Here is a 144,179-nt window from a genome sequence, read left to right as displayed (position 1 = left end):
GAGGCTGAGGCTGGATGTTGTTGCCCCCCCGTTTTTTTTTTTTTTTTTTTTGGAGATGGAGTCTCACTCCGTCACCCAGGCTGGAGTGCAACAGCAGATCTCAGCTCACAAACCTCCTCCTCCCAGGTTCAAGTGATTCTCCTGTCTCAGCCTCCTGAGTAGCTGGCATTACAGGGACATGCCATCATGCCCAGCTAATTTTTGTATTTTTAGTAGAGATGGGGTTTCTTCATGTTGGTCAGGCTGGACTCAAACTCCTGACCTCAAGTGATCCACCCGCCTCGGCCTCTCAAAGTGCTAGGATTACAGGCATGAGCCACTGTGACTGGCCAATGTTGCCTGGCCAATGTTGCCCATTTTATGTTCCCATAATATTCAAAGCTTATCTTCCTTATTTCCCTTATCCTGCTTTATCATAGGCTTATGTTTCTGCTTCCCTCAATAGGCTATAAGTTTCTTGAGTCCTCTCAGAATTTGATTTAATTCTTGATATGGTTTGGACTGATGGGAAATACAATGATCAATAATAATGGTATTTGTATTCCATTTGCTCATAGTTTACATGCACACATACTTAAATTACTAATAGAGTTGGACAGATGCAACAGCATCTATATGAATACAGTCCAACAGGAACATAGGGGAAGATACAATTTACTGTACAGGGATGTGGAAGTGAGGTGTTAGAAATGACTGATTAGGAGATCACACACCATCTAGAACTGAGCTCATTAAAACAAGTTCAGTTAAAATATATATAAGTTTCACCAGACCCATAAGAGTCTTAACGGCAGTTTCTTTACTCTGCATTAGAATGTCTCTGCTTTCCACAATGTCGGTTATAGTCACTATGTTTTCATTTTGTAGACAGAGGCTCTGATAGAAAAATTTCCAAGTGAGAATTTATGGTAATGATGTCTGGTTACAATGCTTTGCATATAGCGAAACCTTCCATAATGTAAGTACTTTCTCTGGTTTTTACTTATGGGATAGTTAGAGACCTATAAATATTGCTTGACCATGTGGACCACAATGTGAGCAGAGAGAAGGGAGAATGAGCTCTTTGCAGTTTTCATCCTACCACCAGGTTGCAATTATTAAACTTCCATTTTCATTATGCATTTTTAATCTCTCATCAGCGTAGTTAACTGACTACTTGAACTTCCAAAACTCTGCTTAAAACAAGTAAGTTATAGAAATCAAGTTATTCAGAGAATCAAAAGATGAAAGTGGTTTATGCATGACACATTCCTGTTTTTCCTTTGAACACTTCCTTTTGCTGAAATACTCATTTCAGAAGTGCTGCATTAGATGAATTGTATCTCTATCCTAAGATAATGGAAATACAATTTCTAAAAGTAAATTCATTGTCACAAAATAATGATGCAACTAAACAATTTGGTTCCCTCTTAGGTTTCATAACAAAGTAATTCCACTTAAATTGTGTGAATAATGAAAGTAACTTTATCTGGGAGACTTGGTAGTTGCTGGTACTAAATAAAGAATGCAGGTATATAGGTTTGCATTGTCAGAGAATATTTAATTAAAATCATCTTACTGGGGAATAATATGTTAGAGTTAGCAACAACTCTTTCAGATCAGTGGGCAACATTTAGTGCACTAAACAGTTACTAATTTTCTTTCTTAAAGTGTTTCCTTACTGACCTACAATGTACTCAGGCATTCTTCTAAAACATTCATTAACATATATATGAAAAATTTGTAATTTTTCTTCAGCATGAAAATGTCCCAATTTTCTAAAATTATTTTTTTCTTCTGGAGAAAAACTTTTTTCTTCCTCTAAACTTTTATTCTTTGGTGTAACAGAGCTCGAAAGGGAAAAAAAAGTGTAAGCCACTTATTCCGGCCCATTAGAGTCTATGAACATTGAGATTGCTCTGTGATCCAGTTCAGCAACACAAGATTAATGAAGAACAGGCACTTCTCTTTCCCAAGATGCAGGGCAATGTCAGAAAAGATACACCTGTTTAGTTCTTGTTTGCAGATAGCTTGGGTTGGCACTGATTAAAACTGAAACTGATGACAGAAATGACCTGAAACAAGAGTTTTTAAAAAGATAACTGCTTTGCTTGGTTATCGCTGTTCTTCAAGTCATGGGAGTTGACATGTCCATCCTGATAGAGGAATGGATGCTGGTGCATTTTCCGAGTGATGGAAAAAATGTGTTCCTTTTCTTCTCACCTGTCTAGTCGCTTTCAGTGCTTTAATAGTAAGGCTGAATACATGGCATCTTTCTCAAATTCCTTCTATTTAGAGCAATGAATTTAGAGGAATCTCTACATCTCTGTTCCCCTTTGTCTTACATGACTGATGACAATTGTGCGACTTGGGCCACTCTCATATATGTACATAAAGTTATCTACAATTCCAGGGTTTAGTTCTCCCTTTTTCAGTGGGAAGTCAGGGATTGAGCTAGATGATATAGGTATAACCAAATCTTCTAATTTCCGTAAGAAGAGATAAAAAGGAAATAACTTGTGACTTTTGGTATTTTAGCTTTCATAAGGAAGACATTTGGTAACTCCTTGCAATTGATCATATCATATCAACGTCTCGGAACCCATTAGCTGAGAAGTGAAGATTTGATTGATAGAGTAGACATAAAATTTAGATGTCTCTCATCCAAAATTTGTGATACTTCATAAGGCCAATACATAGTCCTTAGATTGTTTAATGTAGTCTTTAATTATTCAGTGTTCTCAGAAGCATTTTCGTCATGAAGAATTTCTTCATGAGTTTTCATCCTGTGATTTTTCAGCTGTAATCATTGTGCATTGAATGACTTGATTATCATAATTCACATATGATGTAGGGGCATTGTGAACTCTACATTTATTCATAAATTGATTTTACTTTTTCTCCCCAATTCCCTCTAATATTATACTAAATTGTATGTAAGGGTTTGTTAATTCAATCAGGTTAGTAACTAAAGCCCTTTGTTTTTAACCACAATTCAAATTTAAGCCCTTCTTGAGCCTTTAATCATGTAGTACATTTATTCAAAAGCAGTGACCTTCTTTAAAAGACATGGAACAATTCAGGCAGAAAGAAAAACATGAACAAGTTTTGGTCATCGAGTTTAAAAATGTACTGTGTTTGAAAGCCATGAAACTCCATTAAAAAAATCTAGTGTATTAGAAAGCACGGCTTTGAATTCAAAGCTTTCACAGGCTTAAATACTAGTCCTGTTATTTACCAGTTGTGGAACTAGTTACTTAACTTCAGGCCTTAGTTTACTCATATGTGAAATTTTGATAGTGGTCTTCTTGCACAGAGTTCTTATAAAAAGTACAATAATACAAAGCCTATTTAACAGTATAAAATATATGCGAGTACAATTACATTATGTATGTATATATACTTTATGTCTAATGTATTTAAATATGGTAAAATCAATATTAGAATATTACAAAGGCTCCACTGGAACTTGCATTTGGAGTGAGGAGACCTAGCTACCATTTTTGTATCTTTTATTCCTTATCGTATAACCTGAGGAACTCCCTGAACCTCTCTGGGCCTTCTATCCCATAGCCAGCATCATAGTTTTGGTTGGATGCTTCCCTGCAAACATTAACCCAATGGAAACCAGAGAAGAGAGAGGGCAGAGGCTGCTTATGGAGGTCAGGATTATTGTACCTAGAGAAACAATTTTAACAGAGACTGAAATGGTGCCAGGTGTACAGCCTAGTGTTCCGGTCTAAGGCACGGATCTTGGCAGAACTCTAGTCATTATAGGTTATAATTTTCTCATAGGAATTACAGAAAGCTATAATCTAGTGAACAACTTGAAGGTCCTAGAGTCATCCTAGAACTACAGATACTTGACTAAAGCAAAAAAACTAGTTCCCAGTCTTGCATTCTGAAAATATTATGTTTCAGCTGTACTCTCTGTCTAGGTCAGGCAGAGGTACAGGTGAAAGATCTGTCTACTAACCCAAACCTTAATACAGTGAACAGAGGTGGGGAGGACTCAAAATAACATCTACCCCAGAGTGTTGTTATAAGGTCCAGGGATAATAATTTATGAAGAGATGCTATGTCTAATATAAAATGCAAAATAGAATTTTGGCTTATATAATTCAACACTTTAATTGAGATTGCCTTTTCAACTACTTTAAAATAGATTATTGATTTATATAATATAATCTAACATACTGGCTAATTGACATTGATTTTCCCATACTGGTGAATTTATGTTCTTTCCTAATGTTGTCCAAATATTATTTACTCAGGTAAGATATAGCAAAAAACATAATTATTTATAGGAGATTCAACACAGCTGGTGGAAAGCAAACACTGAAAGTATATTGAGATTTAGGATAATATACTCTAATTGTGTTGATAGCATTGTTACTTTTTTTCCATGGTGCCAAATCTTATTCACTTTCCTCAGGTATTGCTTTATTTTTTTTTCATTGATTATTTTCAAGTCCGTGGTGGTGCTAAGGAGAATACAGAATTCTCCTTAGAGTACAAATAACTCCTAAACCACAATATATTAATTTGTGGCTATCTTGTTCCTAAGCCAACTATTTATCAGAGCTGGCAGAGGGAGGGGGAAAAAACAGAAAATACAAATTTTACTAAGACATTCCTTGTACCTAATGATATATTCCAAAAGAGAACAGAAAGTAGACGAAGAAAGGGAGGGGGAAAAAAAAAACATGAACAATAAATTCAATGAGAACTTAGGCACCAGTATTCAAAATGATGATCTGTAAATGTGAATGCTATAACAAGTATCATTTGTCACTCACAAGTGAATAGTTTTAGTAACACATTTTCCAAGGACAGGGAATACAGATATAATGTCTTCATATGTGTAAGATTCAACAAATTTTTATAATTTAACACATAGTTAAATTTCTTTCTTTTACTTTCTTTGAGCAAAAAATCTCCCTCTTCTGCAGTTGATTTTCTTTAAATATATTTTGTGATATTTATTTTATCTTATGGAAATAAGAGGACTCAGTTACATTTATGCCATCTAGCTCAATCTCTAGCTTTCTTATTGAGAAAGCAAGAACTAAATTCTGAAATCGTAGATAACCTTAGGTACATACATGAGAGTGGCCCAAGTCACACAAGTGTCATCAGTCATGTAGAAAAAAGAGGAGCAGAGGTGTAGGGATTCCTCTAAATTCATTGCTCTAAATAAAAGGGATTTGAGAAAGATACCCTGTATTGAGCCTTACTGTTAAAGCACTGAAAGAGACTAGGCAGATGAGAAGAAAAGGTACCCTTTTTTTTTTCCATGCCTTGGAAAATGCACCAGGATCCACTCCTATATCAGGATGGATATGTCAACTCCCATGGCTTCAAGGAGAGGGATAACCAAACACAACAGTTATCTATTAAAGAACTCTTGTTTCGGGTCATTTCTCTCATCAGTTTTAATCAGTGCCAACCCAATCTATCTGCAAACAACAACCAAACATGTATATCTTTCTTGACTTTGCCCTACTTCATGGGAAAGGGAAGTGCTTGTTCTTGATTAACCTTGTATTGCTGAATTTGATCACCAGACAATCTCAATGTTCATAGACTTTAACTGGTCAGAATAAGGGTCTTAAGTTTTGATTTTTGGAGATTTATTGCATTCATGAATAAATGAGGGTATAAGGAAAGCTTTCCATCAGCCAATCTAGATTCAGATATATAACACACATATTGGAATTATTAGAGGGAATTTACAATAACTATGATTAATACTTAAGGCCTCTAGTGAAAAAGGCTTATAATATGTATGGAAAGTTGGGGAACTTAGCATCATGATAGAAACCCTAAGAAAAAAAATAAAATAGAAATGCCAGAAATGAAGAACATCCACAATGTCAGACATGAAAAATGCTTTTCATGATCCATCAGTAGTCTTGATGGAGGTAAAGAAGAAATCAATGAACTTGAAGTTTTGTCAATAAAAATTATCCAAAACTGAAACTCAATGCAAAAAAAAAAAAAAAAAGAATGGGAGATGGAACAAATCAGAGCAGCCAAGAGCCATGAGACAATATAAAACTACCTATAATACCTGTAATTGGAATCCAACAAGGAGAACAGAGAGGAAAAAAAGGGCAGGATATTCATATAAGGAGATAATGGCTGCAAGTTTTTCAAAACTTAAGACTTCAGCCACAGATATAAGAACTGAGAGCACGAAACAGAATAAAACCTAGAGAAATTTATACCAGGAACATAGTATTTAAATAAGTGAAAAACAAAGAAAACCCAAATCTTTAAAGTAGACAGAAAAAAAATAAATATGAACTATGGATGCATTTTGTAATATGAATGAATCTCAAATGCGAAGAAAACCAGACTCAAATGGCTACCTATTGTGTAATTTCATTTATATGGCATTCTGAAATCTATGTAAAACTGTAAGTATGGAAAACATATCAGTGAATTCCAAAGGCTAGAATAGAGAGTGATTTTGACCTGAGAGAGACACTAAGAAATTTTTGTAGGTGATGAAACTTGTATATATTTTTTATTAAATTAAAAATATATTTTTAATTTTGTGGGTACATAGTAGGTATATATCATTATGGGTTACATGGAATATTTTGATATAGGCATACAATGTGTAATAATCACATTAGGGCAAATGGAGTGTCCATCACTTCAAGCATTTATCCTTCGTGTTACAAACAATCCAATAATATTTCTTCAGGTATTTTAAAATGTACAATTATATTATTTTTGACTATAGTCACTCTGTTGTGCTAGTAAGTATTAAATCTTATTCATTCTTTCTATTTTTTTTAACCCATTAACCATCCTCACTCCCATCCCCAACAACCCTCTCACTACCCTTCCCAGTCTCTGGTAAACATTCTTCTATTCCCTATCTCTATGAGTTCAATTATTTTATTAATAATTTTTAGCTCTCACAAATAAGTGAGAACATGTGATATTTCTTGTTCTGTGCCTGGCTTATTTCACTTAGTATAATGACCACCAGTTTCATTGATGTTGTTGCAAATGACAGGATCTTATTATTTTTTATGGCTGAATAGTACTCTATTGTGTACACATACCACATTTTTTTTTTAATCCATTCATCTGCTGATGTCACTCAGGTGCTCCCAAATCTTGGCTATTGTTAACGTGGCTGCAACTAACATGGGAGTGGATATGTCTCTTTGATATACTGATTTCCTTTTTGGGGGGTATATTCTCAGCAGTGGGATTGCTGGATTGTATGGTAGCTTTATTTGTCATTGCTTGAGAAACCTCCAAACTGTTCTCCATAGTGATTGCACTAACTTATATTCCCATCAATAGTGTATGAGGGTTTTCTTTTCTCCACATTCTTGCCAGCATTTGTTGTTGCCTATCTTTTGGATAAAAGCCATTTTAACTGCAGTGAGATGATATCTCATTATAGTTTTGATTTGCATTTACTGATGATCAATGATGCTGAGCACCTTTTCATAAATCTGTTTGCCTTTTGTGTGTTTTCTTTTGAGAAATGTCTATTCAGATATTTTGCCCACTTTTTAATTGAATCATCAGAATTTTTCCAGTAGAGTTGTTTGAGCTCCTTATATATTCTTGTTATTAATCCATTGTCACATGAGTTGTTTGCAAATATCTTCTTGCATTCTGAAGGTTGTCTCTTCACTTTGTTGATTGCTCCCTTTGCTGTGCAGAAACTTTTTAACTTGACATTATTACATTTATCATTTTTGCTTTGGTTGCCTGTGCTTGTGGGGTATGACTCAGTAAATCTTTGCCCAGACCAATGTGCTGGAGAGTTTTTCCAATGTTTTCTTTTAGTAATTAGTAGTTTGAGGTATTAGATTTAAGTATTTAACTCATTTTGATTTGAGTTTTTATATATGATGAGAGATAGGGGTCTAGTTTCATTCTTCTACAAATAAATATCAAGTTTTTCCAGCATCATTTATTGAAGAGACTGTCCTTTCCTCAGTGTGTGTTCTTGGCACCTTTGCAAAAATGAGTTCACTGTGGATGTATGCATTTGTTTCTTGGTTCTCTATTTTGTTCCAATGGTCTACATGTCTACTTTTATGTCAGTACCAAGCTGTTTTGGTTACTGTAGCTCTGTAGTATAATTTAAATTCAGGTAATGTGATTCCTCTGTTTTGTTTTTACTTAGGGTAACTTTGGCTATTGTGGGTCTTTTGTGATTCCATATAAGTTTTACAATTGTTTTTTCTAATTCTGTGAAGAATGTCATTGATATTTTGATAGGGATCACATTTAATCTGTAGATTGCTTTGGGAAGTATGCATATTTTAACAATATTGATTCTTCCCATCCACAAGCATGGAATACCTTTTCATTGTTTTGTCTGCTCTTCAATTTATTTCATAAATGTTTTATAGTTTTCATTGTAGAAATATTTCACTAGTTTGCTTAGGTAAATTCCTAGGTATTTAATTTGTGGCTATTGTAAATAGGATTACTTTATTTCTTTTTAAGATTGTCTTCTGTTGGCATATAGAAATGTCACTCATTTATGTACGTTGATTTTATATCCTGAAACTTTACTGAATTTCTCAGTTCTAATAGTTTTTTTGTGGAATCTGTAGTTTTTTCCTGGTATAAGATCATATTATCTGCAAACAAAGATAATTTGACTTTTTCCTTTCTAATTTGGATGTCCTTTATTTCCTTCTATTATCCAATTTTTTAATCTAAGACTTCCAATACTATGCTGAATAACAGTGGTGAAAGTGGGCATCATTGCTATATTTTAGATCTTAGGGAAAACCTTTTCAGTTTTTCCCCATTCACTATGATACGAGCTGCAGGTCTGCCATATGGGGCTTTTATTATGTTGGGGTATGATCCTCTATACACAGTTTTCCAGGGTGTTTATCATGAAGGGATGTTGAATTTTATCAAATAATTATCCAGTATCAATTGAAATGATCATATGATTTTTGTCTTTCATTTTGTTGATGTATCACATTGATTTGCATATATGGACCCACCTTTGAATCTCTAGGATAAATCCCACTAGGTCATGATGAATTATCTTTTTAATGTGTTGGTGCATTCAGTTTGCTTGTATTTTGTTGAAAAATTTTTGCATCAATATCCATCAGTCATATTGGCCTATAGTTTTTGTTTTTTTTGATGTGTCATTGTCTGATTTTGGTGTCGGATAAATATAATACTGTCCTCGCAGAATGACTTCGGAAGTATTCCATCCTCCTCTATTTTTCAGAATACTTTGAGTAGAATTGTGTTAGTTCCTCTTTAAATGTTTGGTAGACTCCAGCGGTGTCCTGGACTTTTCTTTACTGGCAAACTTTTTATGACTACAATCTCATGACTTGTTATTGTTCTGTTAAGATTCTGGATTTCTTCATAGTTCAATCTTGGTAGGTTGTATAGGTTTAGGAATTTATTCATTTCTTCTGGATTTTCCAATTTATTGGTATATAGCTGCTCATAGAAGCCACAAATTGTCCTTTGAATTTCTGTAGTATCAGTTGTAATGTCTCCTTCATCTCTGATTTTATTTATTTGAATCTTCTCTCTTTTTTCTTTAGTTAGTCTGGCTAATGATGTGTCAATTTTGTTTCTATTTTCGAAAACCAACTTCTTGTTTCATTGATCTTTTGTAGTTTCCTTTGTTTCAATTTTGTTTATTTATTCTCTGATCTTCATTATTTATTTTCTTCTACTAATTTTGGGTTTAGTTTGCTCTTGCTTTTCTAGTTCTTTAAAATGCCTCGTTAGGTTGCTGTTTTGAAGTTTTCCTTCTTTTTTGATGTAGGTGCTTATAGCTATAAACTTCCTTACTCATATATATCTTAATTGTAGCAGTGGTTGCATGACAATATGTACTTGTCAAAACTTGCAAAATTGCTCAATAAAAAGGGGGGATATTACGATATATAAATTATATTTAAAAAATTATGGGTGCATATAGAAATGCTGTAAGGAAAAATGGCTATTTAGAGGTATTAGAATTTGAATTCAATCTTTAAATCGTGATATGATTTTCATAAAAGCTTAATTTTTAAAAATAAAAAACATGTACATCATGCCTGTAATCTCAGCACTTTGGGAGGCCAAGGCAGGTGGATCACTTGAGGTCAGGAATTCGAGACCAGCCTGGCCAACAGGGTGAAACCTCATCTCTATTAAAAATACAAAAATTAGTTTGGTGTAGTGGCACGTGCCTGTAGTTCCAGCACTTGGGAGGCTGAGGCAAGAGAATCACTTGAACCCGGGAGGCAGAGGTTGCAGCGAGCCAAGATCAATCCACTGCACTCCAGCCTGGGTGACAGAGCGAGACTCCATTTCAAAAAAAAAAAAAAAGAAAGAAAGTACAGATGCTATAGAGGGGGGCTAAAGGGTAATCTCACCATAATTAAATCCCTTTATTTGTATTTATCCCTGACTGTGTGAACCTAGCCACAGTCAAGAAACTATAACAAGGAATCATAACAATTCAAATAATTTATTTTACAAATTAGGAAAGTGAGACCTGGAGAAGGGAAGTAACTTTCTTAATATACACTATGAGTTGGGAGCTGGAGTTGAGATTCTACGTTGAAATTTCTAACTCTACAGCAACATTAATAGCTAAATTTAGAACCAAAGGCCTCTAAATCATGATCGGTTCAAATAGCCCTAGCACTTCTTTCTTGTCCTGTGTTTACCACCCACCACTTTAGAAATGCTACTTTTGCAATCCTAGTGTTGAAGTGTCTAGGAAACCCTCATTGCAAGCAGCAATGCTCTTCATTTTTTATAGTAATGCTTCCAACACAGTTTCTTGTAATTCGCAATATAAATGCAAATTTTGATACTGTAAGTAGAAAATAGAGATTTTTCCCTTATAAAGCATGAAACATTCTTGCATAGTAAATCTCAAGTTATCCTTTTAATCAGGCATAGAAAAAAATAGTTGGCCATTTACATATGGAGACTTGAAAGGAGCAGGGAGACATCCTATGGCCATAAAAATGTCTTCTAAATAGTGGTCTAGACTCTGTACTCCTGAGAATAAGAGTTTTCTGTGAATAAGAAATTTCCTTTCAGTGTTCCTGATTACTTTCTTACTAAAAGATAATGTTATATACTTTCTGTTGTCTTATCTACTTTTGCATTCTCTACCAAGTCTGTGTGTCCTAAGAATCAAAGCTGCCAGGCGTGGTGGCTCACGCCTGTAATCCTAGCACTTTGGGAAGCCGAGACGGCCGGATCACGAGGTCAGGAGATGGAGACCATCCTGGCTAACACTGTGAAACTGTGTCTCTACTAAAAATACAAAAAAATTAGCAAAGCGTGGTGGCGGGCGCCTGTAGTCCCAGCTACTGGGGAGGCTGAGGCAGGAGAACGGCGTGAACCCGGGAGACGGAGCTTGCAGTGAGCCGAGATCGCACCACTGCACTCCAGCCTGGGGGACAGAACGAGATCTCTGGTTTTCATTTTGGTCTTTGTTTTTTCTTTGTTTGCCTTGTTTTTGTTTTGTGTTGTCTTTAGAGACAGGGTCTTGCTTTGCTACCTGGGCTGGAGTGCAATGGCACAATCACAGCTCACTGCAACCTCAACCTCCTTGGCTCAAGTGATCCTCATGCCTTAGCTTCCTGAGTTGCTGACACCACAGGTATGTACCACCATACCCAGCTTTATTTTTGTTTTCATTTTTATTTTATTTTTATAGTTCATTTTGGTCTTTACTGTCAGCTTGTTGGGTCTGTCTGAGCCTGGTTTACTCCTTTTAATTTGTAAGGCCGGATGACCTTAAAGCAGTTAACTTTGGTTCAAATTGTGACATAGGTATTGTGACCTTGGCTAAATTATTGAAATAGTGTAAAATGTGATATTAATATTTCACAAAGCCACTTTGAGGGTTCACTTAAACAAGAATGCTATCAGCTGAAATAGAGTATGCTCTCCAGATGTTATTTCTCTCTGGTCACTAGTCTTAGGTTTCTTTGCATATACATAGATTCATCTTTGTATTTCTAGTGCTGTGCTTCTGTGCTATCTGGGCTGGCATCTCCTATCTGTTTCTCTAGAGTGGTCTACACTTCTACCACTCCACACTTCTCCAACCTGCTCTGTGCATGTCCTGGGGTCTGATAATGAGGGCTTCATTAATGGGTTCCTTCACCCTTTCACTCCATGTTGGGGTTGTCCAATGGAAGGTACTAGTAGGAGATTGGAGGTTGGGTTAAATGTGAGTTCAGAGTGTTTTTCCTCAGTTCCTTCCTTGACAGACTAGAGTGAGTTGGCAATGTTTTTCTACCAAAAGTCACAACCCCTATCAGAGGCCCTTTTATGTACAGCTTCTATGTTTTAGTCCCATATTTTATTAACTTCCTGCTCTCCTTGCTCTTCAGACTTAGAAGTGGCCATTCTGTTCGGTGTAGCTTTGGGAAACTGCACTGTCTTGCTGTAGCTGCCATTTTAAATCTTGGCCATGCTCTTGTAAATAGCACCTTTTAAAACTCTCCTGTAAATACCTATCCTTATCTGATACAGATCTTGAACGATGTGCAGGCATCATGGGCTCCTGGACAACTCAAATGTGGTATCATCTAAATGTTCCAATTATTATTCATTCACACTGTCAGGACCAGGTTCAGAAACACCTCCAGGAATCTACAAAAGGAGATCACAGAAAACCAGGGAGGAGGCAGGGTGTGACTGACCGACTTTTTCACTTCTAATTAGGGATCAGCTCTCAATGGGGAAAATGACAGGAAAATAGAATAATTAGAAAGACATGTCTGATTTATTAAAAAAAAAATTTAAACAGATTATTTTAAGTGGAAAAGTTTTTAAGAAAGGTCAAAGAGAGATAACATCACTTCAGCACATTTTAAAGATAAAAGAAAGGAAGATCTCACTTATTATGATGCAAGCCAAAGTCATAGGAAATTAACATACTTATTTTAATAAATCTATTCTGTCATGATTCTCATAATAGATTTATTAATGAAAACTTTCCACCTGCTGGGAGGGAGGGTGATGATTGTACATTTCAGGGAAAAAAGTCTCCTTAAGTATAACTCTAAGAATAATATTTCTTAAAATAATATCTATAACATCATGTGATATAACTTTCCAAAAGGAAATTCACCAGTAGACCAGGAAAACATATTATACAAGTACTTCTTAATGGTAAGCCTTTGGTGATCACTGAAGAACTATTTCTTTATTACCAGTGGAGAGTAAACAGTAACTAAAAATTTTCCAACTAGGTATATTTGAAGAGATGATGCCAAATTAAATATATAATAGGATTAAAACAACTTTAAGTCACTTTCAATATTCTCAATCTCTTTCTGTGAGATTATTCTCTGCCATTTTATCTTTACTGAATGTCTCACCTTGTAGGTGAGGTGGTGCCCACATACCAAATTAAAGTGAGAGAAATTGAAACTTACAGATAAATAATTTATATCTATCTAATACTTAACCTGAAAATGATGTAGATACAGTTATTTTAGGAGAGCACCTCAATTTGCCTCTTTACTTCTTTACTTTGGCTAGCCCAGTGTAAATTTTGAAAAAAAAAACAATGTTTTTGTCTGTTTTCAATTAGGATGGTTTTATTGGTTAGTTTAAAGCCTAATATGGCCGGGCGCGGTGGCTCAAACCTGTAATCCCAGCACTTTGGGAGGCCGAGGCGAGTGGATCACTAGGTCAGGAAATCGAGACCATCCTGGCTAACACGGTGTAACCCCGTCTCTACTAAAAATACAAAAAATTAGCCGGGCGTGGTGGCTGGCGCCTGTAGTCCCAGCTACTCAGGAGGCTGAGGCAGGAGAATGGCGTGAACCCGGGAGGCGGAGCTTGCAGCGAGCTGAGATTGCGCCACTGCACTTCAGCCTGGGCTACAGAGAGAGACTCCGTCTCAAAAAAAAAAAAAAAAAAAAAAAAAAAAAGCCTAATATGTGATAATAAGAGACTTAAAACAATTCAGTGGCTTAAAAAATAGAGAAGTTGATTTCTTACTCATTTAACTGTCCACGATATGTGTCTCAAATCAGGAGATATCTCTACTCACTAAGTCAATTGGGGACCTTGATGGAAGCTCTGGTGTCATCAATATATGGTTTGTGCAATAGTGTGGCTGTTTGAAGAAACAAATACCACTTGAGCGCTTAGGCCAGAACTTAGCCACAAAGCCTCTGTAAACTCAAGAAAAGAAGTCCAACCATATGGCCAGGAAAAAATGTAACATGAACTTTTGTGGAAAGCTACCTTTTTAGTTACGATTGCTGATGAAACTTTAAGAGGTCCGTGACCAGCCATCTATGTCAATTTCCTGCCCAGAAGTAAATGAAGACTTTGTGGAGTAAGCATGGGATTATTGAGAATTGCTGTTAACCAGCTGAATACCTGGGCCAGAAAAGATCTTCCCAGTGCTCTGATTAGAAACCCTTGAGATGTAAGAGATACATAATAATGTGTAAAATGAACATATATCAATATTTTCATTTTACAATTTGTAAAAACTTCTTATTGAGATATGACATATACATCCCTTATTCTTTCTGAATATCAGTAGTTTTGTCACAAGAATCTGCAAACTATATCACTATCACCTACCAATACCAATCAATTCTGTTTTAAAAATTCACTGAATTCCATATGTACAGAGTTTGGCACCTAAGCTGATCAAAAAATGATGGTTTCCAGCTGGGCGCGGTGGCTCATGCCTGTAATCCCCGCACTTTGGGAGGCCAAGCAGGCAGATCATGAGATCAGGAGTTCGAGACCAGCCTGACCATCATGGTGAATCCCCATCTCTACTAAAAATACAAAAATTAGCTAGGTGTGGTGGCACGCACCTGTAGTCCCAGCTACTCAGGAGGCTGAGGCAGGAGAATCACTTGAAACTGGGAGACCAAGGTTGCAGTGAGCTGAGATCACACCAATGCACTCCAGCCTTGGTGACAGAGCAAGAATCTGTCTTAAAAATAAAAATAAAAAAAAAAAGGATGATTTTCTCTCTCACTTTATTGGACCAAATATCTTGATAGGTTTTTATTGTTGTTTGGTTTCTATTGCTCTGTTTTGCCTTTGCTCTTTTCTTCTCCTCATCCCACATTCTTAATGTTTATCACAAATCTTCATTCTACCTATCATTCTAGGATAGCATCTCGAAGACCAACCCATGATTGAAGCCTTTCCAGATCCTTTTACCTGGTTTTCCCCTCCATTGTTTGCCAGTAACATTTTATTTGTAACACTGACAATGTTATCACCACCCAGCTTGAATTGGAGTTTGTGTTTCTAGAATGCTTTTTATTTTTGAAAATATTAAACTTTAGAACTCTCACTTAGATGTTTCCTTGAAAATGTGGGACTTGAATTGATCCTTGAAAGATAAGAATTATTTAAATGGGTGATATAAATCTAGCAGAACAGAAGGAAGCAAGGTGAAATATTAAATTTTTTTAAATGGTAAATGAGAGGGTGTATTAGTCAGGGTTCTCTAGCGGGACAGAACTAATAGGAATATATATATATGGAGTTTATTAATAGGCCTCCTGCAAGCTGAGGAGTAAAGAGAGCCAGTTCGAGTCCCAAAACTGAAGAACTTGGAGTCCAGTGTTTGAGGGCAGGAAGCATCCAGCACAGGAGAAAGACATAGGCTGGGGGTAGGCCAATCTCGTCTTTTCACATTTTTCTGCCTGCTTTATATTCTAGTCACACTGGGGCTGATTAGATGGTGCCCACTTAGATTAAGAGTGGGTCTGCCTTTCCGAGACCACTGACTAAAATGTTCATCTCTTTGGCAACACCCTCACAGACACACCCACGATCAATACTTTGCATCCTTCAATCCAATCAAGTTGTGACTCAGTATTAACCATCACAGAGAGTAATGCTGCTGATCCATTACCAATAATCAATCACCAGCAATCAGTGATCAACTGCTATCAATATGAACAAGGTACTTTATTACAAATTGAGTGTATAAAGTTGTGAAAGATGTCTGCTCCGTTCTGAAGAGGATTATGTGAAATAAAGTTTCTTTTTTCTGGTAGAACAGGATTTGCATTAATCTATCCACGTTTGTTCACTTTCCTTCGCTAGTGATTGAGTCAACATGTTTGCATATCAACTGGTTAGGGTAAAGAATTCCATTTATGGCCATAGATTTTGTGGGGATTACTGAACCCTAGCTGAACAAAGGAGCAAACTCAAATTTCTGTCCTATTTTCAACAATCAAGAAGAGAACCTTAATTCTTGCTCCACACTCAGGTACATATACTCCTGGGGGACTATAATATGTAATATGTCAATCCAAAGGACACACATAATTTATTTTCTAAAATGTTAAATATTCTAAAATATTGACTTTAAAAATGAAAAAACAAATAAAATACTATAGAATAAATAAATTCAGATACATGATGGAGTAGAATATTAAAACAGCATATATATCCTGAAACAAAACATCAGAGTACATAAAAATTGTACAGTTTTAGTGGCTGTTTCATGCTTCTTCCCAAAAGTCTTAGGTTATACATCAGCTCCCTACTTCTTTGAGGAATGCTTCATTGGAAGAATCTTAGACTTTCTATTTTCATTCATATGTCAGAAATGTGGTCATGCCACTGCACTCCAGCCTAGGCAACAGAGTGAGACCCTGTATCTAAAAACAAAAACACAATTTTTTAAAAACCACCAATATCAGATTATTAGGCCAAAGAGTTTTCAGTCTTTATTTGCTCCCTCCAGTCGTCTGAAGAACATGTTAAAATGTGGCTCCAGAGTTGGAGCAACGTGGAGCAATACGTGTTCCTTGGTGGTAGGTCTGGGATCACGGATTAAGGGACTCTGTGGATTCCGTTGTGGGATTACAAACTCTGGGTGGAGATACCATAAGCTACTGCACATGTCAGGCTGGTCAAGTTGCATCAAGCCTGCTAACAATGACATTTCTGACTAAAAGCCTAAGACATTTTTTTTTCTGGGGGGATGACTGTAAATTTCTCTTCTAAAACTTCCACAGAAAACACTCCGAAAGTGTCTTCAAGTGGCTCTCTCCTTCAGAAAATCAATGTCAGAAACTTAGACCTAGTTATCTTGTAATACCAGGCTGTACCATTTTGTTCACTTCAAAACTACTTTTATAAAGATTTGCTATTATTTTCTGGTGATGTTCCATTATGTAAATGAGTGGAAACAACTTTCTATCAAACTCGAGATGCTAGATCAATAGAATAAGTGCATGCTCTTATGTCTTCCCAGTTATCTTTCATTATTTGGAAGTTCTCTATTTTCAATTTTCTGAATTAAAAGGCTTATTTTCTAAATACAACCTCATTAATTCTGACTGTGCTTCCGTAGACATTGCTGGGCCTTCCCCAATATTAGGATTCGGTGGGCTCTTCTAGAAACACTTGCCACAGACAGCAATTGGAAAATCAGCATCAACTCTATTTGTTGCTGTATAATATTCCACTGCACACACCTGAAAAGACAACCTTCATGAATAGCAGAGGGTAGTTGGAAATTGTCCTGGTAATTACATAGTCATAGCCCAGTCATGCTTTTGGGAATGAGCACTATAGACAGTGGTTAAACATGTGGTTTTTAGTATCGAGCAGATCTAGGCAAATTTATGCTGTGCCACCAAGTTTAATCATGGGCAAATTACTTAAGTAAATCACCATTTCCTAACTTGCAAAATGGGTACTATGAGAATACCAATCATATAAGTTTCTTGTGATAATCAATTAAGACCATATTTGTATGATACTTGTTTATAGTCCTAGCACTGGTATTATGCTATAGTATTCTGGTTTTAGACTTGTTTTGTTGTTGTTGTTATTATTCCTTAATTTCTACCTATTTCTTTTTGGTAGGACTAAATTTTGAAATAGTCATCCTCAACATTTTTACTGTCAGGCTCTGAAACTTCCTATGGTCCTACCAAGCTAAAACTCCTTGTCACCTATTTTGACCAGCCTATTTGGCGCTAGACTTTCCTATACCTTCAAGTATGGTTAGGTACTCTGGATTCTGATATCAACTTCATCCCATAACTTGCAGCCACACACATTTTTCTGCACATGAATTGTCCTTCATCTTGTTCTTTTGCTTGCTTACCACCCCAGCCATTACACTCATTGCTGAGCTTGGCCCCAGCCCCTCCTTGTTTACCCTGTTCTATAGCTGTACACCACCTAGTACAGTCTAGCGTGTAGGCTAGTGCCAACCCCTAGACTATAAGATCATTCTCTTATATTACAGGGGCTCCTGGATTCTTTAAGTTCTATCATCTTTCTTGACAATACAATAAATAGAACACTATATCTCAAGAGGAAAAAATAAAATGTGTATGACCTGAAGTCACTAGCTTTTCGACCTTAACTGACAATCTTTGGGACAAAGATTTTCATCTTTCTTGGCACATGCGCAATTGGTAATATTCTACATCCAGATAAGAAGCCATGAGTCTTTTTTTCTCCTCCAACTGGATTTATTCAATATTTGTGGGGTGAATGAGATTCAAGGCAGGAAATTAGGTTGTTTAATGCCAGATTTGCAAGCTGGTTGTTAATAAGTCCCTATTCAGTGATTTCTTTAAAAGTCTGGGAAAACTCAGGGTAGACTTTAGATGAATGCATGCAGTATGAAGAGTGAGGTGATACTCCCCACTCACAATAAGAAGACAATAAAACTACTTTATATTCTAGCCCTTGATCATTATCCAGGATAAGTATATATTAAATGCTTGTTACATTCAGAACTTTATGCCAGCTGTAGTGGCTCATGCTTATAATCCCAGGACTTTGAGAAGTTGAAGTGGGAGGATTGCTTGAGGCCAGGAGTTTGAGATAAGTCTGTGAAACATGGCAAGACCCCATCTCTACAAAAATAAAAATAAAAAATTTAGCCAGGCATAGAGGTGCACGTCTGTGGTTCCAGCTACTCGGCTGAGGCAGGAAAAAAACTGATGAAACCAAGAGAGTAAACTGTTAATAGTGGAGTCTGGGTGATACATATTTAAATGTTCATGGTAAAATTCCCTCAGTTTTCAATATTATTGAGATGTCAATGTTAAAATGTTGAAAATAATGTTAATAAACCAATACACAAACATCTCAGTGATTCATTGGTTTGGTAGAATTAACAGATTCATTTAGATGTTATTAATAGGAAAGGACTAATTAAAATACTTGAGACTGTTCTGACAATCAATAGATATAACCCTTTATACACCAAAAGATGCACACACCCATACGTATACACATATTTATATTTATATATCTTAAAGCTATTAGAAATTTGAAGAGACATTGATAGAGGCACAATTATCATTGAATACTTAGGCAAAACTCTCAGATCAGTAATTACATCTGAAGAACATTTTTATCCCAACCTATTCCTGATTTCAAAGTCTGTCCCCCTCTTCTGTCTTCATTTCATAATTATGCTCCTGTAATTCATGGACTACCTAAATTAGAATCATTTGGAATATTAATTAAATCTGCAGATTGCAAGAACCACTGTATTAATCTCCAAAGGGTTGAGTCCAGAAATCTGCTCTCCTAGCAATTCTCATGTCTTGGAGCTTAGATCATTTATTGTGGTAAATAAGGAGATAAATTGTCCTATGCTTTTGCATAGTATATATTAAATACTTGCTACATTCAGAACTTTATCTGACTTCAAATGGCAAGAAGACTCTTTCTTCTAACACCTATCTAAAACATTCGCTCCACTTGATCATATACCTATTATCTATACTCAGATTCAATTGTTAAGATATATTTCTTCCAATAAAGGCTTTTCCCATTTTAGATTACACATAATACTGAAAGGGTTAGCATGATATTTATATTATTTGCAGGTCCTTCTGGCTCGTGAATGAATTGCTTTTGTGGTCTCCAATCCAACAGCCAGTTGAAAGCACATAAAGACAAGAGGCAAGATGAGAAAAGCATGAGAGGATTGGGCATCTGTGTGAGAGTGGAAAGGTGAGTAGAGCAAGAAAAAATGGAAACGGATTGAAGATGAGCTGGGCCTAATTCATTTAGGTGGTCCAATTTTCTTCATAGTCAAAGGGAAAAGGACACTATTTCGTCATATGTCAAGGTGGGGGCTACCAAACATTAGGTTCTAGCACTAGGAAGGAAGAGTTCATGGCAGTATTGCTGATTGGGCGCCATCTTAATGGAGATATCAAAATATTCACCAAATTGTTTTCATTTTCCTCTCCTTCAGTGATTCCATACTTCCCTATGGGTGTCCTCCCCACAAGACATACAGGTTCCTGCCTTTTCCCACTTAAGAACTGATAGTGGATATTCTGAGTCCTAATGCCAGGTTATTTCTGCCAGATGAGTAAAACTTTAAGTCATGATCCAGTCAGGAGAAAGAAACCACACAAGTAACTAATTTTAACTGAGAGGCCTTAATATAAAGGATTTTTAACTAGGTACAATATTAACTAAGAACCTGAAAAAGCAGTAAGAGGACATTAAAATATCAAGGAGGAAGCAGTTGCAGGAAACAGCTTCCACCACTAAGAGTAAGGTAACAAAGAGAAGATATGAGAATCATTTAAATATAAACTCTTCGAGGAAGCTAAACTCAGACCACTGAGGAGGAGCTGCTGCTCAGTTGGGGCTGGTGCCTCTGATCTTGGAGGAGGGGGCCTCTTGGGGATGGGGTGCAGAACTCCAAAGGGAAGACACTACTTGGCTACTCAGCAGTAGCCAAGAATGGATAGATGGATAGGTAAGTGAATGAAAAAAAGTGATAAGAATGAAGCAGCTTTCATGATTCTGTGTGAATCACAGGAAACGTGTTATGATTTCTCATTATAAGTTGAGAGATAGTGTGATAGATAATTTTATGTGTCGACTTGGCTGGGCCACAGTTTACCCAAATATTTAGCCAAGTACTGTTCTGGATGGTGTCTGTGTTTTGAAGAGGAGACCCTGGAGGAGGGGCCTCACTGGGGTGGGGTGCAGATCTCTGAGGAGGAGTTACTGGCCTTCTGGTGCTGGTTTCTCTCAGTGATCACAAACAGCTGGTACTGCAAGCGCTGGAAAAACCTGCAAACTGAATTAATATGCTGCTAGGGAAGGAACTGCTGCTATTGGAATAAAGAAACATTGCTCAGTACAACTGACAAGGGCAGAAAGCAAAAAAGCAAACCGGGAGGAGTCAGTCCCTCCTTCTGCCAGCCTTGAGCCTCCCTCTACCTCCCCCTCTTGGTAGAGCCTTACAAGAAGCCAGCTGTCACAGCAGAGGTGGTTGCAGAGTTCCAGGTAACAGATGACAAGGGCCATCGCCAATTATAATTGAATCACAGGGATCAATTCCAGAGCATCCTTTTTTCCCACAGTTCAGCTGACCAGGACTTCACGCAGACACATGTCAGGATGTAAAAATGATCTGATTCTAATTAAGGCATTTTTTTTTGTATCATTAACGCTAGGTTTGTATACTCTCATTCATTTTCCAAAATAAAATACTATTATTCATAGGGTTTGAGTGAGATTCAAGGTGAACTCAAGAAGTACCCATCCACATGCACAAAAGATTAAGATTTGCATAATTTACAGAAAGTTCTGCAACATTAAAATTCCATTTATTAACTATGAGCTATAGCATAAATGTTTAGGGGAAAATACCTAGCAGAGCATATGTTGTATTAACACCCTGAAAATGTCTGTGATATGGAAGTCCAGGTTCATTTCAGAGGCATTCTGCACAGTAGGTTTATCGTTATGCATAGTGTTATATTGAATTTCATTGCCTTGTGCTATAACCTGCCTTAGAGAGAGAATTAGAGAAGAAATGACTTTTTAGGCTTTCATCAAACCCAATGATTATTTTCTGTACCTATGGCAAACATAAGAAATGCTCTCAAGTAATTTTTCCTTTTGGTTCCTGAAGTCACTGACAGATCCTTGAAAAGCCCATTTTATTTCTTCCTCTTTGTTTTTGAAACAATAAATCGAGGGGCCAAGAAAGTGCCTAAAAGTAAACGATGATTAGTAAATCTTATTAACTGATATGTGAATGGATAGATGGATAGGTAAATGAATGAAAAAAATGATAAGAGTGAAGCAGCTTTCGTGATTCTATGTGAATCACAGGAAACGTGTTATGATTTCTCATTGTAAGTTGAGAGATAGTGTGACAGATAATTTTATGTGTCGACTTGGCTGGGCCACAGCGTGAACAATATTTAGCCAAATATTGCTCCGGATGTTTCTGTGAGGGTGTTTTTGGATGGAATTAACTTTTAATTTGGCAGACTTAGTAAAGCAAATTGCTGTCCCTAATGTGGGTGGGCTTTGTTCAATCAGTTGGAGGCCTGAATAGAAAAAGAAGAAATAGGACTGACTTTCTTCTGAGTAAGAGAATTCTCCTGAATGCTTTCAAACTGAGCTATTGGCTTTTTCCTGTCTTTGGACTTGAACTGAAACACTGGCTCTCCTTGGGTCTTGAACCTGCCAGTCTTCTAGATAAGGACTATACCATCCATTCTCCTGGTTCTCAGGTCTTTGGACTCAGAAAGGAACTTTACCACTGACTCTTCTGTCTCCAAATTGCAGACTCATTCTGTAGGTCTTGGGACTTGTTAGCATCCATAATCATGTGAACTACTCTTTTATAACAAATCTCTCTCTCTCTCTCTCTCTCTCTATATATATATATATATAATGTATAAAATATATACAAAATACACATTTATAAAAAGATTTGTATTTATATTCATACACATACATCCTATTGGTTCTGTTTTCTGGAGAACTCTGACTAATACAGATAGTGACTCAAATAAATGAAACAAGGAGACAAAATGAAGAACCTCTTGGTTCTTCAAGTTGAACTTGCAATTTGTATGATTCTTTTCTTCTGTGATGTTACTGTTATAATAATCACTACTATGACAAGCTGCCATTTATTATTCACTATCTGGCAACAATGTACTATCCATTTAACCCATTTTATCTCATTCATTACTTTTGAAACATTTTGAGGAAAAAAGTCCTAGAGCTGAGTGAATAATAACTTGCCTGTGCTTACATATTTAATAATAGCCAAACCCTACATTTAAATCTATGCTCTTCTGATTTCAAACTTTAAATTCTTAACCAGTCATGGATCCAACATTAAACACATGGAATGCCTTTAGCCAAATATTTCTTTATTTTCCCTTTTCGGTTTCCTCACTCAGAAATTAGGCATTAAATACGATGCACTTTACTGCCCATTCCAGATCTTCACAGTCTTAAATTCCATGATTCTTAATCAGTAGATAAAAAGACTGCAGCACTCCAGCTACTACTGGAGCCATGGCCATATGAATGCAATGTCAAGTACAAGGTCAGCACTTGTTTAAAACCTCACAGTGCTGTGGGTGAGTTAGAAGATCCTCTTACAAAGCAATTTTGAGACCCTTTGACTACCCTCAAGGATTTTGCCTATTATTCCTGTGTGATTGTTACCTCTAGTAATTTTATACTATTAATCTAGCTAAGTAGATAAAATGTGGCATTAGAAATTTTTTTTTGCTGTTGTTTTTTTTCTTTGCACTCTTTCTTTACTCTTTGAATATCTCATGGTTTGGTGATGTCTTTTTTATCCTCTGGGTCCTCCTTTCCCCACAGCACTCCCATCCGAAGGACCCTGACTCCTGGATCCTGCCCCACGTGCTTCACCTTTCCTGTTCTGGATGTCCTAAACACCAAGGCTTTGGCATCCACTTATTCTTTATCTCATTTATTATCCCCCTGGGACGCTGAAAACAAATCTGGCAGACTAAACACGTTTTCCAATGAGTATGTTACACAGACTGTTAAAATTTATTGTTATCAAGAAAAAAAGGTTTTATTGCCAGGTAACTTTAGAAAAGATAAAATTGAACACAACTGTGCTAGTTTTTTTGCTGCAGAACTCCTCAGTGCCTTTAATGTGCAAATGTGTCCAACTAAACTTCAAGAGTAAGTTTATGTAATAGATCTCATATTTTATTTTATCCTGTAGCCCTCTTTGCTCAGTCCTGTAGGACTTTGCTTGGTCCTGTGGGACTAAAGTTCCATGGAACACATTTTGGGAAATGGTAAAGTATACCTGACATATAAATGAGTAATTGCATTTGCCTTTCTAGAACACATATTTAAACAGAAATTAACTTTCTTTAGTTGGTGGGGATAGTTACTGACAACTCTTCTTGCAAGAGAGCAGTCTGGGAGGTAATAACCAGTTAGAGAAGAGTCAAGAAGTTCTGAGTATCTTAATTATCCATGATTTCAAGAAACATTATGCTTCTGTACCCACGTAAAAGTTTAAGATATTAAAGAAAATTATTCACTTACTAATTCTCAACAATATAAGGCATTTAATTTAGTCTTTGATAAACCATTTTTATAAAACTTAGTCACATCATGTAAATATCTCAGAGCCCAACTTCTAACCTGTGTCAAGTTTTTTGATATTATAGACATGGTTACAATGAATAATCTGATTCAAATGTAATTTGTTACATATATATGCTATCTGTACCAGATAACATAAGACAAGGAAGTGTAGCTCAAAATCTATGTGCATTTTTAATATTGATAGAGTGCTGAATTGTTTTCCCTTAGGTTGGACCAAGTCAATGTTATACATTTAAAACATTTTATTTTAAAAAATTAATTTTATTATGAGATTAAATATTTTATATTTAAACTTTATCTGGTATAAGCTATATAGACATATTCTTTGCCTCCTTTTATGTTGTTTTAGGTTATTATTATTACTTTTATTCATGAAATTCAAAGATTTATCTAGAACTTTTTTGGTTTTAGATGTGAGGTAATAATCTATTTTTTGGGACAGGGCATGGTGACACATGCCTGTAATCCCAGCACTTTGAGAGGCCGAGGGGGCAGATCACTTGAGGCCTGGAGTTCAAGACCAGTCTGGCCAATATGGTGAAACCCAATCTCTAATAAAAATACAAAAATTAGTCAGGAATGGTGGGCGTGCCTGTAATCCCAGCTACTACAGAGGCTGAGGCATGAGAATTGCTTTAACTCAGTAAGCAGAGGTTTTAGTGAGCTGAGATCACACCACTGCCCTCCAGCCTGGGCAACAGAGCAAGATTCCCTCTTAAAAAAATAAAAAATAAAAAAAATCTATTTTTTTTAACAGATGGTTGCCAAATTTTCTCAATATGATAATAAATTATCCACATTATCTCTACTAAAATCCAGTATATTTGGGGACATTATTTCTAGGTTTTCTAGTTTGTCTGTTTATGCACCAGCACTATATTGTCCTAATTATCTTAGCTCTGATTATATTTTATTATGTTAAATTTCTAAATTATGTTGTCTTATTTTCATATAAACTTTAGGATCACTTTCCGGTTATTAAAAAAATTAGTATTTTTGTTTGGATTACATAAATTTTTAGAACAATTTAGAAATAATTGACATATTTGGAGTGTTGAATATTTTTATCCAAGAACATAGCATGTCAAGTAATTAATTTTTTACTTCCTAAACAGCAATTTATTAAAATGTAAGCGTTATTTGGATTCTGCATAAATCTTTCACTAATTCATATACTTCAGTTACAGCAAGCCTGACTCATAAACAGTATAATACAAATATTTTATTAATTATTATCATAGGAGGAGTTATTATTTTTATCATAATTTCTTGGATTTGATAGAATTTGTTTGTAACCCAGGTCTTGTTTGCAGATATTTTATATCTTAATGGCCAGCTATTAAACTGATATATTATTTTCAATGACTAGAACTTGTTAATAGAAAAAGATATATCTTCAACAAAAGGGCTAATTCTGGAAAATTCATGTATACAGGGCAAATTAAAATCATTAGAAACAAAATACACAATTGAGAAATGGTTGATCATAATGGAAATTTGACTTGTAAAAATGTGAATCTTTAAAAACAGAACATGTTTGAGGATTTCTGTTGGATTTTAAAGCTTCGATTAATGCTATTTGATTATCAATGACATAGAAAGGAAGCAGAGCCAATTCTAAATAAAATAATGATGTATATAATCTGCTTATCTATAATTAAAGCTAGGCACTAATATTTGGCAATGGTTTTAAATAGTTTCTGGATACTCTCCAGGGTTGATCTGGTAATTAGCTGATAGGTAAATTGGTTAGAAAATAAGTTGTTTAAAATATTTTTTCATCACTGGTCTCATGTTGTATGGAGGGTGACGAAGAAAATTCCTGACGGCTGAGATGTGGGGAGATAAGACTAAAAAGCACAGGGGGAAGATATGGTATCTGTGGACTTAGCTCTTGGCAAGATCTATTCCCTATGCTTAGCATATGGCACTGTCTTGCTCTGGGGCACAGGCCTTTATGCCCTCATAGTAATCTTTGACATTAGCTTTTTTAATGGCTTGCATTGGACATCCACTGTTGGAGTTCAAAAATAACTTAGGTTCCTTTTTTCTCTTCCCTGTCTGGGTTCTGAACATGCTGAGATACAAAGAGTAGGAAAGCTAAGAGATTAAATATCAGCATCATTCTTCAGAAAGGCTAAGAAAGAGTCACTTTGTTGTGGAAGCCAAATGGGCCACTTATTTGAATACCAGGAGCAGGCAGATATACCAAAGGAGACATGATCATCCAAAATCCACATAAGAGCTGGTCCCTGGAGAAGCAGGCAAAAATATTCCCTTTCTGAGTTTGACTCACTTTCAAGGAGAAGGGCTTAGCTGAGTCAAGCATGCCCAGTTATACTCATTAAATTTACCAAACAGCAATGTTCTCTATCTCGCTAATGAAAAAGCAAGGAAATGAGTACACATACGTTTGGGAGAATCTTTATGAAACCTGGGAGGTTAAAAGGCTGCACTCCATGCTTGCATCCTGGTTTTTGTTTTTTGTCTTCTGTTTTTTTTGTTTGTTTGTTTGTTTTTTTGGCCTACTTGGTCCCTAGGCCAAGATGTAGGGGAAATGCCTCAGCAAGAAGAAACTAGATGCATTTTTACCCTACAATTTCTATGTTCTCTGATCATCTTAACTCATAGAATGAGAGGCTCACTACAGATGCTCATTACATTGAAAAGGCAGCAGGCAATTCTAGACTTTCCTTAAAACTTGAAATTTAACCAATAATAGACTTTATCTAATATTCCTTGTTGTTAAGTAGTTAGAAAAGTAATTTTACTGTTTAGTTGATAAAATAGCCAGATGCTTTTCAAGTGACGTTCTCCCTGTTAACATCTAGCTGACTTAAACAAAGAAACTGTTAGTCATCAGAGTTAGGGCTATAGATGCAAATATTTTGTCCTTATCAGAGCATCAGTTTAGGAATAACATAGACTTGAGTAGACTCTGAGAGCCGTTCTGATGCAAGATTTGTCTACAATTACATATAAGACAAACGACAGGAAGAGAATATTACATAAGGGTGGGGGGTGGGCATCACTCAAAAGCCATTACGCTCTGGAGAAACACACACACACATCTTTAGGTTAAGAATAATAAATGTCTGCTTGTTTAGCTATGTAAACAGCTATGGATTTTTTTGCTTTGAAAATCACATAGCAAGAGAAATAGTCACATGTTTTGAAGGAAAAGAATTGATAAAATGTTTACTTTGGCCTGGATTCCTTAGCAACCAGCCTCTGACCCAAGCATGAAACTCACATATAGAGTGAACATGCTATTGAAACAAAGGCCTGGGTATGAAATTATTCACATCCTTATGCCCAAAGGTATGTGTGTTCATAGCGTGTTCCTAGTTTTTCTTATTGATAATTTCTGAGGCTGCTGCTTCTTTCTTTTACCACTGACTGACTAAAAGTCCCTTCAAATTATTTCTATTACATTCCCAGTGGACGTATTATTAAATATCATACACTGAAAAACGAGATGTCAAGTCTGTCATCACTTTCACGGAGGTAGGAGTTCTTGGTAAACTAAAATCTAGTGTGTATTTTTTTTTAAGACAGAGTTTTGCTCTCTTGCCCAAACTACATTGCAGTGGCAGGATCATAGCCCAATGCAGCCTTGATCTCCTGGGCTCAAGCAATCTTCCCCCGTTTCCCAAGTAGCTGGGACACAGGTGCATGCCACACTGTCCTACTACCTTTAAAAAAAATTTTTTAAAGGCAAGGTATTGCTTTGCTGCCCAGGCTGGTCTTGAACTCCTGGTTTCAAGCAATCCTCTCACCTCAGCTTCCCAAAGCGTTGGGATTACAGGCATGAGCTACCATGTCCAGCCTAGTGTGTATGATTATTGAGTGACTTGGTGCTCTTCAATCAACATAGTGGCAAAAACAGCCAAGTTGTAAGTGGCACATGCTTTACAGGCGGGAGAAAACCAACAAAGATATATTATTCTGTTGATCTGTCTGTTACAATGTGCCCAACTAGTCAATATTCTTAGTCATAATATGAACATGTTTGCTTGGAAGAAAAACTATTGATTAAATATACACATAAACATATACACACACTATATAGATAGATAGGTAGATAGATATAGACATATATAATTCGTGTTTAAATGACAAATACATGTCAACCATATATTTTTCTTCTGGAAAACCCGTTAGAAATATGGACCAACCAATAGCTACACCTTTTGTTTTCATAACACATTCCCTCAAGGAGTGGTTCCATAGTATAAAAATGCAATTATAACTCAAATTAATTTGTAAATTAAGTACAATTCTCAACTACATCCAGATGTCATAATTTTCAAACTTGATAAAATTACTACAAACTTTTCTGAAAATTGAAACAAACAAGAATAAATAAAAAATTTCAAAGAAGGGAAATAATGTGAAATAAATTGCCTTCTCTAATGGATTTTCTAAAGGACCTTCAAATATAGTATCCACTCACAGTTGTTAAAAATAAAAAGTTTGTTATCGAACAAGAATGCAATCCTAGAAGGAAATGTAACAAAATGTTAACAGTGGTTATCTCTGTATGATAGATTTGTAAGTCATTTTCTTTTCTTTCCTTATTTTTTACATTTTTTCTATGATTAAAATGTTTTATTTAGTACAAATGGAAAAATAAAAAATATACAGATGAACGAATGGAAATGAAAAATTCTAATAAAGTATCATTAAATTATAAACTTATGGCTGGGTGCCATGGCTCACGCCTGTAATCCCAGCACTTTGAGTGGCCAAGACAGGTGGATCACCTGAGGTCAGGAGTTGGAGACCAGCCTGGCCAACATGGCAAAACCCAATCTCTAGTAAAAATACAAAAATTAACCAGGTGTGGTGGTGGACACCTGTAATCCCAGCTACTAGGAGGCTGAGGCACGAGAATCACTTGAACTTGGGAGGTGGAGGTTGCAGTGAGCAGAGATTGCGCCACTGCACTCCAGCCTGGGCAACGGAGCAAGATTGTCTCAAAAAAAAAGAAAAAAAATTATAAACTTATTTGTAAATTAAGTCAACAAACTCTTTTTAGGTGCCTACTATATTCTAGACACATAGTCACCTTCTAGCTTCTTATCCTTATATATAAAACCAATATTTCTTTAGTTTCTACATGCTCACTTCAGGTTTTGAACATCATTGGTTGAGAAAGGCTTACAGTATTCTGGGACGTAAATGCAACACTAGAGAGCACTCATTCCCTTGGCTTCACTTGTATGGCTCCACTTTAAATCAATCAGCAAAGGCAATATTCTCAGCTCAAGTTTCCTTAACACTATTCCATTCAATATTGTGATGCTTGTGGGTAATTGCCCAAGTGTGACATTAAGTTGGAGATTCATTACTGCGAGTAGGAGGAATGAGGTTAATCTGTCACAAATTCTCAGGTAACTTGGTTTTCTTTTGTGCCTCTCAAATTCAAATTCTCAAAATAGACAAGCCAGCTTGTCTATTTTATCTGGAACAGCTGCGACAAAATTTCTCTTGTTTTCTTGTTTGAATGTTGAAAGTTGCATACAAGATTATACTGTGAAATTTGATATAGTGAAAGACCATGGCAAGAAGATGGTTGACTGCAGTGAGTACCAGCTCTTCTCAAGCTTTGCAATGGATACTGGGTCATATTTAAAGGTAAACTAAGGCATAATAAAAGTTAAAATTGTAAAGAATTTATTTGGGCAAACAGCACTTCATGAATCAGGCAACTCCAAACCCAAAGTGGTTGGGGATCTGTGCTAAGGAAATGCAAGGGGAAGCCTTTTATAGTGTAAACATGAAAGTGGAGCCATCATTTGATGTATAGTTACACATTTTCCTTATTTGGCTTATCCTGCTAGAAAGCCCGACTAAAGTTTCATTTTTCTTTAATGTAGGCATTTACAAGAAAGAGTTTAAGTTTACTTCTGTTTGCAAATCTGTAGTAACAAGGTTAAGGTGACTTTTGAGGCCTAATTGGTTTTATCTGCTCCAGAATTCTTCAGTCCTGGACTTCATATTAATTTACTTTAGCAATAAGTTTGAAGCATTCACAGCACCTTTATCAAAGGTTTTGTTCATTTATTAGAATTCTTTTTTCCTTATTTTTGTCTGATGGGTTAATTTGAAGGACAGGTCATTGAGCTCTAAAATTTTTCCCTCAGCTTGGTCTAGTCTGTTATTAAGGCTTCCAACTGTATTTTGATATTTCTGTAGTAAAATTTTCAATTCCAGAAGTTCAGTTTGGTTCTTTCTTAAAATGAATATGTTGTCTTTCAAGTTTTGTATTATTTTATTAGCATCCTTGGATTGGGTTTCAACTTTCTCTTGAATCTCATTGAGCTTCTCTGATATCTAGATTCTGAATTCTATGTCTTTCATTTCAGACATTTCAATCTGGTTAGGTTCCACTGCTGGGAAGCTAGTGAACTTCTTTGGAGGAGAGAAAACACTTACTTTCTGAATTGCCAGCATTCTGGTCCTGATTATTTATCATCTGATAGGGCTGGTGTTTCTTTATCTTTTTGAAATTGCTGTCTTTTGGATGGGGCTTTTTGGTTTATATTCCATTTTTTCCTTTGAAGATTTGACTGTGGTATATGTTGAGTATAGTTGATCCGCTTTATTTCTGGGTGCTTTTGGAGGGCCAAGGCTTTGTACTGGTTTCTTAGTTGTGGCTAGTTTCCTGACCTGGGTTTCATAGGTGATGTGTGTTAAAATAATTTATTTCTGTTTAGTGCTGTAATCAGGGTGCAATCCAGTAAATGGTATTCAAGAATAAGGGCCAACAGATAGGCTCTTACTCAACTGCATGCCTCTTTTGTATTTCAGTGTGTTCACAGCAGTGCTTTGGGGAGGGGGAGATGGGGGAGTGGGGGAGAGAGATTATCCCTTTGCCTTAAGTGAGACCCTTCCATTCACTGCAACTGTGGCCATGTCTCCTCAGCCCCAAAATAGGCCCTGGAAGGCTGCAGACCCTTCTCCCTTAGGGGAAGCCTGAGCCAAAGATATTTTCACCAGCAGATCTGCGATTCTCTGGAGACTTACTGGTCCTCTATGGTTGGCAGAATCAGAGCAGATTGTGGAGAATGTCTGTGAGTGGTCTGTTGATGCAGTGAGTCAAGCACAGATGACTCCCTGCACAGGGTGATGATGCCATGGGTGTGCAGCTGGTATGACACCTATGGCTTATGGTTTTTTGCCCAGCAGACAGATGTGGGGACCATCTAGATTCTACTCCCCCAACTGAACCTCCCTCCAGTGTCTGCCCCTGGGGCAGGCCCCACCAGCTAGTTTTTTTCCCAAGACTTCTGCACCCAGATACCTGAGCTGTTAGGTGTTCTGAACCACAGGGCTCTCTCGGGTGGCAGCTGCAGCCATCTGACAGGCTATGCCCTTACTGGACTAGTCTTGCAATGGGAGGCATGCCCAGTTCTCATACCAGCACAGAAACCTGTGCCTCACTCTTCTCAGCGTTCCGAGGGTGTAGGCTCCTCCCTGATTCATGCTCAGGTCACAGATCCCAGCTCAGTACGGCTTAATGTGTGCTCGAACCCTGGTGGATTGAGTCAAGCCCTTCAGCTTTGTCCTCTGGTCCCTTGGGGTTGAGCAGAGGCTGTGCTGGAGGTGCGGAGCTGCGCCCAGGCTGCAGATGAAGCCCTCAGGCAGGGGAGTGGAGGCTGTTCCATGTGCATGCTCTTGTAGGAGTGGCCAGGCACAGGCTGTGGGAAGGGCTGCAGGACAAGGGGCTGTGTTGATCAGTTGTGTCATGGTTCCATGGGAAAGGCAGTAATGCTTTCTCCAAGCTTAGCAGTCAGCAGGGGCTACAGTCATTCAGAGCAAGATGGAGAGTCTTGGGGGATGGGTGCCTATGGTTGCATTTTGTTGCAGCTGCCCTGAGTGTGAAACCTGGGCTCCATGAAGGTTCTAGCTCTGCCTCTGCCTGCTGTCTGGGCAGTTCCTCCTGACAACTCAAATGTTTATGTGGGTTGTGAGATCTCTTGTAGCTCAGATCCCAGAGGTCCGTGATGGTAGGGTGGTGGCTCAGAGTTCTTTCACTCACCCCTTCCTTAGGTCCTGTTCTGAAGCAGAAGCTAGTCTGGCACTTGGTGACTCTGCACAGGCTTCCCAGCTTTCTCCCTCTTCAACCTCAGTGTCTATGTCGCCTCTCTATTGACTTTCAATGTTTTCTCTCCAAAGATCTTTTCAAAGTGTGATGATTTACTTGATGTTTCATTTTATCTGTGTGGGATAGGCATTTCTTGGCTACATCTAGTCAGCCATCTTTATTTATCCATGATCTATTTTGTTTATATGTCTTCTTTTTCCTCCTACTTTCCCCCTGCCTCTTCTCCTCTTCCTCCACCTTTAATCACTAGATTTCTAAAAATGGGCAAGGAGAGTGAGTCTTTATCTCTGAGATATTTTTCTTATAATGCATTACAGATGTGAACACTGCAGCCATCAACATTGATGTCAGACCCTCCATCAACAACAAGATTATGACTCCTAAAGGCTTAGATGATTGCTAGAATTCTTCAGAGCAAAAATGCTAGAGCTTCAAAATTTTAAAAATTTCAGAGCTTGATAGCCATTCCTTCAAATCAAACCATCAGACAAAAGTAAAGAAAAAAATAATTTAAAAAAAAATGAAGCAAACCTCCGAGAAATATGGGATGATGTAAAGATATACAGGCATGCCCCCAAGATATTGCAAGTCCAGTTCTAGACCACTGCAATAAAGTAAATATTACAATAAAGTGAGTTGCATGTATTTTTTTTTTTTTTTTTTTGGTTTCCCGGTGCATTTAAAAGTTATCATTAGCCAGGTGCAGTGGTCATGCTTATAATCCTGGGCCTTTAGGAGACTGAGGCAGGAGGATCATTTGAGGACAAAAGTTCAAGACCAGCCAGGGCAACACAGCAAGACTCCATCTCTACAAAATTTTTAAAAATTAGCCAGACATGGTGGCACATGTCTATAATCCTAGCTACTCAGAAGGCTGACGAAGGAGGACTGCTTGAGCCCAGGAGTTGAAGGTTATTGTTAGCTATGATTGTGCCACTGCACTCCAGCCTGGAGAACAAAGTGAGATGCTGTCTCTAAAGAAAAGAAGAAAAAAAGTTATGTTTCACTGTATTATAGTCTATTGAGTATGTGATAGCATTATGTCTAACAAAAAAGACACACCTTACATAAAAAGCATTTTATTGCTTAAAAATGCTAGCAATAATCTAAGCCTTCAGGAGTCATAATCCTGTTGTTGTTGGAGAGTCTGACCTCAATTTTGATGGCTGCTGATTAATTAGGGTGGTGGTTGCTGGAGGTTAGGGTGGCTGTGGCAATTTCTTAAAATAAGACAATAATGAAATTTGCTGCATCGATTGATCCTTCTTTTAAAAAAAAATTATCTGTAGCATGTGATGCTGTTTGATAGCATTTTTTCCAAAATAGAAATTCTTTCAAAGTTGAAATAAATCATCTCAACCTTTGCCACTGCTTTACCAACTCTGTTTATGTAATATAGTAAATCCACTCTTGTCATTTCACCAGTGTTCACAGCATCTTCACCAGGAAAGGACTCCATTTCAAGAGACTACTTTCTTTGCTTAATCGTAAGAAGCAACTCCTCATCCATTCAAGTTTTATTATGAGATTGCAGTAATGTATTCACATCTTGAGGCTCCACTTCGAACTCTAGTTTTCTTGCTATTTCTACTGTATGTGCAGTTACTTCCTTCACTGAAGTCTTGAACCCCTCAGGGTAATCCATGAGAGTTGGAATCAACTTCTTGCAAACACTTGTTAATGTTGATATTTTGACCTTCTTCCATGAATCACAAATGTTCTTCATGGCATTTAGAATGGTAAATCCTTCCTAGATTTTCAGTTTTGCTCAGATCCATCAGAGGGATCACTATCTTTTGCAGTTATTGCCTTATGAAATGGATTTCTTCAATAACAGGACTTGAAAGTCAACATTACTCCTTGATCTGGGCTACAGAATATATGTTACGTTAGCAGGCACGGAAACTACACTAATCTCCTTGTACATCTCCATGAGAGCCCTTGGGTAACAAAGTACATGGCCAATGAGCATAATCTTCTGAAAGAATCTTTTTTATTTATTTATTTTTTAAGTGGTAGGCCTAAACAATGGGCTTAAACTATTCAGTAAACCATGCTATAAACAGATGTGCTGTCACTCATGCTTTGTTGTTCCATTTATAGAGCATAAAGGCAGAGTAGATTTAGCATAATCTGAAGGGCCCCAGGATTTTCAAAATGGTAAATGAGGATTGGCTTTAATTTGAAATCAGCCAGCTGCATGAGCCCCTAACAAGAGAGTCAGCCTGTCCTTTGAAATGTTGAAGCCAGGCATTGACTTGTCTGTAGCTAGGAAGGTCCTAGATGACAGCTTTTTCCAATACAGAGCTGTTTTGTCTACACTGAAAATCTGTTGTTTAGTGTAGCTACCTTCATCAATGATTTTAGTTAGATCTTCTGGATAACTTGCTGCAGTTTTTACATCAACCTTACTGCTTCACCTTGCACTTTTATGTTATAGACATGGTTTATTTCTGTAACCCTCATGAACCAACCTCTGCCAGCTTCAAACTTTTCTTTTGCAGCTTCCTCACCTCTCTCAGCCTTCATAGAGTTGAAGTGAGTTAGGGCCTTGATCTGCGTTAGACTTTGGCTCAAGGCAATGTTTTGGCTTGTTCGATCTTCTATCCAGATCACTAAAATATTTTTCATATCAGCAATAAGGCTGTTTCTCTTCTTATCATTTGAGTGTTCGCTGGAGTATCACTTCTAATTTCCTTCAAGAACTTTTCCTTTGCAGTCACAACTGTGCTGTTTGGTGTGAGAGGCCTAGCTCTTGGCCTATCTCAACTTTAAATGTGCCTTCCTCACTAAGCTTAATCATTTATAGCTTTAGATTTAACGTGGGAGATGTGCGATGACTCCTTTCACTTAAACATTTTGTGGAGGCCATTGAAGGGTTACTAACTGGCCTGTTTTCAATATTGTTGTACCTCAGATAATAGGAAGGCCTGAGGCAAGGTAGGGAGATAGTGAAACAGCCAGTTGGTGGAATGGTCAGAAGATATAAAACATTTATTAAATTTGCCATGTTATACGGATGCAGTTTGTGGGGCCCTAAAACAATGACAATACCAACATCAAAGATTCCTGATCACTAGTCACCACAACAGATATAAAAACAATGAAAATGTTTGAAATATTGAAAATTACCAAAATATGACACAGGCAGTAATTGAGCATGTGCTGTTGTAAAAATGGCAATGATAGACTTACTTGATGTAAGGTTGCCACAAACCTTCAATTTGTAAAAAATCCCTAATATTTGTGAAGTGCAATAAAGTGAAATGCAATAAAATAAGGTATTCCTGTACTCAGTGAAAGATTTACTATTTTGATAAGATATATTTATTTGCCAGAGTACCTTTGGGAAATGACAATTTTAGGCAGATTTACAACTTATTAGTAAAGGCTAACTTCTTTCAGATGGTGTTTAAAAAGACAGGAACTATGGTTGTACCATGACCCTAAATTTTGCTGATAATGTAGACATCAGAGAAAGCTCAGTACTCCTAATCCTAGCATGTGCCACATTTGACTCTCTGGCTAAAGCAAAGTCCACTAACTAGAGGAATCACCTCCCTTTAAAGTCTAGCTCTACAAAGTGTTACATTACAAGGCTTCAAATTACCAGTATGGATGCCAGAAGAGAGGGAATTAGGCCAGGAAGTCAGAGTTAATTTAAAAATGTCTGTCTCCATGTTGAGGATGTTGCATAATCATATACCTCAGTTGCTGCTTTGGCTTGTCTTGGAGAACTTTGGCATTGACTCTAATGAAAAAGATGCTTTCAACATCCATGAGGGCCTTTTTTTTTTGTCCCCTTCAGAGTCATCACTATGCCCATTATAGCTGAGGAAATACTGGGTAAGTAGGTAGACCCACAGAGGTGAGACAGGACTCCAGCATTTCCCACACAGCCATCAGATGAAGTGATTTCATTTAAACTGTGGTAAACCAGCTCTGGTATTTTGGAGCCACCTTGCAGAATCCAGAGAATATGACATAAGAGATCAAAATATAGCATGTTTATTTCATGTGTTGTTTACAAGCATGATTGTAGAGACATATAAGGAAGAACCGGCATAAACACAAAGGAGCCTGAGCCTTGCCATGTACTGCTTCTATGCATGGCTGGATGATGTTTCTCAGCTTTGTGTGTAAGGGGGAAGCAGAGTCTCCATGACCCCCATTCTCAGGGGTGATTAATTCCTAAGTAAATTCACAGATTTAGACTCTGCCTGGATTGGCATGTAAGTCAGGGTTTGGCTAGTGAAACAGAAACGACTCTGTTTCTGAGGCATTTAACTCAAGATCAGTACAGGTAATGAAAGAGCTAAGAAGTCATACTAAGATTGGGATAAAAGAGATTATAAACACTCAAGAAGGTGCCACAGATCCTACAGCAAAGAAGAAAACAGTATTACCTGGCAAAAGCAGAGGTGGCTGATAGCATCTGAGTACATAATGGGAGTATTCTTCAGAGATGGAGGAGATGCAGCCAACACCAGGACACACCACAGGAAACAGAGAGAAGGGGAAATATATCTTGACTTCTCCCTTCGTCAAGTCCTTTAATTTTACACCATTGCTTCCCACTCCATAGTAAAACCTACCTAGAAGCTAGAATGGCAGAGGGGCTTGGAGGTATAGCTTTCCATGTTACAGAGCTGAGCAGAAGAGGGGGATACATGGGAGAGCATACTTGCACATTGCATAAAATAAGTGAGGAAGTTTTTTGGTGAAAACTGAAAGGAAGTCACTGTGGTAAACAAAATAATGGTCTCCAAAGATACCCCTGTCTTAATCTCCAGAACTTGTGAATATGTCACCTTACATGGCAAAAGAAACTCTGAGGATTTGATTAAGTGAAGGATTTGAGAATGGGAGATTTTTCTGAATCATCTGGGTGGGAGTTTAGTTTAACCACAAGTGTCCTTTTAAGAGGAAGTTAGGTTAGCATCAAAGAGGAGATTTGACAATGGAGGCTGAGGTTGGAGAGATGAGTTTAAGAGATAGAGGAAAAGGCCCTAAGCCTAAGAATGTAGGCAGCCTCTAGGATCTGGAAAATAGCCTCCAGAAGGAATGTAGCTCTGCTGACATGATTTTAGCCCATAAGACCCATTTAGGACTTCTGACCTCCAGAACTGTAAGATAATAAATTTGTGTTGTTTTAACCACATAGTTTTTGGTAATTTTTCACAATGGCAATAGGAAACTAGTATATTCAGTAACACCATGAAAATTGTTTTAAAAATCCAAGAAATCAAAAGCAAAGAAAAAGTATGTTTGAAATCTCAGGGAAAGATATCTATAAACCAAGCAAGGGTTTGTTCATTCTCTCCATTATAGATATGCTCTTTTCAAGATCATCAATTATTTATTCTAGGCCCCAGTGTATATTCTTGAGTTGAACACACCTGCATTCCCCTATTTTTCATCCTCCAGTGGGTATGAATGCGGATGAAGAGGACACACACACAGCCCTGGTTATTTTATAAATGAATATTGAAGTCAAGTATTAATTGACTTTTTTAATTATTTTACCCTATAATTGAAGTGCCATGTATCTTCCCCCCATCAATATAACATAAAATAATTGCCCAATTAGCAAGAAATTATTTTAGGAACAACTAATTTGAGTATCTATTAAGTTTGTACCTAACACTTTGCTCTGTCAGCTGGAATAAAAAAAAAAATTAAATGTCAAGAAAAAGATGTGAGAATTACTTGCGTTCGCAAGGTCAGCATTTCTGAAACAGGTTAAAGAAGGGAAAAAAACAGCATGCCTCTTTGTCAAGACTGGCGTGATAAATGGAAAGGGACAGGGGTGCAAAGTGGACAACACAGGATGCGAGATGAACCAGAGAAGCATGACTGCCTTTCATTCCGAAGTACTACTGCTTTGCAACCGCGTCTGCGTGGTAGAGATGTGAAGCAGCTGCTGTCTCGTTTGGTCAGTGTCGGGGTCTCAGTCCATGTTCTCCAGTTTGGTGACTGTGATCACAACTGACAGTACCTGGCACTTTTGCTGTCAGCCTAAACATCACGATTAGATATGGAAAGTAGAAATGCTGTGTGCTTATTTCCTGCTGGCTTGGGGAAAAGGGCAGTGCCTAGGTCTGTCTATTACCAAAAAAAAAAAAAACCAAATTGGAATTGAGTTCCTTGGCTTGTTTATTGGTGTTGAAGAGAGCAGCAATTCCTATAAAACTTTTATTCTAAGGACAAAAGGCATCTCTGGCACTTTCTCTCTATCCCTGTATATTTCATTCCCATCCACAACCAGACCTCCCCATAAGAAATCTTCTCCTTTGCCGTGGGTTTCTGAGGGCTGATTCAGCCTTCTCCCTACATGAGGGCTTTAAGGTATTGGTTTCCAACCTCACATCATTGTTAATCCTCCCAACTTCAGTGTGAATGAGATTTAGCTTGCTTTTCTGGAGGTGTGATAAGGGTATCATGTTTGAAGATGGCTTAGTTGGGAACAACAATGTTATATATAAGGACAGGGCTCCCAGTCTTTAAATCTTGGGTCCACAGTCAGCAATTTACTTCAGCACCAGGTTCCCCATCTATATATAATAATACAGTTGAAAATGTTTGCATTTAACATATAGGACTCTTCTGTGGAATAAATGCTTAATTGGATGAAAAGTGCTTCAAAGTGTGCCTGGCACATAGTAAATGATTTTGGTTGTATTCAATATTCTTATTCTTATAGGACAAAAACCAATCAGAATAGAAGACAAATTGGGAGCCAGGCATGTGTTAATTTTACAAATTGATGAAAAGTAAGTGTTTTATGTTATTTTGCCATAATCTCTGTTCTTTATCTTTAACTCTGATCAGCCATGGCTTGAAGTTCAGGGCTGCCTGTTTGCTTAACTTGGTTATAATTCATGGCAAAAGCCTTGATGGTGGGGGTTACTAGTGCTATTTTTGTACATTACTATTAATTTGCTATATTTCTTAGAATATTAATCTGCTACTGAGAGACAGGACTAGCTGGATTTCCTAAGCCGACTAAGAATCCCTAAGCCTAGCTGGGAAGGTGACAGCATCCACCTTTAAACACGGGGCTTGCAACTTAGCTTACACCCAACCAATCAGAGAGCTCACTAAAATGCTAATTAGGCAAAAACAGGAGGTAAAGAAATAGCCAATCATCTATTGCCTGAGAGCACAGCGGGAGGGACAAGGATCCGGATATAAACCCATGCATTGGAACCCGCAAAAGCAACCTCCTTTGGGTCCCCTACCTTAGTATGGGAGCTCTGTTTTCACTCTATTTCACTCTATTAAATCTCGCAACTGCACTCTTCTGGTCCGTGTTTGTTACTGCCCAAGCTGAGCTTTCGCTCGCCATCCACCACTGGTGTTTGCCGCTGTTGTAGACCTGCCACTGACTCCCATCCCTCCGGATCCCGCAGGGTGTCTGCTGCGCTCCTGATCCAGGGAGGCGCCCATTGCCTCTCCTGATTGGGCTAAAGGCTTGCCATTGTTTCTGCACGCCTAAGTGCCTGGGTTCGTCCTATGGAGCTGAACACTAGTCATTGGGTTCCACGGTTCTCTTCCGTGACCCACGGCTTCTAATAGAGCTATAACACTCACCGCTGAGCCCAAGATTCCATTCCTTGGAATCTGTGAGGCCAAGAACCCCAGGTCAGAGAACACAAGGCTTGCCGCCATCTTGGAAGCAGCCCACCATCATCTTGGGAGCTCTGTGAGCAAGGACCCCCGGTAACACTACTATAACCAACTTATTAATTAATATTTATTATTATGATCTTCGTTTGCAGAAGACAACTAGCATCAATCCACATATGAGAAAATTAAGAACAAATCTGACTGCATAAATAAGGTAACATAGCATGAAACATTTTCCAATATGTGTGTGTGCATTCAAGAACATTAGTTCCTCTATTTATTCAGTAGTCAAAGCACATAGGGAATGTTTCGTAGCCTTTCTTGACTTAGAGGTATATAGTCACATGAAAATAGTAAAGACTGTGAGATCACCTACAAAACTATTAAACTTCTTTAATGCAGTGTTTTCCTTGGTAATAGACAGAATTTGCAATAGATGTATGAGACTAGAAGTCTAGTAACTACTTACTATCTGGGTATATGACTTTGGCAAATTACTTCCCTTTGGAACCTCAGGTTTCTTATTTATTAGAAAAATTCTAGCTTTTTTTTTTTTTTTACTTCAGAAATCTAGTAAGTCTAGACAATTTAAATCTAGATGTGACTTTTTATTTAATTTTCAAGCAAATAGCTAAGGGTTTCATCTTATAACAGACATAACAGGCCACATTCTGTTAAATAATTGAATTGATTTTTTTCCCTCGAGTTGTCCGATGGTTTTATTGAATTGCAAACATTGACTACTTATTTTGGATCATTTAAATGATCAATGTCAGTGATTCCTTCATCTCTTCCATAACTCCTCCAGGAAAATGTCCCTTAATATCATTGTTATATGTTAGAAAAATACTAGTTCAATTATAATTAGAAGACCATCTCTTTTGAATATGGTTTGCTTTTAAAAAAATGGTTTCATTTTGACCTTTTTTTTTTTGTTGTTATTTCTTCCTATTCCTCAGCTATGTCAACATACCAACAACATTATACAAATTCCCCTTTTGGTCCATAATCTCATTTACTCTGGCACCTTTAAAACTTTGTTCTCTTTGCTTAGCCCCAGCTGGCTTTCCTGATTTCCCTCCTGGATACTCGTCCTTCCAGTTCCAGATTAGACCTTACTCCCTTACAAATTCATCATGGTTGTCCTTCCCTTATTTCCTGCTTCTGCCCAATTGGTCTTATTTCTCCATTTCTGATGGGATTTGTTATCCAACAGACTTCTCTCTGCTCTGTTTTACTGTCAGAACAGTTTCCCAAAAAGCTTTGAAATTTACTTATATTTAAAATTTTTATATTTATATTTATATATATTTATAAAAATATAAATTTTTACATTTATATTTATAATTACATTTAAAAATAAAGAAACTAGTGGGTAATTGAAAATTGTTAGCAATTCTGGTCTTGATATTATAAACTATATGCTGGAGACCTAGGTCTATGGACAGAGAACTGAAATAAGAGCTTCTCAGAGGAGGTTCCAGTATTGTAAACAGAGCGTATTTTAAAAACAGAGTTGCAAAGTTTTCAAAGGAAACTATGCATTGTTAAGATCCTATCTTTTTAGGTTACCTGATTCTAGTTTTTCATTGTCTTTAAGCTAGTTTACATTTCTGTGAATTGCAGCTGATAACAATACAAAAGAATTCTTTTCTGTGAACATGCACATTCTGTCAACAGCCTTCCCTTTGCAATGTAGTAGAAACCATTCGTGTATTCATTTTAGTATTCTAGATCTAAAATGCCCGTTGAACTAGTTGCAATATCTTACCAGTTGCCTCATTAATAGTTACATAAAGTCTTTAGCATATGTTAATCTTCCTATCTGTATGGAAATCATGATTTTACCACTTTTTAAAAATCATCTTTTAACAACAGCATGCCTTGTATGGTGTAGTTTGAGGAAGAAAAATGGTCTGAATTGCCTCCTGTATTTGAAATTGTCACATTACTGACTTCTGTAGTGCAAAGCCATCTATAATGTTGGCAAGATCTCTCTCTGTCAGCAGCTCTCCCATAAGCAGAACTCCCTTCCTTTCAAGATGCCTCCACAGGCTCTTTCCTTGCAACTTCTCTTGGGTTCTCTGCTGCAGTTTGAATTTTCTTTCAATGTTTCCCCAAGCCTTGGTTCCTGGGGTTGCCCTCACAGAAATTCCTTGTAGCTTCCACTCCAAATATGTACGTGCTGTTGACCCCCACAGGACTCACTTCACTCCCCTCCTTGCCCATGAATACATTTGGAATAATATATAAATAGGATGGCTCCTTATTCTCAACTCATACAGCATGGACGATCTATATCAATTATTTCAAAAATACTCTGCAATAGATAAATAATTATCGACTATTTCAGGCAATAGTCTGCAAAAAGAACTAGTATAGGAGAGCTGAAAGGAAAATTAAAAATCATCTCCTTCAGAACCCTCATTGTACCGATGAGGGCACAACTATTTATTACATTCACCGGCAGTTCCATATTTGGGGAGCACTTGACTTATGAATGACTTGTTCTTTTGCATTGAATTCCTGCACCCTCAAAGGGGCAATCTTTTCTGTTCCTTTTTCTCTAGTTCTGATCACCTGGGGAGTGATTGACCTTAGAAGTGTCACTCTTTATGCAAATTAAAAGAAGCTTTCTCTTATTCTTATGCAGATAGGAAGTGAATAGGTCCCTGGATTCCTGTAGTTTATAACTTGCTCTCCTTACTCTGAGGAGAAGCCCTTGTTTGTCCTACTTTCCAGTGAAGTGCTAACATTTTTTAGGTACTCATAATGTTTTTAGTTTTTAGGAATTTCCATTTAACATTTCTAATATATTTTACTTAGCAAAGTTTTGTGGTGATTAGGTATAGCTAAAATAATACAGAAGTGTTAGATTATAGGCATTTCATGTTTGAGTAGAGCTTTTTGGACTGAATTGAAAATTATTGTAAACTAAATTTAAAATTGAAAACCCTTACCTGCTGAACAGACCTTCTCTTAGCCAAAGGGGACCCCAGAGAAACCATAAAAAGTGAGTTCCTGGACCTGAAGGAAAGCAGATCGAACACACCTCATTACGCCTCTTCCCTTTTTGAGTTTAGGCACAACTACTGACTAGTATTAATGTTAAGACAGTGATCATAAGGCTGACAAAAAAGACTCTTTGTGGCAATAAGATAACAAATTATACACAAGACCTAACGCCATGCAAGTCAAGAGTCAAGTCCCACCTGCAGGCCATCATCCTTGCCTCATAACATCCTTATGTTAACTTAAAACATTCCTTTCTGCTGACTCACGTTTTAGACAGAGCTTTACTCCTTCATCTTATTGCAAATTAAAGAATCTCTCAATTCACCTATAACCTGAAAGCCCCACTTCAAGATAGCCCACCTTTTCAGGCCAAACCAATGTATACCTTCCATGTATTTGTTTATGTCTTTGCCCGTAACTAACTCCTGCCTCCCTGAAATATATAAAGCCAAAATGTAATTTGGCTGTGTCACTTGTTAATGGCTTCTTGGATTTGTGTTTCTCTGGGCTGTGGTCACTCATATAGACTCAGAATAAACTTCTTTAAAGTGTTTTACAGAGTTTGGTTTTTTGGTTAATATTATCATTAATAACATAGTTTTGTTGGTTTCTTTTTTTATTGAGAGAAGCCTCCTAAATACCAACTATTTTTCATAAGAAACTTAGAGACAAGTGTTTCTATTCTTTTCCATTCTCTCTTTTTCAATTGTTTTCTTCATTTCTCTAAACTATTTAACTCATTTGTTTCCTATCTCCTCCAGTAAATTTCAAGCTTCTTGAGGACAGGGCTGAAAAGTCATCTCAACATGAGTCTGTGCTGCCAGTGCTTAGGGCTGGTTCTTACAGACAGTATGCAGCATGGTAAGTGGTATGTAGATAAAATATATGGGTGGTATCTAGGTGGAATAGTGTTCTGGGTCATTAGTAGATTAGATGAGGAGAAAGTATAGAGCTCATTAGTAGAGTCAACTGGATAAAAGTGCTCAACTTGAGTGTGAGAGGGCCAGCCCAAGGCAGGGCCAGGGGTGAGGCAGAGGCACTGGTAGAGAGAGGTACAGAGGGTGGTTCCCCGGCAGGTAGAAGGCCCTAATGTTGACTATAGGAGACAGAAAAGGTAAAGGAAAGTCTAAGAAGCAAAATGGGATTCAGAAGGCAGAAAAGGCAGGGTGCTACCGGCTTCAAAATGTATTAAAGAAATTCTCTAGTTTGTGCACATTTTGGGTGTTCACTGAGGGAAACCATATGCCTTTGAATACATTACAAATATTTTCAGAGATGATATAGAGCCATCATGTAAAACTTTATGGCCATCAAAGAACTTTCTTATGACTAAAGGAGAGGTTATAGGAATATCTCCACCGGTTCTGAGTTATATATGAAGATTAGAGGGTAATCTTTCTTTAGGAATTAAACGTTTAAATCCTTTGACTTCTGAATTATTGCCAATGTTTAAAGTGGTGCAATGGAGCTTTTGGTGCTGTGACTATGGGGTTAACAGTACTTCCCTATTTCTGACAGTAGGAATTCCATTGGAAAGGAAACTGATTAATATCTGCATGAAGTTCTGCTGGTCTGAGAGTTTATCTCCTTGCAAATAGTGTTTACATTTTTAAAATCTTTCTTAGATGTAGCCCTTACCAGAATGAATTGTTTCTATAGCTGCTCTTTGGGACCACTTCTTACATACACATCACAGAGCACACATACCACACATGCACTACACACACCATACACATATATCATCCTCCACATACCACATACACACACCCTACACCACACACACACACACACACACACACACACACACACGGGGCTACCCATTTCAACCTATGAAACTGACATGTCCGTATTAGATATGGGGAGTAATAGTTCTTTTTCTTCACACTCCTAGCATCTACCACAGTTAAAGACATACTATAATGCTAAATATTTGGGCAATAGGGAACTCAGGGTTTATTTGAGCAAGATTTACTAAGGAGTGAATTGCTGTAGATTAAAAAATTAGTTGTTGGCTGACCTAGAAGTACAATCTCAGTCTTCTTTTTTCTTAGACCAAGACTGTTAATAATAATAAAATAATTTATTATATGGAGTGTTCATAATAATTTACCACAAAATTCTAGCTACCTTTATTGAGCCCTTACTATATGACAGATTCATTTGAGGTATTTATAGATATGATATATACATTTCAGATATATTTAGAAAACATATATGCATGTGTATTTATATATACACACACACTAATATATCTAGATCTCTCTCTCTGTCTATATATATGTATATATATACACACACACACACACACACACACACACTAATTTGATCCTCATAGAACCTTTCTGAGCTAGGCACTAATACTATCCCCATTTTAAAGATGAGGTAATAGATCACAGAGAACTAATTAACTTGCCCAAGGTTTTACTGAGAACTGGGCATGGCTCATATCTTACTTAATTATTACAACAAGCTTATAGGAAAGGAATTTAAGCCCCATTTGCAGAAGAGAAACCATAGATTATCATGATTAAATAAACTACTCAAGGTCACCCAAACAAGTAGGGGCTTGAATCCTGCTTGTCCTAGCTCCTAAATCAATGTATTTTCCCAGATCTCAACAGACCAAAATGATTTGATCAAAGCTGGGATAAAGTGCATCAGCCATCCCTAGAATTGACTTCTTGTGGACGTGGGTAACATTCTGGAGTCAACGTCAGAAAAAATGGCCTGAAAAAATTCATATAAACTTGTGAGAAATTAAGCATCCTTCTGGCCTTCAGGATCTATAGTTATCATATATTTGGTGAGCATTCCTTCACCGTGCTTAGTTTGTAGGAGTCAGGTGCTTGATTCACCATAAGGCCAAATGTCACCTGTAATTAACAACTTAAAATAGATTTCACAACCTCCTTCTGCTGACAGACAGTTCCTCCCTTGAGAACTCCTACAATTTGGGCCCAGGAAAAATGGGGCTGTAGGGTATATACCTCTGTCTGAACGGAACTATTTTGCAAGTAAGCACTCCATTATTTATTATAACATGGCCAGCCATACCAATTGCAAATTAAGTGCTGAAGATATATTATTTCTGCAATGACTATGTCCATACCCTTTAGTTTAATGACAAAGTAAAGTACATTTGTCTTGCAGTTAAATTAGAGAAAAAAATTAAGTTAATTATCATTAAACAAATAAAGACTTGAAGCCATCAGCCAGCTAAATGTGGCCAAAAATTATGTTGATTTGAAATAACTCGATAATTGAGAACAGAAAAACGTTATTTGAAGAGTGCTTGAACGATCTAGGTAATAACTTCAATTCTTCATTCTTCTTTTCTCATGTAGACATGACTCCACTGTATAGGGTTTTTTTACTATAATAAATGAAATCCTATTTAATATTTTTTCTTCTCTTTTAGTAAAAAAAAATAAGGCGAGGAATTTCCATTTTTATCCGACCCTTCAGTTTGCCTGCTCTCACAGCAAACAGAAGGGCATTAAGTCCTAGGGATTTAGTAATAAGATTAAAATAAGGAGAAATGAATGGAAGAATCATTTAGACCAAAGCCCTGTCTGCAGGCAGCTCCATGCATAAACCATGCTAGGAAATCAGGATTTCTGTATTATTATTAATAACCTCTAGAGAAAGAGATTTTGTCACCTTGTAAAGTGGCTTTTCATAGTATTAGGCTAAAAGGATAAGTTTAAAACTTCTTTTAGCTGCACAACTTGAAAACATATCTATAAAGCCAGAGCTGTCATGAAAGTGAGGGATCCTGAGCCCTGTTCTATCAATGTGCCTTCGACCATTGTGGTCATGCGAATACTTTCTGAGAGCCTGTAAGGAATGAAGAGCTGGCCTGAGATTCGCTATGCAATGAAGAAGGATTTAACTGTGTCTGGCAGAGTTTTGTTTCTTAAATTGAATGGTGGAAACATAGGCATTTCTTCTATTATAATAAATTTTGTATACTTTAAATATTGTATTTTTAAAAAGTCAACACCCTCTTCCACACACACCCAACATGGTGACCTCCAGCAAACTGTGCTATTGTGATTTCAAGGTCTGGCCACTCTTGTGGTCCTTCTAGCATATCCCTAGCACTCTCTCAAGCTCAACTCAAGTGTCATGTTCTTCAGAACATAAAAAGTCAAGATATTTGGGTGCCCTAATCTACTATTTAGGTGAGCTAACATATCTGAAACTCTTGCTGGAATGCTTGGCTCGTAGCAGGATCTTAAGAAATTTTTGTTTCTCTATTTCTTCCGTTCTCTTTTCCTTCTGTCTCAGCAATGCACCGCCTTCCTCTATTCCCTAGATGTGTTTACTCTACCATTGATATATTGATGGTAAGTTACGGTGTACGTGTCTGCTGCTTCCCTTTCTCTTTCTTTGGCCTCCATCTACAAGCAGTGACTTTCTTGGGAGCAGGGACAGTACTTTTCATCTGTGCTAGTCCAGTACTGAGCACAGCACAAAGAATAAAGTTGGTTGAATCAAACAACAACAAGAACAACAACAACAACACTTATGTGAGGACCAGATCTGAAGCAAACTGAAGGAGTTTTCTATCAGGAAAAGAAACCTGAAGCAAGGAGAAAAGGAGTGATAGATGTTTCAATTTTTATTACACATTCAGTGAGGGCTAGGTAGTTTACATATGTCATATCATTCATCTCTATGCCAGTCTAGTGAAGTAGATATTACAATTATTCCCATTTTTAGGATTGGAAAATGGAGATCAGGTAGGTTAATTATCTTGTACAAAATCAGATGATTCATAATTAGTAAAACTAAAATGTTAACCCAGATTTGATTCATGCTTTCTTTTTTACTGTACTATTTCCTGGTATATCAGAAAGACTTGATACATAGACTATGGACAAGCCCCTTCCTATGCTTGTGTTACTCCATTTTTCATTGCTATAAAAACATACCCGAGACTGGGTAATTTATAAAGAAAAGAGGTTTATTTGGCTTATGGTTCTGTAGGCTGTACAAGTATGGCACCAGCATCTGCTTCTGGTCAGGCTATGGGAAACTTACAATCATGGTGGAAGGCAAAGGCGGGAGCAGGCATATCACATAGTGAGAAAGGGTGCAACACAGAGAGAAAGAGGTGCCAGGGTCCTTTGAATAACCAGCTTTCATGTGAACTAACAGAGCGGGAACTCACTCATTACCATAGGGAGGTCAGCAAACCATTCAGGAGGGATCTGCCCCTATGACCCAAACACCTCTTGCGAGGCCTCACCTCCAGCATGGGGAATCATATTTCAACACGGGATTTGGAGAAGAAAAATATCCAAACTATGTCAATGCCTTTCTTGAGACAGCTTCAAACCTCTCAGGCAGTAATAAGGGGCAGTTGAGACAACACATTACCCCAGCAACTACAATTATTATCTCTTAATCACATTACCTTCAAGAGAAAGCATCCTGCCACCACTCAGTTCAGCAGTGAGTCCCACAGGTGAAGAAGGTGAAGCAATGTAAGCCTGATTTATTTTCGTTGCAGAATCCCTGAGAATAGGAGAAATAACAGATATGCTTAGAACATAGAAGCCCTCATGCGTGCAGTCTCGAATATGTGAATTTTTAGAATCAAACACCTTTCTTTTGTTTCCTGTCTTTATAACACTCATGCTCCTGCCTTGCATCACGCTAATTTTTCAGTCTGGTTTACCCTGGAGCTGTATTAATCTAGTTTATCTAATTCCCTTTCAGGATCTAAGGCAGGAGTTTACAAATTATGGCCTGAAAGCTAAGAATTAATTCTGTATTTTTAAATAGCTAAAAAAAATAGAAAAATAATATTTCGTGGTACATGAAAATTATATGAAATTTAAATGTCAGTGTCCATGATTAGTTTCATTACAGCCACACCTTTTTGTCTCTGTAGTATACGTGGCTGCTTTTATGTTATGTTGGCAGAGATGGGTAGTTGCAACAGTGACTTTATGACCTACACAGCCTAAAATATTGACTATCTCACACTATATAAGAGTTTGCTGACCCCGCTATAAAGAACAGGTAGGGATTCATTTCTCCAGACAACTAAATTTGGTATTCTCTCACACCCTCTTTTGTCGTTATTCTAGTGGGAGTAGGTTTTCCTTCAAGTGTCTGTGACTATAATGCTTTTGTAATCATAACAATGTGAGAGCTATAGTCACTTTTGTTATATCATGTGAATGTCAATGTTGTTAAGGCAACTTATTTGTGCTTTTTGTGTTTATTCCCCCACTCTTTTGTACTTTTCTTCTGCTTTTTGGCAGAAGCCTCTTCTCTGAGATTAGGTTTTCCTTTTTTCCCACCTACTTCTCAAGCACCATTGAGCCTAATTTTATTTTGTATTTGACTCTCTACCATGGATGGGATAGAAGAAGTCAACTGTCCCTGGAGTTCACCGTTCAAATCTTGGGCATTCATTTAAGAAGACCACTGGCAAAGTCAAGATGACTCTGTGGAGCACATTCCCTGGAAACTGCACTGTAGGAAATACTTGGAGGAAAGATCATCTCTTAGCCTGGGACATCTACTCGTTTCCCAGGGCTGCCATAAGAAAGTTCCACAGTTTTAGGGACTTTAAGTAATAAAAGTTTTTCTCACAGCTCTGGAAAAAAAGTTACAGAAGATTCCTATTTGAATAAAGCAGACTTTTCTACCAATAACAATGAGCTTTATTATCCCGATTGCAGGGTGCTGAGCTCCAGACTGAGTAGGGATATGTCAAAAACACGGTAGAAGCTATTGCTATATCAAATTGGCCTCCTCTCAGCTTTAAATTATTTTGTATCCTATTGCTCCCTTCTAGGCACAACTTAGCACTAGATACATTTGAAAAAATATATCCCAAAAGTTATTTTTTTCCTTCCTTCCTTCCTTCCTTTCCTCCCTCCCTCCCTTCCTTCTTTCCTTCTTTCATTTCTAGAACCAAAAATTGCATTTCTTTTGTGCAGAACTTTATTCATTACAATATTTGCACTCAGATGAAAGAAACATATTTGGTGATAGATGAAAAGGAAAGTAATTTATATTGTCTTTATTCCAATATCATTTAGCATGTTCAATTTGCATGAATTATTTGGCTAGAACTCTCAATTTTTTTTTCTGAGTTAAGAATGATCATAGATTTAATCGTATGTAAGTACTTTATGAAATGAATTAATTTTGTTTTGATTCTGTTAATTTTAATACATTTAAATGGCCAACCTCAGGAGACAGAGGGGGGCAAAGCATTAAGAATTAATTGGCAAGATGAGGTATGGCTGGCTTATGTATGTGGCTGGGGTCTGAAGCTCAATAAAAGTTGTCCTTAAGTAATATATTTCGTATCTACTGGATTCAATGTGTATAAACCAAAATGTGTCTTTGACATTGATGGCCCAGTGTGTGCCTATTCTAGGAAACAGTTTGGAAAAATGTTTCTGTAAAGAGCCCTATAGTAAATACCTTAGGCCTTGAGAGTTACATATGTATAATATTTGTCATGGATTCTTTGTTTCTTTCTTCCTCCTCCTCTTCTGCTTCTACAACAAACCTTTACAATTTAAAATTTATTTTTACCTTAAAGACTTTACAAAATCTTGGTCTGTAGTTTGCTGACCGCTATTCTAGGCATTTCATTTTTCTTTCTTTCTTTTTTTGTCAAGACAGAGTCTTGCTCTGTCACCCAGGCTAGAGTGCAGTGGTATGATGTTGGCTCACTGCAACCTTCACCTCCCAGGTTCAACCAATTCTCCTGCCTCAGCTTCCTGAGTAGCTGGGATTACAGGTGCCCGCCATCACACCCAGCTAATTTTTGTATTTTCAGTAGAGACGGGGTTTCACCATGTTGGCCAGGCTGGTCTCGAACTCCTGACCTCGTGATTCGCCTGCCTCGGCCTCCCAAAGTGCCGGGATTATAGGTGTGAGTCACCGGGCCTGGGCCATTTCATTTTTTTAATGATTCTGTTCTTAACCTATTAGGCTAATGTCAGGGTAATTCAGCCTTTTGCATCTTTGTAGTAAGTATTATACTATGCTGTATGACAGAGAGGCTCTCCTAATACTGAAATGTAGCATAAGATAGTCACTCTTTGATCTAAGGCAACTGAAAATTCTTTCATGCAAATACCTTTTGGGGTGGAAGTAAAGAAAAGAGTAAATCATTTCTTAGCAATTATTATATTACCCACACAATGGGTGGGTTCATTGATTGGCAACTTGGCAGGTGACATTCCAATGACCATATCCAAGGAGGATTTAAAACAGGAATTTTATTACTTGCAACAAGAAGGAGGAAACCTGTGATAATCCCCCAAAGCAGTGCCTTCCTGAACAAAGGTGAAAACAGGGCTTTTATTAGGTGTTTTACCTGAGTCACTCTATGTAGGGGTGAAATACAGGCAGTGCAAATGCAGTCATGCATCATGCTTCTAACACATCTCATGTATAAAAAATAGCTAGTAAGTTCCTTCCTGGGTGAGGATTTTAGTATGGTAATATAGAGAGTTTGCCAAAGTTCATTTCCAAGTCAGGCATCTCTGGATCTAACCAGTTTTTGTTTTGCTAGGGCTGGGCTTCTTCCTGGGACTTTTCTAAACAGCAGTAACTCAAGGTGGAACAGTTATAAGTGGGTGCTTTTTCACAGTGAATACCAGGAAACCAGGGATCCTCGGTTACACTTATCTTAATATAAACAAGTCTTACTTTGGACAGGAAAGTAAAGGTGCTGAGGCTAAAAGGTATAACTGCTGAATTGTAAAATTTAAAGGCTGAAAACAAATGTTGAGACTAAGGACAGACGTACGTTTGGGGTTTAAAGCTTATACGATCACTGGGGACAATTTTTGGAAAAGGAAATCAAAATTTTGAATAAAAAATCAAGATGTGAATGTTTATTTAGAACAAAAAAGTAATAGCAACAAACAGCAAATTTACAAAAGCTAGCAATTGTCACAAATTTCACAAAATCTAGAAAACTGATTTAGCATTTTCATTAATAAACTCATGTTTATAATAAGCTCATGTTTATAATAAACATGTTTACAACAAACATGTTTAAATGTGCTTAAAACACACTTCAATAATACTGTTTTCTTTCCTATTGTGTTTGTGTTTGTACTCTTTAATTATCTTCACACTTAACAAATTTGCTAAACCATGCTCTATAGAGAACAGAATAACTTAGCCCTTCTTGTAGTTTAATTGATTTAAATTTATTTTTTAGTATTGATAGATTAGAAAAGCTTTTTTCTGTATCATAGTTCCTGCTTGGGAATATCACATCAATTTTTAAAATCATTAAAACATTCGAGAACAGTTCTGTCAAGTTTATTTGACATGCAAGTGGCAAAAGCTGTTCAGGTCTGAGATTTTGCTTTCCTTATAAACGAACAAACTACCATTACTGTTTCACAGACTATGGGTCAGAGACAAAAGATAAAGAACTTTATTAGTCATATCAAAAACAGTAGCTAGAGATAAATGTAGGTTTGTACAGGTTTGGGCAGGTTCACCATACCCTCCACTGAGGTCACACAAAGATCTTATCATAGATTTATGCACATGCTGTGTGTTGTGTTATAGGAGAGGTATTGCAAACTTCAGGGACTCACCACTTTTGTAGTAAATGGAAGCAAGCCTGCTATTTGTGCAAGGGAAGACATTACCTCATCCCTCAAGTTTGCTCACTGCAAACACAACTGTAAGAAATGCCCCATATAGAGTTGTCAGGGCCTTGCATTTTTGGTGTACCCAGTAAGAATATGCAGTGATGCTCAGGGATCATGGCAGATTTGCCTCTCCCATGAAGAAACTAAAATTTCTGGGCATTTCAAATTTTCTTATGCAATGGTTCACCTTAAGCACTATTTGAATTGATAATGCTTGTTAACCGATAAGCCACTGGTGTCCTCATTGTGGTGGTTTATTCTTAGTCTTCCGTTCTGTTAGTGTTCCGTGTTAAACAAATAAAAATTTTCTATTTTTTAATGTGTTTTCTAATGAAGAGATTAAATCCTCTTCATTAATTATATTACTAGAAATCCAACAGTCTGTTATTATTTCTATTAAAAAATAACACTTCTTTATGAAATACCATTCTTGCTATAATCTGAAAAATATTGTTACAATTCAGTTCTCTGTGTCAGAATAATTTCTATTGGTTTTTTGGTCATCGTGGCACTATGATGAAATATGCTTTACATTCTATTATATTTTTACCTGAAACTTTTTCACCTTTTTGAAAGAAAATAGACCTAAAGATGACAAAAGACACTTTGGGAGGCCGAGGCAGGCAGATCACAAGGTCAGGAAATCGAGACCATCCTGGCTAACATGGTGAAACCCCATCTTTACTAAAAACATCAAAAAATTAGCCGGGCGTGGTGGCGGGGGCCCCTAGTCCCAGCTACTCAGGAGGCTGAGGCACGAGAACGGTGTGAACCCGGGAGGCAGAGCTTGTAGTGAGCCGAGATGGCGCCACTGCACTCCAGCCTGGGCGAGGGAGCGAGACTCCGTCTCAAAAAAAAAAAAAAGACAAAAGAGAGTACTCATCTCAGTTTGAGTTCTCTCAGAAGCAGACATGAAATTGAGATTCGAGTGTAAGTACTTTCATTTGGGAAATGATCCCTGGAAGTATCAGTTAATAGTGGGGAACTGCGACAGGGAGGTACAGACCGACAGTGAGAGGGAAGATTATCAAGCAAGTAATCACTGTGGATGACTAAGCTTAAACTACTTTGGGAACTTGGGCAGACAGTGTAAATAGGTGTCTCAGAAATATCCAGCCTGCGTTATAAGGAATGTGAGAGCTGAAGAATTGATTTACCAACATCCTCAGTGATTTTTGAGCTTTTTCTTGGGTAAGAGGGTAAGTGTCGATATTCCCCTGGCTACTAGTAAAAGATCCCAGGAAAAATGCAAATTACGGCAGTGTGATATCAACTCTAGATTGTAAATATTAAGGCCTGGGGGGAAATTGGTGCAATTCCACAGTACCTGCTACAATATATTTAAAATATTTCTAATCTCATCATTGTTTTGTTAAAACGTTTCAAAATGCTTTTCCATATTATAGTAATATTCCCAATTCAATTTTCCCTTAGCTATATCCTAAGGATGTCCATTCTACTCCCTTGTCACTTCTATAAGAGAGAAAGTAGAATGAAGGGTAAAACCATTGTGAAGGGATACTGGTCTTAGGCACATGTAAATACAAATTTTACTCAAAAAGTGACCATGTTGATACCTTGCTTGGAATCATTCAGTTCATCTTTGAAGGACTGATAATCCTTAAAATACTTCTGTAAGAAGAATGCTAAAGCACTTTCACATATGTAAACTGAGTTTCTCCAAGTTGCCTTACCTCCTTTGATTACCCTTTTCCTTAACATCAAGGTAAATAATTGCTTCTCCATGCCATGATTGCAGGAAGTTCAATTTCCTCTCTGGGCTCATCTCCTTCTCCCAGACTGCTCATGTCTGCGATGTTACATGCCCCTGGGATTACTGCACAGCTACTCTAGGCTAAACTGAGTTGGGTCATACTGACCCATGGCTTCTCCATGTTGCTGAGGTCTTTCTATAATCATTTGCCACGAAGGTGGTACTACTAATACAAACTTTTACTACCTAAGTAGGTTTTGCTGAAGCCTTGACAGCAATGGATGGATTTACTGACAGAGAAAGAATGAAAAAATAAATTAACTTAGAATTTAGTACCAGATAGAATTGCTTCTAGAGTTCATTAGTCAGAAATCTACCTTCACAGAAAATTCCTAAGGGTGAGTTTTTCTTCTAAGACACTTCTGGCATGTTATCTGATTCTCTTTAGTCTCTGCTTTCATATCTTCTTCTACTTTAAGATTCAAAGCAGAAAAAAGAAAAATTTAAAAACCCTCTCTCCAGTTCCCTCTGGAGTAAGATAATTAATAGGTTACCCTTTCCCTAGTAAAGTAGTGTTTTGAATTTTATGCTGTATTAATCAAGTCCTCTTTCTTTCAGACTATCTCTTCTGGTCTAGGCTCTAGGCCTCACCTCTGAATAACCAAATAATATCTTGATCCTCAAATAAAAGAATCTTTATCCTGCTCCAAATTAAATTATTTATCCTGTTAGCAGAAGTGGACACCAATTGCTGTAAAATATATAAACAGTCATTTTTCAGATCCACCAAAGATTCTGGAATCTTGGAGCAGGTCTCCTGAGATCTTCCTGGTTCACAATTATATATGTATGTATATATATATATATATATATATATATATATATATATCTCCTCAGGGACACCGCGGCCTAGAGCAGAAAGCAAGAGTCACCGTTTTACGTTACTGAATCTAAGCCAGTTACCTTGTGAACATTATGCCTGCAATTAAATTGGCCCCATCCAATCAACTGTGAGCAAGAGGTCAACATCACATGTTACAAAGAACAAGTCTGCACCTGTTCATAAGGAACCACCTCTAACTTCTGCAGAGGTAGAACTATCATTAAGTGCACTGGTTCCCTCAGATGGGAACTGTGGTGTATATATTTATTATACCCAGAAAGTGTCTAATGCATTGGAAATCCAAGAGTGACATAAACCTCACATTATTCAGTTTCAAAAAAAAAGCTTCTAAGTAAGCCCTAGGCTACATCACATAAGGTGCCAAATGTTGATTTCTCAGGCCAGTGAAGAATAAACTCAAATAATAAATGCTTCATGTGGCAAGAAGAAAGTGGTGGAAAAATCTGAATCCTGTAATTTCTAATATCTTTAAAACGGCACTGAGAATGTCAGCCCTCATTAGTGCTTTCAGTTTAATGGAGATAATAAGCTAAGGGGTGTTGCAGAAGCTGAAGGAAAAATTCAAAGACGTGAAGAAATCCATTCTCAGGAAAATACTAATTTATTTTCCATTTTCCTATAAAAATAAAACAAGGGAAAAAATTATCTAAGGGTCTTTTCATCCTGGAAGAAAAAAGACCCAATTTTTGCTCTACTCCCTCATTAGGCATTGTGGTGGCTCTCTGATTTTGTTTGTCTTGAAATTTTATTTAAATCTCTTACTGTTAAGTTTTCTGTATGTTTAATACAAGCCTCCTCAACTTGATACAAGCAAACCAGGGCAAGGATCATCTTTAATGCTTCTAACAAGTCATTTGTTATCTACATATTGTGAGCCACTGAATAGAAGGTAAAATATAGAATTAAATGATGAGGGAGATACACTTTTACATTATTCCATGCCCTGGGGATACAGCAGTGAATGGAATAGATAAGATTCTTGCTCATGTTGGTTCCATTCTACTGTGATTAGGGAAAGAGAGCCAGACAAAGGACAAAGAAACAAATAAATACTCAAAATCAAATTAGAGAATTATAGGTACCATGCAGGAATTGAAAAGAGATAATAGGCTATAGAGAGGGTATACATGTGTGGAGGGGTTATTTTAGATAAGTGGATCAGATAGGCTTCTCTCAGAAGGTGAGATCAAAGCTCAGAAATGAACAATGGAGGATAAGCCAGCTACAGGAATATTTGGGCAAAGAACATTCCCAGCACAGTATTTCAGCAAGGATAAAAGCACTATGGTTGGAATGATACTGACATTATCAAGGAAAAGAAACAAGGCTGCTCTGTCAAGAGTGCATATGGGAGACTGGAGTTAGAAGCCAGGTGTGTATGGCCTCATGTAGAAGGAGTTAGTTATGCCCAAATCTTTCTTCCAAACTCGATTCTGCATCTTTAACTCTACCTGCCAGTCACACCAAACTTCCTTCACACTGAGAAATAAGGCAAAGAAATGGGAGAAAGAATAAACATGGTGATCAGATTGTAGGGTGCTGCTTACCTGCAGAAGGCTAATAAACAGAAGCATTCACCTGCTTATGTTACATCCTTTTTGCTTAAGAGAATAGATAAGGGAAAATTTGGACTGAACTTATCACGCAGGTCTTCCAATGGCTAATCCAGTGATATTTCGACTGCACCTCTGGGAACAACCCAGTGTGTGGGTTTAATGTAATAAAATAGTAGAACTCAGAACCATCTGCGAGGACCTTGACATTGGTCCTGAAGGGGTGTCGTCTGAAAACGGCAGTCTTTCTGAAACAAAGCTGGTTCAATACCACCTAGAACCAGTTTTAACTGGACTCATGGAAGCATAGGAAAATAAACTCAGCAACAGCCCTAGCCTAACTCCAAAAAAAGATTGAGAAGTAAAAAGTTAATAACCCAACATCCCCCTCTTTTTCTTCCCATGTGTTCACTTGGCACAAGCTGCTGTCCTCACATGGCCTTTGCAAACAGAGAATGGAGGGATTCTTTTGCCTGTTTGGCTTCATTTACATGTTTGAACTCTCTGCTAACACAATTTCAAATGTGTGGGAAAATGAAGTCGCATTTCATTAAGAATAATGAAAAGGGCATTTGGGTTCAGAATTTCTATTGTGGTTTGAGATAGTTGTGCAGCTTTTAATCATGGTGGCTCCTTTCATATCTGTGTATTCCTTGCAATGTGAAAAAAATTACAATCTGTTCTAAGTGTATTAGAATGTGGAAAAAAATTTTTACAAAACTTTTTTAAAGTGGTTTTTATATTGTTACTATAATAAAAAAGAAAAAAGAGAGAAGAGCATGTCCTTTTCTTATCAGATTCATGTTGTTACTATAGGCATACCGTTGCCAGTAGCTTTTCAAGACACTTGCTTCTAATTCGAGTTTTATTAATGTTTGGCAAAAATGAGAGTTGGAGGCTTATATCTTTTTATTACAAATATCCTTCCATTTAGGATCTGCCCTGGGAACTTTGATGCCGCAGATAGGAGATTGCTAAATAATCATCAAAATTGGATTCGACAAAGCCATTTAGTAGTGTTCAGTGTACCAGGGCTCAATGGTGCATTTTTCCCAGCAAGTTTTTTGCATGTCTGCTCTGCTTTCCTTGATGTGAGTAATTATGCTCCTGTAGCTAAGTTAAGGAGATAATTTCAGCCAACAATTCATGACTGTATTTTTTGCAGTCCTGAATGTTGCTTTTCAGGACTAATTTGAAACACATGCTATAGGCCTCATACAAACCACGTAAATGACTTAAAATTATATTTTGGACTCAAATTTCCATCAGTTCTAGAATTTCCTAGACGCGGTGAGCATGAAAGAGAATCCACAGGCAAATGAGCTAAGGGGAATTTACTATTTTCCACAAGGTTTACCACCAATTTCCGGCCTCTTACAGTGTTTATTGCAGCCAAAACCACACTGGTCCCCAAATATGCTCTCTTGGTTAAATAGTCTATCCAAGTATTTACACCAAGCCTGCTTATGGTTTTGTCTAACATCCAGAAAAGGCTAAGATTTCACTAAACACTGAAGAAAACCAGCAGAGAACAAAAAGGGAATGAAAAACGAAAACGCATGAACTATATTGTCATCTAGCTTACAACGTAAAGAATTCTGAATTTACCTGGAAATGCTAGGACTGCACTCCACCTCCTGTTTGTGGGAATGTTTCTCTTGGTGTTTCATTTCCTTTCCAGCAGCTGCAGCCCTTTGAGGATTACCTTATATACCTACTCACCTCTTGGGAAAACACAGGTGTTAAGAGGAATGGATTTAACACAATTCCTGGCCACCTCCTCCCTCTCCTGCCTAGACCAGAAACAGTTCTTACACTTCTGGTACTCATCAAACTATGAAGGTACATTCTAGTCACTGATGTGATCTGAGTCTATTAATAAGGGAAAGGTCAACTACTGCTTCCTAATGTCTGGGGAAATGGGCTATTGTTGAAGCCTGTTTGATGAGGTTGGAGTAGAGACTGCAAGAATAATTGGGGAAGTGAGCCTGTGCACTTTTTCGGAAGACAGATGGATGCATATTCTATATAAGGAAAGTTAAAAAAATCGTGTATGGTCCCGGAATATGCATGTGTATGGTGGGGTGGGAGGGTGGAGGTTGAGAATAAGATGCAAGGAATGAGGATGTGAGATAAGTGAATCTAAAGGGAAAAGGAAAGGGAAAGCTCAGAAACCAAATGACACCAACACAGGCAGAGATGTAAGGTTGTGAAAGTTGCTGCGGAAACAGTTTAGACGAGTTGTTCTCAAACTTGAGGGTACATCAGAATCCCCAGGAAGGCCTGTGCAAACAGATTGTTGGTCTCTAGCACAGAATCTCTGATTCAGGGGGTCTGGAGTGGGGCCCAAGAATCTGCATGTCTAAGAAGTTTCCAGATTATGCTGGGGCTGTTGGTCAGGGGACCACACTTTGAGAACCATTGGTTTGGCCTCTGTTTCTATGCATAGTCTATATATAGCATTGGATCTCAGCAAGAATGTGATGAATGACATTTGTGTTCATTTGTTCCAGATGCCTTTTCCTATGCAACCCTTCCATGTCTTTCTCCCCCTACTGACAGGTATCCAGTTTTTCAGCTACAGGTATTATTATTATGCATGACCCTCCCTGTTGCTTCAAGAATACTACCATTTGCTATTTACAGAGTCTCACTGGGCTGCTCCACATTCTTAACATGTATACCAGTCACATGTTACATCAAATACTTTTGGGAAATTCTTCTAAGTGCATCATTAAATGAATTTAAAATCAAAGATATTCTTAAATGGAATTGGGCTGTAGGTGTCACCTTAGACAGTTTAATAAAAGGCAGATATTGCAAGGAAAAGGTAAAGATCTCAGTGCAAGAGTTAGTTTGGGACAATATCCTCCCTTTCTGAGGTTTCTCAAACCCTCCCAGGTATCTGACTGTGTCTTTTGCCATCATATAAGGCCAGTCCTATATGTGCAGATGGACAGAGAGCGGGGATTTTGGCGGTTAGTCCTGTTTGCATATGCATGACCATTAAGAGTTTTCTTATCACCCTCATCTATCATTTATTGAGACAGAGCAGGCTTAGTGTCTCCACAGCACTGCCCAGTGACATTCCTGCCTCACTTTCTTCTGAGGACCTCTAATTAGGTGCAGCCTTTCGTGACACTTTCTCTCTAACACAACAGTGGCAGCTATGGTGGTGTCTGCACAGATCCTCCTTCAAGAGAGAGCCTGCTATGAGTGTCTCTTCGCTGATAGACTCAAATGCTAAACCTCCGGGATGTCTCAGCATTCACACCGAGGGGGTGTGGCCCTGGCTGCTCCCAGCCAGTCGCTGAGGGACTTAAGCAGAGTCATTTATGCCTGTTGTGAGGATCCTCTAACAGGTGGCATTGCTCTGGGCCCTGCACCTGCTTGGCTGACACTTTCTCAGGACTGCTCTGAGGTTTAAGCACTTCCTCTCCCATCCTCATCATCCCCTGTCCCATCATAGGAGACCTGCCTCTGGTCTGAAGCTTTCCCTGCCTACTCCTGTTCTTTCAGCTCTACCTTCACAGGCATTTCCCCCAATGAATTTCTTGCTCTCTTTTTTCATTTTTTCAATCTTTCTCTCTTTTTCTCTATTTTTATATTTTTAATTTTAATCTTGTAGATTGGGGAGGCACAGCCTTCACTACAAGTGAGTGGGCTCTCCTTATTTCTTGGCTCTCTAATTCTCTCTTGGTATCTTGGACCCAAACTGACACCATGACCAAATCCTGTCATACTCTTTGGAATCACATTCAAATTCCTTATCCATGCCAGACTGACCTATCCAGAACCTCCTTTTTCCTCCTACTCCATTCACCTACCACAGTGTCAACCCCTAACCATGCTCTTCATACATTCACATACACAAATTTTTAGCTCTGGACTAAGGCCTGAACTCTTCCAGCATGACAAAAATGGCAACTCTGTTCATACCACTACAGAAAGGTAAGGGAGGCTCTCCAGTAAGCATAGGCAAAGCTATTATGAATCAGGAAATGCAAGATGTAGTCTCAGTTTTGAAACAGAGGTGGTATGGGTGCGCCTCTCTCTATACCTGTCCTAACTGGAGGCACGTGAAAATGTGTGGTGGTATTTCTGGAGATCACGTTGATTGAGGAGTGGTAATATTGCTTAATGTGTGCAGCCAGAAACTCCAAATGCATTGTCCAGAGAAATCTCATATATCAAAGAATTGTCCTGCTCACAATGCCTGAGAAAGCCCACCTTGAGAGGCCACGTAACTGGGAGATTATTTAGCATTTCCAGGTCTGGACATCTACAAAAATAGGAATGTTAAAAATACTTGCTCCCAAGACAAGGTGTAGCATACAGTAAACGCTCAATTAACACTACTTTCTATTTTTCCCCCTTCTTTTCCCTACTGTATCTCACAGGTTGTTGTGAGGATCACATATGATAATAAATGTGAAACTACTGTGTCATCAATAAAGCTCTACACATGTGTACTGTAGTTACAATATGGATGGCAGGCTACTTAGTATAATCTTATTTTAGAGAAAAGTCAGTCAAACAAACACATAGTTCTGGTACATTTCTCAAATTCAAAATTGCACCTATGAAGGATCCTTTTTAAAACAGATTGTTTCACTTATGCACATGAGTGCAGGCTTTCCAATCATCACCTGAACCTATTTTTGCTGGATATCATAGTAGCTTTCCTCAGAGCCCAGTGCTGGAATCCAAGGGCATGCCAAGGCTGTTCTGATAAATGTATTGTATACAGAAAAGGTTAATGTATTCAGTTCCTATTTAATTGAAAATCCCCAAGAAACAAGTCATCTTTTGTAGGAGGAGCAAAGGGAAACAGAGGAAGCAGCTGGATAAGTTGAATTACTTCTCCTGTTTTCCCCTGCCTCTTCCCCTACCCTAACCAAGAACAGTCCTTACACTTCTTCTAATACCCGTCAAATAAAAAATAACTGCATATAGTTATGGAAGATAGAAAATACATGTATATACTCAGAAATCTGCTTTACGATTATTTTCTTTACCCAAATCACCTGCGTGGGTTGTACCTTGTATGGACGTGCACTTCAGTCTGGATCCTCTTCTCTTTTCAGACTTGGTGGACTACTTACAGCATCAGAACTATAGTGCTTTTGCTGGTGAAAACAGACTGTGTACTTGAACAGTGTTGTTAGGATAACACTTCCTGAAAGTTACTGGATGCTTAATAAATATTGGAAGAATATAATTGAAATTTGGTGATCTGTGGGTAAATTTGACTTTCCATATTTCTTCTTTCCCTTTGCCACTTCCCTGCCAGATGGCAGGAACTATATGTCTCGGAGAGAGAGAGAGAGAGAAATAGAAAAGGAAGGAGAGCGAGAAATATGTTTTACACACTAAGGAAAGATTATATCTTTTTAAAGATATTACCACAGATATATTTTAATTGCTGATTATAGTTTTTGCTAATTTGCTCACTGCAGACAACACTATTGTCAAGATTTGTCTGATCATCTGTTACAATACCAGACACAGTTTTATTAATAAGGACTTTATGATGACAATAAAAGGATTGCTTGAGAATAATTGAACACACCTCATAGAATAAGAATGATAAACTATATAATTAAATTGCTTGTGATTATATAATACAACAAACTACTAACCCAAACAGTGTTTGCCTTCTTTAGGGAATTGAGAAAAACTATAACCACATGTAGTTAAAGAAAATGCCGCTATTTTGGTCGTATTTGAATGTTCTTTCTTGTTCATTGTCACTAACTTACCTCTGTCTTATGGTCTTTTTTCAGGCACAGGCACAGGGGATGATATGGTTACTGATACCACCTCACTTTAAGTAGAACAGCTTCATCAGTGGCCAGGTGCATGTGCTCTGGAGCCTGGTTTCTCAGTTCAAAGACTGGTTTTGGTATTAACAAACTGTATGACCTTGGGCAAGTTACTTCAGCTATTTATGCCTCAGTCTTTTCTTCTGCAAAAATAGAGTGATAATAGGAACTATCTCATAGCATTGTTGCAAATATTAGAGTTAAAAATTATAATATTCAAACAGTGTTTGTCACAAACTGAATATTCCATGTATTTGAGTTATTTTTCTTATGTATTATGTTTTGAGGTCTTGTCTAATGTGCAGGTCTGAGTGATGCCTGGACTGGAGACAGAGCATCTTTCGTTAAGTGCTTTAGCTTGCTGGCTGCAGCTGTGCGTTAGTTACCCTGGAAGGTTTTTCCCTCAAGCTGTGGTCTGACTGTGCTGCCTGCCCCATCAGTTGTAACTCTGACTTCTCAATCTCTTTTTTGATCTATAAAATAGCAGTGGGAAGATTCCTTTCCATTGTGATAGAACAGTGGGAAGAGTCCAGATGTTTTCTAGCTTTTGTTGGGGAAAAAAAAAAGCATTCTTGAGTTTTAGTTCAATCTGGGGATGCTCCTTTTCTCTATTCACCTCAAAACACAACAAACAAAATTATCCAAATAAAATACCTATTCACTATCTTTCCTAACTAAGCAATTGAAGGATTGCTGTCTGACCACTTCATGACCAACTAGGCCAGATTATATTATAATGCATAGAATATCAGGCCTACTATGGTAGGGTGACACATAAATCAAACATTAGAGACTGTGGTAGGCCATCTCTAATATGGTCTCCAATGATCCCCACTCCACTATTCATACCATGGTATAATCCCCTTCTTGAGCCTGGTCTGGGCATAGTGAGAGTGAATTGCTTCTAATCAGTAGAAACTGACAAAAGTCAAAGACTGTCACTTTATGGATTATGTTATAATAGGCTCTGGCTTCCATCTTGTTCACCCCACTTTCTCTCTTGCTTTCTCTGGTAGAGGCTGGATGCCAAGTTATAAGGAGCCAAAGGAGAGGTCGCTGGCCAAGAGTGAAAAGCTCTCAGCCTGCAAAAAAGGAGAATCTTGCAAACCAACCACTGACTGAGCTTATGAGAAATTCCTGCTCCAGTTGAACCTTGAAATGGCTGTGGCCCTTGCTGACACTTGATTGCAGCTTTGTGAGGGAGTCTGAGCTAGAAAACCTAGGTAAGCCATACTTAACTTCTCGACCCACAGAAACTGTGAGATAACAAATGTGTGTTGTTCTGTGTCTCTAAATTTTGGATTAATTTGTTACACAGCAATAGATATCTAATACACTTTCATTAGTCAAATTATTGGGGATTGGGAGGAAAGACAGAAAATATCTTAGTAATTTTTTTTTTTGAGATGAAGTTTCACTCCTGCTGCCCAGGCTAGAGTGCAGTGGCACAATCTTGGCTCACCACAACCTCCGCCTCCCAGGTTCAAGCGATTCTCCTGCCTCAGCCTCCCGAGTAGCTGGGATTACAGGCATGCACCACCACTCCTGGCTAATTTTGTATTTTTAGTAGAGACGGGGTTTCTCCATGTTGGTCAGGCTGGTCTCAAATGCCCGACCTCAGGTGATCCACCCACCTTGGCCTCCCAAAGTGCTGGGATTGCAGGCGTGAGCCACCGTACCTGGCAGCAATAAATTTTTAACTAAAGGCTGACGTTAGAAATATTTTTGTGGGCTGGGCGCGGTGGCTCATGCCTGTAATCCAAGCACTTTGGGAGGCCAAGACGGGTGGATCACCTGAGGTTGGGAGTTTGAGACCAGCCTGGCCAACATGGTGAAACCCTATCTCTACTAAAAATACAAAAATTAGCTGGGTGTGGTGGCACATGCCTGTAATCCCAGCTACTCGGGAGGCTGAGGCAGGAGAATCACTTGAGCTCAGGAGATGGAGGTTGCAGTGAGCTGAGATTGTGCTACTGCACTCCAGCCTGGCTGACAGAGTGAGATTCTGTCAAAAAAAAAAAAAAAAAAAAATTGTGATTATTTTAATCTTGACTCAAATATATAAACTCATTTATTTGTCTCAGTAATCTTAGCCTAGTAAATGTAATTGGATTTGTATTTATGATTAAAAACCTTGCAAGTCATCATTTAAAGTTAAATTCTTACTTTACCATCATCATCGTCACCATTATCATTATCATTACCAAAATAACATAGACTTATTATGTACCAGGCTCTGTTTCAATTATTTTACCTAATTAATCCTCACAACAGCCCTATGGGGGGTAGGGACATTATTGTAATCCCCATTTTATGGTAGAAATGCTTGTCTTACAATGGGGTTACGTCTGATAAACTCATCATAAGTCAAAAATGCATTTAATACTCTGATAATCCCATTGTAAAGTAGGAAAAATATAGGTTAAACCATGGTAAGTCCAGATGCTCCTCAACTTACAATGGAGTTGTATCCTGCTAAACCCATTGTAAAGTTCGAAATACTGAAAGTCTAACCATTTGATATAAGAAACTGAGGAACAGACAAAGCACAAAACTTGCTTCAGGCACACTGATAGCCTGTGATAGAATCAGCATGCAAACTTAGGTTATTAGGCACCAAGTCTGAGCCCTAACTACTCTGTGATGCTGTCTCTCAGGACTGCTGAGTGTTGAAAAAAGTTGAGGAGGTTTTATTTTGAGAAGGAGTTTTGCTCTTGTTGCCCAGGCTGGAGTGCAATGGTGTAAATTCAGCTCACCGCAATCTCTGCCTCCCAGGTTCAAGTGATTCTCCTGCCTCAGCCTCCCGAGTAGCTGGGATTACAGGCATGCGCCACCACGCCTGGCTAATTTTGTATTTTTAGTAGAGACAGGGTTTCTCCATGTTTGTCAGGCTGGTCTCGAACGCCCGACTTCAGGTGATCCGCCCGCCTGGGCATCTCAAAGTGCTGGGATTATAGGCATGAGCCACTGCACCCCGCCTTGGTTTGTTTTTGGTAACCATTAATATTAGATGGTTTTCTTGTGACTCACCTTTCTCTCTGAAAGGTCAAGAGTCACAAAATATTAAAGTCATTCCTTTCTATGATACAATGTATCATTAACATCATGGTTCTTTTACTCAGTATTAATCAACACTCTTTCTTCAGTGCCTAGAGTTGTGCTTACTTTGGCAAAGGAGATCAGTAAGCACTGGGGAATAATAGAATACCTGATAATGAAGATAATGATGATGATGACTATGGTGATTATGACAGCTGCTTTTCATTGACTATGTCCTTTTGTTACATTGTATGTTAAAACTTTCTACAATTTAGGGGGTAGATGCATCTTTTTATCCCAGTTATATATTGTGTGAGAATGTGCAATAAAGTAGTTTCACTGAGGTCAGATCTTGGAGAATTCAGAAAATCAAATTGAAGAAATTAAATCTTTTTTTAAGTATAGTAGGAAAAAAAAGGGAGTTACTATTTATGAAAAAGTGAATAATCTGTATATCACATTAGGAAGTTAAATTTTGGACAAATTAGCAAACATTTAGTCCATCTAATCATCTACTGTTAGCTTCTTCTTAATTTAAAATCAAAATCAAAGCCAAAAACAAATAAATTTACTGCTGATACTATTTTAGCCTCCAGAGGCTTTTACCAGGGCTTTCTTGGGAGTACAGTTTATCAACTCTTTCTCCACTTTAGAAAGAGTACCCTAGCTCGGGGCTGGACATTTTACTCTGAATATTTGTGTGTTTGCATGCTCTGCTTGTGTTAGAAAATTTTGGAATAATTCATAAACATTACTAACCCCATTATGTCCAGGAAATTCAAAAGCAGCAAGAAGGCATATCATATGAAATGGCATATTAAATGGGTACACATCAGCTGAATGTGTTTTATGTATGCGTGATTCAATGGATTGTCCTTAGTGCTTTGTGAATCTTTATTTAAAATGGAGAACCCTCTGTGGGGGTTGCAAAGAAGACCTCAAGGCAGCTTTTGATTCATGTTACTCCTCTGAATATAAGAATTTATTATCAATAGTTAACTGTCAAATATGGTTTGATACAGTGTATAAATACACTGCACAATAAAGTCCAGTGAAACTATTACATCTGATTTAACATGGTATTTCTATCATTTGACTCATACTAATTTTCAAAACCTAGATATACTTTGATTCACATCAACTTGCCATTAATTTTTAACCATATGATTTTAGATAGGCATGACTGACAATCCAAGTTATTTTAGTTCTGTATTTTATTTTTAATATTCAATTGTGTTACACCTGTTTGCAAAACCTTGAGTACAATCATAACAAAATATGTAGAATTACAAAATCAATACAAATTTTTTTAAAAATTCTATTTGGAGTTAAAATACAAAACTTGAAATGATAAAAACAAAAACAAAAACACAACAAAAAACGAACAACACCTTCAGAGGGAGAAGTTAATGATGATATTGAAGCAGCTACATTGTCTGGAGTATATACCCTGGGGTTCGTAGTTGCCCGCCAGGAAAATTTAGGACACGGACACACACAAAGCATTTGGGAGCAGAGATTTAATAGGCAGAAGAGAAAAGAAAGAGAGACAGCTCTCTCTCTGTAGAGGGAGGGGTCTCTGAGTGGAAAGGACCAGCTGGGTGGTGGATGCACTGAACTTTATAGTCAGGTTTGAGGAGGTGGTGTCTGATTTACATAGGGCTCACACATTGGTTTGATTAGTTATGACATTTACATAGTTCTTGGAAAAGGCTGGTCGCCCCATGCTAATCTTATTTTGCAGATGGGCTTTCCAGTTGATCAGCCATCTTGTCTACTTCTTCCTGTACACGTGGCTCACAAAGAGAAGGAGAGATGGAGCTGCCATCTTGAAAATGTCTAGTCCTTAGTTCCTGCCAGCATTCACCATGCAAGCTCCCAGCTTGCTTGTCTATGTCTGCAGCTCGACTTTATAGGCTGCTCTTTGTTAGAAGATGATTTGAGGCTGCTTTTTATTAAAAAGAAAAGCCTTACCAAGGACTTCCCTACCCTCACTTTGCATAAGTGATTTCTTCTTAACTTCTGTATCAATATTAGGGGAACTGACCACATAGCTTAGTTTGAGCTTCCAGGTGGTCAAAACAAATAGGCACTCTAGAAGAGTGACATCTATCATCTTCTTATGTTTGCTATCTGAACTTAGAACTTCACGTTTATTTCTGTTGAACTGTATCTTCTTGATTCAGTTATAATTCAAGGATACCTGGATAGATGATAAAATGTTCTCTATTCCCAGCTGATTCTATCAAAATATAGAAAGATATTGCATATGAATATTACATCAAGCTAATTCTTGATCACTTTAGAAGAAAGAGGTCAAGGCCTTGACAGAAGGAGACACAGCACATGGGAGTTTAGTTTTAATACTGGGCAAAGGTAAGGCAGTCTGGAAGGCTAAGTCCTAGGGCAGGGAATGGGTTTTATACACCACATATTATTGATTATTCTTTTACTCAGTGTTGATCAACACTCTTTCTTTCTCCAGTGCCTAGAATTGTGCTTACTTTGACAAAAGAGATCAATAGGCACTGGGGAATAATAGGCAAAATAGATCAATAAGCACTGGGGAATATATACCTGATCATGAAGATAGTGATGATGATGACTGTTGATTACAACAGCTGCTTTTCATTGACTATGTCCTCTTGTTACATTGTATGTTTAATGTATCTTGCTTGCATAGATACTAGTGAAGACAGCTAAAAAGGCAGAGGGGAATGGCAGGTTATGTGGAACAAACTTTAATATTCAGCTGGCTCATTATTACACTCTAATTTTTCACTTGGTTTAAATTGCTACTGAGAAAAAACAAAAGATGGGTTGAATCTATTGGCTTGGATTGTTCATGAATGTTTCCTCACCAAATCCACTTTGAGAGCTGAATTGACTAATTCTATTAATGTTACGGAGAATCAGAACAAACACTATCTGCTGTTTTATCTTTCAGGCTTCTGAGATATATTCTTAATCTTGCTATGTCACCACTAATTCCTAATCATCAGGCATTATGAAGTTGATGTAAATTTCATCTTGTAACTCATTCATTACCCTTATGGCTGGTAGTGACAGATGTCATTAGTTTAATGATTATGGTTATCCATTAATATCCCATAGTTGTCCATGATGATCACCTACTGAGGTTGGATGTATCATTGCTTAATACATTAAATTAGACAAAAATGTCATGGCTGAGCACACAATATCACCCATTATTTTTGAAGATGAGTAAATGAAATGTTTCCCAATAAAACAGCAATGTAGGTCTTTTGGACTTCTAACTTTTTGAAGAAATCTTAAACAGTGGCTTAAAATGGGAGTCTCCTAAGCTCAGCTGTCAGCCATTATGAACAAATGAAAGCTCCCCTGACATCCGTCATGTTTTACCATGGAAGCAGTTTTACAAGCATGATGCATTATGTCTGTGGCTCCAGAGTATGGAATCATGTTTCCAGGTCCAGCTTAACTACTACCCACTTAAATTCCAAAACCTTTTCAAAAGGTGATCTTTATTTCTGTTGTCCTGCTAAAATGTTTCCCCAAACAATATTTTTGCATTTTGTCATATTTTTAAATTTATAAAGCTCTTAAAAAAACTGTATCATTCAATTCCCATAAAAAAATCATAAGGTAGTTATCTTATTTCCTTCTGCAGCTTTCTTGGGAATTTGTCAGTCATTTCCTGATGTCATTTACCAGATACTTGTTGGATGTTCCCTATGTGAAAAATAGCTCCTGATACTAGCAATTCCTGCCATGTGCATTTTACATCCCTACACAGCCTAGCACTAATTTCTCCCATTATATTTTAATTTTTCAATCTTTGGAATTACCGACTGATTTCTACTCCTCATGTGTTGATAAGAAGTTGAAATGAGATAGACTGTTTTGCTTGTTTATTGAAAAGGGATGACTGCAAAGAATTTATTGGTACCATTTTCAAATATCTGCATAGACCCAGAGCTCAGGTTTGCTAAAATTAAATTAACTTTATTAGAATATTCACTATAATTCAATGTGCCTTTTAAATTGATTTATTAACTGATTTATTTAAACATTTGCTCATTTTTTCATTCACTATTCATTTAACAAGAATTTATTGAATTCCTACCATGTACCTTTAGAAGAAGTATGGAGTTAAATAAGATCAGTACATATTTTACAAAGTTTTAGTTCCTCTGGGTTGATCACAGCCTATCAGAGGAAGCAGTTATATGAACTGAAAACTATAATATATTGTGACATGTACTATCATAGAAATTAGTCAGTGACTGAGAATACACAGACCACAAGAAAATAATTAAGCATGAGAACTATGAAGAAAGATTTCAGAAAAGTGGTGTCATTTATTTTGAGTGTTGATGAATAAGCGAGAGTTTCTTAGAGAGGAACAATTATGAAGAATATCGTGTTCAGGAAAATAAATAAAAAATAAAGAAGTTTAGCTAAATGACACATCTATGAGAGAGAAAAGGCTCCAAGTACAGCTTAGAAAGGAGGCTGGAACCAGGTAAGTAAGGATCTTACAAGCTCTATGAGATCTTACAAGCTCTTAAAGAAGATTCCGTAAACCCTTCATCTTTAAAGTAGAGTACTTGACCTAAAAAATCTTTTGTTCCACACGTGAGTTCATTGATTATTTAGGTACAAAGTATTGAGGTATTGTAGAGGTTTAAGAAGATATATGTGTGGAGAATAAATAGAATAGACACACATATATATAATATATAAATGTATATTACATAATATATGTAATATTAAATAAATATATAATAGTTATGTAACATGTCACATAAATATACAATATTCATAAATTATATGGCTGGGCGTGGTGGCTCACGCCTGTAATCCCAGCACTTTGGGAGGCCAAGGCAGGCGGATCTTGAGGTCAGGAGATCGAGACCATCCTGGCTAACATGGTGAAACCCCATCTCTACTAAAAAATAGAAAAAATTAGCCAGGTGTGGTGGCGGGCGCCTGTAGTCCCAGCTACTCAGGAGGCTGAGGCAGGAGAATGGCGTGAACCCGGGAAGCGGAGCTTGCAGTGAGCTGAGATTGCACCACTGCCCTCCAGCCTGGGCGACAGAGCGAGACTCCATGTCAAAAAAAAAAAAAAAATTATCTGTATTTATATATCATGTGATATATATTTATATATCACATGATATATAAATGTATATTATATATAAACGTATATAGACATATAAATATATTTATATATCATATTATATAATATAAATATATATTATATATTATAAATATATGTAATATATAATATAATATATATTATATATAACATATAATATATAATATAAATTATAAATATATAATGATAAATAATATAAATATACAATATAATATACAATATAAATATACAATATAAAATATAAATATACTTTTGTATAATTTTATATGTTTATATAACATTTTTATATATGTAAATATATATTATAAAATATATAATTTGTATATATTATATATTTGTACATAATATTAAACAATATAAATATTATATATTATAAAATATGTTGTAGGTATCATTATATATTTATTTATATTTAATATTTATATATTATATTATATTTATTTTCTATATAATATTTATATTTTTGTATATTTATATAATAAATAACATACAGATATATCTTTTTAAAGGATATATGTGTCATACTTTATCTTCATATAAATTATTGTGTGTGTATGTATTTGTGTGTATATAGCACTATGTATATATATATGCACGCATGCACAAACACGTATAAAATACTCACCTGTGACAAGCATTTTCAATAGTTTTCTATCTAGCAAAATTTTTTGAAAGAGAAAGCCAAAGTATGCCACTTCATAGTAAAGAAGATGCTTTAAATGTAAGAGAAAAATAACTTTTTCAACATGGAAAAGACAAAAATAATTGGAAATATTTATTGTTATTTGAGTTTTGCCTCTAAAAACAATATAGATATATAAACTATACATTCTTCCAAAGTTCTCCTCACAAAGAATTTTGGAATATAATTTTCAATCTGTGTAAAAATAAAAGTTGTAAACTTTCAATTAGTTTTCAAGAATAACTTTGTATAACAATAAGGTAGATTTGCTTGTTGAATTTGCTTATACACATCTTTGCATAATTAGTGAATAAGATTACAGAATACAATTCATGACATGAACCAGGGACCCAATTTTTCATTTTGATTAATTTTTAAAGAGAGGTACGTTTTCAAATATGTAGTTATTAAAATAAAGTATTACAATATATTGGACTTAGAAACATACCTTCAATTTAAAGTAATCTAAAGGGTTACATGAAAATTTTTTGGAATTAAATAACCATTGAATTATATTCTATTTTTTGATTACTTCATTAAGATTTAATTCAAATACCATAAAACTCACCCACTTCAAGTGTGTAATTTAGTGGTTTTAGCATATTCAGAGTTGTACTACCATCACCACTATCTAATTTTATTTCACTTATTTATTTTATTAATTTTAATTTTGTAAAATAATTTTGGGGGTACATAGTAGATGTATATATTAGTGGGTTACATGAGAATTGTTGATATAGGCATGCAATGTGAAATAAGCACATCATGGAGAATGGAGTATCTGTCACCTCAAACATTTATCTTTTGAGTTACAACAATCCAATTACACTCTTTAAGTTATTTTAAAATGTACAATTAAGTTATTGATTATAGTCACCCTATTGTGCTATCAAATAGTAGATCTTACTTGTTCTTTGTAATTTTTTTTGTACCCATTAACCATTTCTACCTGCCCTCTCATCCCTCCACTACACTTCCCAGCCTCTGATAATCATCCTTTTACTCTCTGTCCATGAGTTCATTGATTTTTAAGTCTCATGAATATGTGAGAACATGTGACGTTTGTCTTTCTGTGCCTGGCTTATTTCACTTAACACAATGATCTCCATTTCCATTCATGTTGTTGCAGATGACTGGATCTCACTCTTTTTTATGGCTGGATAGTATTCCATTGTGTATATACACCACATTTTCTTCATTCATTCATCTGTTGATGAACACTCTGTTTGCTTTCAAATCTTAGCTATTGTAAACAGAGCTGCACGTAATATAGAAGTTTAGGTATCTCTTCAATATACTGATTTCCTTTCATCTGGGTATATATCCAGCAGTGGGATTGTTGGATCACATGGTAGCTCAATTTTTAGTTTTTTGAGGAACCTTCAAACTGTCCTCCATAGTGGTTATACTAATTTACATTTCCACTAACAGTGTATGAAGGTGCCCTTTTCTCCATATCCTCGCCAGCGTATGTTAACTGCTTGTCTTTTGGATATGCGCCATTTTAACTGGTGTGAGATGATATCTCATTATAGTTTCAATTTCCATTTCTCTGATAGTCCATGATATTGAGCACCTTTTCATATGCCTGTTTGTCATTTGTATGTCTTTTGAGAAATGTCTATTCAAATATTTGCCCGTTTCTTGATTGGATTGTTAGACTTTTTTTCCTGTAGAGTTATTTGAATTCCTTATATATTCTGGTTGTTAATTTCCTCTTAGATGGGTAGTTTGCAAATATTTTCTCCTATTCTGTGGGTTATCTCTTCAATTGTTGATTGAATCCTTTGCAGAAGCTTTTTAACTTGATATGATCTCTGATATATTCTATTAAAAAAGCTTTTTTAGTGTTAATAAGGAAATCATTTAAGATCTTTATTTTATCTTTTAATCTTTATTTTATCTTTTAATCTTATTTTATCTTTTAATCTTTTTATCTTTTATCTTTTAATCTTTGGTGTGCCTGGTAATGTTATTTCATAAACAAGCCTGTGTAATTAAAAACATTTGAATTCTGCTGCTCTGGTCAAGATAAGTCGCCTGCATTTTCTATAAGGGACTTGGTGCTGACTTAGATAAATCCTAATTTTTTTTTTTTTTTGAGATGGAGTCTTGCTCTGTCGCCCAGGCTGGAGTGCAATGGCGCCATCTCGGCTCACTGCAAGCTCCGCCTCCCAGGTTCAGGCCATTCTCCTGCCTCAGCCTCCCGAGTAGCTGGGACTACAGGTGCCCACCACCACATTCGGCTAATTTTTTCTATTTTTTAGTAGAGACGGGGTTTCACCATGTTAGCCAGGATGGTCTCGATCTCCTGACCTCGTGATCCGCCCACCTCAGCCTCCCAAAGTGCTGGGATTGCAGGCATGCCCAGCTGATAAATCCTAATTTTTTATACACGATATACTGTATCTGTTGGTCCACAAATGACCTCTCCTTTTTTTAAAAAAAAAGCTTTTTAAGATATATAGTTAGATATTTTTAAAAAGTAAGAAATATCTATGGACCCACCATTCTAAACAAAAGCTAGGACATTGACAGTAGCCTGCCTTGAATCCTATGCTTCCCATGGACATATTTCCTGCATCTCCATATCCATAGGGGTCACACATCCTGAATCCTATGTTTGTCCTTTCTTGCTTTCCTTTTAAATGAGATTTTATTGTTTAGTTATATTTTCATTTTCTACTAAAAATATTTTTAAATTTTATTTATTTCACACTTTAGAGAGAGGGTATCATAATTACGGGCCACTTAGGGATTTTGCTTTCCCCCTTAACGTTGTCTTATGAAGGTCCATATCATTGCATGTTGCTGTAGTTCATGTGTTTTGACTCCTAGAACATATTGCATTGTTTGATATGCCACAACTTATTCGTCTACTCTCCCACTGACAGGCATTTGTGCAACTTCAGGTTTTCTGTATTTGATCAGTAGCTCTAAAGACATTACCATACATGTCTCCTGATAAACTAAGTAAGCATTTATCTTGCATAGATAATGGTGGGTCATAATGTAGGTAAAGAATTAATTTAAAGAGGTGTTTGCCCAATTCTTTCTGTTGATCTATCAGGGTTTTTCCCATTTTATCTTGACATTCCAAGCACTTTTAAGAAAAATTTCCTCATTATCTTATGCAATAAGACCATTTGTCTAAAACTCCTAAACAAAAATTCTGGAGACAACATTATACTAAAGCAAAGCAAAACATATGATGGCAAATTGCTTCATAATCTCTGTCTCTAGCTCACACTTTCTCCCCACGGCAAACATAACCACAGTCTTGTATGAAGATTCGTGCCATAATATTTAACTTTTCTCCAGTGATACACTTCCCTATGGGTGTTACATGGCAACATGTAGAAGAATTTTCAAAAATTCTCTTTACTGAAGATTTCTTTGTAATAATCTTGGAAAAGAACTGTGGCTCCCCTAACCCACATCCTACAGCTCCATGCCATTTCTTCCTTCTCTTTTGCTCTGGCCCAGAATGCTGGAGATATCCTTGGGCTTATATACAATTTATCTGCAAATTTGGTTGGTTCTTCCATCAAAATATGTCTCAAATGGCACTTCACAGCCCTCCCTTGCTGTCACTCAGCTCCAAGTTGGTATCATCTCCTACTAGAGTAGTATGATAGAGGTATCTCTTCTTCTATGCTTGTGTCCTACAGACTCTTCTCACATAGGAAAAATAACCCTTTAAACACATGAATTTCATTACTTCTCTTCTGAAAATACCTCAGTGGGTTCTCAATGAGTTAGCATAAAATTCCAACCCCTTATCATGGGCTTACAAAGACCCTGCATGCTGCAGCCTTTAACTAACTCTGATTGCATTCCCTATCACTCCCTTCTGGCTTCCTCCTCTCCTGTTTCAGTGGCTTCTTTAGTTTACCTGAAATGAGTCAACAATGACTCTGCATCAGCATATGAGTTGTTCTTTACTCTGAACATCCTTTCTCCAAAATTGACATAGAGAGCATTTTTTTCCACATATTAACATACCTGCCTCACTTGAAGAATGTTGCTGTTCAGATGTCATCTCTTGATGCCTTATCTTACCATCCTTTCAGAAATTAACCTCTTCATTATCACATTACCTTGTTTTAATTTTCATCAAAAAACCTATCACTCTCAGATAGATCTCATAAATACATTTGCTTATCTGTTAACTGTAATTCTCCCTGACTAGAGTATAAAATCCCTGGGGGACAGATTGGTTCTGTCTTGCTCACTACAGGCTCTCCAGCACCTATTAGAGCATAAACACATGGTACTACATTCAAAAAAGTCTTGAATGAATACATGAGTCTATCTATTTCATCTAGAGACTTCCAGAACTTTCAAAGTAATTTTCTCTATACTTCATGTTTTCTTTCTTAAGATTTTAACTAATAATTCAACAAAACAAGTTTTTGTCAAGATATTCATTTTTGAAATCTGCTTTTCAATGTTGGGCTTCTGTGAAAAAGTTTTGTGCATAATTTCATTTTTATAAAGTATTCTGCTGAAAAAATTAAATAACACTGTCATATATAATCCTCTCAATAACACAGCTAGGATTGTACCAAGTACCTGTTTTATTGATGATGATATTAGACCTCAGAAGCTTTAAGTAATTTGTCCAAATCACATAGATCTTAAATGCTATGGCTCAAATGGGGGTCATTTTTGCTTCACTATAAAGCTTGTGGTTTTCTCAGTTATCCTAGAGTCTTTAGGTCCTCATTATAATGAAGGTGAGTACATTGAATGTAAGATGTGATACAGGACCAGAGATAAATTAAGTATGTTGATATACAAAGATGATACCACTATTTTCAAATAATTTCTCAAAGAGCTATGTTTAAATTGTTGAAGTAGAGGGACATGGGAAGTACATTGATGGATGTTGTATAAGAGGCTCTGTTTTATATTAACAGGCATCACATAATACACATAATATAGTCTGAAAGGCAGAATGGTCATTGGATACATGGATTTCTTTCCTGAAACTTTAGCACACTGGATATGTCAATTTATATGCCATGCCAAGAGCATTTCTCTGTAAATGATTAGGAGAATGGGCTATCCATGATCCTGCTGCCAGAGGTGACTCAGTAGCACCAGTTGATGCTGGCTGCTGTTCACACAACCTTACTATATGAACAGAAAGATGGGGGAAGGGAGGAGTGATACATGGCGATAGGAAGAGCTACATCTTATTTGATTTGGTATTGCCGTGTTTTTCCCTAAATAATGAATGTGGGAATATTTTCAACCAGTAAAAAGAACAAAAAAATAATAAATACCCATAAAACAAAATTCAAATCCCTTAGTGTAAAAGATGTGTATAAAATTAAACTGTAGACAACAGATAAAAGCCAACAATATGACTGTGAGTTATCACAAAACTACTTAATTGCATGAAGATAAAAATCAGGGAAAATAAATTTGAGGAAGTGCAATTAAGACTAACTTTAAACAAATTGAATTTTATTTCCTTGTTCTAATTAAAAACAAGCAAATAAAAAATAAACAGCTGTTGCAATTACTTGGCTTCAGTTAAAAATATATATATTTGGGCTTCTTTTCTTTCATTTTTACTTGACATATTTACCTTTTGAGGGAAGCTGACCAAATGTGGAGAGTCAGAACTGTTCTGTAGAGTGTCAGCAAAGTGCACTAGTAATTAAGACACCAAACACAAATTAGTAAACTTTGAAGCTCAGCCAAGATCTGACTATGTGGAAAAACGCAATTATAAACAAAACCATGAAACTTTATTGTGAAATATAAATATTTTAACTGTCATTAAGGACCTTAAGAAATAAAGAAACCTCCAAAGAATTTGTTCTGACATTCTTTTTAGATTCTTAAAGTATTATCTTGTTTCTCAGACATGCATTTTTTGTTTGAATGTTCTTTTTATGTGGTGTAATATAAAAGCTTTACACAACCTAAATCACAATAGTTTTCCGCATTTAATTCTGCAGGGATAGGTTGAGGGTAAGGTCTTGGTGTCCTCTGAGTCATGCCAGACTGGAAACATTTGGAACTCAAGATGAGATACACCCACATATGAATGATGATGTTAGTAGAAACATTCAATTATAAGCAGTTTACTTGTTTGTCTAAGAGAAATACCAGTAAGATGGCACAATTGGCATCTAAGAAGATAGAGATCACTGTCAAGCATGTATGATGGTGGGACTCTCAGCTTTGGCAGAGAATTGATAAGAGCAAGGTGAGAGATGGATGGAAGGAGGAAGGGAGGGAGAGAGAGAAAGACAGAGAGAAAAATGTGTCACAGAGAATCTTTTTCACAAAATCAAGGGATCCTAAACTAACAAACAAGCTTTTTACATCACAGTTGACATAGTGAGCAATTATCTGGGCATCTGGGTTGTTTGAATCTAAACGTAGTGGTTGCCAAAGTTTGGTGCATATTGGAATCTGAATTCTTTAAAAAACTCTAATGCTTGGCTTCTACTTCCAGGTACTCTGATGTAATTGGCATGGGATAAGGCATAGGCACTGGAGTTCTTAAAGCTGCCCAGAAGAGTTTAATATGCAGTAAAGTTTGAAGAAACATGGGCTGAAGGTCAGGATTCACTCCAGAGATTCAATGCAGGGTTGATAGGTAGAAGGTAGAGAAGTAGTTCTAACTATAGGGGGAAGCTATTTTGATCGAGGAAATTTACAAGTTCCCAGAATCAATTGTGAGTCAGAAATAAGAATGGGAGCAACCCCTATTAAGTATTAGGTAATATGTATGCAATAAAGCTTCAGTAGTTAACACTGGGTGGTATTAGTCATGAACGGATAAATATCAATAGAAAAAATAGAGTTCAATGTAGATCCAAACGTATGGCAATTTAGTACTTATTCAAGAAAACAACACAAATCAATGGTGAAATGAAAGATAATTCATGAAATTGTGTTGGGACTATCAGTTAGTCATCAGGAAGGGTCACAATCTCACAGCCTCTGGAAGCCTATCTCCAGGAAATTTAGAAGTATTTTAGGGCAATGGGTTTGATGATCATGGGCAATTTAGGCAAGGTGATAGCTCTGATAGTTAAGGTGAGGTGTAATCATTTTTCTTCTGTTTTATGTTCAGCAACTCCTCTAAGATTATAGGGGGTATCTTGTTTACATTAGTGCATCCCCAGATGTAACCACAATTTAAGCCACTATATTTTTTTAATTTTTAATTTTTGTAGGTACAAAGTAGGTGTATATATATGAGCTACATGAGATATTTTAATATAGGCGTATGATGCCTAATAATCACATCATGGAAATTGGGTATCCATCCCCTTAACCATTTATCTTTTGGGTTATAAACAATTCACTTATACTCTTTTAATTGTTTTTAAATGTTCTATTAAATTATTTTTACTATAGCCACCTTGTTACGTAATCAAATAATAGGCCTTATTCATTCGTTATAACTATTTTTTGGCCCATTAACCATCCTCACCTTCTACATACTCCCCACTATTCTTCCCAGCCTCTGGAAACCATATCTCTACACCCTATCTCTGTGAATTCAATTGTTTTGAATTTTAGACCCCACAAATAAGTGAGAACATGCAATGTTTGCCTTTCTATGCCTGGTTTATTTCACTTAACATAGTGACCTCCAGTTCTATCCATGTTGCTGTAAATAATGAGATCTCATTCTTTTTTTATGGCTGAATAGTACTCCATTGTGTATACATACCACATTTTCTTTCTTTATCAACTTTCTTTATCAACTCTAGCAACCAGTTCATCTGTTGCTAGAGACTTAGGTTGCTTCCAACTCGTGGCTATTGTGAACAGTGCTGCAATAAGCATGGGAGTACGGATATCCCTTTGATATACTGATTTCCTTTCTTTGGGGTATATATCCAGCAGTGGAATTCCTGGATCATATGGTAGCTCTATTTTTAGTTTTTTGAAGAACTTCCAAGCTGTTCTTCATAGTGGATATACAAATTTACATTTCCACCAACAATGTACAAAGGTTCCCTTTTCTTCACATCTTTGCCCCCATTTGTTATTGCTTGACTTTTATATAAAAGCTATTTTAACTGGGGTGAGATGATATCTCATTGTAGTTTTGATTTGTGATTCTCTGATGATCAATGATGTTGAGCACCTTTTCATAGGCTTGCTTGCCATTTTTATGTCTTCTTTTGAGAAATGCCTATTCATATCTTTTGCCCATTTTTTAATCAAATTATTAGGGTTTTTTCCTTATAAAGTTCTTTGAGCTCCCTATACATTCTGGTTATTAATCTCTTGTCAGATGGGTAGTTTGCAAATATTTCCTACAATTCTGTGGTTTGTCTTTTCACTTTGTTGATTATTTCTTTTGCTGTGCAGAAGCTTTTTAACTTGATATGTTCCCATCTGTCTTATGTTTGCTTTGGTTGCCTGTGGGGGTATGACTCAAGAAAGTTTTGACAAGACCATGTCTAGGAGTTTCCCCAATATTTTCTTTCAGTAACTTCATAGCTTGAGGCCTTAGATTTACATCTTTAATCTATATTGATTTAAATCTTTATAATGACTTTGGGCAAGAGATAGAGGTCTAGTGTTGTTCTTCTGCAAATGGGTGTTCAGTTTTCCCAGTACCATTCATTGAAAACTATCTTTCTCCCAGTGTATGTTCTTGACACTATGGTCAAAAATGAGTCCACTATAGGTGTGTGCATTTGTTTCTGGGTTCTCTATTCTATTCCATTGGTCTATTAATCTGTTTTTATGCCAGTAATGTGCTGTTTGGTTACTATAGCTCTTTTTGCTTAGAATGGCTTCAGCTATTCTGAGTCTTTTGTGATTCCATATAAATTTTGGGATTTTTTTAATATTTCTGTGAAGAATATCACTGGTATTTTGATAGAGATTGCATTGAATCTGTAGATTGCTTTGGGGAGTGTGAAAATTTTAACACTGTTTTTTTTTTCAATCCATAAACATAAAATGTCTTTCCATTTTTTGGTGTCTTTAATTTTTTTCATCACTGTACCATAGTTTTCACTGTAGAGATCTTTCACTTCTTTGGTTAAGTTAATTCTTACATATTTAATTTTTATTTGTGGCTTCTATAAATGGGATTACTTTCTTAATTCCTTTTTCATATTATTCACTGTTAGCATATAGAAATGCTACTATTTGTATGTTGTGCAACTATACTGAATTTGTTTATATATTCTAATAGTTTTTTGGTGTAATCTTTAGGTTTTTCTAAATATAAGATCATATTATATGCAAACAAGAAAAATTTGACTTCTTCCTTTCCAATTTGGGTAACTTTTATTTCTTTCTCTTGTCTAATTGCTCTAGCCAGGACTTCCAGAACCATGTTGAATGACAGTGTTGAAAGTGGACATGCTTGTCATGTTCCAGATCTTACAGGAAAGGTTTTTAGTTTTTCCTCATTCAGCGTGATACTAGCTATGGGTCTATCATATATGGCTTTTAGTATGTCGATGTATGTTTCTTGTATACCCCGTTTTTTCTGGGCCTTTTATCATGAATGAATGTTGAATTTTATCAGATGCTTTTTCAACATCAATTGAAATGATCATGTGGTTTTTGTCCTTCATTTTGTTCATATGATGTATCACATTTGTTGATTTACATATGTTGAACTATCCTTGCATCCCAGTGATAAATCCCACTTGGTATGATGAATGATCTTTCTAATGTATTGTTGAATTTGGTTTGCTAGCAGTTTGTGAAAGATTTTCACACCAATATTCATCGAGATACTGGCTTGTAGTTTTCTTTTATTGATGTGTCTTTGTCTGGTTTTGGTATCAGAGTAATATAATACTGGCCTTGTAGAATGAACGTGGAGGTGTTTCCTCCTTCTCTGTGTTTCAGAATACTTTGAATAGGATTGGTTTTCATTCTTCTTTAAATATTTGGTGGGATTCAGCAATGAAGCCATCAGGCCCCAGGCTTTTCTTTACAGGGAGAGTTTGAATTACAGCTTCTTTCTTGTTACTTATTATTTGTCTTGTCTAGGTTTTGGATTTCTTCATGGTTCAATATTGATAGATTGCATTTGTCTAGGAATTTGTCCATTTCAGCTATATTTTGCAATTTATTGGCATATAGTTGCTCATAGTAGCCACTGATGATCCTTTGAATTTCTGTAGTATCAGTTGTAATGCCTCATTTTTCATCTCCTATTTTACTTAGATTCTTCTCCTTTTTTTTCTTTGTTAGTCTTGCTAAAGTTTGGTCGATTTTTTTTATTGTTTCAGAAAACCAGCTTTTTAATTGATCTTTACTATTGTTTTCTTCATTTCAAATTCACTAATTTCTGCCTGGGCGTGGAGGCTCATGCCTATAATCCCAGCACTTTGGGAGGCCAAGGTGGATGGATCACCTGAGGTCAGGAGTTCAAGACCAGCCTGGCCAATGCGGTGAAACCCCATCTCTTCTAAAAATACAAAAATCAGCCAGGCATGGTGGCAGGAACCTGTAACCCCAGCTACTCAGGAGGCTGAGGAAGAAGAGTTGCTTGAACTGGGGAGGTGGATGTTCAGTGAGCCAAGATTATGCCACTGCACTACAGCCTAGGTGATAGAACAAGACTCTGTCTCAAAAAGCAAAACAAAACAAAACAAATTTACTTATTTCTGCTCCAACCTTTATTATTTGTTTTCTTCTACTAATTTGGGGTTCAGTTTGTTCTTGCTTTTCTAATTTTGTAAGATACATAATTAGTTTATTTTAATTTTTTCTTCTTTTTTGATATAGGCACTTATAGCTATAAGCTTCCCTCTTAGTACTGCTTTTGCTGTATTTCATAGGTTTTACTATGTTGTCTTTCCATTATAATTTGTTTCAAGAAATTATTCAATCTACTTCTTACTTTCTTCATTGATGGACTTATTATTTAGGAGCCTATTGTTTAATTTCTGTGTATTTGTATAGTTTTCAAAATTTTTATTTTTGTTGACTTATAGGTTTATTCTACTGTGGTCAGAGAAGATGCTTGATATTATTTCAATTTTTTTGAATGTTTAAAAACTTGTTTTTGGGAACCAACATAGGGTCTGTCCTTAAGAATTATCCATGTGCTGAGAAGAAAAATGTGTATTCTGTACTGTTTGGATGAACTGTTCTATATATATATATTATGTCCATTTGGTCCATAGTGCAAATTATGGGAGATCTTCACTCTGGGAGATATTTCCAGTGCTGAAAGTAGTGTGTTGACAACTCCAGCTATTATTGTATTGGAGTCTATCTCTTTCTTTAGCTCTGATAATATTGGCTTTATATGTTTAGGTGCTTCAGTATTGGGTGCATATATATTTACAATCATTATATCCTGTTGCTGGATTGACTCTTTTATCATTACATGATAACCTTCTTTGTCTCTTTTTATAGATTTGTCTTGAAATCTATTTTGTCTGATGTAAGTCAAGCTACTCCTGTTCTTTTCTAGTTTCCATTTGCATGAAATATTTTTTTTCCATCCTTTTATTTTCAGTCTGTGTGTATTTTTATAGATGAAGTGTGTTGCTTATAGGCAACAGACTATTGAGTCGTTATCCATCCAGATTCTGTTTGTCTTTTGATTGTAGAGTTTTCATCTAATTTACATTCAATTTTATCATTGATAAGTAAGGACTTATTCCTGCCACTTTGTTATCTGTTTTCTAGCTGTTTTGAGGTCTTCTCTTCCTTCTTTCCTTCCTTTCTGTCTTCCTTTTAGTAAAGGTAATCTTGTCTGGTGGTATGTTTTAATTTCTTGCTTTTAATTTTTTTGTATCCATTGTATTTTTTTATTTGAGGTTACTATGAGGTTTGCAAATAGTTTTCTACAACCCACTACTTTAAACAGATGACAACTTAACACTGACTGCATAAACAAACATGCAAAAATAAACTCATAAAAATGCTACATTTTAACTTCATCCTCCCACTTTTTAACTTTTTGTTGTTTCTCTTTATTTCTTATTGTACTTTGTCTTGAAAATTTTTCAGTTATTGTTTTTGATTGGTTCATTAGTGTGTCTAATTAAGAATAGTTTACACAACATAATTACGGTGTTATAATATTCTTTGTTTTTCTGTGTGCTTACTATTGCCACTGAGTTTTGTACCATGAGATGACTTCTTTCTGCTCATTAAAATTATTTTCTTTCAGATGGAAGTACTCCCTTTAGCATTTCTTGCAGGACAGGTCTGATGTTAATGAAATCCCTTAGCTTTTGTTTGTCTCCAAAGGTGTTTATTTCTCTTCCATGCTTGAAGGATGTTTTGGCCAGATATAATATTCTAGGGTAAAAATTTTTTATCTGTAGGTGATTTAAATATGTCATGTCCTGGCCTCTAAGTTTTCCACTGAAAAGTCTGCTGCCAGACATATTGGAGCTTCGTTGTATGTTATTTATTTCTTTTCTCTGGCTGCTTTTGGGATTCTTTATTGTTAACCTTTGGGAGTTTGATTACTAGATGCCTTGAGATAGTATTTGGGTTAATCTTCTTGGTGTTCTATAACCTTCTTGTACTTGAATGTTGATATCTTTCTTTAGGTTTGAGAAATTCTGTGAATGTTGTGGGAAGTCAGGGACCCTGAACAGAGGGACTGGCTGAAGCCATGGCAGAAGAACATGGATTGTGAAGATTTCATGGACATTTCTTAGTTCCCCAATTAATACGTTTATAATTTCTTACACCTATCTTTACTGCAATCTCTGAACATAAATTGTGAAGATTTCATGGACACTTATCACTTCCCCAATCAATACCCTTGTGATTTCCTATGCCTGTCTTTACTTTAATCTCTTAATCCTGTCAGCTGAGGAGGATGTATGTCACCTCAGGACCCTGTGATGATTGCGTTAACTGCACAAATTGTTTGTAGAGCATGTGTGTTTGAACAATATGAAATCTGGGCACCTTGAAAAAAGAACAGGATAACAGCAATGTTCAGGGAATAAGAGAGATAACCTTAAACTCTGACTGCCGGTGAGCCGGGAGGAACAGAGCCATATTTCTCTTCTTTCAAAAGCAAATGGGAGAAATATTGCTGAATTCTTTTTCTCAGCAAGGAACATCCCTGAGAAAGAGAATGCGCCCCTGAGGGTGGGCCTCTAAAATGGCCCCCTTGGGTGTGGCTGTCTTCTATGGTCAAGACTGTAGGGATGAAATAAGCCCCAGTCTCCATAGCGCTCCCAGGCTTATTAGGATGAGGAAATTCCGGCTAATAAATTTTGGTCAGACCAGTTGCTCTTGAACCCTGTCTCCTGATAAGATGTTATCAATGACAATGCTGCCCGAAACTTCATTAGCAATTTTAATTTCACCCTGGTCCTGTGGTCCTGTGGTCCTGTGATCTCACTCTGCCTCCATTTGCCTTGTGATATTCTATTACCTTGTGAAGCACATGATCTTTGTGACCCACACCCTATTCGAACACTCCCTCCCCTTCTGAAAATCAGTAATAAAAACTTGCTGGTTTTACGGCTCAGGGGGCATCACGGAACCTACTGACATGTGATGTCTCTCCCGGATGCCCAGCTTTAAAATTTCTCTCTTTTGTACTCTGTCCCTTTATTTCTCAACCCAGCCAACGCTTAGGGAAAATAGTAAAGAACCTACGTGACTACTGGGGGCAAGTTCCCCGATATGGGAACATCTCTGTGAATAAGCTTTCTATCCCTATCTCTTTCTCTTTAAGGACAGTAATGCCTAGATTTGCCCTTTTGAGGCTATTCTCTAGATCCTGTAGGCATGCTGCATTATTTTTTATTCTTTTTTCTTCTGTCTCCTCTGATGGCATATTTTCATATATCCTGTTATTAAGCTCACTGATTCTTGCTTCTGCTTGATCATTTCTGCTATTAAGAGACTCTGATGCATTCTTCTGCATGTCAATTGCATTTCTCAACTCTAGAATTTCTACTTGTTTTTAATTATGATAATCTTTGTTAAAATATCTGATACAGTTTTGAATTTATTCTCTGTTTTATTTTGAATTTTTTGAGTTTTCTCAACACAACTATTTTGAATTCTCTGTCTGAGAGGTCATGTATCTCTGTTTCCCCAAGACTGGTAGCTGGTGACTTATTTAGTTCATTTGTTGAGGTCATGTTTTTCTGATGATTTTGCTGCTTGTAGATGTTCATCAGTTTCTGGGCATTGAAGAGTCAGGTATTTATTGTAGTCCTCATAGTCTGGGCTTGTTTGTGCCTGTCCTTCTTGAAAAGGCTTTCCAGGTATTAAAGGGGACTTGGGCTCCAAGCCCAAGAAGATTATTTTTGCAGACTTGTAGAGTTACTGCTTTGGTAGTCTTCAATAGGATCCAGATAAATTCTCTGGATTATCAGGCAGAGACTCTTGATCTTTCCCTTTACTTTCTCCCAAACAACATCTCTTTCTCTGAGCTGAGCCACATGGAACTGGGCATGTGGAGATGCAAGCAACCATTTGGCCACCACCGCTGGGACTACTCTGGGTTTAACCTGAAGCTGGCACAACACTGGATCTTGCCCAAGGCCAGCTGTAACCACTACCAGGCTACCACCTTTGTTTACTCAAGACCCCGGGGCTCTATAAACAGCAAGTCATAAAACTAGTCAGGTTTGTGTCCTTCCCCCAAGGCAGGTCTAAAGATACTGTCTGCAAGCCAGTGATGGGAATTAAAAAAACTTTAGAAATTTATTTCTTCCTCTCTCACTGTCTTCCTCTCTGTTTTTTGTATATACTTTTGTGGGGTGACAAGGTCTCTACTCAGCTCATATTTAGAAGATTATTTTTTTTCTCCAGAGAATCTCTCATCATTGTCATCAGTGTTAGGGGCCTCCTCCATTAAAATGGTTGAATTAGCCCCCTGACTGTGCCACAAATATACCGTAGGTAATTTTGCTTATAACTTGGAGATCTACATCTGTTTTGATGACAGAGGCATATGCAGTAACATCAACAGTAAAGACATTTTGTAAGGTTTTATTGTGCCATCTTCTTTTAGGAGTGCGGCATGCCACCTAGTAACAGCTCCTCTTCTGCTCAAAGTGAACCCACATATTTTACAGGGTATCAGTCTTTCCCCTGATGACTCTATAGAATGGAAGCCAGTGCCTGGTTAGGACACAACCAAGAGTCACAGGATGAGAGTCATTCTTCTCGGCATAAAGTTCTGCCGCGGTGTATGTTGAAATTGAGACACACAATAGGTCCAGGCTGAGGCTGAGACACACAAGCCAAGGCCACTATAAGAGGGGGCCTCAATTTCATATGACTCATAACAAAGACTGGGTGGAGCTCAGCAAACGCAGCACTGTGCAGCACAGCTGAAGGCACAAACTTCCCTGAAGGCAGCAACACAGCTCAAAGAGCTTGCTAGCCAGCAAGGAGCTGATCAAAAGGATTGCTCCACTGGCAGGTGGCAGAGCCAGTCATCAAACCAAAGCAAGAGAAGAAAGAACCGTGCTAGTGGTGGATATCATCTAGACATCCTGCTCACAGCACCATTGTTTCAGATATTCCACAAAAAGAAGACAGCCTCTCTTAACACTCAAAGCTTGAAAAGTTTGCTACTCACATAAGGGACTTCCAGGGAGAGTGAGGTGGCACAAACAGACATAGATTGGCTTGAGGGATGCAAAGTGAGTGGATCAGGCCTTATAGTGGATAGAAGTTTTCATGAGCTGGAATTTTGTGAGGTTTGAATTTCCGGCAGCCACCAAGGGAGGAGAAATGTGCAGGATTTCTTAGCTTATCTATTTAATAGATGTCAGACCAAAGGATTAGAAGAGGGAGAGGCTTAAAAGAAGTCAGCAGTCATACATCAAAAATATGGAGTCAGGCCTCTTATTACAGTTTTTAATAATTTTTAAATTTTGAATCTTGAGAAAATATTACACATTCAAAAACTAAATAAAACCCTCACCCTCATTCCCTCCCAAAATTGAAAGCAACAAGGAATCACTATAGGTGATTGAAACTATTATTTTCTATTCATAATTCCTTCCTATCTAAATTATTTCTCTACGCATTATTTTCTCAGGAGTTTCTTTTCTTGTTAAAAATCGGATCCAACAGGAACATAAACAATTATTCATAACAGGAAGAAAACTTAGAAATTCTTTCATCTAATACCTTTCTGAAACAGGTTTTCAAACTAATTCTAGAGATTTAGTCTAAATGCCCAAAGTGGGATTTAGAATTAGTCTTGTCATAAATAATTGTTTTTGTTTCTTAGCTTGTTTTGGGAGTATCTGAAAGTAACCATTAACATCTGTATTTCCATAAAGGTATGATTTTCTCATAACCCCGTCTTGATTTCTGCACATGAGCTTCTGTCTAAAAAAAGTTTTTTTCTTCTGGGAAAGGAACTGAATTTCAGTTCATTTGGATAGAGTTTTGATCCTCGTCAAAGGCTTGATAATAAAACACAAGCTTATCCTCTGTCTCCACGATGGTATTCATGACTAGAAACTGCTCCAAGATTACACCAACTCTGTCCCACACCACACCTCAGTGATGGCTGTCTGAAGATTTCTGTTGCCTAGACCTGTGTTGGCTTAGACAAGTAGAATTTTGCTGTATCGCTTTGATGCCAGTTCTGTCTCTCACATGAAGTTCTGTTTTTCTCATTGGCTTTATCTGAATTGTCAACAGTCCTCAGAGCCAAAGCTTATCAGTGTTATAACTTCTTCTAATACCTTATTTTCTTCATGTTCCATTCTTTAGTGGGACAGGAAATTCAGATTTGGAGACATTTCTGAGCACATGAGAATATGATCCCCCTGCTTCCACATCTCCTCTTCTCTGTCTCTGCTTGTATAACTAAATAATACTCAACACAAATTATTCTGCATTTTCACAAAAAGCTCCTTTTTCTCCAACTAACTCAATCTAGTTTAATTTTGAGTACTTATTACACACAAAGGTTTAAATGTAGAGACTGTCTTTTAACTTTCTTTTCCTATCACTCACTACAATGCCTGAAAGAGCAGTCAGTAGTACTAGCTTTATAGAGGTCATATGGTACAGTTGTTTAGAATTTCTGAGTTATTTGTATACATTTATATGCTCAAAATTTTATTAAGATACTGCCAAATTGCCATTCTAGAAGTTGTACTGATTTGTAATACTTTTAACAATAAATATAGATGTCCATTTCTTTCTCTTCTTTGGGTTCACAGTATATAAATCTATAAAATACATTTTCTTAAATTTGCATTGTTGATTACTAGATAAGCATCTTTTCACAAGTTAATTGGATCATAATTCTTTCCACATTTCTTTATAGGTTTGTCTTCTCAGTGATTTGGGGGACCTATTTACTGATATGAATTTTAATTGCTTGTGTTATTTCTAAGCTGCACAGATTTTAGAAGTGTTTTCCTTAGTTTTTAATGACTTAAATTTTGAGTTAATTGTAGATTTACATGCAGTTTTAAGAAACAACACAGAATGGTTCTATGTACTGTTTACCCAGTTTTCCTCAAAAGTAATATTTTGCAAAACTGTAGTACAATATCACAACCAGGATATTGACATTTGGGATATTGACAGTCAAGATACAGAACGTTTCTATCACCACAAGGATACCTTATGTTGCCCTTCAATAGGCAAATCTACTTTTCTCCCTCCCCTACTCACTCTGTAACCCTTAGCAACCACTCATCTGTCCTCCATCTCTATTATTTTGTAATTTCAAGAATGTTGGGTAAACGACATCATGCAGTATGTAATCTTTAGGGACTGGCTTTTTTCATACAATATAATTACTGAAATTCATCTATGTTGTTGTACTAATAATCCATTTCTTTTTATTTCTGAGTAGTATTCCAGAGTGTGGATATCCCAGTTTTTTAACCATTTATACACTGATGGGCATCTTGGTTGCTTACCAAGATGTTTGGGGCTGTTATGAATAAAACTGATATAAAATTAATGTGTAGGTTTTTGTGTGAACATAGCTTTTACTTCTATTTTCTTTGAAATTTTAAAATAAAAATGTGTAGACCTGGTGCTATTTAAACATTTGGTAGAATTCTAATCTTCCGGGCCCAAGATTACTTTTGAGGGGAGGTTTTAAAATTGCAAATTCAATTTCTTTAATGGTTTTAGGACTATTCATATGATCTTTTTTGTCTTGGCTAATTTTGCATTCTTAAGCTAGCTTATAGTTGGTTTTCAGTGATTGTTAAATTTTTTAGTTGAATTATCCTACTGATTATATGGATTTATCCCCTGGTAAGTTGGTTGTCCTGTCTTCTTTCTCCTTAGGGGCAGTCTTTCTCCCAGAGGTAGGATTAATTGATTTTCTTGCAACCTTAGTTTTGTAATAGATTCAAAAAAAGTCACTAATTTGCAATTTGTCTAGCTTTTTTCTTACAGTAAATGTAGAAGTATTGCCTTTGCCACTTTCTGTATTATTAAGCTATGGTCCTAAAATAGCTTCATTTGATATTAGCATTTTCTTTTATAAGTATATACTCTTCTGGCTTTGAGCAATAATAATAAAATGCAATACCTGTATAGAAAATTTATATTTTAAAAGTTCTTCCACATGTAGCCTTATTTTTATACTTCCTGTCATATTTGGAAAAAAAGTGGTGAAGTCATTTACCCAAATTAATCCAGTTAGTGACACAGAAGGAAAGGAAATTAGAACTTCTAAATCCAAGCGTGTTGCTCTTTCCTGTGAATGGCCTGTCCTTTGTTCACCATCTCTTCTTCCCTGGTACCCTCTTTCTCCAAAATCTGTTACCTCCAAGAAGATCTTGGAACACATGGCATAATCTCAGTGCCATGGTGGACAATCTGAAACACAGAAGAAATATGAAGTAGTGTGTTGAATTGGGCCCCAATCAGAAACTATCTGCCTATATTTCATGCTTTGTATGCTTTAAAACAGTGGTTCTCAAACTGCATAAAGTGCATGAAGAATCACTTGAAGAGCTTGACAAAAACATAAGCTCAGGGATTCTCCTTCAGTAGGTGGTGGTAGGACCAATGCATTTACATTTCTAACGAGCTCACAGCTGATCCTGATGCTGCTAATTCTCAGGACCACTGTGTGACTAGCACTGTCTTAGACCTGTATTTCTTTAATGTGTTCATGGCTCACTCACACCCAAATCACCTAAAGTGCCCACTCCTGACCTACTGAATCAAATTAAGTGGAGGAGGGAGCCATGAAGATAAACATAGCATGTCATGATTTCTATCTATACTACTGTTTGAGAAACTACACTGATGCAGGATTTTTTGCTCCTTAGCTCCATTAATCTAAGTTCTTGTCTCATGACCAGGAAGAATTAGGCATGCAGACACATTGAAGGGTGAAGACAGCAGAATTTATTAAGCGAAAAGAAAACTCTCACCAAAGAGAGAGCACCCTGCAAGCAGGTTTTCATCTCCCAAATTGAAAACCAGGGCCACAACCAATGAGCTGAAGAGGCCAGGCTACACCCCTGCATAAGGCATGAATTCCTGGTGGCTCCACCCCATTTCCCCAGTGCATGTGGGCTTCTGTCTGCTGTGGGCATGCCCAGGCAAGTCACCTGTGCAGGTTCCCTCATCTGTACAAAATATCTGGCATAAACACTTGTGGGGTGGGTTGGAGATTCTCCGGGGACCCTTCCCTATCTACATAGGCCTTTGTCTGCCTCCTGCCTCTGTCAACACCATGATTCTCAAACTTTTCTATGTATTGTATTTCCCTGGCAATATATTTCTAATACTTTTATCTCATCTCCACACATTCTAATTTAATTGGCATGGGGAGCAAGCAGGGCATCAGGAATTATAAAAGCTCCCCAGGTGATAATAATATGTGGTGAAAGCATGTGTCTGAGACATAAAATTGGAGCTGTTCTAGAGAATGTCAGTTATAACCACTGAGCAAGTTGAGAGATTCTTCAGGTTTTTTTATAATTCAGGGTTAGAATTAGTTAAATCTGTTTTGTACCTAAAATTACCATGTTTATTCAGTGATAAAAAGAATTTTCTTCATGAAGTCCAAAGGCTTTGTTCTTAAAAGAAACACATATTCAATTCTGGAATTTAGTGAAGTCAGCCATTTATACAGGATTTTATTACACAGTGTTTTAATTGGAATTTTAGTTGATCTTTTGCCTTTTGACACAAATCTAAAAGTCACAGGGAACAATTAAAACAATGTCATCATAGCCCCAAGATTTTACCTTAATCTCCTAAACTTACTGACACAAATCCATACCATATTGGATGGCATTTTTAAAGTGCTAAGTGAAAAAAAAGCATCAACCAAGAATTCTTTATTCAAAAAAACTAAGCTTGTTTCAAAAATGAATGAGAACGTAAGACATTCCCAGATAAACAAAATGTTGTTACTAATAGAACTATCCTACAAGAAATATTAATGATGGTCTTTCAAGCTGAAATAAGATGTCACTTGACAGTAATTGGAAGGCATATAAAAAAACTAAACAACTCCCATAAACATAACAACATAGGTAAATGTAAATGCCAGTGCTATTGTATTTTTGGTCTGTAACTCCTCTTTCTATTGTCTATATAATAAAAGATAAATTTATAAAATGATAATTCTGTCTACATTAATGGGTATATAGTATAAAGTTGTAATTTACGACAATAACAAGGTAAAGGAAGGTGGCAGAGCTGTAGGTTAGCAAAGTTTTTTGTATGCTATTGAAGCTTAGTTGGTATAAGTTCAAACTAGATTTTTATAAATTTAGAAAGTTAATTGTAGTCATCCTGATAACCACTAAAAATATGGCTAATATACATGTATATATGTACATACATGTATATATGTACATACATGTATATATGTACATACATGCATATATGTACATACATGTATATATGTACATACATGCATATATGTACATACATGCATATATGTACATACATGCATATATGTACATACATGCATATATGTACATACATGCATATATGTACATACATGCATATATGTACATACATGCATATATGTACATACATGCATATATGTACATACATGTATATATGTGCATAATGTATATATGTGCATAATGTATATATGTGCATAATGTATATATGTGCATAATGTATATATGTGCATAATGTATATATGTACATACATGTATATATGTACATACATGTATTTATGTGCATAATGTATATATGTACATACATGTATTTATGTGTATTTATGTGTATTTATGTGTATTTATGTGTATATATAATATGTATATATTATATATAATATATGTATGTATATATAATTAATATATACATATATTATGTATGTATGTATTATACATATATTATGTATATATAATCAATATATAATATATAATATATTATGTATTATAATAATATAATACATATATTATGTATTATATATTATACATATATTATGTATATACAATTAATATATAATATATACATACATATATTATATATAATATATACATGATATATATACACATATATACACATATACGTATATACATATATGTACATATATACATATATTAGCCATATTCTTAGTGGTTATCAGGATGACTACAATTCACATTCTAAATTTATAAAAATCTAGTTTGAATTTATACCAACTAAGTTTCAATAGCATACAAAAAATTTTGCTAACCTACAGCTCTGTCACCTTCCTTTACCTTGTTATTGTCATAAATTACAACTTTATACTATATACCCATTAATGTATATAACATATATTATATATACATACAAAGTATGACATTATATATTAATAAAAAAGTCAATTCATCAAGAAGATATAACAATTTTAAATATATAAACAACAAACAACAGAGTCCTAAGATATATGAAGCAAACATTGTCAACATTGAAGGGAGGAATAGATAATTCTATAATAATAGTTGGAGACTTCAATGCCTTATTTTTCATAATAAGTAAAAAAATCTAGACAGAAGTTTAAGAAGAAAACATAAGATTTGAACAACTCTATATAACAACTAGACCTAACAAATGTATAGAATACTCCACAGCAGGAGATATGTTATTTGCAAGTCACATGAAACATTTTCCAGAACAGATCATATTTTGTGCCACAAAAAGTCTCAATCAATTTAAAAAGATTGAAATAATAAAAAATATCTCCGCACCACTGCACTCCAGCCTGGGAGACAGAGCGAGACTCCATCTCAAAAAAAAAAAAGGATCTTATCTGGCTACAATGGAATAAAGCTAGAAATCAATAGCAGAAAGAAAAATGTAAAATTTACCAATACATGGCAAGGAAACAACAAATTCTTAACTAGCCAATGAGCCAAAGAAGAAATCACATGTGGAATTTGAAATACTTTGAGGCAAATAAAAATAAAAACAAGATAGAAGAACTATAGAATGCAGAGAAGGCAGTGCTGAAAGCAAATGTGTGGCTATAAATACTTACATTATAAAAGAAGAAAGATCTGAAATCAAAAACCAAACTTTATACTTAAGGATCAAGAAAAATAAAGGAAAACTAAGCCCAAAACTAACAAAAGGAAGGAAATAATAAAAATTAGACCAGAAGTTAATTAAATATAAAAACAATAGAGAAAATTAATAAACCCAATGTTTTACTCTTGGAAAAAAATAGACAAAATTGACAAATCTTTAGCTATAATGACTAAGAAAAAAACAGAGAAGACACAAGTAACTAAAATCAGAAATAATAGTGAAGACATTATTGCTGATCTTATAGAATTAAAAGAGATTATAAGATAATGTTCTGAATGATTGTATGCCAACAAATTAGATAAACGATGAAATAAACTGCAGGGAGTATTCAAATTGCATAAAATGATCCTAGAAGATCTTAGACCTATATTAAGTAAATAATTGAACCAGTAATCAAAAACTTCCAACAGAGGAAAGTTGAGGACCAGAGGGTTTGATTGGTGAATTGTAACAAACATTTAAAAAGTAATTAACACCAAATTTTCTCAATCATTTCCAAAAAATAAGAGTTGAAAACACTTTCCAATCATTTTATGAGGCCTGTATTACCGATACCAAAGCTAGTCAAGGACTATTCATTATAAATGGAGATTTGTCCTAGGAATGCAAGAGTAGTTCAAAATAAGAAAATAATCAGTTATAAGACCTCACATTTATAAAATGAAGGAAAAATCCACATGATGATCTCTGTTGGTGAAAGAAAAGCATTTGACAAAATTCAGCACGCTTTCATGGTTAACACACTCAGAGAACAAAAATAAAACGGATCTTCTTTAATGTGAAAAAAGGTATTGATTAAAAACCTACAGCTACCATGATAGCCAATGGTGAAAGACTGAAAGCTATACTGCTAAATTGAGGAACAAGGTAAATACGCACATTTTTATGAGTGCTGTTCAATATTGTCCTGGAAATTCTAGCCAGAACAGTTAACTAAAAAAAAGAAATAAAAAATTGGAAAGTAAGAAGTAAAACTCTCTCTATTTGAAGATGACATGATTATATATATACAGCATTTCTGACTTTCCACAAAAAAGCTACTATAGATAATAAACACTCAGTATGTTGTAGTGTACAAGATCTATATGCAAAAACCAGTTGTTTCTATATACCAGCAATGAACAATGCTGTAAGAAAATTATGAAAACAATTCCATTTACAACAGCATTCAAAGAATAAAAAGCACAAGAAAGTGAAAGACTTGTTCACTGGAAACTACAAAATAGTATGGAAAGAAATTACAGAAAAACTAAGTAAATGCAAAGACATCTCATGTTCATGCATTGGAGGAGTTAATATTGTTAAAATGTCATTACTAACCAAAGTGATCTACAGATGCAATTCAACTCATATCAAAATTCCAATGACCCTTTTTGCAGAAATGAAAAAGCATGTCCTCAAGTTCATGTGGAAATACAAAGGCCCCTAAATATGTAAAACAATGTTTTAAAAGAATTACAAACTCATGCTTCCTGATTTCAAAACTTACTACAATGCTACAGTAACCAAAATAGTGCAGTAGTGGCATAGAGTAGACATATAAACTAATGGAATAGAATTAAGAGTCGACATGCAAAACCATACGAATTTGGCCAATTGATTTTCAACAAGAATGCCAAGACAATTCAGTAAGAGTGCCAAGACTCTTTAACAACGGGCACTGGGACAATTGCATATTTACCTGCAAAAGAATACAGTTTTACTTTTACCTTACAACAAATACAAATATGAAATAAAAATAGGTCCATGACTTAAAGAGCTAAAACCACAGATCCCCTAAAAGAAAATGTAAGAGTAAATCTCAGTACACTCAAATTTGGAAATGGACTTTTGGTATAACGCCAAAAGTATGAGCAACAAAATAATATATGTAGATATTATATATGTATTATATATATATACACACACCTGCACATGTATACATATATATGTGTGTGTATGTGTGTGTATATATATGACTTCATCAAAATTAAAATTTTGTGCATTAGGGAAACCATCAAGACAGTAAAAAGAGTATGCACAGAATGGGGAAAAATATTTGAAAGTTGTGTATCTGATAACGGTCTACCATCCAGAATATATAAAAAATACCTACAAGTCAACAACAAAAAGACAAGCAGCCCAATTTTAAAAATGGGCAAAAAACTTGAATACACATTTCTCTAAAAATATACAAATGGCCAGTGGCACATGAAAAGATATTCAACATTATTTGTCACTAAGGAAAAGCAAATCAAAACCACCATAAAATGCCATTTCTCATTCCCAAGGATTGCTACAGTAATAATATAGATTTTATAAAAAAGGGGGAATAACAAGTACAATTGGTTCTCCAAATCTATGAGCACCAGAGGACTGGATTCAATTAACTTCACATCAAAAATCTTTGGAAAAAAAATCTTAACTGTTCTTTGTTCTTCTGTTGGAGAGAAATGGAAAGAGAACTGAGTGGAATGAGGGTATGTGTAGGAAGCTGCAGTAAGTCTCTTAAGGATCCTCCTAGGAAGACCCATAGCTTGCCCAAGGAATGACTCTGACTCTCTCTGAATGCTTGTGTAATTTATCCAAGCAGAGCAGATCAGTGATTCTTCTCTGTTCCTGTAAGGCTTGTAATAGCCTTCTCTCCTTCATGTTACAAAACCCATTCATACTTTTGTTCTGTCTGTCCATTATTATTCATACACTGATTTATTTTTCTGTATGATATTGTCCATCTAGCTATATCTACATCTATCAATGTCTATTTCTATCATCTATCTGCATATCATATCACGTCATATATATCACATATCTTGCATTCTCATGTGTTAGTGATCCTGGCTGGACTAAGAGTTTCTCAATAGCAAAACTCATGACTTGATCATATTTTTATTTATTTCACTGCTTTACACTATTCAAATGCCTACTTTATGTCTGACATTGGCCTACATTTTAGTATATAAAGCTTGTAGGTTTGTCTTTGTTGTAGTTAGAATTCCATTTCCTACATTTTTAATCACATATTTCTTCCTCTTGTAGTTGGGCCCTCACTGCCTCATCTGATCAAAACTTGCCTGATGACAGCCCTACTCAGACCAAAGTTAAGGAAAAACATTACTGGGAGGCATAAAATCTTACTTTGCCAATATAAGATGATTTAAACCTTGATAAAGCTGGTGATTTCAGAGAATGAAGACTGCAAATCACTGACTAAAACCTCTCAAACAAATATTTCAGAGAACATGTTTGGGAAGAATGCTCTAAGGGAGGAAAGAAAAATAAATTCACTTCTAATATTCATGGAACACTTTCATGTTTACAAAGCATTTGTTGAGTCCCATGTTATATATAGATGCTCTTTGACTTATGGTGGGGTTATGTCCCAATAAACTCATTAAAAGTTGAAGATATCGTAAGCTAAAAATGCATTTAATACATCTTACCTACAGAACATCATAGCCAAGCCTACCATAAATGTGCTTAGAAAACTTACCTTAGCCTGTTAGTTAGGCAACCATCTGGCAATGCAGTACACGGTAGCACACAGGTTGTTTACTGTAGTGATCACATGCTGACTGGGAGCTGTGGCTAGCATCCTCTGTCCAACATCACTAGAGAGTATGGTACAGTAAATCACAAGCCCAGGAAAAAATCAAAATTCAAAATGTGAATTACGGTTTTTACTAAATGTGTATTGCTTTCACACCATTGTAAAGTCAAAAAAAATCATAAGTCAAATCAGTGTAAGTCAGGACAATCTGTAGTTCTTTGAGGCAAGAGGAGGGAAAAATTCCCATTCTAGAAAGGAAAAATTTAGTTTTATATTTGGCAAAACGCTATCTTGGCTAGAACATAAGTCTACCCGTTTGAATTCCAAGACAGCTTCTAAGGCACAACTTTGTACTCAGTGTCAATTGTGTTGAACTTTTCCCTTCCCCAGGAGAATTATCTCCTTAAGCATAAGTTCAGCATGCTAGGATAATCACAGAGTGAGGCAGATGCAGAAAGAACTGTGTTCTGTTTTGTACAATCTACTTGTTATCTATGTGAGAGTTTGGATTTAAGAATCATACAAAATGCTGAGCAGATAAAACATGTTGGGACATCTGAGAAAAGACTCTGGACAGGTGAATTCAAGTTATTCTGTGGCTCTTACAATAGCAATTTATTATGAACTATTATAGTACCAAGAAAGTATTTGATTGCAAAAGCTATATTTTAAAACAACTGAGGGTAGAATGAGCTGAAGAACGTCAAAACAGAGTTAGCTCAGGAGAGTCAAGAAACATTTTACTCATTTTTTTCCCTATAAGATAGGCTTTGAACCTAGTTCTGCCTGTGCTTTTTTCAAGATTACGGTCAGACACAACTGAAAGGGATTGGGGAAAACTTTAAGGCCAAACCCACTGATTCAAAAAGTAAGACACTAGGGCCAAGGGAGGATAGCTTGATATTTACAGTAACTTAGCATTGTTGTCTTAAAGGCCTTTTGTGAATGTTTAACTACCACACACATGCACACACACAAACATGTGAAAAACAACACATAGGGATCGGTCACATGTGGTACCCTATAGTGTCAAAATGCATTTTTGCAGACTTCTAAGGATAGATTCCCTCTCATACTATACTGACTTGGCTGATTCTAAACATTCTATGATTAGGTCATTTTGATGTTTCCAGGTTCTGATCAGATATAACAATAGAATGTTGTGTTATCTTAGATTGGAAGAGTCTTCATCCATATTGGAAGAATGATAAAAGGATGCTTTCTACAAAACATTACCAAAAGGAAGAAAAAACAGCCAACTCTGCAATACTAAAGATATTACTCTGCCCTGGAGTCTATTGGCTCTGACATTCCTCAGAAAAGCATAAGGATCTCTTGGGTACAATCCTGTTCTCTATTCTTTTAATATGAAACAAAGAGAAGTATTTGTTATAAGGCAGTGTTTTAAATTTCTATTTATTGTTTACATATTTTTCAAACAGCAGAAACTTTTTATCAGTTTTTGCTTCAGTGAAAGCCCAATATGTATGACAGAAAAAAGTACAGCTCGTTGGGTTGAAGCTGAGAGACGGCAAGCATCAAACCCCACCTTCTTGTCCCCTTATCCATTCATGACAGTCTCAAGAGTGGATCTTTTAGTGTGATGGTACTCAAAGTGCAATTTCCAGATGAGCCACATTACTGTCATCTGGACACTTCTTGGAAAAGCTAGACCTGCTAATCAGAAACTCTTGGGGTTAGATCCAACGCTCTGGGTTTGTATAAACCCTCCAGATAATTCTGATGCATATTTGGGTTTGAGAAACTCCGTTTGATGATTCAAAACTTGGTTACCACTAGTGTAGCAAGTAGAATCGAATCCTGGACTAAGAGGCAGAGGATATAAAATATAATTATGGATCAATTAATCTATAATATGAACTTGGGCAAGTTATTGAATCTCTTTAGGCCTCTGTTTTTGTGTACCATTAAGTTGGTGCTAGCTTTCATATCTTCCTAATGGATAGTGTGAGAACAGTAAAAACTTTGAAAATTTAAAAGTATTTTACATGCAAGAAATGTCAAATACATCAGTGTTGTAGGAGAGACCAACTAGAAATAGACTCATCTTTATATAGGAATTGCATATCATTAGTGTGATTTATTCAAATTGATGTATTGGGGCATGCATTTAAAGGTAAAATTCATAATTTTAAATACATAATTCAAAAAATGAATACAATAAAAATTCTAGAGTTCTTAAATATTTAGGCATAAGAATACTTAGTTTTACTCGGTGTACTTCAAATATTTATTGAGTAAATTCAATGTACCAAGACAGAATAAAGTTAATATTTATTGATTATTTATATACCTAAATGCATACATTATTTGTTTAATCCTCACTACCCATCTATTTGTTAATTATAATTATTATTTATGTTAGACAGATATGGAAATTGAGGCTTACATAGGTTTTATAATGTGCCCAAAGACATGTAACTATTGAGTGGAGAACACCAGGTTAAAATAAGTCTAATTTTATGCAAGTTTTATTTATAACTGCTCTGTTTATAAAATTGTAGAGCCTAATTTGAGGAAAAAGAGCTTTTAAGATTTTCAAATTTCTAATTATTGAACTGATTGACCTTGAACTTGGCAAATTTAAAAATATGAGAAAACTACTAAAAATTGGTTTTATATAATTACAGTAGAGAGAAGGTCTTTATAAATAAAAACCAAAACCCAAACACCAAGAAAAGACACATTGGTAATGTAAACATTCCAATTTTAATACACTGAATGATGTGTTAAGCAAAGAAGAGACTGCAAGAAAAAAAAGTCTATTTGTAAGTATTTCAGATATAGGATTAAGATTTATAACATATAGGAACATCTGTAAATGAATAAGAAAAAATGTTGAACAACTTAATAGTAACATTAGCAAACTTACAGAAAGGAAATTAACAGAAATGTAAATCTTTAATAACTATATAAAATGAGGTTTATCCTCATGATCTAAGGGATTCATATGAAAACAATAATGCTAAAAATGAACAAAAATTAGACATTACATATATTCAATATTGTTTAGGGCATTAGAAAACAGATCCTTTCATATATTATTTCTAAGAATGTAAATTTGAATAGATGTTTCGGATAGAAAATGAAAGTAGACATTTGTCAGTAACTGTGAAACTTTAAGTTAACATATTATTTGAGCCATAAACTGCCTTTTGTAGACATGTTCTAATGGAAGTGTTGCATAGGCCTTCACAGACATATTTTCAAGGAGTTTATTTGTAGTCATGTTTGTAGAAGGGACATTTAGGAAAAAATTCCTAGTTACTAAATTATTAAAATATTATTTTATCTCACATTGTTAAAAATTATATAGTCATCCCAACAGGTTGATATAAATCTAACATAGAAAGATACCCATATTAAACCAGAAAAACTAAATCAAGTCAAAAACATTGGCAAATTATATGAATTTATTGACCGCATTCAAAACATTTTTACATACTTACATGCACATGAAATTCATATACATTCAAAGAAAGAGAAATATAAATCATGTTGTATGTGGGTTTGTTTTTGACATCAGGAGAATAAATTTTAATACTGCCCATTCTTCTTTCAGATAAAACTGGAAGGAGGGATACCTGTGTAAGATTTTGATTATGTTTCAGAAAATACGTCATGTTGAACTAGCTGTGAATAATTAAACCTTCTAAGGTGGAGGTATGGTTTGGGTTGTTCTCTGTTTGGTAAAGCACCTAATGAATTATATTTATTCTCTCATCATGCACAAAAGCAGCTCTTGTCAAGGCCAGTGATAATTTTCCACTGAAAATAATGGTGGATGGATTTTTAGAGTTATCCTATTTATTAGTAAATTTTAAGTGGTTGCTTCCACTGTAGGTTTTTCTCTATTATGGTAAAGCTTCAGTGAAAGTCTTATTCATAAAACTCCCTTGTATCAGTAGCACTTAGAAAAGTGCGGGGTGGTTCACACCCTGTAATCCCAGCTACTTGGGAGGCTGAGGCGGGAGGACCCCTTGAGCCCAGACAGAGACTGCAGTGAGCCATGGTCACACCACTGCACTCCAGCACAGGCAACAGAGTGAGACCCTATTTCAAAAGAAAAAAAAAAGAAGAAAATAAGTAAAAAGCATGATACTAGTACAAGAACAGACTTATAGACCAATGGAACAGAATAGAGAGCCCAGAAATAAGACCACACACCTACAACTATCTGATCTTCTACAAACCTGACAAAAACAAGCAATGGGGAAAGGATTCCCCATTCAGTAAATGGTTCTGGGATAACTGGCTAGCAATATGCAGAAAATTGAAACTGTACCCTGTTTTTACACCATATACAACAACCAACTCAAGATGGATTAAAGACTTAAGTGTATAACCCCAAACTATAAAAACCTTAGAAGACAACCAAGGCAATATCATTCAGGACATAGGCATGGGTAAAGATTTTACAACAAAGATGCCAAGAGCAGTTGCAACCAAAACAAAAATTGACAAATGAGATCTAATTAAACTAAACAGCTTCTGCCTAGGAAAAGAAACTATCAACAGAATAAACAGACAACCTACAGAATGGGATAACATTTTTTCAAACTATGCATCTGACAAAGGTCTAATATCCAGCATCTATAAGGAATTTAAACAAATATAGAAGAAAAAAACAAACAACCCCATTAAAAAGTGGGCAAAGGACATGACAGACACTTTTCAAAAGGAGACATACATGGGGCCAACAAGCATATAAAAATCTCAATATTACTAATCATTAGAAAAATGCAAATCAAAACCACAATGAGATACCATCTCACAGCAGTCAGAGTGAATATTACTAAAAAGTCAAAGAGTAACAGACGCTGGCGAGGTTATGGAGAAAAAGGAATGCTTTTACACTGTTACTGGGACTGTAAATTAGTTCAACCATTGTGGAAGACAGTGTGGCAATTCCTCAAAGACCTAAAGTCAGAAATACCATTTGACCCAGCAATCCCATAATGGGGTATATACCCAAAGGTTCTATTATAAAGACACATGTATGCATATGTTCACCGAAGCACTATTCACAATGGCAAAGACATGGAATCAACCCAAATGTCCATCAATAATAGACTGGTTAAAGAAAATCTGGTATGTATGCACTATGGAATACTATGTGGCCATAAAAAAGAATGAGATCATGTCTTTCGCAGGGATGTGAATGGACTGGAGGCCACTATCCTTAGCAAACTAACTTTGGAGCAGAAAACCAAATACTGCATATTCTCATTTATATGTGGGAGCTAAATGTGAGAACACATGCACAGATAGAGGGGAACAACACATACTGGGGCCTGCTGGAGGGTGGATCACAGGAGGAGGAAAAGAATTAGGAAAAATAACCAATGGATACTACGCTTAATACCTGGGTGATGAAATAATTTGTACAACAAACGCCCATGACACATGTTTACCTATGTAACAAACTTGCACATTCTGCACATGTACCCCTGAATTTAAAATAAAAGTTAAAAAAAGAAAGAAGACTGAAAAGACTTTATTTATGATATTGATAACAGTACTATCTATAATACCAATAAATTAAAATTATTTAAATTTCCAGCAAAAATGTAATATTATACCTCTAGTTGAATAAATATTTATACCAAAAAATAGAAAAAGGAAATAAATAAAAATCAAGTCTGTAATGAAAAAATCACCCCAGAAAAGGAGCAATAATCAGTTAGGCAATACTACACAATTCCAAGTTTATTTACAACGTGATATATGCTGGAGAAAGAAATTCATTTCTAAGATGGAGAATTCATTGGAAGAAGAAAACTGGAGCAAGTGGTGACTAGAAGAAATGTAAAGACTTTATAATTCTCAGATGTATTTGGGAAAATCTTTACATGCATTTCACACTGAGCCTATATTACCTTAATAATTAAAATCAGAAAAATTAAAAACAGGATTATAAATATAAGTATAAAATATTACTCAAAATTCCCTATCGTTCTGCACTCTTGTGCCCCTGCTGGTATATCACTAATGAATGTTCTCACATAAAGTACCTAATCAGCCCTACTCTGTTGCTCGGGACAGAGAAGGGCCTGGGCCCTGGCCCTGGTTAATATATGATCTGTTCTCTCTACAACACTCTTAATACCTTGATTCCCTTTGGGGTTATCCACAAAATTGCAGCTCTGTGCCAGCAACCCCGCCACTTCTCTGGTCCTTCGCTGAGTATCCAAGTACTTCTAGGGGAAAGCATCGAACCAATCAGATCTGTGTCATTAGAAATTCATAATCCTTGAACTATGTTCAAAAGTCCCCTATCCAGCTTTTCCATATCTCGCTCTCAGATGACCATGATGCCTACTGTATGGGCAAGAGAAGAGTTTTTTATAAATGATCTAACCAATTTTCAGTACTTCCACCTATTAACTCCTTCTGTCTCTTTTCCTTTTTTTTCAATTTAATAAAAATATGTCCACACTATGCCTAGAACCCCATTTTATTTACTTCTTTTTTTTTAAATTTATACAGTTCAAGTATTTGAACACCTCTTTATATTTCTTTTCAATCCTATTCCCTCTCCTTTATTCTCAAAGTCAACAACTACATGTTTGAACCTATAAAGTCTACATTAATTCCTTTTAAAATGAATGTCATTCTCTTTTGTGTGTTCAGGCCGTAACTTCTGTATTGTTCTCCTCTCTTTTGTATCTCTTGCCACCCCTTGCCCCGGGTTATTTCCATTAGCATATAACATCCATCTTAAAAAGAATTCAAAATTCATATTTCCTGCAGCTACTTCCACAATTCTTTATTTCCCTTTATAATACTCTGTGAAAGAACAGAAAGAAAACTGCTATATGCACTTCTTTTTGTGCCTTTCTCAATCTGTTTCTCTACCCCTCTACAGAAATTGGTGTTGTCCAAGACACTGATCAGGTGCGCAATGTCAAATTAAGCATTCATTGTCTGTACTTCATATTACTTGACCTATTAGCATTAGATTTTGCTGCTCATTCTTTTCTTGAAACACTTTATATGGATTCTAGAACACCACAAACATTTCTAGTTTGATATATATTACATTGAATTTTCTATATAGATAGATGATTGTGGTGCCTGAAAATGACAATTTTATCTTTTCCCTCCTAAACCTCATATCTCATCTTTTCTCTTGAATTATTATTTTTTCTTCTTTTAATTTTTTTGAGATGGAGTCTCACTCTGTCACCTAGGCTGGGGTGCAGTGGTGTGATCTCAGCTCACTGAAAGCTCTGCCTCCTGGGTTCATGCCATTCTCCTGTCTCAGCCTCCCGAGTAGCTGGGACTACAGGTGCCCACCACCACACCTGGCTAATGTTTTGTATTTTTAGTAGAGACAGGGTTTCACCGTGTTAGCGAGGTTGGTCTCTATCTCCTGACCTTGTGATCCACCTGCCTTGGCCTCCCAAAGTGCTGGGATTACAGGTATGAGCCACCATGCCGGCCCCCTTGAATTATTGTAATATAAAGGAAATATGAAATCCTATGGTGGTAACAAAAATCCCAAGCCTTGTTTCTGACATACAACACATGTACCACTTCTCTTTAATTTTTTTGTTGTGGGGTATGTGGCATTTATCAAGTTAAGGAACTTTGGTTATATTTGTGGTTTTGGGGAGTTTGAAAATATAAAGAAAAGATCAACTTCAGAAAATAAATTTCATGAATCTGTTAAGACCACGATAACATTTATTTCTTTATTTTTTTTTCTGAAACAACTTGTATAAGATTGAGATTATATGTATTGCTTGAGCATTTGCTAGAATCCACCCATAAAATTATCTAGGCCTAAAGAAGCATAGATAATGTATTCCGACATTATTTTCTTTACTGCTTATTGTTTTTTTCTTGAGCCACTTTCTGTTCTCTTTAGAGAAAAATTTCTTGATGTAAGTGTCCCACCATGACCCAAAGGCAGAGACAAAGAAGTCTTTTGTCAGGGTATTTTTGTTTTATTTTGTTTCTGTTCTCCTCATTCAGACTTTCACTGAAATTATAGCCTTCTGAGAGTTCCAATTTGATGCAGGTTTCTTAATTTGCCCCCCATCCTTTCTTGTTTTTGGCTCTAGGACTTGTCACCGGTCTCCTGTGGTGAGCATTCTAGGTCTGCACTGCTGTTAGTAGGACAGTAGTTCTGGCTTTAGTTATGCCTACCACTCTGGATTCCAGTCCCAGCTTTGTTTTTCATCTCCATGGATTCTTTCTGACTTGGCTTCCAGCTCAGCCATGCAAGTGAAATTATGTTGCTGTATTTGAATTTCTGATTTGTCCCAAGAGCTAATCTGTCAGATTGCACAATGTAGAAGTTCTGTTTACTATTACTTTTCTAAAAATACTTTTTATAATAATTTCAAGTATGTAGCTAAGAAAGAAGTGACATCCTTCCAGCATCCTATTTTTGTTTAAAATTTTTTCTTTAAATTGTAAAATATATTGTAAAGAGTATATGAAATAGGTAACTACATTTTAAAGAAAAACCAATAAAGAGAATACCTGTGTACCCATCACCTAGAATAATAAACATATATCACTTGTATCCCAGAAGTCCCTCTATGCCTGTCAACAATCATAGCCTCATCCAAACCCCTCCATCAGATGGTCACTCTTCTGGCTCTTAATTTAATAATTCCCTGAAGTTTCATTATAGTTTTACCACTTGTTTGTGTATCCCTAGACAATATATGTTAATTTTGCCTGGCTTTTAAATTTATGCAAATGTTATTTAGCTGTACTTCTTTATTTATTTTGTTGAACACCATCAAGATGTTTAATCTCATACCAATATGTGCAAGTGTGATTTATATATTGTATATTTCATTTTATCAGTTATTTATTGAAGATTATAAGGATTGCTTATATATACAAACATTTATATATATTGTATATATAAATACATGTAATGCAATAAAAATACTAATATAAACTGTCTAAACTTATCTTCTGGTACAAGACTTGTCTGAGGTAATGAGTTTTTTTTTAACCTTTAATTTTATGTTCAGTAATACATGTGCAGATTTGTTATATAGGTACAGTGCATGCAACAGAGTTGGTAGACAGATTATTCCATCACCCGGAAAATCATCATAGTACCCTATAGGTAGTTTTTTGATGCTCTCCCTCCTCCCACACTCCACCTTCAAATAGGCTCTGGTGTCTGCTGCTCCCTTTTTGTGCCAATATGTACTCAATATTTATCTCCCACTGATAAATAGAACATGTGATATTTGGTTTTCTGTTCCTGTATTAGTAGTTTTCTTAGGATAATGGCCTCCAGCTTCAACCATGTTGCTGTGAAGGACATTATCTCATTCCTTTTTACGGTTGTATAGTATTCCACAGTGTATATTTGCTATATTTTCATTATCCAGAGTACCGCTGATGGGCATTTATGTTGCTTCCATGTCTTTGCTATTGTGGATAGTGCTGTGATGAATATACACGTGCATGTGTCTTTATGGTAGAACAATTTATATTCCTTTGGGTATATACCTAATAATTGGATTACTGAGTCAAATGGTAATTCTGTTTTAAGTTCTTTGAGAAACCACCAAACTGCTTTCCACAATGGCTGAAATAATTTACATTCCCAACAGCAGTGTATGTGTTCCTTTTCTCCACAACCTCACCGGCATCTGTTATTTTTTGACTTTTTAGTAATAGCCGTTCAGACTGGGATGAGATAGTATCTCATTGTGATTTTGATTTTCATTTCTCTAATGATTGTGATGTTGAGCATTTTTTCATATTCTTGTTGGCCACATGTATGCCCTCTTTTGAAAAGTGTTTGTTTGTGTCCTTTGTCCTTTTCAGTGCAATAGCTGAATCATAGAGTGTGTACATGTTTAACTTTGCTAAAAAGCATCAAAATATTTCTAAAAGGGTTTCACCAACTTTTACTCCTAAGAGTAAATAAGATATTTTAATTGGCTAACTATTCATAGCAACATTTAATTTTATCATTTTTTGGTCAATCTGGTGCATGTGAAATACTGTATTATTTTGGATTTAATTTCGTATTTCCTTACATGCTAATTACATGTGAATCCTTTCACATATTTATCTGCCATTCACCTTTTCTCCTCTGTAATTGAGTGCTCACATTTTCCCCCTAGTTTTTCCCTTTTGAGTCACTAAGCTTTTGTTGTTGTTGATAATTTTATATATACCATATATTAAATGCTTATTTGCTGAATGTGCCTCAAATATCTTTTCCCAGAGTGTCACCTGTCTTTTCACTTTCATTATGGTCTCCCTGAATAAAAAGAAATTCTTAAATTTAATATTATTGAATTTATTTTGCATTATTTTCTGTGTTTTTTAGAGATCTGGTCATTTCACTCTTTAACCATAGATTAAAACTATAATGCCATGGTAAGGCGCTAACTGTCACATTAATTACAGTTTTTTAATTCCTCTGTAAATGAACCTCTTTGCAAATTTGATATCTTTGCTTATTTCTTTTTTATAAAAATGTGACTGCCTTTGCTTCAGTGACAACCTCTTGGTTTTCCTTTGTCTTCTAAGAGAGATAGTATTCTACCACATACCATTTAAAAGTTATTTTAGTCCACTGTCTGTCTTTACTCTATTGTTCTCACTCTCTAGAGTATTTCTGAGGTAACTTCTTTCACTCTCATGATTTCACTTACTACCTCTCAACAAGCCATCTCCTGTGGGTCCTTGGACTCATATATCCAACTTCAGCTAGACATGTACACTTAGATATCACACAGAAAACTCAAATCTAATTCCAAATTGTTTCTTTCTTAAATTAGAGCTTTCTTATTTATGCTATGAGTTGTTGGTCTTACTGTCCACATGGTCACCTAAACTAACAACTTAAGTGCCATCCTTACTACCTTTTTTCCATACTGTAACATCTTATTTACAGAGCCCTAGTTTTCTTCTTTAAGCATTCCTCAACTCTACCTTTTTCTTTTTATGCACATTGTCAAACTTCTTGTTCCTCCTCACCTCATGTAGAAGTAATTAATGTTTTTTGACAGACCTTGTAATTCTGAAACTGACCTTAAGCACAACTACCAGTGAACCATGTAAAATGAAAGGTATTAGAGTTTTATGACATCAATAAACACTATCTTTTTTCTTCCCTCCCTGAACAAATCAATTAGAGATCAAAAGGTTACATTTAGTATAGAAAAGCAGACAGTAGAAAGTGTCTTCCAATCTAGAGTAAGAGACAGGTCAACACTCTGTTAAATTTGACAGACAGCTGCAATCAGTCAGGAGCACAGCTGATCAATCAGATCTCCCCCATAGTGTCATAGGTTGCCACTCTAAGCCATCCACTCAGTGAAGGAGCAGACCAGAAGGCACTCTCAGAAGGAAGGCATATCCAAGAGATAGCCTATAAGAGGGTGATCATTTTCCTTCTAACACCTCAATTAGATAATTCCATTTGTACTCAGTGGGAAGCAGTGAGTAGGAGGTGGGGAAAGAGGCATAGGATGTTTATTTAAGGGAAATCCTAGATCAAAGGAAATGACTTATCCTCTAATAAAATCTCCCAAACCTTTTAATGGCCACCCATCTCTTACAGGCTATTATCTAAGCTTCTCAACATGGCATAATAGAGAACATCTTTTTTCCTTTACCCACATCCTCTATCCTCCACCATCTTGCCATATTCTCCCTTGCACTTCTATATCTAGCAGCACTTACTTGTTCATTATTTCCAATATTACTTGTTCTGTGTCTTGATTTTATACTTTGGGGCGTCTTAACTCTCCGTCCTAGAGTGTTTCTGAGTTTATCATCAGATATCAGTTATCTATTTCACTCCTATGTATTCTTTAAGTATAAGCTCGAGCTTCATTATTTTTTTTCAGAAAACCTTCTGTATCTTCCATTTCAACTGCTTTAACTGACACTCTCTTTTGCATCTATAATACTGTGTTCCATTTTCTATGATAAAAAAGTTCTTGTTGTGTTATAGTGATTTATTCATGTGTGTCTCCAGCACTAGGATATAAGCTTTTCAGTGTGGATATCCTCAGACACTAAACACATTTCATGCATTCAAAATGTTTGATAAGTTAATCTTACTTTCCCTTAAACTTTTGACCTGCTTGTCTAATCTTAGTTATGTTTTCCCCTTGGATTTGACAACATGTTTGGCTTCTTAGCTTTTTTAGACATGAGTTCATTCTTAACCTTTCTTGGTCTCAGCCAACTCTCAGCAGATCAACCTTGTCCTTCAGGGCCCCATCAGAAGTCCACCTGCATTTACCCTGCATTGCACAGATGAGATATGAAACCTTTTTTTTGTCTTCCCTTGTCTCATCTCCTCCAGATATTTCAGCTTAGAACTCTATATAGGATATAAAAAATGGAAACTGTCTTCAAATTTCTGTGCTAAGGGGGAAAAAAGGCATATATTTTTCAGCAAACATTTATTAAATGTTACAGTCAATGTTCTTTCTTTTTTTTCTTTTTACAGTGTAATCATGTGATCATGACAGCCTTGCAACAGAAAACTGAATGTAGGGAGTCAAATTTAGAATTATAATCAAATAAAAATTTTCAAAATTAATCTGGCACATAGTTATATTACACACAACAGTTATTATGCATATGAAAATATGATACTAATAGTAAATAGTTATCAAAAATAACTGTCAGCAATATTACTTCCTCATAGTGAAGACAATTATTAGTATTTCTCTTTGCTCATTCTCTGGTATCTAGAAGCAGCAGTAAATGTTTATAGCTTTCCCTGATAGCAGGTGTAGTTTAATCCTAATCCCTTACACCTACTTATGCTGAGTTTTACTGAAATCTTGGATCTAATTAATTTTCTTCTAAATACCTAGGATTCTTTTTTTATTCTTTTTTATTTTTTATTATACTTTAAGTTCTGGGATACATGTGCAGAACATGCAGGTTTGTTACATAGGTATACATGTGCTATGGTGGTTTGCTGCACCTATCAACCCATCATCTAGGTTTTAAGCCCTGCATGCATTAGGTATTTGTCTTAATGCTCTCCCTCCCCTTGCCCGCCACCCCCTGACAGGCCCCAGTGTGTGATGTTCCCCTCCCTGTGTCCATGTTTTCTCATTGTTCAACTCCAGCTTATGAGTGAGAACATATGGTGTTTGGTTTTCTGTTCCTGTGTTAGTTTGCTGAGAATGACGGTTTCCAGCTTCATCCATGTCCCTGCAAAGGACATGAACTCATTCTTTTTTATGGCTGCATAGTATTCTATGCTGTATATTTGCCACATTTTCTTTATCCAGTCTATCATTTATGGGCATTTAAGTTGGTTCCAAGTCTTTGCTATTGTAAATAGTGCTGCAATAAACATACTTGTGCATGTGTCTTTTTTGTAGAATGATTTATAACCCTTTGGGTATATACCCAGTAATGGGATTGCTGGGTCAAATGGTATTTCTGGTTCTAGATCCTTGAGGAATCGCCACTCAGTCTTCCACAATGGTTGAACTAATTTACACTCCCACCAACAGTGTAAAAGCGTTCCTATTCCTCCACATCCTCTCCAGCATCTGTTGTTTCCTGACTTTTAACAGTTCGAAGTCAGGTAGCATGATGCCTCCAGCTTTGCTCTTTTTGCTTGGGATTGTCTTGGCTATACAGGCTCATTTTTGGTTCCATATGAAATTTAAGGTAGTTTTTTCTAATTCTGTGAAGAAAGTCAATGGCAGCTTGATGGGAATAGCATTGAATCTATAAATTACTTTGGACAGCGTGGCCATTTTCACGATATTAATTCTCCCTATCCATGAACATGGAATGTTTTTCCATTTGTTTGTGTCTTCTCTTATTTCCTTGAGCAGTGGTTTGTAGTTCTCCTTGAAGAGGTCCTTCACGTACCTTGTAAGTTGGATTCTAAATACCTATGATTCTATGCTTCTAATGCTAATCATGACCTTCCTACATGACAATTCTGTAGTGGAATTGGTAACTTCTCATTTGCTGTTCAGGTCCTTCAGTACAAGAGCCTATGGATAGCTAATGCACCAGATGGCCAACTAGGCAACATCAGGTGAGAGTGAGAAAAACCTCTTTAGCCCATAGTGGTGCACAAGGTGATTGTGTCAATTAAGATTCATTGACAGCAACACATACTAACTTCATTCAAGGCTCAGTGTCTATAAACTTACTCACATCTGGGAATTAGGTGAGTGTTGTAACCAAAGTAGTTTTAGATGAGTAAATTCAGTAAAACCTTTATGAGTTGTTTGTACTCTTCTTTAGTACTCTATGATATTTTAGCTGCAGTTAGAGAGCTCAGATCAATTTACTTCCTAAAATATGATTATGTCATCATATCTAACTGTATTTAAACACCACAGTTAAAACTTGTCATCAGCTATGCCTAAAATGCTGATAAGATCCATATTTCCTCTAGGAGTTAATTGCTTCTATATCCACTTCACAATCTTAAAATTTCCGGTTTTACTGAGAAGAGGTATCCAGTTTTAACTATAAACATTCTTACCAACATTTTTGATCAGCAGAAAACGTATATAAATTGTTTTAAAAAATATTTTATTGTTTTTCACATCAATGTATTCCTGATGATAAGGAAATTAAGTCTTCTGAACACTGTCAAATAATATAGTGAAGGAGAACATAGGAAAACAGGAAGTATTTAAATACTTTTTCAAATATTTAAACATCTTTCCCTACATTATGTCAATTTTTCTTTGGCCTTACAAGTCATTTATGTTGGTTAGCCATAAACTAAGTTTTCATTAACCAATCTAATTAACTGTTAAAAACAAAGACAAATGCCTCAACAACCTTATTTAATGCAGGATTTCCTATAAGTTCACATATAACAATAGAGTCTAATCAAAGTTAAGATCTTACTTTCTTTAGTAAGCATTCACTAAATTGATCCTCCATTATTTTTGAACCATATAAGTTAGTGAATTACTATATTTCTTTCTGGATTTAACTTTGATTCTGCTTTTTACTCTGCAGACAATTTTGAATGTAAATTCTTATCTCCGAGTGAACAGTAATGAAAGGAGGGTCACGACTCTTTCAAACAAGGCAGCTCTTTTAAAAAGGATTTCAAAAGTCCTCTGGGTCCTCTAAGAAACACTGATTACAATTATTAGGTTATAACTTTATTTAAAAAGTCAGGATCTTAACTTTCATATAAGAGATCTGACAATGTTGTACATTCAACTGGAGTTGTAATTTATTAACCCACAAAGTGACTCTGTGACCTTGGTTTTCAGGAATGTCAGCCTGAAGTTTTAAGGAACGAGAAATTATTACAGCAATGAAATATACTTTCTCAGATTCAGTTCCTGGCTTAAGACAAGAAGTTGGAGGTTAAAGTTTGTTTTCTCCTGCCCTATTATCTAATGGTATTTAGAAACAACCATCTTGTTTTGTTTTGTTTTTGTTTTTGTTTTTTAATTTCGCATTTCCTTTAAATTGTTGGAATGAGAATACCTATCTGATCTCTGCCAAATTCATCCCTAATGATGACCTTTTCTTAGGTTCATACAAGTAAGAACAATTCATCATGGACAATCATTTTCCCATTCTCAGTATAAAAACAGGATTTTATTTACATTTCACCTATTTTTAGATTCTAATCTATAGAGAATATCTCATGTTGTTTCTGGGGATTCATTGACTGTAATCATTTGTTTAGTACCAGTTGTTAAGTCAGACATAATTCTTCAGTTGAAAGCAGTTGATATAGGTACTTACTAAGTTTTAGGGGAAAATGGGGACAGATATTAGAAAAATATTGGGGTATTTCAAATAAATGAAAGCAAAGTTGACTATGAAAATATTGGTAAGAATTTAGACAAGGACATTTCTGAGGATATTGATTTCAGAATTGATAGGTTGTTGTTCTAAGGACTCTTATCAGACTATCAGATGATTCAACTTGATTGGCTATTTCCACAATGACTTAAAGTAGGTCCTTTATTCATTACTTAATAGGTAAAATTGTATATGAAGGAAGGACTGAAAAGAATAGCCTCTACAGTGAAAAATAAAATAATATGTATAAAGTTTACATTTTAGCATCTGGAACTAATGACCCAGAACAGAGCGAGATAAATAAAAAATATTTCTAGGTATATTCAGTCTTAATGAATAGATCATTATTGAAGTTGAAGCATCTAACAAGTGGTTTAAAAATTGGATATTAGAGCATATCAGAAATGGAAGTAAATATTTGGAAATTATTTTATACACATGATTTTTTAAAATTTGCTTAAGTTCCTTATAGATGCTAGATATCAGAACTTTGTCAGATGCATAGTTTGCAAATATCTTCTTCCATTCTGTAGGTTGTCTGTTTTTTTCTGTTGATAGCTTATTTTACTCTTCAGAAGCTCCTTAGTTTAATTAGATATAATTTGTCAATTTTGCGTTTGTTGTGATTGCTTTTGGCATCTTTGTCATGAATTCTTTGCCTGTTCTTATGTCCAGAATGGTATTGCCTAGGTTGTCTTTCAGGCTTTTTGTATTAGGGGTTTTACGTTCAATTTGTTAATGGATCTTAAGTTGATTTTTGTATATAATGTAAGGAAGGGGTCCAGTTTTAATCTGTATATGGCTAGCCAGTTATCCCAGCACCATTTATTAAATAGGGAGTCCTTTTCCCATTGCTTGTTTTTGTTAGCCTTGTTGAAGATCAGATGGTGCTAGGTGTGTGGCCTTATTTTGGGGCTCTCTATTCTGTTCCGTTGGTCTATGTGTCTGTTTTTGTACCAGGATCATGATATTTTGGTTACAGTAACCCTGCAGTATGCGTATAGTTTGAAGTGAGGTAGCATGATGCCTCCAGCTTTGTTTTTTTTTGTTTGTTTGCTTGTTTGTTTTTGTTTTGTTTTGTTTGTGTGTGTGTGTGTATAAGTGTGTGTGTAGGATTGCCTTGTCTATTCAGGCTCTTTTTTGGTTCTATATACATTTTAAAACAGCTTTTTCCAGTTCTAGTTATTTCACCACCCGAGTTAGCTCTATTCCTAATTATTTTATTCTTTTTGAGGAAACTGAACGGGATTGTGTTCCTGATTTTGTTCTTGGCTTGACTGCAGTTGGTGTATAGGAATACTAGAGATTTTCCTACATTGGTTTTGTATCCTGAGATTTTGCTGAAGTTGTTTATCAGCCTACAGAGCTGTTGTGCCTAGACTATGGGGTTTTCTAGATATAGAATCTAGAAATAGAAACTAGAATATAGAATCTAGAAATGCTGTCTGCAAATAGTGATAGTTTGACTTCCTCTTTTTCTATTTGAATGTCTTTGTATCTTTCTCTTGCCTGATTGCTAGTTTATTGAGAGATTTTAATATGAAGGATGTTGAATTTTACTGAAAGCCTTTTCTGCATCTACTGAGATAAACATGTGGTTTTTGTCTTTAGTTCTATATATGTGATGAATCACATTTATTGATTTCAGTATGTTGAACCAACCTTGCATCCCAGGGATAAAACCTACTTGATCGTGGAGAATAGGCTTTTTGATGTGCTGCTGGATTCAGTTTGCCACTATTTTGTTGAGGATATTTGAATCCATGTTCATCAGGGATATTGGCCTGAAGTTTTTTTTGTTGTATCTCTGCCAGGTTTTGGTGTCAGGATGATGCTGACCTCATGGAATGAGTTAGAGAGAAGTTCCTTTTCCTCAATTTTTTTGGAATAGTTTTGGTAGGAATGGTACCAGCTCCTCTTTGTACATCTGGTAGAATTTGGCTGTGAATCCATTTGGTCCTGGCCTTTTTTAGTTGGTAGGCTATTCATTACTGATTTAATTTCAGAGCTCATTAAGATCTGTTCAGGGATTCAATTTCTTCCTGATGGGGTCTTGGGAGGGTGTATGCATTCAGGAATTTGTCAATTTCTTTTGAATTTTCTAGTTTATGTGCAAACAGCTGTTCATAATACTTTCTGTTGGCTATATGTATTTCTATGGGGTCAATGATAATATCCCCTTTGTCATTTCTAATTGTGTTTCTTTGAATCTTCTCTCTTTTCTTCTTTATTTGTCTAGCTAGTGGTCTATTTGATTCAATATTTCAAAAAACCAACTCCTGGATTCATTGATCTGAATGGTTTTTTGTGTCTAAATCTCCTTCAGTTGACCTATGATTTTGGTTATTTTTTATCTTTTGCTAGCTTTGGGGTTGGTTTGCTCTTGGTTCTCTAGTTCTTTTAGTTGTGATGTTAGACTGTTAAATGGACATCTTTCCAACTTTTTGATGTGGGCAGTTGGAGCTATAAATTGCCCTCCTAACACTGCTTTAGCTTTGTCCCAGAGATTCTGGCATGTTGTATCTTTGTTCTCATTAGTTTTAAAGAACTTCTTAATTTCTACCTTAATTTCATTATTTACCCAAAAGTCATTCAGAGGCAGGTTGTTTAATTTCCTTGCAATTGTATGGTTTTGAGTGATTTTATTAGTCTTGATTTCTAATTTGTTTTGTGCTGTGGTCTGAGAGAGTCTTTGGTATAATATCAGTTCTTTTGTGTTTGCTGAGGATTGTTTTATGTCCAATTGTGTGGTCAATTTTAGAGTCTGTGCCCTGTGGCAATGAGAATAATATATACTCTGTTGTTCTTCACTGGAAAGTTCTGTCGATGTCTATCAGGCCCATTTGATTTAGTGCTGAATTTGGGTCCTGAATATCTTTGTAAATTTTCTACCTTGATGATCTGTCTATTACTGTCATAATACTATTATGGTGTGGGAATCTAAGTCTCTTTGAAGGTCTTTAAAAACTTGCTTCATTAATCTGGATGCTCCTGTGTTGGGTGCATATATATTTAGATAGCTAGGTATTCTTGTTGAATTTAACCCTTTACATCATTATGTAATATCCTTCTTTGTCTGTTTTGGTCTTTGTTGGTTTAAAGTCTGTTTTGTCTGAAATTAGGATTATAATCTCTGATTTTTTCTTTTTTCCATTTGTTTGGTAGATTTTTCTCCATCCCTTTATTTTGACCCTATGGGTGTCATTGCCTGTGAGATGGATCTCTTAAAGACCACATAGGATTAGATCTTGGTTCTTTGTCCAAGTTGCCACTGTATGTCTTTAAATTGGTGCATTTAGCCCACTTACATTCAAAGATAGAATGGATATATGTGGATTTGATCCTGTCATCATGATGTTGGCTGTATATTCTGCAGACTTGTTTGTGTGACTGCTTTATAGTGTCCCTGGTCTGAGTACTTCAGTGCATTTTTGTAGTGACTGATAACAGTCATTTCCATATTTATGCTTCCTTCAGAAGCTCTTGGAAGGCAGGTCTCATGGTAACAGATTTCCTCAGCAATTGCTTGTCTGAAAAGGATCTTATTTCTCCTTTGTTTATGAAGCTTACTTTGGTCAGATATGAAATTTTTGGTTGGAATGTCTTTTCTTTAAGGATGTTGAATATTGGCCAGGTGCAGTGTCTCATGCCTATAATCCCAGCACTTTGGGAGGCTGAGGTGGGCAGATCATTTGAGCTCAGAGGTTTAAGACCAGCTCAGGCAACAAAGCAAACCTATTCTCTATCAAAAATACAAAAAATTAGCCCTGTGTGGTGGCATGTGCCTGTGGTCCCAGCTACTTAGGAGGATAAGGTGGGAGAATCACTTGAGCCTGTGAGGTGGAGGTTGCAGTGAACTGGGGTTGTACCACTGTATTCCAGCCTAGGGACCGGAATGAGACCCCATCTCAAAAAAAAAAAATGTTAAATGTTGGCCCCCAATCTTTTCTGGCTTGGAGTATTTCTGCTGAGAAGTCTGTCAATAGTCTGACTGGCTTCATTATGTAGGCGACCTGACCTTTCTCTCCAGCTTTCTTCAACATTTTTTCTTTCATTTTAACCTAGAAGAATCTGATGATTATGTGTCTTAGGGATGATATTCTTGTGAAGTATGTGACTGGGGTTCTCTGCATTTCCTAAATTTGAATGTTGGCCTCTCTAGCTAGGTTGGGGAAGTGTTCATGGATGATATCCTGAAATATGTTTTCTAAGTTGCTTCCATTCTCCCCATCTCCTTCAGGGACACCAATGAGTCATAAATTTGGTCTCTTTACATAATCTCATAGTTATCTAGTCACCAGGGGTTTTCTTTGTTCATTTTCATTCTTTATTCTCTATTCTTGTGTGATTGTCTTATTTCAGAAAGCCAGTCTTCAGGCACTGAGATTTTTCCTCAGCTTCATCTTTTCTGCTATTAATACTTTTCATTGCGTTATGCAGTTCCTGTAGTGTGTTTTTCATTTCTATCAGGTTGGTTGCACTTTTTTCTCTACTGGCTATATTGCCTGTCAGCTCCTGTATCATTTTATTGTAATTCTTAGCTTTCTTGGATTGGGTTTCAATGTACTCATTCATCTTGATGATCTTTGTTTGCATCCAATTCTGATTTCTATTTCTGTCATTGCATCCATTTCATCCCAGTTGAGAACCCTTGCTGGAGAGCTAGTGCAATTATTTGGAGGAAAGAAAGCACTCTGGCTTTTTAAGTTATCAGAGTTATTGCAGTGCATCTTTCTCATCTTTGTAGGCTGCTGGTACTTCAGTCTTTAAAGTTGCTGCCCTTTGGATGGGTGTTTTTCTTTTATCTTATTTATTTGATGACCTTGAGGGTTTGTGCTATAAGGCAGGTTCAGTAAACTGGCTTCATTTCTGAAAGATTTTAGGCAGCGAAGGCTCAGCTCACATATCCTGGACTGTGTGCTCTAACTCTGAGAGATTGATATTGGCCCTGACATTTTAGTCTGTCCACTCTAGTTTTGAAACTCATTGTGCTGGGGTGGCTGAGGTGCTCTTGGACTTCTGGTCGCAGCACTTCAATAGGTAGTGCCAGCCAAAGCGTCTTGTAGGGAGGTGGCAGTGGGATCTGTCCTCATTTTCATTTGCCAGTAGCAGCAGCAGCAGCAGCATGGTGGGATGCATGCTTATCAGCTGTAGCAGTTGCTAGCAGGTGCCAAGGTGCCAGCCTCCATGTAGGCATTCACAGCACTGAAGGAGGCAGCATGGCTCATGGTGTGGGGCAGAGGGTCCCCACTGGTTACTGTGTTTGCAGTCGCGGTGTTGGTGGTAGTGGGGTGCTGCCAGGTGCAGGATTGTATACATCCTCTTTGTGTGCTCATGTAGGCAGAGGTGGCCCCTAAAAGGCAGAGGAGGGCCAGCTGTTCTACATGCCTAGTTTCACTCTGGCAGCAGGTACCCTGAGAATCCCACTTGCAGCTGGCATCTGAAGTCCAGTCTTATCAGGGATCTTGACCACCAACTTGTGGGATCTGAAGCTAACTGAAGATAGTGACAAAATCAAATTTAGTTGTACGATACTCTTTTGGTGTTACAGAATTGATTTCATAACCCATATACCAACTAAAATGTTTAGATGATATAATGAAGACATTCCAAATAGTTAAGTTCTTCAGTGTGCATTTATAAGAAATAAGTAGGACCTTTAAATGAAAACTATATAATTCCCCTAAGCCATTTAAGTAAAGGCTTGAAAAACAATCCCATGAACCTTCCTGAAAGCCTTAACATTGACATATCTCAAAATTAATATGCTCATAGCAATTAATACACTGAAAGCAATTTTGAATTAATATCAATAAAAATGTTGGTGAATATGACAGAATAATTCCATGTTGTTTGAAAATTAACTGCAACTTCATGTTTGCTCTCAAGATTCTACCAAGTAGAATATAGAAAAAGATAAAAGCACTGAATTATAATAAAATGTGATTTAGACATAAATAAAGATCTTCAAGGAAAAAGGGGAGAGATAAATTATCAACTTTTTAAATGATAATACAGAATACTTTACAATAAAATTATTATTTGGTCTGTTTTTTTCCAGGGTGAGAATAATTTCTCTAGAGGAATAAAGCAGAGAGGAAATTCTAAATAGAAAATATAGTTGAACAAATAAATGCACACATACAAGAGAATATCTATGTTATATCAGTATATTTTATTCACCAATATAATCGGTCCTCCAGAAAATGTAGCTTCCTACACAGATTCTAGCATATGGCCCTCACTGCTTACTTGATGTGCCTGCATTCCCAGAGCAGACAGGAGGCCAGTGTGGAAAATGGAACTGTACCTATTAATAAAATGGGATTCAAGTAATAATAATGCCGTGCCACAGTATGATTATGAACTTTACATGGACTAAAATTTGCATCTTGGTTTGTATTTCTCCAAAAAGGAAAGACCTGTGTACAGATAATTTAATGGAGATGATATCCTAGATATTATACATGGTGAGGTAGAAGAAGTGAGATAGGGAAAAAGAAAAGTCAGCAAAGAGTGTGTTCATGAGTGGGTTACACCTAAGAATAATTGAGTTTCCATCTTTTTTGGATTCTTTGAAAAATCATATACAACTAGAATCTTCCTCCTAGATAAGAGGGAGGCTGGGGCATTTATCCAGAGATGTGCATCCCCCGTTGATTGACTGTTGCCTTCTGGAGTATGAACTCATTTACTTTTTTAAGTTGTGGTTGATTGCAGTACAGACAGATCCTATAATGACGGAAATAGCCTTTAAGCAGAGAATAAGGAAGACGCAGTGATATAAGGTTGTATGCTATCGGCTTCCTAAAAACTCTACTGCAACTGTTGATAACAATCTGGATAAATGTATATGGATCAGGGCCTTAAAACCTGCTAGCGTATGTGTTTATTCCCTGAAGAGTATCTGAAAAACATTAGCTAATCAGTTTGGTTTTCTATACCTTTGTGGTTGTACTCAACATTATAAGGAGGTTTGCCTTGCATCCTCTTTTTATATACAGAAAGATATGCTCCCATACTCACCAAGGAGGGTATCATTAGTAGTGACCATAATATAAGCAGTGAGACGGTGAATGTGACATGTATCCAGTAGAAGATGGCAAAGAACTGGCCACCCATTGTCTTAGATCTTTTTACTCTGTGCTCCTACAGCCTTGAAATTATATAGAAATGACCAAAAAAAGTCTGCCTCAAAAGATCATATAAAATTTATTTACATTATGATGCCAACTAACATCATGGGAAAACCTTTCCCATTAAATAATGTTTGATAATAAGTTCCCAGCTCAGCTTTTCCTCCACTCTCTCCCTAATGATACATGTTCCATTAAAAAATGGCAACACAGAGAATGAGGAAATAAATTCCTCAATTTTCCCCTTACCAGCACTTTAAAGAAAAATGTTTCCAGAGATATTCTTAAAAATATTTAACTTTTCTCCCCCAAGATGGTGGATTCGAGGCTTTTAGCATACCTCCACCACTTGGAAATAGCAAAATAGTACATAAAGATCAACTCTGTGAGGTTTAATTCAAGAAGGAAAATAAGAGTTCACCAGAATTGAGAAGAACATCTCAGATCCCAGGGAGGAAAACATGGGCATATAGCCTCCTGACAGCATCTGACTGATCAAAGTGGGTGAAGCCTCTATACATCACATAGGTAAGAGAGCCTCCCTCTGTGACCCACCTTTCCACACGGGATCTGAGCAACTCAGACTGAAGGAGAGCACATCACTTTTCCCTAGCTCTGGAGCTAATTTGGGGAGAGGCTTGGAAACACTGAGAAGAAAATACAACAGGAAAAGTTGCAGACGTTTTCCCAAACATAAGACTAAAAGCAAGACATCATTTTTAATGTGGGTACATACAAAATCATTCTTTGGTGACCTAGCAGTCACTTTAGTCTTGGGTTATAGATTGGAGTGCTTGCTCTTGAGTAGAGTAGGGGTATCCACAGCCAGAATTGTGAAAAGTGCCTCAGCAGTAGATGGTAAAATAGTGCTCTCTCCCATCACAGGCCTGAGGATGGAGGAGAGCTGCTACAGCTACAGTTTCTCTGGGGTGATGAGACTTACAGACAGGGTCGGCTTAGTGACCTAGAATCATCAGCCTACATCTGTCATTGCTGAGTGCCCCAACCTTCTTCCCTGAGATCATGAGGCAGTAGGGCCCCCTCCATTCCACCCTAGGCAGATCTCCAGGCATCTGGAGCACCCAGTCTCATGGACTAGCAGCCTGCATTAGTCCATTTTTCATTGCTCTAAGAGAATAGCTGAGACTGGATAATTTATAAATGAAAGAGATTTGTTTGTCTCATGCCTCTGCAGGCTGTACAAGCATGGCACCCACATCTACTTGGCTGCTCATACGGCCTCAGAAAGCTTAAAATCATGGTGGAAAGTGAAGGAGGAGCAGGCACATCACACAGTGAAATAGGGGTCAAGATAGAGGAAGAAGTTCCAGACTGTTTTAAACAACCAGCTCTCGCATGGACAAAGAGAGTGAGAACCAAATCATCACTGAGTCATTCATGAGGAATCCTCCTCTGTGACCCAAACGCCTCCCCCCAGATCTCATCTCCAGTGTTAGGGATGACATTTCAATATGAAATTTGGAGGGGGCAAATATCCAAACCATATCACCAAGCCTGAGTTGCCTCACCCATCCTGTGCAGAGATCCTGATGCAGAGGCCCTTCTCTGCTTTACACCCAGGCAGATCTGCAGGCATTCCGAGCACTTGCTCACCTAGATCAGCAGCCTGACCCACTCCATCTTCTTGTGCAGAGATCCTGGTGCAGAGAGGCCCTCCCTGTTTCATCCCCAGGGAGATCTCCCGGCATTTGGAGACCCCACTCACCTGGTTCAACCTAAGGCACCCCACCCTTCCTGGGCTTAGATTGTGGTGCAGTGGGGCCCTCTCCACTCCACATTCAGGCAGATTTCCAGGCTTTCAGAAGACTTGCTCACCTGTATTAGCATCTTGACTTGCTGAACCTTCCTGTGCAAAAATTCTAGTTCAGTGAGGGCCATCTCCACTCCATGCCCAGGTGGACCTCCAGGCATTCAGAGCACCTGTTTGTCTAATTTAGCAATCTGAGCTGCCACACCCTTCCTCTTCAGAGATTGTGATGCAGTGAGACCCTCTACATTCCAAGCCAAGGCCGATCTCCAGGCATCTGGAGCACCCACTCTTCTGGATTAGGAGTTGAGGCTGCCCCAGCTGCCCATACACAGTACGTGAGGCCAAAGAGGTCTCCTAGGTTTATGACTGGGCATATACTTCTGGGTGCTTGGCGGCACCACCCACTGGAACACCCTTGGTACTGTGCTTGTGCCTGCCATCCACAGAGGGTTCCCTAGGTATGCTTGCCAGGTCCATCCACATGCAACTTGCTACCTGCCTCCCACCCAACCAAGTGGCTGGGCAAGGCGCTCAGATCACTGTGCACTTCATGGATCAGCCCCACTGTGTAAGGCAACAGAGACCTTCCCCTGTAAACAGGGATTAAGTATACACCCGGCCACTTTGGCCACAACAGATCTTACTCATGAGTGCCGTCTACTGGCTTATCGATTGAACTGCACAGCAAAAGTGCTTAGGGCTATAGGAGTAAAGCCAATAGGCCCTACCCAACATTGTCTACATTCACGCCACCTAGGGAAGGGGAAGAAGGGAAAGAGAAAACAAAAATATTTGAGAGAAAGAAAGAAAAGAAAAAAAAACTGTTCCAAATGAAAATAATTGCAAAAATTAGAAGTGCTGGCATCTCTAAATGAGAAGTAACTAGCCCAAGAATTCTGGCACCATGAAAAATCTGAATGTAGTGACACCACCAACTGATTATACCAGCTCTACAGCAATGTTTCCTAAACAAAATGGAAACTCAGAAATGATAGATAAAGAATTAAAAGTATGGACTACAAGAAGGCTCAGAAAGATCCAAGAGAAGGTTGAAAATCACCACAAAGAGACTTCTAAAAAACCCAGGAAGTGAAGAAAGAGATAAATATATTTAATAGAAATCAGTTAGAGCTTCTGGAATTGGAAAACTTACTTAAGAAATTTGAAGATATAATTGAAAGCCTTATTAATAGACTAGATCAAGCAGAAGAAAGAATTTCAGAGCTTGATGGCCAGTCTTAGCAAAACAAAAATAAAGAAAAAAGAATTTTAAAAAGTGAACAAAGTCTTTGAGAAAAATGAGATTATGTAATGTGACCAAACCTACAAATTATTGTTATTCTTAAGAGAGAAGGAGAAAAAAATAAACAACCTAGAAAACATTTGAGAGAATAATTTAAGAAAATTTTTCTAATTTTGCAAAAGAGGTAGACGTTGGGATATAAGAAATCCAGAGAATGCCTGCAAGATATTATACAAAATCAGTATCACCAAGGCATATAGTCACCAGATTGTGCAAGGTCAGTGCTAAAGAAAAAATCTAAAAGGTAGCTAGAGAAAAAGGTCAGATCATGTACAAAGGGAAACCCATCAGGCTAATGGCAGACTTCTCAGGAGAAATCTTACAAGCCAGGAGAGATTAGGGGCCTATTTTCAGCATTCTTAAAGAAAATAAGTTCCAACCAAGAATTTTATATTCCACAAAACTAAGCTTCATAACTGAAGAAGAAATAAAATATTTTCCAGACAAGCAAGCACTACGTGAATTTGGTGCCACTAAACCAGCTTAACAGGAAATACTTAAGGTAGTTCTAACATGGAAATAAAAGAGCAATACCTCCTACCACAAAAACAGAATTAAGTATATAGCCCACAGACTCTATAAAGCAACCACACAATAGAATCTACAAAGTAATCAGCTACCAACTTCATGACAGGATCAAAATCTCACATATCAATATTAACTTTGAATGTAAACAGTCTAAATACTTTACTTGACACAGAGTGGCAAGTTGGATTAAAAAAAAAAAAAGACGTAACCCTCTGCTGTCTTCAATGTCACATGTAACAACACCTCTAGACTCAGAGTAAAGGGTTGGAGTCAAATGTCACTTGTCTCCATGTCACATGTAACAACACCTATAGACTTAAAGGGTTGGAGAAACCCTATCATGCAACTGGGAAAAAAAGAAAAAAAGAGCAGGAGTCATGATTCTTACATGAGATAAAACAGACTTTAAACCAATAGCAGTAAAAAAAAGGACAAAGAAGGGAGTTACATGATGATAAAGGGTTCAATTCAACAAGAGAACGTGTATATCATAAATATATATGCACTCAATATTGGAACACCGAGATTCATAAAATAAGGACTTCTAGACTACAAAAAGATGAGATAGCCACAAAATAATAGTGAGAAATTTTAACACCCCACTGACAGTGTGACACTGAGGCTGAAAACTAGCACAAAATTCTGGACTTAAATTGGACACTTGACAAATTGGACCTAATAGACATCTATGGAATCCTCCACTCATCAACCAAAAAATATACATCCTTCTCATCTGCACACAGAACACGTTTGGTTATAAAGCACATCTCAATGCATACAAAAAAAACTGAAATCGTACTAAGCATACTCTCAGACTACAGTGAAATAAAAATAGAAATCAATAACAAGCAGATATTGCAAAACCACACAAGCACATGGAAAATAAACAACTTGCTCCTGAATTCCTTTTGGGAAAAACACTGAAATTGAAGCAGAAATCAAAATACTCTTTGTAACTAGTAAAAACAGAGACATATACCAAAATATCAAGTATACAGCAAATGCAATGTTAAGATGGATGTTTATAACACTAAACACCTACACCTACATCAACAAGTTAGAAAGATCTCAAAGTAGCCATCTAACATTGCACATAGAGGAACTAGAAATATAAGAACAAACTAACTCCAAAGCTAGCAGAAGAAAAGAAATAACTAACATCAGAACTGAAAAAAATTGAGACCCAAATCTCCATACAAAGAATCAACAAAATCAACAATTAATTCTTTGAAAGAATAAACAAGATTAATAGATCTTTATCTAGATTAACAAATAAATAAAGGGAGAAGATCCAAATAAACACAATCAGAAATGACAAAGGTAACATTACAACCAATCATACAGAAATACAAAAGATCTTTAGAGACTACTATGAACATGTCCATGCACACAAAATAGAAAATCTAGTAGAAATGAATAAATTCCTTCAGATACACAAACCTACCAAGATTGAAACAGAAAGAAATTTGACACACTGAGCAGACCAATAATGAGTTCCAAAATTGAATCAGTAATAAGAAACCTACCAATAAAAAAATCCTTGGCTAGATGGATTCATAGCCAAATATCACCAGATGTACAAAGAAGAGCTGGTACCAATTGTACTGAATCTCTTCAAAGTAATTGAGGAGGAGGGACTCCTTCCTTATTTATTCTACAAAGCCAGCATCACTCATTGCAAATCCTGGCAAAGGCACAAGGAAAAAACAAAACTATAGGCAAATATCCCTGATGAACATAGGCACAAAATTTCTCAACAAAATACTAGGAAACTGAATCCAGCACTTCATCTAAAACTTAATTCACCACAATCAAGTAGGTTTCATTCCTGGGATGCAAGATTGGTTTAACAAATGCAAATCAATAAATGTGATTCACCACATAAATAGAATTAAAAACCAAAACCATATGATCTTCTCAATAGATGTGGAAAGAGCTTTCAATAAAATCCAATATCCCTTCATTATAAAAACCCTCAACAAACTAGGCACTGAAGGAACATACCTCCAAATTATAAAAGCCATCTGTGACAAACCCACAGCCAACATCGTACTGAATGGGCAAAAGCTGGAAGAACTCCCCATAAGGAACAAGACAAGAAGGCCCACTCTAACCATTTCTATTCAACATAGTACTGGAAGTCCTAGTTAGAACAATCAGGCAAAAGAAAGAAATAAAAGGCATCCAGTAGGAATAGAAAAAGTCAAACTATCTCTCTTCACTAACAATATGATTCTATACCATATCCTAAAGACTTTGTCAAAAGTCTCCTAGAACTGATAAATGATTTCAGTAAAGTTTCAGGATACAAAATTAATGCATAAAAATCAGTAGCATTTCTATACAACAATAACATTCAAGATGAGAGCCAAATCAAGAACAAATTCTATTTATAATAGCCACACAAAAAAAGAAAGTATCTAGTAATATGTCTAACCAAGGAGGTAAGAAGTTTTTACAAGTAGAACTACAAAACACTACTGAAAGGAATCAAATGTAACACAAACAAATGGAAAAACATTTTATGCTCATTGATTGAAAGAATCAATATTGTTAAAATGGCCATACTGCCTAAAGCAATAAAAGATTCAATCCTATTGTTATCAAAATACCAACATCATTTTTCACAGAATTAGAAAAATACTATTCTAAAATTCATTTGGAACCAAAAAAGAGCAAAATAGTAAGGCAATTCTAAGCAAAAAGAACAAAGCTGAAGTCATCACATTATCTAACTTCAACTATACTACAAACCTACAATAACCCAAACAGCATGGTCCTGGTATAAAGACAGACACACAGACAAGTGGAAAAGAGTAGAGAATCCAGAAATAAAGCCATACACCTACAGCCATCTGATCTTCAATAAAATCAACAAAAATGTGCAATGAGGAAAGGATTTTGTATTCAATAAATGGTGCTATGATAGCTGACTAACCATATGCAGAAGAATAAAATTTAACCCCAACCTTTCCCCATATATAAAATTAATTAAAGATGAATTAAATATTTAAACATAAGTCATCAATATATAAGAATCCTGGAAGAAAACCTAGGAATCATCATCTGGATTTTGGCCTTTGAAAAGAATTTATGACTAAGTCCTCAAAAGCAATTGCAACAGAAACAAAAATTGAAAAGTGGGACCTAATTATACTACAGAGCTTCTGCACAGCAAAAGAAACTGTTAACAGAATAAACGGCTATCCGACAAATGGAAGAAAATATTCACAAACTGTGCATCCAACAAAGTTCTAATATCCAGAATCTATAGAAACTTAAACAATTCAACAAGCAAAAACCAACCCCATTAAAAAGTGGGCCAAGGACATGAGCAGGCGCTTCTCAAAAGAAGACATATACACAGTGGCTCATGCCTGTAATCCCAGCACTTTGGGAGGCTGAGATGAGTGGATCACCTGAGGTTGGGAGTTTGAGACTAGCCTGACCAACATGGAGACACTTCGTCTCCACTAAAAATACAAAAATTAGCCAGGCCTGGGGGTGCATGCCCGTAATCCCAGCTACTTAAGAGGCTGAAGCAGGAGAATCGCTTGAACCCGGGAGGCAGAGGTTGCAGTGAGCCGAGATTGTGCCATTGCACTCCAGCCTGGGCAACAAGAGCTAAACTCCATCTCAAAAAAAAAAAAAAGATACACAAACATTGAAAAAAGCTCCACATCATTAATCGTTAGAGAAATGCAAATTAAAACCACAGTGAAATACCTCTCACACCATCAGAATGGCTATTTATAAAACGTCAAAAATTAACAGATCTTATTGAGGTTATAGAGAAAAGGGAACATCTATACACAACTGGTAGGAATGCGAAATTAGCATTACTGGGTATACACCCAAAGAAAAGGAATTATTCTACCAAACACACACACACACACACACACATGCTTCTGTGTTCATCTATACACTGTTCACAATATAAAAAATATAGAATCAACCTAGACGCCCATTAATGGTAGATTGGATAAAGAAAATGTGGTGCATGTACAGCATGGAATACTATGCAGCCATAAAAATGAATAAAATCATGTTCTTTGCAGCAAAATGAATGCAACTGGAGGCAATTGTCCTAAGCAAATCAACGCAGGAACAGGAAGCCAAATACCACACATTCTCATTTATAAGTAGGAGATAAACACTGAGTACACACAGACATAAACACAGCAAGAATAGACATTGGTAACTACCAGAGAAGGGGTAAGGGGAAGTAGGATAAGGGTTGAAAACTGATTATGGATACTAGGCTCACTACCTGGGTGACGGGTCAACCTTACTCCAAACCATCACTAAATGAAATATACCCATGTAACATACCTGCACATGTACCCTTTGAATCTAAAATAAAAGTCAAAGTTTTTTTTTTTAAGTTTTTATAGATTTTTGGTATATTTTGCTCTGTAATGTCAGGCCAACAACATGAAGACTTTCTAAATGGATCAAATTTCTGTCATCACAGTTACCACAGCATTGCTCGGATTAAACCTCAAGTCTAATAAGTCAGATAAACGTCAAAAGACAGCAAGCTTCCACGGAAATTGTGAAAAATGTAACCTAACAATGTTCTAAGGCAACAGAAAAGTAGGTTTCCACCAGATTGCTCCAGTTTTAACTGGTAATATCACAGTCCATACTCGTAAGAGGCAATAGCCTTCCTGCATACCATGGTCTTCCAGGAGCTGGCCCTCTGACCTTTTGTCATACCATCTCCTTTTCAGCCCTAATCATCATGCTCCAGTTGAACTGGCCATTACAAAAGTTTTTTGTGCCAGTCGCGGTGGCTCATGCCTGTAATCCCAGCACTTTGGGAGGCTGAGGCGGGTGAATCACTTTAAGTCAGGAGTTCGAGACCAGCCTGGAGAAACCCTTTCTCTACTGAAAGTACAAAAATTAGCCAGATGTGGTGGTGGGCACCTGTAATCCCAGCTACTTGGGAGGCTGAGGCAGGAGAATCACTTGAACCTGGGAGGCAGAGGTTTCAGTGAGCTGAGATTGTGCCACTGCAGTCCAGCCTGGATGACAGAGCAAGACTCCGTCTCAAATAAGAAAAAAAAAAAAAAAAAAGAAAAACAAATGTTTTGTTGTTGTTGTTGTTTGTTTGTTTTAAATATACCAAGCTCATTTTCCTCACAGAGCTGCTTTATCTGCCTGTTCTTGTTTTCCTCCAAGTTATCACATGACTTATAACTCTGGTGACAGCTCAAATGGGACCTCTTCAAAGATAACTTCCATCCCCACTCTAATGTTGTTCTCAATACAAACTGAACTAAAATATATTAACCTATTTTATTTACCTTATATTTTATCTCTGTAAAATTGCATCAACCATGTATTAATTGTGTGCCTTCACTCCCCAGTATAAATTCCACATGAGCACAAAACTTGGCTGTTTCATTCAATCCCTAATGTCCCAAATTTTGTCTATCTATGGGTAAGTCCCCAAGATCTTAGATATGATAAGAATGTATCATGAATTAATCTTTACTGATCAGGTTTCAGATCCCTGATATACCAATGTGGCAAGAAGTTTAATGTTACTGTAATGAGACCAGAAACTCTGGGTCGAAAATGAGAGGTAGATTTTTTTTTCTAGACTCATCATCTTTATTCAGCAATCCCACTATCTTTTCCCCAAATTTCTTTTTTCTTTACTCTTTCTTCCTTCCTTTCTTTCCTTCTCCTTCCTTTCCTCCCTCCCTCCTTCCTTCCTTCCTTCCTCCCTCCCTTCCTTTCTTCCTCCCTTCCTTCCTCTTCTTATTCTTTCTTTCTCCTCTCCTCTCCTCTCCTCTCCTCTCCTCTCCTCTCCTCTCCTCTCCTCTCCTCTCCTCTCCTCTCCTCTCCTCTCCTCTCCTCTCCTCTCCTCTCCTCTCCTCTCCTCTCCTCTCCTCTCCTCTCCTCTCCTCTCCTCTCCTCTCCTCTCCTCTCCTCTCCTCTCCTCTCCTCTCCTCTCCTCTCCTCTCCTCTCCTCTCCTCTCCTCTCCTCTCCTCTCCTCTCCTCTCCTCTCCTCTCCTCTCCTCTCCTCTCCTCTCCTCTCCTCTCCTCTCCTCTCCTCTCCTCTCCTCTCCTCTCCTCTCCTCTCCTCTCCTCTCCTCTCCTCTCCTCTCCTCTCCTCTCCTCTCCTCTCCTCTCCTCTCCTCTCCTCTCCTCTCCTCTCCTCTCCTCTCCTCTCCTCTCCTCTCCTCTCCTCTCCTCTCCTCTCCTCTCCTCTCCTCTCCTCTCCTCTCCTCTCCTCTCCTCTCCTCTCCTCTCCTCTCCTCTCCTCTCCTTTCTTTCCTTCCTTTCCTTCCTTTCCTTTCCTTTCCTGTCCTTTCCTTTCCTTCTTTCCTTTCCTAACCTTCCTTCTCTCTCTCTCTCTCTTTCCCTTTTCTTCTCTTTTTTTTTCTTTTTGAGACAGAGTCTCACTCTGTCACCCAGGCTGGAGTGCAGTGGCATGATCTCAGCTCATTGCAACCCCTGCCTTCCCAGTTCAAGTGATTCTTATGCCTCAGCCTCCCGAGTAGCTGGAACTAAAGGCATGAACCACCACGCCCAGCTAATTTTTGTATTATTAGTAGAGGTGGGGTTTTGCCCTGTTGTCCAGGCTGGTCTCAAATTCCTGGCCTCATGTGATCTGCACACCTGAGCCACCACGCCTGGCACCAAATTTCTTTTAGATGTTCTTTGATACAAATGATAGCCAGCTACTCTTTTAATTACTGTCAAGTGAAAGGGGAGGATTGCAGATGGGAAAGAAAGCATGAGACAGGGACAGTGTTTATGCCCAAAGCAGCTAATCCTGAACGGATTTTGATGGAAGAGAAGTCACTTTGACCAAATTTAATCTAAGGAATAAAAGTTTTAGCTGTATTCTGAAATTGTCCTCTCCTCCGGCTTATATAGCCACTAGAAATATATTACCTCCCCAAGGAGTGTTTCTTTTCTGGTGATATCAGTATCTAATGTCTGTGTGATAAGTAAACAAATTGGCAGGATTAACTGGAGGTGCCACAGATGAGAAGGTGTGAGCTGCATTTGTGTGTGGAAGTGTTAAGGAGAATGACAAGTGACATTGTTCTAATCTAAAATAAAAATTAAAATTAAAATTAAAAAAAGGAGAAGTAGGGGAGAAGGAAGTGGGGTGCAAATGAAATCGAACCAGCACTTTCAGCTGCTTTGAAGTGTTTTTCTCAAACAGAGCTGTGAATCAGCAGGTACACCACACACCTCCTTGACATTTGTGCCAGAAAAAATGTCATATACAGAAAAATGTATCATACACACACACACACACACACACACATATATAAATAGCTGTTGGGCTAACTTTGCCTCTTCATAAATTGAGAAATAATTAACTTAAATAGATGCTTTAGAGTGACGGAAGTAGAGGTGTCTTGAGATTAGTAGCCTTGACCTTAAGTAACATTACAATAACTTTGAGACCACATTTACAAAGTCTCACAATCCTCACAAAGAAAGCCTGAGTCTCATACATCATTGCTGGCAATATAAATGAATAAAACCATTTGAAATGCCATTTGACATAGTTACCAAGTTAAAAATGTATCATCTCTTTGACCAACTGAGTATTTTTTTGTTGGGAATTTAATCTGTGGATTATACTAACATAAATACCAGTATGAACATGGTTCTTGCAACATTGCCAGTGTTCACAAAGATCTAAAAACAACTGAAATGATATTAATTAGTAATTGGTTAATGATTTATGATACTTTTGTAAAATGTCAATATTATTCAGCCATTGAGAACAGGGAAGTATTATGTATTCACGTGCTGATCTGAGAAGATAACAGATATTTGAAGTGAGAAAATAAAGTTACAATACACTGAATATAATGTGATCCCAAATTTGTTATGCAAACACGGGCAGGACTTTTAATTTCTAAACCAGCTAAAATGCATGCAATTAGTTAACAGAATTTAAAACTCATCAAAATGAACAAATCTCCATTGTTACTCATTCTGGAGCAAAATAGAGTTGCTCATATAAGAAGTAGCTGTTTTTCTTCATAGAATCCTCCCTTTTGACTTCTGGTTTGAAACTCATATTTAAATCACTGTTCATCTCCTTTGCCTATGACATACTAACTTGTGTGACATAGTTGTCCATTTGGCATTCTTACCGGTTTCTTAGTATATAAACTTCAGCTTCTAATAAGGATATTTGCCTTTTTGAGATACCTCTCAGTGTCCCCAAGTTGAACTTCACATACTTCACGGAGTCCATATTTTAAGTTAGATAAGTCCATATTTTAAGATATCTGAAATGTGTTTTACACATTTTGTTCATATATATGAATATTTATTCAACATTCATCTAGTTGCCTTTGTGAGAGATCATAACGGAAAATTAGAAAAGTTATTTTATTTATATTAATTAATTGAACAACCCTCCTCATATCTTATTAGCATCAAAGTCCAGAATTTCCATGTGGAGTGCTTTCACTTCTCTTTACTCCTCCCCAACTTGAAGTCCTAAGAACGCTTGGGCTAATTTGGTCTAAAGTGTTGCTTGAGTATCCATTTTTAAGAAGGAGTGAAAACATGAGTTTTTTTTAACTTCACTAGTATCACACTTTACTCCTGGACAAGCGCAGTTCAACAGGCAAAGCTTGTCTATAACAACTATACACACATGCTTATTAGGATACTTCCTGTGGCCTCAGGAGTTCAGGGAAGCCAATTTTTCTTCCTCAACAGTGATAAACTGGGCTTCCCCAAGTTGCAGTTATTATTATCCAGCTGGTTTCTTTTAAATTTATCACAAGTTCCCTAGGTATAAGCTGAACTTCAGAAAGGTACAAGTTTCAGAGACTGCCCCTCATAGACCTAGAAAGCCAGTCTTGTTCCATGACTGCTAAAGTGGTGGGGTAGCTTTTCAAAGGATAAGAAGTCATATTATGCCCCATTTCCTTGGACAATCAGACTATTCATTCTATATCCATCTACCTCTGCTAGTAATTATAAGGTGATTATCTGTTTATGCCAATATGGTGAAATAGCTGATATTTATTTTGCCGAATAAGAATAAAAATAAATTTAAATTCTGGCAGGCATTTTTTTTTCTGGTAATGCACACTGTGATATGTGTAAAGGAAAGATTTATAAACATGTGTATATGGATATGTAAATATATGTGCTTGTTTTTGCAAAGAAAGTTACAAGAGGGATATACAAGGAACAGTTTCTATTGGTACTGCTGGGAGGTGGGAATGAGGAGGTTGGAGTGCTTCTACTTTCCATTTTTAGTTCTTGTACTGTTTTATTTTTAATGTCATTATGTTATATAATTTTATCATTATAATTTAAAATAGAGGATTTTGTTTGCTTTTTTTGCTTAAGTAAAAAGAGGAGGACAAAAAGAAAGAAGAGAACTTTCCTTACAGAAATTCCCAGGCATTTGCACTCAATTACTAGCAGGGTTGACTCTGGGCTTCCTGCTAGCAAATCAGCTTGCTCAGAGTTCTGAGGAAGTTCCTTTGGATTTGATTTTATATAAAAACCAATCGTAGTAAACCTTTCATTTATATGGAAATTTTAGTTTTATAAAATATGTTCAATGATATAACACACACACACTCACACATGCCCTAATGCCCTAGCAGGACATTCATTATTGACTCACTTTTCGGATAAGGCAATGAATCTAGAGAACTTCACCTGTACTCTAGGTGGACTTTGAACATCTGTTCCTCATGAGGATGAAGTGGGAGGTGAATATATCAGGTAATGAGAATAATAATTTAACAAGTTGGTATCACCTGAGGCCATATAGGTTCCAGGAGGATTTGCTGAGACTGAAAATGTTTGGAGAGCTGCCTTTAAGGAAATCACATTCAGAGCCTGAGACACTTTTGTAATATACTAAATTGAATTAAATCTCCATCTTCAGGAGTAGACTTGCTATTTAGCAATAGCAAAATCATTCCCACAATGCCTATGGATAAATTGGCCAATCATGGTAAAACAAAAAATCATTTGATAATAAAGTTTATATATGCATGAATTATCTCTACTCTTTTATAAATCAGTCACAGTGATTCCAAAGTCCACGTGAGGAATGAAATGTTTCTAGCTTTAGGCTTCAGGTGTGATGTGACTCCAGGAGCATTCTAAGTCAAGCTAAAATGCTTCTATTTAAGGATTGCTAGTCAAGTATCCCTTTCTTTATTCTGGCACATATTAATGTGTGATTCTGGTTGAGGAGAGCTCTCTGCTTTGATCCATAAATCAGGAAACTGTAAGAAATTTGCATTGCCAGAAACTTTCCGACTTGAAGTCAGAACTTTCATATCATTAAATTGATCCACTGATACTTGTTTTGATTAAAGCACCAGCTAACTTGTAACAGCATCTGCACTCAGTGATATGACTCAAACAAGCATAATGAATGGCTATCTTTTAATTTTTTATGAAAAGGCTTCATAATATATAATTAAGATTTTTTTACATGTTCTACTGATGAACCATCTGCAGGTATGACATTTAGCATCTGTACTTAAAAGTAGCCACCTGTTACAGTCTGGTTATCCTGACTGTGAATCACATCGGATAAATGGAAGTTGGTATCATTTAGATTCAGAGTTCCTCATGAATCTCTCATCTTCTTGACATTTATTATTTTATTACAGGCTATCTTTCAGGGATTTTTTTAAAGTTGTAGCCATTGAAAAGTCTTAATTGCATTTGTTTTCAAACAAGGAAACTCTTGGTAAATGTATAGCTAGACAGAATATTTTTTAAGATCGTAAGTTTGCTCTTCTTTCTTTTCCTCCTTTAGCAAAGTCAGATCATATCTACCTCCAAGCACTCACATCTCCTCAACTTTTGATTGTGTCATCAATTTCAAAACCATCTCTCAGATTCTTACTTCACTTTGAAGTGTAAAAACTTATGACATTCAAGGTGATTCATATCAGATCAGTAAAGAGATCACAATTTTATGCTAAAGGGAAAGGTTCCTAATGTTAGAGTATTTTTGAGAACGAACTGAGGTGACAGTTGTAGAGGTAGCTGGGTCCCTTTGGGGGTATAAGAATCATTCCAGAATTTATAAATTGCAGGGCATAAGCAGTCAGATATTCTGTCTTTGCCTGAGCATAACATCTCTTCTCAACTGACAGGGGCAAAGGTGAGTCTTGCAGAGTCTAACCACCTCACACATATGTGGCAATAAAGTAGCACAGAGAATAATAATAAATACAACAATAAGAAGATCTACCTGATAGTGTTTATTTGATATTTGCAAAGAACAGCACATGACACATGTGAGCCTCTTACCTATTTTAAGTAGAATACAGGTTAAAAAGTAGAACAAATTTATTTAACATATAAATTGCAAATTTTACATGAAACATCAACTAACTCCTAAGCTTATGTGCTAGACTTCTCCATAGGGCCTTTGCTGGCCAGTACAGCAATATCAACTCTCCTTATTTTCTGAAGTTCAGTAGGTCATAGTCAACATTTTCCCATTATTGACCATACAAACATTTATTATTATTATTTAAATGTTTTATGTGCCAATGTCTTGCAACTAAATATAAAGTTCTGGGAATTCAGAAATTCCCTTGTGAGGAATACATATCACACACACACATATTGAAGCATCTTACTTGAGAGTAAATTTCTAAAGTAATAATGAAGAGAGACAATAACAAAGAGATAAAATTAACCTTGAAAGAAATGCTTTGATTACTAGTTGAGGAAGCTGCTTTATGTCTAGGGGCCTTGTTTTATATGAAAATTATCAAATGATATTCATCAGGGTGAGATGATCACTCTATAAAAGGCCTTGGGGAACAGAGAACAACTTAAGGAAGAGCTGATTCATGTCTTCATCTCCCATAAGCTCTGAGGCAAATCTTATTGAATATCAAGATGTGTAAATGCACCTATGTTTAAATCTCTTTCTCTCTCTCTCAGATTGTTATGTAGAATTTAAATGACTGTGTGATACAGATCCACTATATTCATACATGTGTATACAGTCATGTGTCTCTTAACAATGGGATATAATCTGAGAAATGCATCATTAGGTAATTTTGTCATTGCGTGAACATCATAGAGCGTACTTACACAAACCTAGATGGTAGAGCCTACTGCACACCTTGTTTATATGGCATAGTCTATTGCTGCTAGGCTACAAATCTGTACAGCAGGTTACTGTACTGAACACTGTAGGCAACTGTAACACAATGGCAAGTATTTATATATCTAATCATATGTAAACATACGAAAGGTACAGTAAAAATAAGTTATAAAATATAAAAAAATAGTACATGTGTATAGGGAACTTAACATGAATTAAGCTTGCAGGGCTGAAAAATTGCTCTGGGTGAGTCAGTGAGTGAATATGAAGGCTTGGGACATTAGCATACACTACTGCAGACTTTATGAATACTATACACTTAGGCTAAATTTACAAAAACAGAATTTTTTCAGTAATAAATTAACCTTAGTTTACTGTAACATATTTCATTTGTAACATTTTTAATTTTTTATATTTTTGACTCTTGTAACAGTTTCAATCTCAAACACATTGCACAGTCATGCAAATATTTTCTTTCTTCATTTCCACCATGGAATACTATGCAGCCATAAAAAATGATGAGTTCATGTCCTTTGTAGGGACATGGATGAAATTGGAAATCATCATTCTCAGTAAACTATCGCAAGAACAAAAAACCAAACACCGCATATTCTCACTCATAGGTGGGAATTGAACAATGAGAACACATGGACACAGGAAGGGGAACATCACACTTCGTGGACTGTTGTGGGGTGGGGGGAGGGTGGAGGGATAGCATTGGGAGATATACCTAATGCTAGATGACGAGTTGGTGGGTGCAGCGCACCAGCATGGCACATGTATACATATGTAACTTACCTGCACGTTGCACACATGTACCATAGAGCCTAAAGTATAATAGTACTACTACTAATAATAATAAAAAGAAAAAAAAAATTAAAAAAAATAAAAAATAAAAAAAAACTATTTTCAACTTAAACCATTTTATTTCTATTCTTCTGTGTTTTAAACTTTTGTTAAAAATGAAAACACAAATTCACACATTAGATTATGCCTACACAAGGTGAAGATCATTAATACTGCTGTCTTCTACTTCCATATATTTCCCCACTGGAAGATTGTCATCGCCCATGATAACTATGCCTTCTTCTAGAATGTCTTCTGAGAGACCTGCTCGAGGAAGATTTATGGTTAACTTTCTTTTAAAAATAGAGTATACTCCAAAAGAACAACAAAATGTATACTACAGTGAATATGTAAACTAGTAACAGTTGTTTATTGTCATTATTAACAACTGTTAATAATGTCTTTACTTAAGACAACTACAAATAGTTGAATAGATGCGATTAAAGTGTATATATAGTCATGCACCACATAGTAATATTTAGTACAGCAGCAGACAGAACACATGAAGTTGGTCCCATAAGATTATAATAGAACTAAAAAGAATTTCAAGTGTCTAGTGACATTATGTACATAATCATATGTTCTATACTTTTATATAACTGACAACACAATAGGTTTATGCCAGCATTGCCCAAACTTGCAATTTGTTGCAACAGCTATAATGTCACTTTACAACAGCTACAATGTCACCAGACACTAGAAATTTTTTTAGCTCTGTTATAATCTTATGGGACCACCTTCCTGTGTGCAGTCTCCTGCTGTACTAAATGTTACTATGTGGTGCATGAGTATATACACACATTCATCACACCTATTCAGCTATTTGTAATTGTATTCATATTTTCAGATGACATAGCATACTGCATGGCACCTTGTAGATACTAAAAACTATTTTATTAGATCATTTACATAATTTGTCAAATTATTTAGCTCATCAAAAATAAAACTTATTAAGAAATGGAAACTGATATGGAGGGTCGATATGTAGTATGCATTGAAAAAAATCTACATATGAGTGGACTTATGCAGGTCAAATTTCTGTTGTTCAAGGGTCAAATGTATAGATATATATGTGTGTATATATATAACATATATAGAATATATAACATATATAGAATATATATCATATCTATAACTTATATAGAATATCATATAATTAAACATATAGCTATGTATGTTATAGTTATAGTTAACAGATTAATTGTAGGTTACAGTTATACATGTAGTAGGTTGTAGTTTTATATTAATATATATTGTTTTATATACATTATTTAACTCAGTTTTGGTCATGCATGCACACACATACATGTTTTAGTTGTGAAGGGATCCTGAAAGTCACCCACTCATTTAGTGATATGATAGAAGGACACATATTACTCAGCTTATAGTTATACTCATGGCTAAGACATATTTCAATGAAAGGAAACATAGCAATATCAACAAGTGAAAAAGACACAGATGGAACCTGGAGAAATCCGTGAATAGCATTCTGATTTTCTCTCTCCAGTGTTGGAACATATTGAGTATATCACTTTCTCCAGCAGTAAAAAAAAAAAAAATACATACAGTTATAATACAGTTATATGTAGGCAATATTTTTGCTAAGGGAAGCTTATCAGAGACTCAGTACCCAAAATTTATTGGAAGTCATTTAGGCACATTAGCCAAGCATGTAACAAAATTTCAGACTCTCAGAAGTAAAACAAATGTTACCACGTTGTTTGTACAAATAATCTAGGTAATCTAGGTATATTGAGCTACTCCTACTCTTTTCAGTTAGGGAATAAGTTAAGTATCAGTTTCCTAGATGCTAGCAATGGCAACTTTGTAAGGCCTTTTAAAAATAGAAGGCTTGGGCCTACTTCATTAATTCTTTTCTGCAATCTATCTCCTTGGCCCTTGGCCAAGGTGTCTTTATAGTAAAATTATTAACAGTGAGATCTCATAAATCAAGGTGAAACCTCCCTGCGGTATTGGCCTCAGTTATGCCATGTGGGTCCTGAATTTAGCCAATTTAAAAAGTCCTATTAACAATAAAATGTAAGAAATCTAGGTGTCTTTTTCCTTAAGTTTCTATATTAACCTTTTTACTTGGCTTAAGACATCAATTCAGGCACCTCTGAACTCTGGCAGTAAGTTAAAGCTGACCTTAAACATTCCAGGGCTGAGACAATGTCATGATATTTAGGGTAAATACAAGAGGTAGAGTCCCAAAGGGCACACATGGTACCACCAGAAAAAAAGCTTACATCAGGCCATAGAGATTAATAGAGTCATCAGTGTGGCTTCCCACCCAGGAACCCAGGTACTATGGTGGTACCGTAGTACCATGGTACCACCAGAAAAAAAGCTTAGTCAGGCCATAGAGATTAATAGAGTCATCAGTGTGGCTTCCCACCCAGGAGCTTCCTGCCCTCATGTTCCCAGTTTAGTAGGAATAATTTAGTTCAGCCTTTGGTTTCAGAGTAATCATCTGAAGGTGGTCAGCTCAAAACATTTATGCTTATCTATGACATCAGTTCAGCTCCATCATGAGTGTGGGTGAGACCCAGAGCTGTTCCACCTGGTGTTCTCTTGTACAAATTTTAAGAGTTGGTACTACATTCTCTTGTTTTGTGGTCAGGGCTGTCAGGCATAAAAAACTCAGCAATTCAATTAAATTCAAAGTACTCAAGACAGTTTGGAAAACAGTTTAGAAAACAGCACAGGGAGTTGTATTTTATAAAGAAGGGGAATCTCCAGGAGTTGGTCAATATTAATCCTGGATAGACCCAATTATCTTTTATTCTTGGTTAAATACTTTAAACAAAGTATTGGCTGGGCGTGGTGGCTCAAGCCTGTAATCCCAGCACTTTGGGAGGCTGAGGCGGGCGGATCACGAGGCCAGGAGATCAAGACCATCCTGACTAACACGGTGAAACCCCATCTCTACTAAAAATACAAAAAAATTAGCCGGGCATGGTGGCGGGTGCCTGTAGTCCCAGCTACTCAGGAGGCTGAGGCAGGAGAATGGCGTGAACCTGGGAGACGGAGCTTGCAGTGAGCCCAAGATCACGCCACTGCACCCAGCCTGGGCGACAGAGTGAGACTCCATCTCAAAAAAAAAAAATAAATAAATAAGTAAAAAATAAAAAATAAAAAACAAAGTATCTAAAACTTAGTGGCTTGAAGAGTGTAAATTTATTATCTTATACTTCTCAAGGTTGGGAGTCTGATGTGGATCTCTCGCTGGTCTAAAATCAAGGTGTTGGCATGGTTGTATTCTTTCCAGATACTCTAAAAGAAAATTTATTTCCTTGCCTTTTCTAGCTTCTAGAAGTTGCCTACATTCCATGTCTTGTGGACCTGTAATTGCTGGATGGGTTCTTCTTGCCCACTGTGCAGATAGAGCTGATTGAGGCAGTGATATTGCAATAGAGAAACAGTTTAATAAACACGGAGCCATCTAAGTGGAAGACTGGAGTTCATTACTAAAATCAGTCTGTCTGAGAACTCAGAGGCTAGGGATTTTATGGATAACCTGGTGGGCAGGGGGCTAGGGAATGGGTGCTGCTGATTTGTTGGGGATGACATTACAGGGCTGTGGAAAACGGTGGTCATGTGCTGAGTCTGCCTCTGAGGTGAGGCCATAGGACTTGTTGACACATTAGTCCTGGATCCAGGTGGAATTGGTTTGTTGCCAGAATGCAAAAGTCCAAAAAACATCTCAAAAGACAAATCTTAGGTTCTACAATAGTGATGTTATCTACAGGAGAAATTGAGGAAGTCACAAATCTTGTGACCTCTGGTCACATGACTCCTGAGCAGCAAGGGATTAGAGAAAGGCAAGCTGGGGGACAATGCATGGTTATCATTTAGCTACAACTACATTTTAACAGAATTCAGGCTCCGCCCATAATCCTAATCTTGTGGCCCTCCATTAGTCTTACAAAGGCAGTTTCAGACCCTGAGTAAGGAAGGAGTTTAATTTAGGAAAGTATTATCATCCTTGCTTCAAAGTTAAACTATAAACTAAATACTTGTCATGGTTAGTATGGTCTACAGCCAAGAATGAGCAAGAACAGCCAGCCAGTGAGGCTAGAGGCAAGAAGCAGTTGGCTATGCTAGACTTCTCTGACTGTCACAATCTTTGCAAAGATGGTTTCAGGCCCTTCCTTTATTTTCAAAGCCAGAAACATTGTATTTCTCTGACTCTTCTGATAAGAAATCTCTCTCTTTCTCTGATTAACTACAGAAGACTGCTTTTGAAGACTCCTCTTATTAGACTGGGCCACCTTGATAACCCTGGATCATATTTGCAAAGTCCTTTTGCCATGTCAGGTAGCATATTTGCTGGTTCCAGGATAGGATGTGGGCATCTTTGAGGGAACCTTTATTTAGCTACATCTACATCTTAGCAGAATTCAGGCCCCTCCCATAATGTTAACAGGCCCTATTTAAATAATATGTTGATTTCAATGCGCTACCTTCATAACTTTGCTGCCATAGATTCTCTCTCTAGTCCTTGCAGAGTGTCTTCTTCAGTTTTTGCACTACAGGCCTAGAAGACATCTCATTTTTGGTTCTGAATACTTCTGCTATTGCCATAGCTCTGCTAGTCATTTTAGTTCTGCCAAAAAAGAAAAGAGAACTTCCTAATCTCCATGCAAACTGATTTCTATTAGAGCCATAACATCAGGTTTTCTGAAATGTCCTGACATGTTTAAATTTCAGTAGGCGTAGTTTTGCTCACATTGAATTCTTATGACAGTTAAAAGGTCATTTACTGTGAAGTTGACTCCTAGTAAAGTATCTATAAGTATCTGTTATAGGAATACATTAAGACTGAAACCAAATCATCTTGAGGGCCTAGAAACCACAGTAGGTTGTCTTTGAGCAGAAATGCTAAATTGTTGACGCTTTAAGCATCCAGCATATTTTTTAGCATGAACTACATATAAATCTCACAACTTTTTTGTTGGAGCCAACCATATTTGCCAGTGGAGGCAGTGACCTGCTTTGTAGTATGCTTTGAAATGAACTAGATCAGACTTCTATCAAACTACTAGGCATGTGGACCAAGAATATATATTTTGAAAAAGCACTCAATTACTTCTGATATGCACTCCTGATTAACAACAAATTGATTAGGTGCTAAAGATTCATTCACAGAGTAGCACCCTGAGGAATTAACTCAAAGATTGATGAAGATGAAAAAAATTACACATTACCCTTAGTCTAAAACATGGGCACCGTGAGAGAGGCAAGTTCCATTAAAGAAGAGGAACCTATGTAGGTCAGGAGCTCTGTGCCCATTGGTTCCATTAAAGAAGAGGAACCTATGTAGGTCAGGAGCTCTGTGCCCATTGAGTACATAATACTCAACTTTTTTCTGTGGTTTTATGAAACAAGTATAGTCTGGGAGCAGAAGCCCTGCTGTCTAATTTCCTGTGTCCTTGGTCAAGTTAATTTACCTACCTTGGCATCCTTAAAAACAAGATATGATCACTGTGATGGTTACTTTTATATATCCAATTGACAGGGCCATGGGATGCCCAGAAATGTGATTAAATATTATTTCTGGGTGTGTCTGAATTAGGCATCTCTCACATGAGTTCCACAACCATTCTCTATATTTTGTTATATAAATTTAGTATCAAGTACATTCCAGGAAGAGAGTGAACATTCATCCAAAATTTATTTTATAAAAACGAATGTTGACTGCCCTCCAGCCACCATGTTGCCTGCCTGCCTGGGCCCCACTGCCTGGTGCCAGCCATCATGGTAGCCGGAATTTTCCTTCCTAGAGGGAGGTGGAGCAAAATCACCAAATAAAAGTCTCCAGTGATTGTGCCACTGCAGGAACACCAAATTGAACAACTATTCACATGGAGAAGTACCTTAATAAGAACCCCAAATCAGGGAATTCTCCCTAACATTACTCAAGACTACCAAGACAGTACCCCTGAGTCTGCAAAAGCCACAGTGTTACTAAACTAGGGGTGCCCCCTATTGTAGTTATGGCTGCAGTGACCAAAGACTTAGATAATAACACTGAAATTCCTTGGAATATGTGGAAAGCCTTCCAAAGAAAAATGAACACAACAACTCCAAACTGAGAAGACTAAAATAAATAACCCTCAATGCCCAGACAGTGACAAACATCCATAAGAATCAAGGCCATCCTGGAAAAACTGTCTCACCAAATGAACTAAATAAAGCACCAGTGACCAATCCCAGGGAGAGACAGAGATATGTGACCTTTTACACAGATAATTCAAGATCATTGTTATGGAGAAGCTTAACGAAATTTAAGATAACACAGAGAAGAAAGAATCATATCAGATAAATTTAACAAAGAGATTAAAAAGAATTTAAAAAATTAAACAATTAAAAAGAATTAAATAATTAAACAATTAAATTGTTAATTAAACAATTAAAAAGAATCAAGCAGAAATTCCAGAGCTGAAAAATGCAATTGACATACTGAAGAATGCATCAGAGTTTTAACAGCAGAATTGATCAAACAGAAGAATTAGTGAGCTCGAAGGCAGTCTATTTGAAAATACACAGTCAGAGGAGACAAAAGAGAAAGGAGACAAAAAAGAATAAAGCGTGCCTACAAATTTTAGAAAATAGGCTCAAAGGACAAACCTAAGGGTTATTGACTTTAAAGAGAAGGTAGAGAGATCAGGGTAGAGAGTTTATTCAAAAGGATAATAACAGTGAAATTCCCAAACCTAGAGAAAGATTAGCAATATTCAAGTACAAGAAGGTTATAGAACACCAAGCGTATTTAACCTAAAGAAGGCTACCTCAAAGCATCTAATAATTGAACTTTCAAAGGTCAAGGATAAAGCAAGGATCCTAAGAGCAACAGGAGAAAAGAAACAAATAACATACAAAAGAGCTCTAATGTCTGGCAGCAGACTCTTCAGTAGAAATTTTAGAGGCCAGGAGACAGTGGCATGATCTATTTAAAGTGTTGAAGGAAAGAAAATGTTTACCTTAGAATAGTGTACCAAGCAAACATATCCTTCAAACATGAAAGAAAAATAAAGTATTATTAGAGCTAAAGAGAG

Source organism: Pongo abelii, chromosome 12 (assembly GCF_028885655.2).
Source record: "Pongo abelii isolate AG06213 chromosome 12, NHGRI_mPonAbe1-v2.0_pri, whole genome shotgun sequence".
NCBI classification, from domain to species: domain Eukaryota; kingdom Metazoa; phylum Chordata; class Mammalia; order Primates; family Hominidae; genus Pongo; species Pongo abelii.
This window is presented reverse-complemented; position numbering follows the sequence as displayed.